Genomic DNA, 144,179 nt, shown 5'->3' with positions numbered 1-144,179 from the left:
ACACAAAATGCCCGGGTGCTGAAGGGGTTAAACCCAGGAATCCTGTGTCGCAAAGCAATAGCTAACCACTGAGACACCTTGCTGCCCAAAGTCAGCTAGTGCTCCACTGAAGGAATGAGCAGCTCTGCAGGAGACATATATATATATATATATATATATATATATATACACAGTATATTTATATATATATATATTTATTTATTTATATAGCGCTGTTAATTCCACAGCGCTTTACATACAATGGCAACACTGTCTCCATTGGGGCTCACAATCCAGGTTCCCTATGAGTATGTTTTTGGAGTGTGGGAAGAAACTGGAGTACCCGGAGGAAACCCACACAAACACGGCGAGAACATACAAACTCCTTGCAGATGGTGTCCTTGGTGGGATTTGAACCCAGGACCCCAGCGCTGCAAGACTGCAGTACTAAGCCACCGTGCCGCCCAGAGAACTTTCTGCAATGCTGCTCATTCCTTCAGTGGAGTCGGTGCCGTGCACATGTTCCGGTGTGTGAGCAAGGTACCCACCATGCTGCTCTTTGTCTCCCTTCTCCCCAGGACAATATCCTGCAAATGATGGAGAATAACAAGCAGCTGGCCCTAAAGGGCCATTTACACGCTGCGACATCACTAACGATATATCGTCGGGGTCACGGTGTTTGTGACGCATGTCCGGCGTCGTTAGCGACATTGCAGCATGTGACAGGCTGGAGCGACCTTAAACGATCGCAAAAGAGGCAAAAATAGTTTGTCTGAGAGAGGTTGTTTATTTATGAAAAATCGTTGTCTGGTCAGTAGCGATGTTGTTCCTAGTTCCTGCGGCATCACACATCGCTGTGTGTGACACCGCAGGAGCGACGAACATCTCCTTACCTCCTTTCACCGGCAATGAGGAAGGAAGGAGGTGGGCGGCATGTTCCAGCCGCTCATGTCCGCCCCTCCTCTGCTATTGGACGCCTGCTGTGTGACGTCGCTGTGATGCCGCACGAACCGCCCCCTTAGAAAGGAGGTGTACCGCCCCACGGGCTCGGCCGGCTGCCGAGCCACTCGGATCCGTGCTCGTACGGTGGGTGGCTCGAGCTCCTCACGGACCCGGGGGTCACGTCGCTCTGCAAGGGGGCTGGCGCCACAGGCAGGGACTTCGGTGGGTAGTTCCACGGCCGGGGCCGCTGTGGTTTGTAGGGGATGTAAGTTCGTGACGCCACCCACGGGTTGTGGTGAACAGATGGACATCACCACTGCCATTGACTAGGCCTCCTGGGGACGGTGTTGCGCAGCTTAGTGTTGACCCCTCCGTGAGTAGGGGAGTGATGGTCCCGGGGTTCCGGGGGAGGTGCTGAGGTGTGGGGATGGATGCGTGCTGGGTGCTGGTACGGTGCAGCGCGGTGTGCGGCTCGAAGGGACTGGTGTACTCACTATGACACAACACACTGGAGTCTCTGGTAAACCAAACGGGGGGATGAACGGTTACCCGCAGCCGGCTGCAGCTTCTCCCTTAACAGGTTGGTGGTTTCCGCCTTTCTCCTGCACCTCTTTATGTGAATGTTTTGACTCCTATGCCTAAGCAACGGTAGTCCGCTCCCCGGCTTGCTGGGTGTCGGGAAAGCCCTGTTTGCCCGCAGACGCTGGCCCCTTGGGTCTCTATGCCTTGGCGGTGGCTTTACCCTAATGGTTGGGCTGTTGTCTTCATTGGGTTCTTGTGTGGGAAAGGTCCTTAAGTCCAGTCATCAATCAGTTGATTTGACTCAGTTCTGTTGGTTCGGGGCTTCGTACTGGGTCTGAGTACCTCTCCTGGTGCTCCGGTTCCCCGGTTCGGTACCGGCAGGCCACCGCCCGACCCCGATCCCTACCGGCTGTAATCCCCGCTCCTGCAGGCGGCCACCACCGTCTTCCTCCTTGCCAGAGGTGACTGGGCTGCAACCCAGCCACCTGAGTAGACTATTGGCAGGCCTGGTCACAGGTCTGCCCTTGAACGTGACTTCTCTCCTCCACTGTCAAACTACTCTCTCCAACTAACTACTCCTTTTTCCCGCCTCCAGGCCTGTGAACTCCTTGGTCGGTGGAGCCAACCACCTGGCTCCACCCCCCTGGTGTGGACATCAAACCTGGAGGGTGGTGACAAGGTTTTGAAGTTTGGCTGCTGTCACCTTTTTAGGGTGGGGGTGTATGTGCATGGGACTACCTAGGACGACCTGACTAGTCCAGGGCATCACAGAGGCGGTTCGCCGGCAACAGCGACGTCGCAGGGAAGGTAAGTACGTGTGACGAGTGTTAGCGATGTTCTGCACCACGGGCAGCGATTTACCTGTGACGCACAACCGACGGGGGCGGGTATGCTCGCTAGCGATTTCGGTACCGATATCGCAGCGTGTAACGTACCCTTTAGAACAGATGGAGCCATATAGTCTGCACGCCAGTAGGTGATTAACCTGAGATGTAAGCTGACAGCCACCAACAGGAGACTGGCTGAGCTGAACAGTGCAGACCCCTGTACTGTAGAGGATAACCAGCACAACACTCAAGGTCTGGCATATAGCAACATGAAGCTGAGCAGATCTAGAACGCTACAAATGCAAGACATATACCCTTGTGGTTTACTGCTAAGAGGTGTTAGCTGCTAGATGAGGTTCATTTGCTTGGACAAATGGAGTAACATGAGAGTCTGGCTGCACCAATCACTTACGCTGATATAGAGGGGTGGGGGGATTATGAGCTAGCAATCACTTGACTAGCCAGTGTGCGACTATACATTTTCTGGGGATTAAAGCAATACAACGGGGCAACATACAGCAATAAACGTTACACATCCTTTAAGACCTGACCAAGCTCCATTTCAGGATACTGTTAGTATGGTATGCAAAAATGACCTGACATTCCCTTGAAGAAATAAACACTGATGATGTATCAACATATGCTAAATAACAAAGTTATTAGTGCAATATGTGTGGCTTTGTCTGCTTTCTGAGCCCTTGGATCTCTTGAGATATAAGCATAACATTTGGTATATTTCATAGTATAGTTTATGTTTTCACTTTGTGCATATACAACATGGCCTTATTCATTCACTTCCATCTTATTTCCCAACTTGAAGTCAAATTTATTTATTCTAGATTTCTAACTCTTACCATGTTCTGTTATTGTTTGTCACTGTCAGTAGTAATTGATGCTACATAAGAATGTTGTTACTTAAAGAGAATCTGTCAATGGGTTTTTCTACCTAATTTGAGAGCAGCATGATATGGAGCCAAAGACTCAGATTCCAGCAATGTGTCACTTAGTGGGCTGCTTGATGTAGTTTTGATATAATCCCGCCCCACCACTGATTGGCAGTTTTCTGTCTGTGCACACCGTATACAGAAAGCTGTGAATCAGTTCTGCAGAGAATATACCATAGTCATTTTATCAAAATTGCATCAAGAAGCACAGTAAAGGCTGCTTTACACGCTGCGATATCGGTACCGATATCGCAAGCGTGCGTACCCGCCCCCATCGGTTGTGCGACACAGGAAAATCGCTGCCCGTGGCGCACTACATCGCGCAGACCCGTCACACTACTTACCTGCCCTGCGACGTCGCTGTGACCGGCGAACCGCCTCCTTTCTAAGGGGGCGGTTCGTTCAGCGTCACAGAGACGTCACAGCCGCATCACCGGACCGCCGCCCAATAGAAGCGGAGGGGCAGAGATGAGCGGGACGTAACATCCCGCCCACCTCCTTCCTTCCTCATTGCGGGCGGACGCAGGTAAGGAGATGCACGTCGTTCCTGCAGTGTCACACATAGCGATGTGTGCTGCCGCAGGAGCGACAAACAACTTCGTACACCGAGCAGCAGCGATATTCGAGAATAGGGGGGCATATCACCGATTAGCGATTTTGACCGTTTTTGCGACGATTCAAAATCGCTCATAGGTGTCACATGCAAAGACATCGCTAAAGCAACCGGATGTGCGTCACAAATTCCATGACCCCAACGAGATCGCTTGAGCGATGTCGCAGCGTGTAAAGCGGCCTTAAGTGCACAGTGCGATGGGGGCGCGGTTTTCCCCGTCCCTGGCAAACATTTTTCTTACATGATGGGAGGAGGAATACATTTTCTCCCCCTCCAATCCTTTTTCTGAGGACATTGCAGTTTTCCTAAGATATATTGATGATATCTTGATTGTGTGGAGGGGTGGCGAGGAGAATGTGGAAAATTTTATTTTTTACATCAGAAATAATCCTTTCAATTTATTTTTCACGTTCGAGTATAATAAAAATATGATTTCTTTTTTGGATATCTGTTTCTCCTTGCACCCCCCTATTGATAAGGTGGATTGCAATCTCTTCAGAAAAAAATCTGCTGGTAATTCCCTGTTACATGCGTCATGTTATTCACAACATTCCTACAGGTGAATTTATTAGAGTGAGCCGTTGCTGCACGACCGAGGATGCCTATGTTGAGGAATGTAAGGCTATGTGCCCACGGGGAAAGTGTCCTGCGGATATATCCGCACGACATTCCGCAGGTGCTCCCAGGAAACAGCACCACAACTTCTGTCTGTTTCCATGCTGCGGAATGTCGTGCGGATATGGTGCGGGCATTCTGCATTGAGGATACAGTACCATGGCTTCGGCACTGCATCCTCAATGCAGAACAAGTGCTGCCGTGATCGGGGAAGTTTATACTTACCTCCATCATGCAGCACCTCGCTTTCCGGCGGCCGGGTCACTGTCACTCAGCGTCTGGTTTCACTGTGCTGGAGGTGGGCGGGCCTGAACTAGCTCCGGCTGTCACATGACTGGAGCTCGTGCAAGCTCCGCCCACCTCTTCCTTCCTGTACCTGGCTGGATCCATCGCGCTGCTGCCGCTGCCGCTATACCGGACGGAGAAGTGACTCGGGTCTCTATCAAGGCAGGTAAGTATATGGGACCCTGCGGAGAAATCCGCTACAATAATTGACATGCTGCAGATTTTTCCGCACGGAAATCCGCACGATTTCCGCTGCGGAAAAATCCGCAGCGTGGGCACAGCATTTCCCAAATGCCATAGAAATGGCTGGGGAGTAGCTGTGCTGCTGATTTTCGGAAAATCCGCGGCTTTTCCGCGAGAAATCCGCGGCAAAATCCGCGCATTTTCCGCAGCGTGGGCACATAGGCTAAAGTTATTGTTCGCAGATTTATGAACAGGGGTTATTCTAATATTACCCTCCAAAAAGCCAAAGAAAAAACTAATAAAAAAAGCAGGGAACAATATTTGGATGACAAAGTCAGAAACCATTCCCAAACTAATAATGCGGTAGTTTTTTCCACCAAGTACAGTTCAGACTACTCAGCGGTAGCTGGTATTGTTAAAAGATTTCTACCGGTTTTGTACACGGATACGACAAGTAAGGATGTTCTTTGTAATGGTGTCCGTTTTTTTTCCAGAAGGAATCGGACGATGGGCTCTATTTTGTCACCGAGTGACCATGTTAATAAGTGTTCTGCGCCTGGTAAAAAATCTTGGCTCTCTGTTAATGGTTCATATAAATGTGCTCAGAGATTATGTGGTCTATGTAAGTACATGGACAATGGCAAGGGATTTTTTTTGTTGCGCTACAAAAAGGTTTTTTGAAAAGAGTTCTTTTTTGAACTGTGGATCCAGCTATGTAGTGTATTTGATTACTTGTATAACTTGCCAAATGCAATATGTGGGCTCTACGATCCGCCCTTTGAGACAGAGGATCTCTGAGCACATTTAAGATACCAACAATATTAGTAGCAGGAGTCCATCTGGCGCATCGCAACACTTTATACAAGTACACAATGGCAGCACTGCTGAGTCCGCACTTTGCGTTTTCACCTGCTTTTCTGCAGCGTTTTGAGCTGCAGCGTTTTCATGCCAAAATGCATGCGTTTTGATTTTCCAGCAAAGTCTATGGGAATTGGCAATTGTCCGCACTTTGCGTTTAATTTGCATAAATGTGGGCAAACAATCTGCGTTCAAAGAAGCAGCATGTCAATTGTTTTTGCCATTTGGGCTGCGTTTTGGTAACATTGAAGTCAATGAGAAGTTGTAAAAAGCAAAAAACATCAAAATTCCAGCGTTTTACCTGCTTTTTAGCTGCAGAAAGAATGCGTTTTGGACTACATAAACGCATGCTTTTCTGACATCAAAATAATGCGATGATATGTCCCTTTACACACACACATAGTCCGATAATTAAATTAATGAAAAATATTAATTTATGGCTATTTTAGCGATAAATAGTATAAAACAGCTATAATTATATTAAATATAACTATTTTCGTTATGATTTCAATAATTATATATGTGTTCCTTTTTTTCATAGTGTTTGACTATTTAAACTTTATTTAGCAGTGTCTTAATGTTCAAAACGCATCTGTCTAAACGCAATGGAAAAGCAGGTAAAAAGCGCTAAAAACGTGGCAAAAACCGCATACGTATTTACCGCGATTCTGTGGTCAAAACAAACTTTGGCAAAAGCAATTTCTGCCAGAGGATGCGTTTAGAACTGCAACTAGGACAACGCAAAGTGCGCACATAGCCTTAGGGTCAGTGCCATTGAGGAGGTCCACGTTTCCATAAGGGGGGGTGATCACACTAAAGCCCTTCATATTAAGGAAGCAAAATGGATTTTTGTACTGAACATGAGTGCACTTTCTGGTATGAATTTAAAGAACGAGTTAAATAATATTTATTGAGGGAATTGCCTTCTTTTTTTTTTCTCTCGTTGGAGTTTTTAACCCCTCATTAACCCCTTGTATGCTGTGTATCTAAATTGTATTATGTTAATTACTCTGTTCAGATGTGTCTTGTTAGTGGTATATCCGGTTGTTCCTCTTTTTAAACCCTCGATGTATATGATGTGAGCAGATGATTAAGAACGCTCCAACATTCGAAATACGTCTTTCTTGTTCATTGATGGACTTTTTTTTTATAGAATTTTAAATTTTATTAAAATAAAGGCGAAGTTTTATTTTTACAAAGACATGGATGCTGCAGTTTTTCCTTTGTGCTGAATTTGGACTTCCCTACCCTCCCTGCACCGTCACTTCAATATTTCCATGTGGTGAGCTGGAAATCTCTTTTTTTCCTGGCCTCAGTATTGTGTATATGCCCCCCACTGACCTCAGTATTGTGTATGGCCCCCAATGGCTACAGTAACGTGAATGCCTACCCCTCCACTGGGCCCAGTAACGTTTATGCCTCCCGCCCACTTGCCCCAGTAATGTGTATGCCCCCCCCCCCCCCCCCGCTGGCCCCAGTAATGTGTGTGTGTGTATATATTTATTTTTATATATATATAGATATATATATATATATATATATATATATATATATATATATATATATATATATATATATATATATATATAAAATCACAAATCTGATTGCTACAGTGGGTAATTTTCTGATGACAGGGGAACTTCAAAACGTGGTGTGAAAATTGTGAGTACAACCTAATGTCAATGTATTTAAAGGAGAACTAGAGCCCTCTTCTGGTCAGTGTTGGAACTTTATAATTCTGCCTTATATCAAAAGTCATCAGACAACCTGGTTATTCTAAACCATTTACAGTAAAATACACTAAAATAAAGAAATTATTTAAGTAGTAAACAAGGAGACAGAATAACATCTACTTATTCATATGTCAATTACATTTTACTCGGCAGTATTTGGTTCTGTACATCCTAGCATACTGCTACTAGCTTTTTCTTTTTTTTATGTGAACTGTGTCAGTAAGATTTCATCTCAGAGTTAATGTATGCATTTGGATATCTCTGATGTAACAGATCAATGAAAGTTAGGGCTGTTGCAGATAACCATTTTTTCAGCCCGAGTGCGATTTGAGAAAATATCAGATTGTCTCGGCCAATGTTAGTCAATAAGGCAGTGCACATGTCTGAGTATTTCCTTGGACCACTTATTTTAAGGAAAAAACCTGGCATGCATAATTTGCCTCCCTAAATCGGATCGCACTTGGCCATTCGTCTGTGGGCCCATGAGGGGAAAAAAAAGGCACGCTGATGACATCTGAGTGCAGTCTAATTTTCACAGACTGACAGGATGGGGGAGATGAAGAACCTTTGTTTTTTATTGTCTTCTTCACATCTGATAAAAACAGATCCAACTCTGATGAAAGCCTGATCAGCGTCTGGTTAGCATAATCGGACCGTTTTTCGCAGATGGAGAAAATACAGTTGCTACTCTAGCCTTAGAGAAATTAGGAGTGCACTCAATCTCTTGTAGATGGATGTGCTAGTTGACCAGGGTTAATCATTCCTGTTGTCCCAACTTTTTCCTCCCAATTACCACTTAATAGAGAGCGCCTTCCACACGTCCCATCCGCCCGCCGTCCTACTTTCAAGTGCCTAATTCAGTGTTTCCCATTATCTACCAGGAACTGTATAATAACCATAGTACACTACTGTATATCTTTTTTATCATTGATGCTGGCAAGTTATTATATTTATTTATACGATACTTTAAAGTGAACCTGTCACCAGTTTTTTTCCCCAACGAGCTGCGGCCATCACCAGTGATCTGTTATACACGGCATTCTGGAATACTGTATATAAGAGCCCAGGCCGCTCTACATAACTTAAAACATCTTGATAATACTCACCTAGAGGGCTGTCCGGTCTGATGCATGTCACTGCTTTCAAATCTCAGGGACCTGGAGCAGTTTGCCAAAGAAGAATGGTCTAAAATTCCAGCAGAGCATTGTAAGAACCTCATTGATGGTTACCGGAAGCGGTTGCTCGCAGTTATTTTGGCTAAAGGTTGTGCAACCAAGTATTAGGCTAAGGGTGCCAATACTTTTGTCTGGCCCATTTTTGGAGTTTTGTGTGAAATGATCAATGATTTGATTTTTGTTTCATTCTCTGTGTTTTTTCATTGCAAGCAAAATAAATGAAGTTAATAATACCAAAGAATTTGTGATTCCAATCATTTTCAAGAAGAAACTGAGTATTATCTGACAGAATTGCAGGGGTGCCAATACTTCTGGCCAGCACTGTACAGGTCCTGGTATACTGTATTAAGGAAAATCACTAAATATACAGTATAGATATCTATCTAATATATATATATATATATATATATATATATATATATATATATATAATACAGTACAGACCAAAAGTTTGGACACACCTTCTCATCTCTAGAACAACTGTTAAGAGGAGACTTTGTGCAGCAGGCCTTCATGGTAAAATAGCTGCTAGGAAACCACTGCTATGGACAGGCAACAAGCAGAAGAAACTTGTTTGGGCTAAAGAACACAAGGAATGTACATGAGACCAGTGGAAATCTGTGCTTTGGTCTGATGAGTCCAAATCTGTGATCATTGGATCCAACCACCGTGTCTTTGTAGAACAGGTGAACGGATGGATTCTACATGTCTGGTTCCCACCGTGAAGCATGGAGGAGGAGGTGTGATGGTGTGGGGGTGCTTTGCTCGTGACACTGTTGGGGATTTATTCAAAATTGAAGGCATACTAAACCAGCATGGCTACCACAGCTTCTTGCAGCGGCGTGCTATTCCATCTGGTTTGCGTTTAGTTGCACCATCATTTATTTTTCAAAAGGACAATGACCCCAAACACATCTCCAGGCTGTGTAAGGGCTATTTGACTAAGAAGGAGAGTGATGGGGTGCTACGCCAGATGACCTGGTCTCCACAGTCACCAGACCTGAACCCAATCGAGATGGGTTGGGGTGAGCTGGACCGCAGAGTGAAGGCAAAAGGGCCAACAAGTGCTAAGCATCTCTGAGAACTCCTTCAAGACTGTTGGAAAACCATTTCCAGTGACTACCTCTTGAAGCTCAACAAGAGAATGCCAAGAGTGTGCAAAGTAGTAATGAAAGCAAAAGGTGGCTACTTTGAAGAACCTAGAATATAAGACATATTTTCTGTTCTTTCATACTTTTGTAAGTATTTCATTCCACATGTTTAAATTCATAGTTTTGATGCCTTCAATGTGAATCTAAGATTTCCAGAGTCCTGAAAATAAAGAAAACTCTTTGAATATGAGGTGTGTATGTGTGTGTGTGTGTGTGTGTGTGTGTGTGTGTGTGTGTGTGTGTGTGTGTGTGTTAGTAAGAAACAAAAGCATTCGTAAATATGTGTGTTAGATTACATTAACTACGGTAAGCTACATACCTAAAATACCTAAGTCTATCAAATGGCTGAATTAAGTATTTTTGGTTACTCAATTCTTATCCTCAACAGTCCCCCCCTAAAGACTTATTTCTGAAGTCTAAGGGTGCTATATTCCCTTAGGAAGAGAGGTAGAGATGTCTGTGCGAAAGACCTGCCTAACTGAACGTTGAGGCATGGGCAGAGAGGGGAAAGGGTTTTCTTCAGTCGTTTGAGACCAAGGATTCCTAGGCGAGTCCTCACCCTTTGTAGTGGGGCTTTCCGATGTCCCAAGGTTCTCCAAGTCCTCTCTTCTTCCGTTTATTCTAGCAGAGTTGTTTTGTAACTGGGCAAAAGGGTCGTGTTAGTCTTTATGGGCATATCGTCTGTCATACTTAGGTCTTCTGTTTCAAGTAAAAGGTCCCTCCTAATGTGACTTCAGCTATTTTGGAAAATATTTTCTTTAAACACGGAATTACACAAACCAGAATGGTATATCTGGATCAACCAGCCTTTAAAAGAATTCGTCCACCCAATATAGTCTCCCCAGGGGTCGGTTACTCCTGAATTCTTCATTAATTCTTCAGACAGTGCAGTGAGTTTCTTTATAGCTAAAGTGACCTTCCCATCCACTCTAGTGCTATCTGGTATATATGTGCAACAAACATCCCCCACCATTTTAAAGACTCCACCTTTCTCTGCGAGGATCACATCGAAGGCCATTCTATTTTGATAAGCCATGATGGAGGTCGGATCTAGTTCTTCTGCTAGTCCCTGTAAGGCGTCTCGTGTATAGTTAACGAAACGTTGCTGATTATAGTAGATATAATTAATCCAGTCTACATTTTTATTTACAATAATTATGGGGATAATGGATTCGAATCCTGGCCTGACTTGGTCTCTAGCTTTATATTCGTCAGGGACCCCCCTGGGCACTCCGATAGCGTCAATGTAAACATGTGGGTCAAAAGAGCCTTTCGGCATATTTCTATCGGTACGGTCATCATCTACACTCCGTCGATTCCTTAAGTTGACTTTGATGTGTGCTATAAAGTCATTTTCTTTGACAGTGTGGTTAGCGAGGGCTATGTGTATAGGCATAAGTGCCTTGGCTAAAGTACATTCTCCTGTGCAATTTCCTTCTACTTGTGATCGAATTCTCATATCCCCACAAATCCAAAACACATCTGCCACAGACTGTACCTGGTTAATTAAGTGATCACGGGTGAGACTGCTATAGGACCCACAGAACCCATCTCGAAATCTACCCATATCTCTCCCTTAACCACTCACATTATAACAGGTATAGTTGCCAGGATATATAGTGATGCCTTTCCCAGGGGAGGAGGCCTTAGCTATTATAGGGTATCTCCTTTTCCATTCTTCAAATGCATTTCCCTCAGTCATATTTGTAAACAGACTAACAAAACATAATTCAGCTTCGTAATCTAAATTTAGTGGGACAGTTCCTAAATGAGGTCTGGCTCCTGCAGACATAACAGTCTGACCTGTTGACTTGGTGTACTGTATATTTCATCCATTCTAACCACAGGTTGGTGTCTGTATAACACTGTTCGACCGCATATACATCTTCCATGGTGGGATTAGCTATGGCTACCATACTGTGAAAGGTCTGAATATGTGTAAGCATTCAAAATACTGGTAGTATTTTTATCTGTGATAACCTGAATTTTCCCAACTGTGTACAACCATTGTGTCCACCGTTTATATGTGTACCCAAAAGGTATATACCTTCATCCTGAGGTTGGGGGTGTTCTATGTTGAGAACTAAAGGGTTACACTGGTTAATCATAGTTACATGTTCTAGTGACTGGTGCATGGGAGAGTGTCATCCTGGTAAGTAAAGATCTGCCCTTCTCATCCTGTTTATTTAAGGCTACACTTGGTTTGTATCCCCAATTTTCACCAGTATTCCACCCAATAGCCTTTCATGAGCTACATGTGTCTCCATATCCATATCCTGTAACACATATGTACTGTTGTCCCTGTCTCAAGTGTGCCTGACTGACTGACTGACGCCAACAGCTCTCTAGTGTTTATTTTCCAAAAACAAAGCTTTTTATAGTATGGGTGTAGACAAAAGTATAGTCCAATCAAGCATCGCCGGCTGGACTCAGGACGTATAGGAATTTGCATAGTCTCTGCTGGATTGGTCAGTTCAAACTTTAGGAATTCCTTTGTTCCTTAACTTCTTTGGGAGTTTTCCAGGATGCAGCAGCCATCTTTAAGTTACATGTGCTGGTATACTGTATTAAGGAAAATCACTATATATGCAGTGTGTGTAATATATACAGTCAGGGCCAGAAATATTTGGACAGTGACACAAGTTTTGTTATTTTAGCTGTTTACAAAAACATCTTCAGAAATACAATTATATATATATATATATATATATATATATATATATATATATATATATATATATATATATAAAATATGGGCTGAAAGTGCACACTCCCAGCTGCAATATGAGAGTTTTCACATCCAAATCGGAGAAAGGGTTTAGGAATCATAGCTCTGTAATGCATAGCCTCCTCTTTTTAAAGGGACCAAAAGTAATTGGACAAGGGACTCTAAGGGCTGCAATTAACTCTGAAGGCGTCTCCCTCGTTAACCTGTAATCAATGAAGTAGTTAAAAGGTCTGGGGTTGATTACAGGTGTGTGGTTTTGCATTTGGAAGCTGTTGCTGTGACCAGACAACATGCGGTCTAAGGAACTCTCAATTGAGGTGAAGCAGAACATCCTGAGGCTGAAAAAAAAGAAAAAATCCATCAGAGAGATAGCAGACATGCTTGGAGTAGCAAAATCAACAGTCGGGTACATTCTGAGAAAAAAGGAATTGACTGGTGAGCTTGGGAACTCAAAAAGGCCTGGGCGTCCACGGATGACAACAGTGGTGGATGATCGCAGCATACTTTCTTTGGTGAAGAAGAACCCGTTCACAACATCAACTGAAGTCCAGAACACTCTCAGTGAAGTAGGTGTATCTGTCTCTAAGTCAACAGTAAAGAGAAGACTCCATGAAAGTAAATACAAAGGGTTCACATCTAGATGCAAACCATTCATCAATTCCAAAAATAGACAGGTCAGAGTTAAATTTGCTGAAAAACACCTCATGAAGCCAGCTCAGTTCTGGAAAAGTATTCTATGGACAGATGAGACAAAGATCAACCTGTACCAGAATGATGGGAAGAAAAAAGTTTGGAGAAGAAAGGGAACGGCACATGATCCAAGGCACACCACATCCTCTATAAAACATGGCGGAGGCAACGTGATGGCATGGGCATGCATGGCTTTCAATGGCACTGGGTCACTTGTGTTTATTGATGACATAACAGAAGACAAGAGTAGCCGGATGAATTCTGAAGTGTACCGGGATATACTTTCAGCCCAGATTCAGATTCAGGAGTTCATGAGTGCAAAAAAGTGGAAAATTCTGCAATGGCCAAGTCAATCACCAGATCTTAACCCAATTTGAGCATGCATTTCACTTGCTCAAATCCAGACTTAAGACGGAAAGACCCACAAACAAGCAAGACCTGAAGGCTGCGGCTGTAAAGGCCTGGCAAAGCATTAAGAAGGAGGAAACCCAGCGTTTGGTGATGTCCATGGGTTCCAGACTTAAGGCAGTGATTGCCTCCAAAGGATTCGCAACAAAATATTGAAAATAAAAATATTTTGTTTGGGTTTGGTTTATTTGTCCAATTACTTTTGACCTCCTAAAATGTGGAGTGTTTGTAAAGAAATGTGTACAATTCCTACAATTTCTATCAGATATTTTTGTTCAAACCTTCAAATTAAACGTTACAATCTGCACTTGAATTCTGTTGTAGAGGTTTCATTTCAAATCCAATGTGGTGGCATGCAGAGGCCAACTCGCGAAAATTGTGTCACTGTCCAAATATTTCTGGACCTAACTGTATATAATATATATAATATATTAGTGTGTGTGTGTGTGTGTGTGTGTGTGTGTGTGTGTGTTCGTAAGAAACAAAAGCATTCATAAATATGTAATCTAACACACATTAACTAAGCTACATACCTAAGTCTATCAAATGGCTGAATTAAGTATTTTTGGTTACTCAATTCTTATCCTCAACAATATTTGCTGTAAGGTGTATTTGCTAAAAACTGCCTCTACGAGTCCAATTTTGTATGTATTTATGATTGTACAGTATGTATGTACAGTATATGTAGCACAGTCCTAATAGGGTGGGTACGACCAGCCAAGAAGCCTCCAAATGTAGAAAAAAATAGATTGTAGGCAGCTCTGCAATAGAAATCATCAATAATAAGGAGTTAAAATCTTGCATGTATCGGTGTGAATAAAGTCCTCTTTTTTCATTGATGATTTCTATTGCAGAGCTGCTTACAATCTATTTTTTTCTGTATATGTATTTAGATTAAATGTCTCTGATACCGGTAAAAGAATATAATCACTTATTAGTAACACCTTGAAAAAGACTCAGGAGAGTCGAAACGTTTTTCTGTCACTTGCAGTACTGAATATTCTTCTATTGTTTGGGTATCATTCTAACTATATAAATTAAAACAAGAAGTGCAGTAAAGTTGATCACATGATGTAGTATATGTCTGCAGCGAAAGCAGGAGGTGAAGTGAGCACAAGTATACAATATGCATACTTCCGGCCACATTCCAACTAGACATCAATACAAGTGAATTGAGCAAGGCTGTGCACGTCTAGTCAGAATCTGTGGACATGCTGTTAGGATTCAGAAGCCTGTAAGTACATAGAGTGATTACAGACTTTTTAGCAAAAGATTGGATAACAGCTTTTAAATTTTTTTCCAATTTTGCTCTTTTTAATTTTTTTTATTTTTTTTTTTTTCCCCCTCCCCTCTTCCAAGACCCATAACTTTTGCATTGACATAGCTGTATGAGGCTTGGGTTTTTTGCAGGACAAATCATAAATTTGAATGCAATGACTCAGTCTATTTTATGATTGCCATATACTGAAAAATTGGCAAGAGTTGGTGAAAAAATGCAGCTTTACAATTTCTCATGGAGTTTTGTTTTAAAGCATTCAATGTGTATAGTAAAAAGTATCTGAAGCTTCTGAGTTCCCACAAAGCCTGAGGACAACAGAGCGAATGTAAATGTTCGTTCATTTGTGCTAGGGGGTAAAACAGATGTATAAATATTGTACTGTACATATAAATAATACTTCTGCATTGGATATTAAAAGTCTACACATCCCTGCTAACATGTCAGGGTTTTCTCATGTGAAAAAATCATACTAAGAAGAATAATTTTAGAACCTTTTCTTTCTTAACTGTCCCCTATCTGTACAAATCCATAGAAACAAAATTAAATTATTTTGAGGGGTTGAAATAAAAATAACAAAACTAAAATAAAATGTTGTGTGTGAACACCCTTTTATAACACTGACCTACAAAACGTTACTTCTTGTGTTAAAGGGAATCTGGCAACCCCTTTGACCATTTTAAGCTCTGACAATGGGCATATGTGGCGCCCCTGAGGCTTCAGTCACCACAGAGGTACTTTACCTTATCCGGAGGTGTGATATTCCATCCTGGGTAAGGAGGAGGTCATCACCGGTTCACGCAAAACACAACACCCTCACTCAGTAACACCTCATCAGACATGGCAAGAATGTGATTATACCCAAAGCCAGGCTGGGGTGTGGAGAGTGCGAACATTCAGACAGTGTGGAGAGGAGAAGGAAAGGAGAAGAGCAGTGGAGGAGCGAAGACCAAAAGGCCTGGAGCTGGTGCCGCTCGGCCCGAGTACAGACAGAAGGGGTTCTAGAGACCACGGGAGTGCCATAATCTCTCATGGCCTTGTTCCACATATAATCTACAGGTGGAAGGACTTGGTCGCAACACGGGGACTGGTCTCTAAGCTAGAGAAGAACCTACGTACTCCACTAGTAAAACCAGCAGCTGAGGTGAATGCAAGCACTGAAGCCACATCCGCCCACAAATTCACTGGAAGGTGACCCTAAAGGACCAAGGGATAGAGCTTCACGCCACCCAACAAGGTCCACGGGCACTGACACAGGGTTCAGTGAGCAAGGGCACAAGGCAGGAGGGCGATGCAAGTGCAGAAAGACGACCAGGGATGGTACACTTAAGAAAGGTGCATCGGACTCGACCTCCAAACTACCCGGGATCGGCTGGAGCCCAGCACAGTGAAGCCCCAGCACTCCAAAGGTGGTCACTGGCGTGTCGTGTTACCTTGGAACCTGCTACAGTGAGTAAAAACCTTGAGTCAGCACCCCTGTGACGCTCTGTTATACGGCTGCGCCTGCCATCATAGACTACTACCACCCCCATCCGCCCTGGGGCCCAGCTCTAGCTGTGGAGAGCAACACCATCTAAGCTGCGTCACCATCTGCCCCAGAGGTACCCATCCTGCAGCGGCGGCACCTAACTTGCTGCATACCACAGGTGGCGTCACGAGTAAACTCATCATCCTCTTCCTGTTCTCTAAACGACACCACCAGGGTGATTGAACCAGGCGACGCCACAGCAGCGCCCCAGGAGCAGAACCGCTGCCCGGTAACAAGTCACCCCAGGCGCCGCTGCGGGCGTGTCAACTACAGGTAATAGGATGGTGAAAATAGTCTTACCTGTATGCCTCATAGTAGAAGTTTTGTTCCAACAACATTACTTTAGTTCGCCATATGAAAGTTAGCCTTCCAGGCTACTGGGCGTTGCTCTTCGGCTACCGGGTGTTTGCTTCCCAGGAACAAATCCCAGCCTACCTGCTTCATTATCCTCCTGTCACCTCCTCTCAGCATCACAGTGTGTCTGTGACGTTTTATTTCACACTGCAAATCCTGCACTGCAAATCCTGCAATAAAGTCTTCTTCAGCCTGCGTTAATGGACTCGCATTGAATCTACTGCGCATGCGCCGGGAAGTTAGCGGTACTTCTGTTATCGGTGCACTGTTTCAAGCTGCCCCCCCCCAACTTCCTCCCTTTCTGCCTGCAAGATCTCCTATGTATGTGCGTGTGTCTTTCTATGTGTGTGTGTGTGTGTGTGTGTATATTTTTGTTCATGAATGTGGTTTTATATATATATATATATATATATATATATATATATATATATATATATATGTGTGTGTGTGTGATATATATCTCTCAATTATTACAAACATAATGTCTTGATTTATTTAAAATCTTCTCTTTTTATGTCTTTTCAGGTTCGCTTTTGGGAAACGTCGTGGGACCTCACTATAGATTATGGCGAACCTTTTTTCTTTTACAAATAAATAAATTAGTAAACGAGGGATGTAATCAGGGGGTTTTTGTTCAAGTAAAACATTTTTGTCCACTTTCAACTAATGGATTAGTCATGGGTGTGTCTGATAGACGCCCACCCATTACTAATACCAGGGCTTGATGCCAATTGGCAATTCACAGTTGTTATCAACCCCACAATTATTACCCCGTTTGCCACCGCACCAGAGCAACGGGAGGAGCCGGGTCCAGTGCCAGAATTGGCGGCTGTGCTGAGCTACTCGTAGGCTGGAAAGGGCCAAATTACAATGGCCCCTCCCATCCTAATAATATCAGCCATCTGTAGTCTGCTGTACCTTTTCTGGTTTTAAAAAAAATGGGAGGAACACATATCATTTTTTTGTTTTAATTAAAAAAAAAAAAAACACATGGGATCCCCTCTATTTTTCATAACCAGCCAAGGTACAGCAGACAGCTGAGGGTTGAATATGAAAAATGGGGGAACCATTTTTTTTCACAGCTTTTTTGTTTTTTCTTTTGTATTTCACAAATTATTATTTTGATAAAAAGCTGTACAAGCTCGCTCTCTGTCTCTGTTCTGTCTATCATTTATCTATATTATTTTTCTGGCTTTCCACATCTCATTCAGTTTTTTCCGGTAACGGTCACACGGAGGACACATGGATGTACAAAACAGACCATGCAACATGTGGGATTTTTACACGGATGTGTTTATGGGGCCTAATAACAGATCTGTTAAGGTATTTTCCAAAACTGATCACTTTTGCCCCAATTCGCTGAAGCATCGCTCTGATCAGGAAAAACGATTAGACTGTGGAGTCATAAAGTCCCCTACAGGGACTAGTAAAATCATTAAAAAATTTAAAAAATAAAAGTTTGGGAAAAAAAAACTAAAAGTTCAAATTGCCCCCCTTTTGCCTTATTGAAAATAAAACAATAAAAATTAAACATATTTGGTATCTCAGAGTTCAGAAAGATCTATCTATCAAAATAGAAAATTTAAAAATTTCTGATCGTTACACGGTGTAGCGAGAAAATTCCATAAGCCAAAATTTACATTTTTTGGTCGCTGGAACATTTCATTAAAATGCAATAACAGGCGATCAAAACATTGCATCTACACAAAAATGATATAATTAAAAATGTGAGCTCAAGACGCAAAAAATAAGCTGTCACTGAGCCCCAGATCCAGAAAAATTAGAACGTTACAGGTCTACGAAAATGGAGACAAAAGCGCAACTCTTATTTAACAAAATTCAGAATTTTTTGTCACCACTTAGATAAAAGTAAAACTATACATATTTCGTATCTACGAGCTTGTACTGACCTGGGGAATGATAATGTCAGGTCAGTCTTACCTTTATAGTGAACATGGTAGATAAAAAATTAAAAAAAAAAAAACCACCAATCGTGCAATTGCACTTTTTTTTTTTTTAGCAATTTAACCGCAATTACATTTTTTTTCCCCCATTTTTCACTACAATATGGGGTAGAATGAATGGTGTCCTTCAAAAGTACAACTCTTCCTGCAAAAAAAAAAAAGCCCTCATATGGCTATATTAACAGAAAAATAAAAAAGTTATGGCTTTTGGAAGAAAAGGAAAAAACGAAAAGCAGAAAATCGCCCCGGGGTGAAGGGGTTAATGAAGAGCTCATTGAGCTGAAATCTCAGTCTGACCATGCGCTGCACACGAGCCATTTTATTGAAGACCTGCAGACTGGCTGCAGAATCAAACAACACATGCACTACACTGTAATCATAGCAGTGGCGGTGCGGAAATTCAAAAAGGAGGCAGGTCACTGAATAATTAGTGACTTGTAGAAGAAACACACCAGGCAGGCGGAGGGGTGAAGAAGACCCTACTCCCACAAGTCCCGCCCTGATGCACGAATATCATCATGAAAACATTAGAGGAAGATTATTCAGCAACCAAAGATTGGATTCCTTCACTGCAGGTATCCATTTAATCAGCATCACAGCGCCATTATGACCATGTAGTTACTTTATAGCACTAAATCCTGCTGACAGGTTCTCTTTAAAACATTACCAGTTAAAATTCCTGATGAATAATAGTGAGCAGAGGACTTTTAAATCCGTATACAATACAACTTGTGATTACTCAAGGAATCACGATGCCGAAGTTAGTTTCTCAGGCTAGGGCCACACAAGCGTATGGCATCCGATGCGAGAGCATCAGATGCATTATGCTAATGACCCCCGGCTCCTGCTCTGCTGCAAGTGTAAGCCAAGTGTGCACCTGCTACACACAGAGCAACTCGGCGCAGACGGCAGCAGCCCTGGCACACGTTGCAAACACGCTTTCTCCAGCAGTGTTCCAGATGCGCTGAACGTCTGTGGAGAAAATCCAATCTAGCCGAAGATTTGATCCATTATAAGTTTATGCTCAAAACATACAATGCTGCCCTTCACCTCTCCAAACAAGCATACTTTAACACCCTCATCACCTCTCTAGCCAACAATCCTAAACGACTCTTTGATACTTTCCATTCTCTCCTAGGACCAAGAGTTGTGGCCCCAACCACCAACCTCAGTGCAGATGACCTGGCCAATTATTTTAAAGAAAAAATTGGCCATATACGCCAAATTTCCTCCCAGCCTCATAACACCACACATTGTCTGCCCTCCTACACTTCATCGAGCTCACTTTCACTCTTTGATCCAGTCACAGAAGAAGAAGTCACCAGGCTCCTCGCATCTTCTCGCCCTACTACCTGCACCAGTGACCCTATTCCCTCACATCTCCTTAAATCTGTCACCCCAGCTGTCACCACTCACCTAACTAAAATATTCAATCTCTCTCTCTCCTCTGGTGTCTTTCCCTCCTCCTTCAAACATGCCAGCATACACCCATTGCTTAAAAAAACATCCCTGGACCAAAATTGTGCCGCTAACTACAGACCTGTCTCTAATCTCCCATTCATCTCCAAACTCCTGGAAAGTCTAGTCCACTCCTGTTTAATCCGCTATCTGTCAGATAATTCTCTCCTTGACCCTCTACAATCCAGTTTCCGCTCCTTACATTCTACTGAAACTGCTCTTACTAAAGTCTCTAATGATTTACTAACAGCTAAATCTAATGGTCACTACTCCCTGCTGATCCTCCTGGATCTCTCTGCTGCATTCGATACTGTGGATCACCAGCTCCTACTCACTATGCTCCGCTCTATCGGGCTCAAGGACACCGTTTTTTCCTGGTTCTCCTCTTACCTCTCTGACCGCTCATTCACTGTATCCTTTGCCGGCTCCTCTTCCTCTCCTCTTCCCCTTACGGTCGGGGTTCCTCAGGGTTCAGTCCTAGGCCCCCTCCTGTTCTCTCTATACACAGCCTCTATTGGACAAGCAATCAGCAGATTTGGTTTCCAGTACCATCTCTATGCTGATGACACCCAACTGTACACATCTTCTCCTGACATCACCCCTGCACTATTACAAAATACTACCGATTGTCTGTCCGCTGTCTCCAACATCATGTCCTCCCTCTATCTAAAACTGAACCTGTCAAAAACTGAACTTCTCCTGTTTCCTCCCTCTCCTAACCTTCCGAAACCCAATATTACCATTTCTGTGTGTGGCTCTACCATTACGCCCCAGCAGCACGCCCGCTGTCTTGGGGTTATATTTGACTCCGATCTTTCCTTCACTCCCCACATTCGTTCACTTGCTCGTTCTTGTCACTTCCACCTCAAAAATATCTCAAGAATTCGACCTTTTCTTACCGTTGACGCTGCAAAAATTCTTACTGTCGCTCTCATTCATTCTTGCCTGGATTATTGTAACTCTTTACTAATTGGTCTCCCTGTTACTAAACTCTCCCCTCTCCAATCCATTCTGAATTCCGCAGCCAGGATCATTTTCCTCTGCAACCGCTTCACTGATGCCTCTGCTCTTTGCCAGTCATTGCACTGGTTACCCATCCGTTACAGAATCCAATATAAACTTATCACTCTCACTTACAAAGCTCTCCACAGTTCTGCACCACCCTACATCTCCTCCCTCATCTCTGTCTATCACCCCACCTGTGCCCTCCGCTCTGCTAATGACTTAAGACTGACATCCTCAACAATTCGAACCTACCACTCCCGTCTTCAAGATTTCTCACGAGCTGCGCCTATGCTCTGGAACAGACTACCAAGAGAAATCCGATTAATTCCCAACATCCACACCTTTAAGCGGGCCCTAAAAACGCATTTCTTTAGACTAGCCTATCACCTCACTGCCCTGATCTAATCTAGTCTCTTTCTGCCCTTCAAAAAACTTATTTCCAGTTCTCGTCCCCTGTACCTGTATAAATTCTCACCGACTGGTTCATGCAGTTGCTTTTGAATACCCTATTAAATCGATGGCTGGACCATATATGACAAGCTTTTCTCCCCCCATTCACCTTTTGTGTCTCCCCTATTTCCTCATAGACTGTAAGCTTACGAGCAGGGCCCTCACTCCTCCTGGTATCTTAATTTTGTTATTTTGTATTGTCTCATATTGTCTGTACATGTCCCCTCTTAATTGTAAAGCGCTGCGGAATATGTTGGCGCTATAGAAATAAAACTTATTATTATTAAGTGTCATTATACTGTGATGAAATCATTGCTGCGGAGGAATTAATCTCTCCATCTCTTTCACCAGTTGATGCGATTATCACACTGCATTCGGATGTCATCTAAGTGCAGTGTGATGTTTCCCTCGCACCCATAGACTTGTATGGGTGAGAGTGAATACGGCTCTTGCATACACTCGCAGCATGCTGCTATAACTTTGTCTGTGCGACTGCATCTGAGAAAAAAAAATAGCAGGTGGGAACTGCCTGATAGAGTAACATTGATCAGAGTAACATTGATCTGAGTGGAATGCGATTTTTAAAATCTCATTCCACTCATCCGGTTTTACTCGCCGTGTTTCCTAAGACTAAAAAAACAGAAAATTAAATAATTGCAGAATAAGGGCTGTTTCACACATCTGGCATTTCTCCGGAATACCGGATCCGGCACACTCCAGTACAGTGTAATACAGTACAATGGAATCACGGCAACCTCCGGTCACATGCTGTCATGTGACCGGAGCTTGCCACGATGCCATTGTACAGTATTAACACTGTACTGGAGTGTGCCGGATCCGGTATTCCGGAGAAATGCCAGATGTCTGAAACAGCCCTTAGAAACCAACTTCAGCCCAAATAAGAAACTGGAAGAAGGTTTAACAGCAATAATAAGAAAATACAATGCAGTGAGGGCCCCTGATGTGAATACACTTAAAAGCAGCTACAAGAACTATAAAACTGGCAAAACATGGCCATCAACGTGGGCACCGAAGTATGTTATTGAAAGGGTTAAATGACCTTGGGCCACTGATCTCACACCACCAATATACAGAGAGTGATGGCCCACATCTACAGTGCCTTGCGAAAGTATTCGGCCCCCTTGAATTTTTCAACCTTTTCACACACTTCAGGCTTCAAACATAAAGATAAAAAATTTTAAATTTTATGGCAAAAAATCAACAAGTGGGACACAATTGTGAAGGTGAACAATATTTACTGCTTATTTTAATATTTTGTAAAAAATAAAAAACTGAAAATTGGGGTGTGCAATATTATTCGGCCCCTTTACTTTCAATGCAGCAAACTCACTCCAGAAGTTCATTGAGGATCTCTGAATGATCCAATGTTGTCCTAAATGACTGATGATGATAAATATAATCCCCCTGTGTGTAATCTAGTCTCCGTATAAATGCACCTGCTCTGTGATAGTCTCAGTGTTCTGTTTAAAGCGCAGAGAGCATCATGAAGACCAAGAATCACAACAGGCAGGTCCATGATACTGTTGTGGAAAAGTTTAAAGCTGGATTTGGTTGCAAAAAGATTTCCAAAACTTTAAACATCCCAAGAAGCACTGTGCAAGCGATCATATGGACATGGAAGGAGTATCATACCACTGCAAATCTACCAGACCCGACCGTCCCTCAAAAATTTCATGTCAAACAAGGAGAAGACTGATCAGAGAAGCAGCCAAAGAGGCCCATGATCACTCTGGATGAACTTTAGAGATCTAGAGACCGCTGACGCCACTACAGGGGACCCCCTTACCAACTAACCGCAGGCTTCCTTACATTAATTCATTCGGCTGCTCTGCCATCTCCTCCTCATTGGAAGCATTCCTGCGTTGATTGGATTAACATACATTAACCCCTTCACGACCGCGGGCCGTAAAATTACGTCCTATTTTAACGTGACTTAACGACCAGGGACGTAATTTTACGGCCTAAACTTCATTTGATTGCCGTGGCCATAGCAACGGCTTTCAAATGATGTCCCCTGCTGTTTCTTACAGCAGGGGACCTTTGCTTGACCCCAGGGGGGGCGGCATCGCCACCCCCTATCGACGATCGATGTGATTGGCTGTTCAAATCTGAACCGCCAACCACATCGATCGCACTAATTTCGGCAAAAATAATGCCCGAATTAGTGCGATCCTGTGAGATCCAGCTATGAGATGCCGCAGCTGCAGCAGCATATCATAGGTGGACCTCAAACATGCCGCCCCCAGCCCCTGCAGCACTGATTGGAGCGATCGTGCTATGACGCGCAATCGCTCCAATCAGTGTGCAGTGGGGCGGTCTGATCTGCCGGTGGCCGCCCTCCCCAGGCCTGTGCTGGCCTGTGAGCCCTCCCCCAACATGTCTGCAGCGTGGAGTGGCTGGTACTTTTGGTACCACGCCACCGCTGCTGCCGCCGCCGCCGCCTCTGATGTCTCCGCCGCTGCAGCTCTAATGGTAAGTATTCCGCTCCCTGCGCGCTCCCGTGAAGGCCCCTGCGCGCTCCCGTGAAGGCCCCTGCCCGTGCCCCCCCCGATCTGCCCCCCTACGCCCCGATCTGCTCCCCTACGCCCCGATCTGCCCCCCCGGCATCCCGATCTGCTACCACCGCTGCTGCTGAGGTCACCGCTGCTGCTGCAAAGTGAGTACTGTGCTCACTTTGCAGCCCGTGCGCGCTCCCGTGGTGCCCCTGCGCGCTGCCGTGATAGCCCCTGCCGTGCCCCCCCCCCGCGATCTGCTCCCCCCCCCGACATCCCGATCCGCTCCCCCCGCGATCTGACTGCCTCCCCCATTATTTCTATTCTGCTTCTGCAGCTCCCTCTCTGGTCTCCCCCTCTGCTCTCCCCCCCTCCCCCTCTGCTCTCCCCCCCCTCCCCCTCTGCTCTCACCCCCCCCTCTGCTCTCACCCCCCCCCTCTGCTCTCACCCCCCCCCTCTCCCCCTCTGCTCTCCCCCGACGTCCTCTTACCTGTCTTCACCGGCCTGATCACATCTGCGTCCATCGCTGGGTCCTTCCTGGGCATTCTGCTGATCTGCCTGCTGCTCCTGTAAAGCTGTCCATCTCTCTGCCATCTGTTCCTCTGCAGCTCTTCTGGTCAGTGATCCTCCTGCTAGTCCTCTGGGTACTGTGAGTATAACTTTTTTTTTTTTTTCCGTATCCCCTGTCCATTTTTACACCTCATCCGTCCGTGCGTCCCGCCAAGCGCTGATCAGGGATGCAGATAACGGATCGGCATCCATGGTCAATTTTTGGCGTGACTTTTTTTTCCGTATTCACAACGCTTTTTGTATCGCATCCGTCCGTGCGTCCCGCCAAGCGCTGATCAGGGATGCAGATAACGGATCGGCATCCATGGTCAATTTTTGCCGTGACTTTTTTTTCCGTATTCACGACGCTTTTTGTATCGCATCCGTCCGTGCGTCCCGCCAAGCGCTGATCAGGGATGCAGATAACGGATCGGCATCCATGGTCAATTTTTGGCGTGACTTTTTTTTCCGTATCCCCGACGCTTTTTGTATCGCATCCGTCCGTGCGTCCCGCCAAGCGCTGATCAGGGATGCACATAACGGATCGGCATCCATGGTCAATTTTTGGCGTGACTTTTTTCCGTATTCACGACGCTTTTTGTATCGCATCCGTCCGTGCGTCCCGCCAAGCGCTGATCAGGGATGCACATAACGGATCGGCATCCCTGCTCAATTTTTGGCGTGACTTTTTTCCGTATTTGCGACGCTTTTTGTATCGCATCCGACGTGCGTCCCGCCAAGCGCTGATCAGGGATGCACATAACGTATCTGCATCCATGGTCAATTTTTGGCGTGACTTTTTTTTTTTACGTATCCCCGACGCTTTTTTTTATCGCATCCGACCGTGCGTCCTGCAGCGGCCGATCAGTGCACTGCGTCTGTGCGTTTGAAAAGTCAAATGGCGCTCCTTCTCTTCTGAGCCCCGCCATGCGCTCAAACAATTACTTTCCACCACATATGAGGTATCTGCGTACTCAGGAGAAAATGCACAATACATTTTATGGTGCATTTTTTCCTGTTACCCTTGTGAAAAAAAAAGCTACCTAGTTGAAGCAACCGTTTTGTGGTAAAAAAAAATTTTTTTCTTTTCACGGCTCAACGCTATAAACTTTTGTGAAGCCCCCAGGTGTTCAAAGTGCTCACCAAACATCTAGAAAAATTATTTGAGGCCTCTAGTTTCCAAAATGGGGTCACTTGTGGGGGAGCTCCATTGTTTAGGCACCTCAGGGGGTCTTCAAACCCGACATGGCGTCCGCTAACAGGTGCAGCTAATTTTGCACTCAAAAATTCAAATGGCGCTCCTTGCCTTCCGAGCACTGCCGTGTGTCCAAACATTTGATTTCCACCACATATGAGGTATCTGCGTACTCAGGAGAAAATGCACAATACATTTTATGGTGCATTTTTTCCTGTTACCCTTGTGAAAAAAAAAGCTACCTAGTTGAAGCAACCGTTTTGTGGTAAAAAAAATTTTTTTTCTTTTCACGGCTCAACGCTATAAACTTTTGTGAAGCCCCCAGGGGTTCAAAGTGCTCACCAAACATCTAGAAAAATTATTTGAGGCCTCTAGTTTCCAAAATGGGGTCACTTATGGGGGAGCTCCATTGTTTAGGCACCTCAGGGGGTCTTCAAACCCGACATGGCGTCCGCTAATGAGTGCAGCTAATTTTGCGTTCAAAAATTCAAATGGCGCTCCTTCCCTTCCGAGCTCTGCCGTGCGCCCAAACAATTGATTTTTACCACATATGGGGTATCAGCGTACTCAGGAGAACATGCACAATAAATTGTATTGTGTACTTTCTCTTTTATCCCTTGTAAAAATGAAAATTTTATGGCTAAAGTAACATTTTTGTGTTAAAAAGTAAAATTTTCATTTTTTCCTTCCACATTGCTTTGGTTCCTGTGAAGCACCTAAAGGGTTAATAATCTTATTGGATGTGGTTTTGAGCAGTGTGAGGGGTGTAGTTTTTAGAATGGGGTCACTTTTGGGTATTTTCTGTCACCTCGGCCTCTCAAAGTCACTTCAAATGTGATGTGGTCCCTAAAAAAATTATTTTGTAAATTTTGTTGGAAAAATGAGAATTTGCTGATGACCTTTGACCCCTTCTAACTTCCTAACGGAAAAAAAATTTGTTTCGAAAATTGCGCTGATGTAAAGTAGACAAGTGGGAAATGTTATTTCGTAACTATTTTGTGTGACATATCTCTCAGATTTATGGGCATAAATTTTCAAAGTTTGAAATTTGCGAAATTTTCAAAATTTTCGCCAAATTTCCTAAATTTTCACAAATAAACGCAAAAAATATCGGCCTAAATTTACCACTGACATGAAGTACAATATGTCACGAAAAAACAATCTCAGAATCGCCAGGATCCGTTGAAGCGTTCCAGAGTTATAACCTGTCAAAGTGACACTGGTCAGAATTGCAAAAAATGGCCCGGTCATTAGGGTGTTTTAGTGGCCGGGGGTGAAGGGGTTAAGCAGGATACCTCATCTGCAGACCCACCACGTACTCCTCTGATGCTCTTTGATACACCTCTATGTATAAATCTGCTTTTTCAGTGATTTCCCCCTCATAGGAAGGATTTTCGCTTTTTCCTGCTTGAAATCCCCCTGACCTAAACAAGACACATCAGGTGAAGTTTATCACCCCGCACCACAACCTATTTACAGCGGTACACTCTAACATACTGATCTGGTCAGATTCAGCAAGACCAGATAACCTTAAATTACCTCGTGACGTGACCTTTCACCCAGGTGATCGGACACTCTATCCGATTTTGACTGACCATCACTAATCAGTTTTCCTACTGTGGAGACTTACTCTGTTACATACCTATTCACGGTACGTCATTGATGGGCATTCTGCATAGCATCATACACACAGGTTTACCTACAAGACCGCGTGCGCAGTCTTTCCCTTATTTTTGACGATCAGTTTTTGTCTCCTATTCACACTGATGTAATTTGACAGCTCTCTTGACACATAGTCCTAATGTCCCTGTAAAAGATCCAGGTGGATCGAAACGTCGGACGGACTATTTTTTGTAAATACACAATAAAACATATTTTTCAAGCCATATCAAGGACTCTTCCATTACATTGTGGTGTGCCGGATAGACTTTATCGTATTGCTGAACTTTAGAGATCAACAGCTGAGGTGGGAGAGTCTGTCCATAGGACAACAATCAGTCGTACACTGCACAAATCTGGCCTTTATGGAAGAGTGGCAAGAAGAAAGCCATTTCTCAAAGATATCCATAAAAAGTGTTGTGTACAGTTTGCAACAAGCCACCTGGGAGACACACCAAACATGTGGAAGAAGGTGCTCTGGTCAGATGAAACCAAAAATCGAACTTTTTGGGCACAATGCCAAACAATATGTTTGGCGTAAAAGCAACACAGCTCATCACCCTGAACACACCATCCCCACTGTCAAACATGGTGGTTGCAGCATCATGGTTTGGGCCTGCTTTTCTTCAGCAGGGACAGGGAAGATGGTTAAAATTGATGGGAAGATGGATGGAACTAAATACAGGACCATTCTTGAAGAAAACCTGTTGGAGTCTGCTAAAGACCTGAGCCTGGGACGGAGATTTGTCTTCCAACAAGACAATGATCCAAAACAAAGCAAAATCTACAATGGAATGGTTCATAAATAAACGTATCCAGGTGTTAGAATGGCCAAGTCAAAGTCCAGACCTCAATCCAATCGAGAATCTGTGAGAAGGGCTGAAAACTGCTGTTCACAAACGCTCTCCATCCAACCTCACTCAGCTCCAGCTGTTTGCAAAGGAAGAATGGGCAAGAATTTCAGTCTCTCGATGTGCAAAACTGATAGAGACATACCCCAAGCGACTTGCAGCTGTAATCACAGCAAAAGATGGCGCTACAAAATATTAACTCAAAGGGGCCGAATAATATTGCACGGCCCAATTTTCAGTTATTTATTTTTTACAAAAATTTAAAATAAGCAATAAAAATTGTTCACCTTCACAATTGTGTTCCACTTGTTGATTTTTTGCCATGAAATTTAAAATTTGTATCTGTTTGAAGCCTGAAATGTGGGAAAAGGTTGAAAAATTCAAGGGGGCCGAATACTTTTGCAAGGCACTGTAACTAAGGTCATTCCAGCCTGCCTGGCCCAAAAGGGTCACTTATTTGGGCCATGCTGGAGTGTTGGGTATCGCTTTGTATGTACTGATCATGTGAGATCAGTTATTTAACCCTTTAGTCCTTTTACCACCTGGCCATTTTTCATTTTTCCTTCTTTTCTTCCAAGATACATAACTTTTTTTTTTTATTTTTAATAAGAAATATAAAAAAATAAATATAAAAATATTTTCAATATAGCCATATGAGGGCTTGTTTTTTGTGGGATGAGTTGTACTTTTGAATAACACCATTCATTCTGCCCGATATTGTACTGGAAAATGGGAAAAAGTATGGTGAAATTGCAAAAAAAAGTGCAATTACATAATTTGTTTTTTTCGGTTTTTAATTTACCATGTTCATTATATGGTAACACTGACCTGATATTATGATCCCTCAGGTCAGTACGAGCTCGTAGATACCAAACATGTATAGTTTTACTTTTATGCTGCGCATGCTCAGACCAAGATTTCAGCTCAATGAGCTCTTCATTAACCCCTTCACCCTCCCCAACGATTTTTCATTTTTTCCTCTCCTTCTTCTAAATGCCATAACTTGTATTTTTCTGTCAAAATAGCCATATGAAGATTTGTTTTTTGCGGAAAGAGTTGTACTTTTGAAAGACATCATTCATTCTACCCATACTGTACTGAAAAACCGGAAAAAAATTCCAAGTGCGGTGAAATTTATTTTTTATTTACCCTGTTCACTATACGGTAAAAGTAACCAGACATTATGATTTCCAAGGTCAATATGAGCTCGTAGATAGAAAATATGAATTAGCTTTACTTTTATCTAAGTCATGGGTCCCCAATTCCAGTCCTCAAGGGCCGCCAACAGTGCATGTTTTCAGGATTTCCTTAGTATTGCACATGTGAATTTAATCACCTGCACAGTTGATGATTCCAACACCCATGCAATGCTAAGGAAATCCTGAAAACATGCACTGTTGGCAGCCCTCGAGGACTGGAGCTGGGGAACCCTGATCTAAGTGGTCAAAAATAAATTCAGAAATTTGTAAAAAAAAAAAAAAAAAAAAAGAATAGCGCTTTTGTTGCCATTTTCCCAAGACCCGTACCACTCTCATTTTCCGGTATTTAGCACTCAGTGACGGCAACCAATATTAGGACAGAACAAATAGGGAGGTATCTGCAGGGTAAAAAAAATCTGAGAAGCCTCCCTATTAATCCCACAGAGCAAAAAATAGCTGAAGATGAATGACCGGAGGTGTCCAACACAACACGTACGGTACAAGACCATCATAACCGCTGTAATCAAAGCGAAAAAAACAATACCAATAGTAGTGTTGTCAGATCCAGGGGGGACAATTTTCCAGCCTCACAACACCCCTCAGTGACAGCACTCTGACCTTAATTGGTTGCAGATGCTCCTGGGGCATTGTGAGGCTGAAAAATTCCCCCCCCCCCGGATCTGACAACACTACTATCGGTATTTTTTTTCACGTTGATTATAACAGTTAAGATGGTCTTGTACTGTACGTGTTGTGTTTGACACCTCCGGTCATTCATCTTCAGCTATTTTTTCCTCTGTGGGATTAATATTATTATTATCTATTATTATAGCGCCATTTATTCCATGGCGCTTTACAAGTGAAAGAGGGTATACGTACAACAATCATTAACAGTACAAGACAGACTGGTATAGGAGGAGAGAGGATCTTGCCCGCATGGGCTCACAGTCTACAGGGAATAGGTGATGGTACAATAGGTGAGGACAGATTTGGTTGCACAGTGGTGTACTGGACTGAGGGCTAGTGTAGGCTTATTGGAAGAGGTGAGTCTTGAGGTTCCTCTTGAAGCTTTCCACGGTAGGGGAGAGTCTAAATAATAGGGAGCCTTCTGTGATTTTTTACCCTGCAGATACCTCCCTATTTGTTCTGTCCTAATATTGGTTGCGGCTGTAACCAATTATATATGTACAATGGGTACGGAAAGTATTCAGACCCCTTTAAATTTTTCACTCTTTGTTTCATTGCAGCCATTTGGTAAATTCAAAAAAAGTTCATTTTTTTCTCATTAATGTACACTCTGCACCCCTTCTTGACAAAAAACCCCCCAGAAATCTAGAAATTTTTGCAAATTTATTAAACAAGAAACACTGAAATATCACATGGTCATAAGTAATCAAACCCTTTGCTCAGACAGTAATATTTAAGTCACATGCTGTCCATTTCCTTGTGATCCTCCTTGAGATGGTTCTACTCCTTCATTGGAGTCTGGCTGTGTTTAATTAAACTGATAGGACTTAATTTGGAAAGGCACACACCTGTCTATATAAGACCTCACAGCTCACAGTGCATGTCAGACCAAATGAGAATCAGGAGGTCAATGGAACTGTCGAAGGAGCTCAGAGACAAAATTGTGGCAAGGCACAGATCTGGCCAAGGTTACAAAAAAAATTTCTGCAGTACTCAAGGTTCCTAAGAGCACAGTGGCCTCCATAATACTTAAATGGAAGAAATTTGGGACCACCAGAACTCTTCCTAAACCTAGCCATCCAGCCAAACTGAGTAATCGTGGGACAAGATCTCTTGGTGAGAGAGGTAAAGAAGAACCCCAAGATCACTGTGGCTGAGCTCCAGAAATGCAGTCGGGAGATGGGAGAAAGTTCCACAAAGTCAACTATCACTGTAGCCCTCCACCAGTCAGGCCTTTATGGCAGAGTGGCCCAATGGAAGCCTCTCCTCACTGCAAGACATATGAAAGCCCGCATAGAGTTTGCAAAAAAACACATGAAGGACTCCCAGACTATGAGAAATAAGATTCTCTGGTCTGATGAGATGAAGATGGAACTTTTGGTGATAATTCTAAGCAGTATGTTTGGAGAAAACCAAGCACTGCTCATCACCTGGCCAATACAATCCCAACAGTGAAACATGGTGGTGGCAGCATCATGCTATGGGGGTGTTTTTCAGCTGCAGAGACAGGACGACTGGTTTCAATTGAAGGAAAGATGAATGCAGCCAAGTACAGAGATATCCTGGAAGAAGAGCTCTTCCAGAGTGCTCTGGACCTCAGACTTGGCAAAATGTTCACCTTCCAACAAGACAATGACCAAAAGCACACAGCTAAAATTACAAAGGAGTGACTTCAGAACAACTCTGTCACGATTCTTGACTGGCCCAGTCAAAGCTCTACCCTAAACATAATTGAGCATCTCTGGAGAGACCTGAAAATGGTTGTCCATCAACGTTCATCCAACCTGACGGAACTGGAGAGGATTTGCAAGGAAGAATGGCAGAGGATCCCCAAATCCAGGTGTGAAAAACTTGTTGCATCATTCCCAAGAAGACTCATGGCTGTACTAGCTCAAAAGGTGCTTCTACTCAATACTGAGCAAAGGGTCTGAATACTTATGAACATGTGATATTTCAGTTTTTTTTGTTTAGTAAATTTGCAAAAATGTCTACATTTCTGGGGGGGTTTTCTGTCAAGAGTGAACATTAATGAGAAAAAAATGAACTTTTATGAATTTACCAAATCGCTGCAAATGCATTGAAACAGAGTGAAAAATTTAAAGGGGTCTGAATACTTTCCATACCCACTGTATGTGTGTGTTCTTAATGGTCACTATGCCATTTACTGATCAGATTATTTGATGTTATATTTTGATACAGCGGGCATTTCTGACGACGGCGATACCAAATGTGTGTGTGGGGGGTTATTTATTATTGTGTCATTTTCAAAGAGGCAAAAAGGGGGTGATTTGAACTTTTAGGGGGTTCATATTTTTTTAAACTTTTTTTTTTTCTTATTGATTTTACTAATCCCCTTAGGGGACTTTGTCTGTACTGATCGCTTCCGCTGATCACAGTGATTCAGCATCTCTATGATCAGGAGAAATGCTGATTTCCTGTGAATGCCGATACACTACCGGCATTCACAGGAAGTTGGTCATGACAGGGACAGGGGTAATGAGCTGATCTCACTCTGTCATGGCAACACATTGGCGCCCTGATTGTGACACGCCCCACCGGGTCCTGGGGGCACTCGTTATCAGGCCGGCTTTGTTCTGCTCGGAGAATATCACGGCGACAGGGCTTGGTTCCATGACCCCGGCGGTGTCATTTTAAGATGAATGGTGGGGATTATTAACAGGGGATAACAGTACATGACACCACCTGTGGTATGCGGCAAGATAGGTGCCGCTGCTGCTATTCAGTTCCCTTGGGGTCGGTGGTGATGCAGCCGAGTTGGTATAGCTCTCCACAGGTAGAGCTGGGACTCAGGGCTGTTGGGAGTGGTAGTCTTTACAAATGATAGAGATTTTACGGTGGGGTGGAGGCAAATAATTGGACAACAGAAGGATGCAATCTCAAGATTTTACTCACTGTTGAAAGTTCCTGGTTTACATGACCAGTCAAATGTCGTCCCCGGAGTACTGAGTCCTGCTGTCATGGGCTCCAGCTGATCCCCATATAGTTTGCAGGCACAACCCAGTGCACCCTTCTGTGTTCCTTTCCTTGTCGTCTTCCTGCGCTGACCTCTCCTGCCTGTCCCGCGTCTGCAAACACAGAGCCCCGAGCCGGTGTCCGCGGACCCTGTCAGGTGGCTTGAAGCTCAATCATTTGCCCCATGTGGTCATTTTTCCACTGGATGTGTGCCGATGTGGCTTCAGTACTTGCAGTATCCTTAGCCTCTGGTTTGCTAGCTGAGTCTTGTAGTTCTCAACTAGTTGAAGGGCCGGTCCCCTTCTGCGGCCAAATCCCTCCACTCAGGTATGCCTTTTGTGGAACGAGACCACGGGTGTATGTCGTACTCCCCGTGGGCTCTAGGACCCCTCCTCTCCTGTGCCTGGGCCGAGCTGCTCCAGACCACAGGTGTTCACTCATCCGCTCCTACTTCCTGACTGACTAACGTTCTACAGTTTGCTCCCACTAACTAAACCCCACCTCCCAGCTGGCTGCCATAACACTGGTCTGATGGAGTTTTGCTAAATAAAGAGTGTATCTGTTTGTGTGTATACCGATTTGTGACCTCCTCCTTACCCGGGAATGGGACACCACACCTCTGGCTGAGGTGCAGTACCTCTGTGGCGACTGGAGCCTTAAGGACGCCAAAATTGCATTACAGAGCCACCGATGACAACATAGAATGGCACGATCCCCACCAGAGAGCGCATTAGATTGTGCAGTTTGACAGCGCAATCCAACTAGTTAACAGGTGTGGGTGTATCAGAGATCCACTGGTGCCTGGCAACTGCACATGTCTGCTGATCAGATCAGCATCCATGTGTGAGGAGGGAGGCAAGCGACCTAGGATGTATATATATGTGACACCCCTGCGGCTTCAGGCGCCATAGGGTACTGCACCTCACCAGAGGTGCAGTATTCATCTCAGATGCGGAGGAGGTCGTAACCGGTAAAGCACCAACACACCAACCAACACATAACATGAGAGCTCTTCCACAGGGACTGGTGTTATGATTCAGGGACTGAGGAAGATCAAAAAAATGCGGAAACCCAAAAAGTAATCAGAGTGGCTGGGATCTTAACGGATTGCAGGTCTAACCCTGACACACAACTAGAAGTAGCCGTGGGACGAGCCTATGATGACCTAGTCGTCTCGACACAGCCGGAGAACTAAATATTCTTACAGATAGAAATATAACAAAAGCTAATCTGCCTCGGAGCAATCCCCAAAGATATAGATAGACCCCTGTTCAACATGAGAGTCGTCAGAAAAAATCAAAATGTCATCCAAATAGACAATCAAAAACTTGTCCACAAAGTCCCGGAAAATATCATTCATGAAAGATTGAAAGACGGAAAGGCATTAGTGAGCCCAAAGGACATCACTAGGTACTCAAAATGCCCATCAGGGGTATTAAACGCCATCTTCCATTCATCACCCTGCTTAATGCGAATGAGATTATACGCTCCCCGAATATCGAGCTTAGTAAACCAACTAGCACCCTCCACTCTAGAAAACAGGTCGGAAATCAGAGGCAATGGATACTGATATTTAACTGTGATTTTATTAAGGAGACAAAAGTCAATACAGGATCACAATGAACCATCCTTTTTGGCCACAAAGAAAAAAAACAGCGCCCAAAGGTGAAGATGATGCTCTAATGTGACCCTTCTCCAAAGAATCCTTAATATAAGTCCGCATAGCAACATGTGCAAGTACAGATAAATTGAAGAGCTGTCCCTTAGGAAATTTACAACCAGGCACTAATTCAATAGCTCAATCATAGTCCCTATGCGGAGGCAAAGACAGCCTCAGTCTCATTAAATACATCCATGAAATCCGCCAAATAGTCAGGGACCTCCTGTGATTGAGATGAAATAGCCAAAGCAGGAGTATCACTATGCACACATTGGCAGCCCCAACTAGTCACAGATAAAGAAGTCCAATCAAAAACTGGATTATGGGCTTGCAACCAAGGGAATCCCAGTACCAAAATGTCATGCAAATTATGCAAGACCAAAAACTTACAAACCTCCTGATGGTCAGGCGCGACCTGCATCGTCACCTGGGTCCAAAACTGGGGCTTATTTTCAGCTAAAGGAGTAGCATCAATACCCCTCAAAGGGATAGGAGCATGCAACGGCACCATGGGAAAACCACAACACTTAGCAAACCCAAAATCCATCAAGGTCAGGGCAGCTCCTGAATCAATAAAAGCCATAGCCGAAAATGATGATAGGGAACAGAGCAAAGAAACCGACAAAAGCAACTTAGATTGTAAGCCGCCCAAAGTAAATGAACGGGCAAATCGTTTTTCATGCTTAGGGCAGACAGAAATAGTATGAGAGCCGTCTCCACAGAAGAAACAAAGCTTATTACGCCATCTAAAATCCTGCCGTTCTGCCCTAGAAAGGACCCGATCACACTGCAGAGGCTCCGGAGACTGCTCTGAGAGCGACACCTCAGCTCGCATTGTTTTACGTTCACGTAAACGTCCATCAATCTGAATGGCCAATGACAGAGTCATTGAGACCAGAAGAACAAGAAAGCCCACCATACATCCTTTATAGGCTTTGCCAACCCCTTACGAAAGAGAGCCGCAAGCACCGCATCATTCCACTTAGTAAGGACCACCCACATACGAAATTTCTGACAATATACTTCTGCAGGTTCCTGACCCTGGATCAAAGCGAAAAGTTTTCTCGGCTTGATCAATAGCATTAGGTTCATCGTATAACAACCCCAGAGCCTGAAAAAAAAAATCCACATCAGCAAGAGCAGGATCTTCAGGCGCCAGGGAAAAGGCACAATCCTGGGGGTCACCACACAGCAGAGTGATAACAATCTGAACTCGCTGCCTAGAAGACCCTGAGGACTTATGTTTCAAGGCAAAAAATAAGCTACAATTGTTCTTGACGTTCAAAAATTTAGACCGCTCCCCAGAGAACAAATCCGGTAAAGGTATCTTAGGTTCTAAATCAAGTGTCTGGGCAAGATAATCGGATATATCGTTAACCTACGTAAACTGATCAACTCGCTCAGCTAATTATGTAACATCAATAACAACACAAGATCCTGCACGGCCCCCAGAGATAAAGAGGAAAACACACACACAAAAAAAATTTCTGACACTTTTATTTTTTCTTTCCTTCTTTTGAGTACCCTAGAATCTTAGGTGAGGCCGGTGCTACTGTTATGATTCAGGGACCGAGGAGGATCAAAAAATGCGGAAACCCAAAAAGTAACCACAGTGGCTGGAACACTTAACGCACTGCAGATCTAATCATGACACACAACTAGAAGTAGCCGTGGGACGAGCCTACGATGACCTAGTCATCTCGACACAGCCAGAGAACTAAATATTCTTACAGATAGAAATATAAAAAAAAACTAATCTGCCTCGGAGCAATCCTGAAAAGATATAGATAGCCCCCCCCCCACATGTAAAGACTATGATGATATAGGAAAACACAATACAAAGCCAGAAAACAGATTCAGCAAAGGTGAGGCCCAAACTATCTTTATAGGAAAGGATAGGAAAGAGCAACTGTCTGCAGCTGTAAAAACCCTAATAAATACCAGCACGCCTGATATGGAAAAACCCTGAGACCACACGGCCTCTCCCCCACTATATCAGCACTCGGATGTTACTGGGATCCAAAAACACTAATATAGATTAGGGACTGAATTAATACAAAGCATGACAAAACACAATACATTGCAGAATCATGATGCTAAGTATACAGACACTCCCAGCAGGGAATGATCCAATTCCACCAGGAACGCCACACAGGCAAATAGGAATCAAGCATTAGTATCAAAGCAGAAAAAACAACAAGAAAGTGGAAACAATAAGCAGAGGTACAAAGACCAACTTATCTGAGAGGCATTCTGGTAGTGAGCAGGGCTGGTTTCAGAATGTCCTTAACACACAGGATATCCATTGAGCACCGGCAAGTAACAGGAGAAAACTACTCAGTTATATAGCCCAATCTGAAAAACTTGATTGCCAGTCCTCCACAGGTGTGTGGCTTTCATTCCACAAATCAACTGCACCGCCAGCACTGACCACAAGAGAGAGCCCCAAACTGCAAAATATATTCAAACAGACTGGGCTAGGGTAGGTGTTGGGGTGGCCATCACGAGGTATCAGACCTCATGCCCACTAGTCCAGGAACCCAGGTGGCGGGGCACCAACAGGTGTAGTTAGGAGCCATCTCACACGTTAGTCAGTCGGTTCTGGGCGCAGCAAGCGCCAGGTCGCACTCAGGAGCAGAGACACGGACAGTCCGGGACCCTTAGGAAAGAAGTGGGATCCCAGGGTTCGCGGAAGGCACCTGTGACTCGTTTCACGGCCCAGAAGCTGGGGGTGGAGGGAAACCGACAAAAAGAAACACACAGAAGGAAATACCGGCCTCGACCTCCAAAGTATCCGGGATCGGCTGAAGCCCAGGACAGCGTAGCTCGGTTCTCCAACAGCGGTGTGCTTCCACCTTGAACTGCAGCCTCTGTGTCGTCCCGTTACAGCCGCCACTTCCAACATCGCGCCCCATTGCCATAGGCGACTACTACTATCACTCCCATCATCCTCGCTGGGGCCTAGCTCTACCTGTGGACAGCTGCAACACCGGAGCTGCATCACCATCCGCTCCAGCAGAGAGACCCCCGCAGCGACGGCTCCCGTATTAGCCGCACACCACAGGTGGCGTCACGAACAACAACTCCCATCATCCCCATCCCCTGCTTTATTGACACCGCAGCGACCCAGAACCCCAGACCCCGTGGGTGCATCATATACAGTACATCCTAAGTCGTGAAGGGGATAAGTCAAAATCTCTGCCCGTGACCCTGCATTAAAGGGAGGGAGGCGACCTAGGACTTATAGGTATGTCCTAGGTCATAAAGGGGTTAAAAATGGCAGTTACTTATTTAAATCTGTGAAAATTGGCTCTTTGCCCACTTTGATGTTAGTTTTGATGCCCAGAACCCATTTGGGCCAGGCTGTGATGCCAGCAGCCGTATATTGGTGAAGATCAGTGGCCCAAGGTCCTTTAACCCTTTCAATAACATACTTCAGTGCTCACTTTGATGCCGATTTTTGTGTCAGTTGTCTCATTATGTAGCTGCTTTTAGTGTAATCCCATCAGGCAGCCTCACTGTACTGTATCTTATTGTTGGGATTGTTTTACTTTTGTTCTAGACCTGGAAAACACTGAAAATAAATAATTGCAGAAGAAATCAACTTCCGCATCGCCATCGCCCAGGAATCCGCTGTCTGTGCCGCACTCCACACGTCAGCAGCTCAGTGCGGCCCGACTGCAAAACCCCACGGCGCAGAGCGGACACAAACCACGTGACCACACGCAACCACGTCCCGGCGGCGTTCCACAACCAAGATGGCTGCTGCCCCTTCACCTGAGGGTCATGTGCTGCGTAACGTCTAGCCAGGGCACCTAGGACTCTATGACCACCGGGCGGAAGACTGAGATCCTGCCTGCGTTTGTCGGTCTAGCCGAGGAGATGGCGGCGGTCCGGGAACTGCGGGTGTCGGTAAAATCGGCAGTTGGAGGCGTTAATGAACCAGAACCTATGGAAGTGGAGGAAGGGGAGGTGGAGGCCGCGCCAGACAAGAGTTCCCCTCCGGAAGAGGGTTCGGTATGTTAAGTGCTGGTGGCCGGTTTCATCCTGTATGTGCCGTGAGAACGGAGAACAATAGGGAGAGGAGTCGGTTATGTGTGCGGCCATCACTGCTGCCCGGAGGAGACTGCACTGCAGGCCAAGCGAGGGGGGGGGGAACACTGTGGACCGGGGGTTGGAGGACACTGTGGACCGGAGAGGGGGGATATACTATGGACCGGAGGAGGGGGAGATACTGTAGACCGGGGTTGGGAGGACTCTGTGGACCTGAAGAGGGGGAGATCCTGTGGACTGGGGAAGGTGGGGACACTGTGGACCTGAGGAGGGGTAGATACTGTGGTCTGGGGAAGGGGGGGCGCACTGTGGTCTGGGGAAGGGGGGGGGCGCACTGTGGTCTGGGGAAGGGGGGGGGGGGCGCACTGTGGTCTGGGGAAGGGGGGGGGCCGCACTGTGGTCTGGGGAAGGGGGGGGGGCCGCACTGTGGTCTGGGGAAGGGGGGGGGACGCACTGTGGTCTGGGGAAGGGGGGGGACGCACTGTGGTCTGAGGAAGGGGGGGGGACGCACTGTGGTCTGAGGAAGGGGGGGGGACGCACTGTGGTCTGAGGAAGGGGGGGGGACGCACTGTGGTCTGGGGAAGGGGGGGAACGCACTGTGGTCTGGGGTAGGGGGGTTTGCGCGCTGTGGTCTGGGGTAGGGGGGTTTGCGCGCTGTGGTCTGGGGTAGGGGGGTTTGCGCGCTGTGGTCTGGGGTAGGGGGGTTTGCGCGCTGTGGTCTGGGGTAGGGGGGTTTGCGCGCTGTGGTCTGGGGTAGGGGGGTTTGCGCGCTGTGGTCTGGGGTAGGGGGGTTTGCGCGCTGTGGTCTGGGGTAGGGGGGTTTGCGCGCTGTGGTCTGGGGTAGGGGGGTTTGCGCGCTGTGGTCTGGGGTAGGGGGGTTTGCGCGCTGTGGTCTGGGGTAGGGGGGTTTGCGCGCTGTGGTCTGGGGTAGGGGGGTTTGCGCGCTGTGGTCTGGGGTAGGGGGGTTTGCGCGCTGTGGTCTGGGGTAGGGGGGTTTGCGCGCTGTGGTCTGGGGTAGGGGGGTTTGCGCGCTGTGGTCTGGGGTAGGGGGGTTTGCGCGCTGTGGTCTGGGGTAGGGGGGTTTGCGCGCTGTGGTCTGGGGTAGGGGGGTTTGCGCGCTGTGGTCTGGGGTAGGGGGGTTTGCGCGCTGTGGTCTGGGGTAGGGGGGTTTGCGCGCTGTGGTCTGGGGTAGGGGGGTTTGCGCGCTGTGGTCTGGGGTAGGGGGGTTTGCGCGCTGTGGTCTGGGGTAGGGGGGTTTGCGCGCTGTGGTCTGGGGTAGGGGGGTTTGCGCGCTGTGGTCTGGGGTAGGGGGGGGGCGCGCGCTGTGGTCTGGGGTAGGGGGGGGGGCGCGCGCTGTGGTCTGGGGTAGGGGGGGGGGCGCGCGCTGTGGTCTGGGGTAGGGGGGGGGGCGCGCGCTGTGGTCTGGGGTAGGGGGGGGGGGCGCGCGCTGTGGCCCGGGGGAGGGGGGGCGCGCGCGCTGTGGCCCGGGGGAGGGGAGGGGCGCGCGCGCTGTGGCCCGGGGGAGGGGAGGGGCGCGCGCGCGCGCTGTGGCCCCGGGGGAGGGGAGGGGCGCGCGCGCGCTGTGGCCCGGGGGAGGGGAGGGGGGCGCGCGCTGTGGTCCGGGGGAGGGGCGGGGGCGCGCGCTGTGGTCCGGGGGAGGGGCGGGGGCGCGCGCTGTGGTCCGGGGAAAAGGGGGGGGCGCGCGCTGTGGTCCGGGGAAAAGGGGGGGCGGGCGGGCGGGCGCTGTGGTCTCAGCCGGTAGACCCCGTGTGACAGCCAATCACTGGTGCACGTGGTGTATTGCCTGAGGCCAGTGATTGGCTGCAGACATCACATGGGGTCTCCAGGCTGTGACGCCTGTAGTGAACAGTAGGAGTATGCAGTATTTGTTTGGCGGGGCAGCTGCCTCTCTGGAGGGCTTCACACAACTTGCACAAACCTTTGTAATACATCTGAGGCCTCTGAATGTGGGACCCCTGTATTAACCACAATACGAGGCTACAGGGATTCTCCGGAGGACCGCCACATTAGTGTCTTCGGAAATGTTCTCATAGATGATTTTGAAGATGATCCGCTCCAAAATGAACATTAAAAACTGCTTCAAATACTATGTGGTGTGGATTTATGGAATTGATCCCCTTAAATATTCACATAAAAAACTCAGTCCGCACAGACCATTACATGGTAGACCCGTTAATTTTATTATAAATGGTGTCATACTTTGTTTCCCCTCTATATTTGCGGCCCAATTACAGGGCGAAATCTGTACAAAGTCCCCATTGAAGAGCAGGGTGCATTTTTGTGGGTTTCAGGGCGTACCTGATCTGTCGTAGTACAGTTTTTCCATATTTGCTATAGATTTTAACCATTGCAGAGGTTGGATCTGTGGTTCAGGTGATGGTGACTGTGTACTTTGTTTTCCATATCTCTCAGATCCAAGATAAATATGTTTCAGACATGCAGCTTTTCTCTGTATTTTTCAGGATCCCAAAGATCAGCTTTGCTTCCACCTTGCAAGCTTAAACAATACAAGGTGTAAGGCTATGTGCGCTCTGCACTGCACCTAAAAGGTGCGCTTCAGAGCGCAGCTGAAAAGTTCCATTCTGAAGCGCATGGTGCCGGCAGAGAACGTGCGCTCTGCCTGCAGCTCCTGCCATAGACAGAGCAGGGGCTGCCGGCAAAGAGCACGGAAGAAGTGACATGTCACTTCTTAGAACGCGCGCTTCGGGCAGCAGCCGAAGCGCTGCGCTCTAAGACGCCACGTGCGCACGGCCCCTGCACAATCTCCATAGATTGTGCAGGGAACGCAGGACGCATGCAGTTATGCTGTGCTACAAAGCGCAGTGTAACTGCATGAATTACGCACACGTGCGCACATAGCCTTAGACCACCAATGCAGGATGCATGTAACACTATACAACAGGCAATTTGATCAAATTTATGTAGTGTAAAAAGTTTGTTTGAAAAAATAGGGACTTTTCTGAGCAAAAAAAGCTGCATTCATGTATTATGAGTTCTTGAAAAAATACACAATTGCCACAGTAAAACCAGCTGAGCAAATTTAGTTGGTCGGGCATTGTTTACTACACACCTTGGTTGGGTATTGAGTTGGTCGGGCAATGCTTACATTAACACATCACTCTAGTGAGTATACCAAGACATGGAAATTCACAAAAATAAATGGGTTTTACATCTTGCTATACCTTCGGGGTTTTTTTCACCGAAACGCTGCAAAAACTGATAGGGGCATTTGTGTACTTTCTCATTGGTTTCTATGGGTGTTTAAAAAGCCCTGAAAGAATTGGCACGCTGCAGTTATCTAAAATACAGCAGTTTTCTAATTTGGTGACGAGGAAAAAAGAAAACCAGCGTGTGACTCAGATTTCTGTTATCGCATTGCTTTTGCTGGTACTGTAAAAAGCAGATTTTAATTTGCATAAAAGACACCGGAAAATTGCAACATTGAACATGGCCTAAATGTCTCTCATAGAATTGATGTGGATTTAACCCTAGAGCGTAAAAAAAGTGGCCATTAGTAAAACTGAAGTTACAATTGCAGCCAGTGTCTGGTAATTGGTAGTGATGGATGAGCACTAAAATGCTTAAATGCTCGTTCCTCAATTCGAGCTGGTCAGATACTCGACCCGAGCAACGAGTATTATGCAAAGTCAATGATTGGGCAGTTCAGCTCTATGCGCACATACAGCCAACCATACACAGAGCACTTCCAGCGGAGTGCGGGACGGGTGGAGGGTTGTTGTTTCTTTTTTCTTTTTTTTTTTTTTTTGTTTTTTCCACACTAGGTCTATTGTTTTACCCCCCCCCCCCCCCCCCCCAGGAGAGCCATGCAAAGACTGGGAATGTCTCTGCCTGGGCTGCCTGCACCAGCTATGCAGTGAATTAAGCCTGTATGTTGTGGTTGTTGTTTCACAGACTAAATATCAGCATCTGTGATACTCAGCTGAGCATCGAAAGTACCCGAACACCCCGATGCTGGATCGAGTAACGAGCAGTGCCAAGCACGCCTGCTAATCACTAGTCATTAGTGAACCTTTCATTCATTTTTATTTTGAAGTGAGTTAGGGGTGCTTCACACATAGCGAGATCGCTACCGAAATCGCTGCTACGTCACGGTTTTGGTGACTCAGCAGTGACCTCATAAACGATCTCGCTGTGTGTGACACTGAGCAGCGATCTGGCCCCTGCTGCGAGATCGCTGCTCGTTACACACAGCCCTGGTTCGTTTTCTTCAAAGGCGCTCTCCCGCTGTGACACACAGATCGCTGTGTGTGACAGCGAGAGAGCGACGAAATGAAGCGAGCAGGGAGCAGGAGCCGGCATCTGGCAGCTGCGGTAAGCTGTAACCAGGGTAAACATCGGGTAACCAAGGTGGTTACCCGATATTTACCTTAGTTACCAGCCTCCGCAGCTCTCACGCTGCCTGTGCTGCCGGCTCCGGCTCTCTGCTTATGTAGCTGCAGTACACATCGGGTTAATTAACCCGATGTGTACTGTAGCTAGGAGAGCAAGGAGCCAGCGCTAAGCAGTGTGCGCGGCTCCCTGCTCTCTGCACATGTAGCTGCAGTACACATCGGGTTAATTAACCCGATGTGTACTGTAGCTAGGAGAGCAAGGAGCCAGCGCTAAGCAGTGTGCGCGGCTCCCTGCTCTCGCGGTTATGATCGCTGCTTCTGCTGTGTTTGGCAGCTAAGCAGCGATCATAACAGCGACTTACAAGGTCGCTGTTACGTCACAGAAAATGGTGACGTAACAGCGACCTCGTTGTCGCTGTCGCTTAGTGTGAACCAGCCCTAAGTCTAACCAACATGTTGGGTTTCTAAGAGTAGATAAGTCCAATTCTGGATATTGGTAATGCAGCTAATGTGGTTTATCTGGACTTTTCAAAGGCATTTGATGCTGTACCACATAATAGCCTTATACTAAAGCTCCAGAAGCAAGGACTAGGGGAAACTATATGCAACTGGGTAAGGAATTGGCTAAAAGATAGGAAACAAAATAGTCATAAATGGTATGTTCTCTAAATGGGCTATAGTCAGCAGTGGGGTGCCGCAGGGATCTGTGCTAGGACCGATTCTTTTAATCTCTTTATTAACCCCTTAAAGACCACGGGCCATAAAATTACGTCCTAGCGGTCATAACGTTACTGCCCGCGGTCTGCCGGCAGCATCATGCTGCGATCAGCGCACATCTCAGCTGATTTTCACAGCTGAGATGTGTGCCTGCTAGGCACGAGCAGAATAGTTATCTGCTCGTGCCGTTTAACCCCTTATATGGCGCTGTCAATATGTGACAGCGCCATTATAAGCGCGATCGCGGTAAACTTTTACTTACCGCCCGATACCGGAAGTCACGTGACGCGATCACGTGACTTCCGATAGTTGTCATGGTAGCACAGGGTCATGTGATGACTCCTGTACTACACCTGACTTGCTTTCACTTTCGCTGTGCCAGCGGCACCGCAAAAGAGAAAGAGAGCGTATCTGCTGTTTACAGCCTTGTAGCTGTGATCAGCAGATACTGCAGAGCGATCGGAATGCTGATCGCAATAGCCCCCTAGGGCAGGGGTGGGCAATTAATTTTCCCATGGGGCCGCATGAGAAATTGGGATTGGTTTAGAGGGCCGGACTAATATAATTACCTCAGTTCTACCCAATATACTACATCACTACACCCCCTCCATATACTACACCTGTAATAAACTACACCACTACACCCCTATATACTACACCTGTATTATACTACACTCCCTCCATATACCTGTAATATACTACACCCCCATATACACCTGTATTATACTACACCACTATATAATACACCTCCGATATACTACATCATTACACCCCTTTATACTACACCTGTAATATACTACATCACTACACCCCATATACTACACCTGTAATATACTACACCTCCATATAGCACACCTGTAATATACTACACCTCCATATAGCACACCTGTAATATACTACATCACTACACCACTATATAGCACACCTGTAATATACTACAACTCCATATAGTACACCTGTAATATACCACATCACTACACCCCTATATACACCTGTAATATACTACACCTCCATATAGTACACCTGTAATATACTACACCTCCATATAGTACACCTGTAATATACTACACCTCCATATAGTACACCTGTAATATACTACACCTCCATATAGCACACCTGTAATATACTACACCCCCATATGTCACACACCCTGCTCCCCATACAGCCTGCACCCCCATATCACACACACTACACCCCATACAGCCTGCACCCCCATATCACACACACTACACCCCCATATGTCACACACCATGCCCACATATGTCACCCTGCCTGTACCCCAACTTACCCCTCTCAAACACTCTGCACCCCTTCACATCCTTCTGTCAGTCTGCAGCCCTCATATGCCACTCACCCTGCAACTCCATCTTCCCTCATATGCCACTCACCCTGCAACTCCATCTTCCCACATATGCCACTCACCCTGCAACTCCATCTTCCCACATATGCCACTCACCCTGCAACTCCATCTTTCCACATATGCCACTCACCATGCAACTCCATCTTCCCACATATGCCACTCACCCTGCAACTCCATCTTCCCACATATGCCACTCACCCTGCAACTCCATCTTCCCACATATGCCACTCACCCTGCAGCTCCATCTTCCCTCATATGCCACTCACCCTGCAGCTCCATCTTCCCTCATATGCCACTCACCCTGCAGCTCCATCTTCCCTCATATGCCACTCACCCTGCAGCTCCATCTTCCCTCATATGCCACTCACCCTGCAGCTCCATCTTCCCTCATATGCCACTCACTCTGCAGCTCCATCTTCCCTCATATGCCACTCACCCTGCAGCTCCATCTTCCCTCATATGCCACTCACCCTGCAGCTCCATCTTCCCACATATGCACTCACCCTGCAGCTCCATCTTCCCTCATATGCCACTCACCCTGCAACTCCATCTTCCCTCATATGCCACTCACCCTGCAACTCCATCTTCCCACATATGCCACTCACCCTGCAACTCCATCTTCCCACATATGCCACTCACCCTGCAACTCCATCTTCCCACATATGCCACTCACCCTGCAACTCCATCTTCCCACATATGCACTCACCCTGCAACTCCATCTTCCCACATATGCACTCACCCTGCAGCCCCCCCTTCCCTCATGTCCCCTCTTTTCTCATTACCAGTCATCATGTGTCCACATCTCCGTCAGGATTCAGTATCTTGCTTTCTGCCTGGCATCCTGTGTCTCCTCCCACACAGTCACATGGGCGTGACATCATCGCAGGTCCTGCAAGATGAATTATTCCGTCTGCTGTGCTGCTTCTTCTCCTGCCCGGCGGGAACTTTTGAAATGACACACGCAGCGCAGTACTGACAACGTCAGAGCGCGCGCGTGTGTCACTGACAATTAGTGCCGGCAGGGAACAGAGGAAAGACTCCTGCGTTCCGCTGCCTGCACTGACTGTGCGGACCTGCACAGGATCTCTCCCTGCTCGGCACGCTGCAGCCCGGCTCCACTGCACTGGCTGAAGACGGGCGGGCCGGTCACAGAGAGCAGGCGGGCCGGATGTGGCCCGCGGGCCGCCCCTTGCCCAGGTCTGCCCTAGGGGGACTAGTAAAATAAAAAAAAAAAGTTAAAAAAAGTTTTAAAAAATAAAAAAAAAACCTAAAAGTTCAAATCACCCCCCATTCGCCCCATTGAAAATTAAAGGGTTAAAAAAATAAAAAATATACACACATTTGGTATCGCCGCGTTCAGAAACGCCCGATCTATCAAAAGATAAAATCAATTAATCTGATCAGTATACGGCGTAGCGGCAAAAAAATTCCAAACGCCAAAACGACGTTTTTTTTGTCACCACAACTTTTGCGCAAAATGCAATAAGAGGCGATCAAAACGTAGCATCTGCGCAAAAATGGTACCGTTAAAAACGTCAGCTCGAGACGCAAAAAATAAGCCATCACTGAGCCATAGATCCTGAAAAATGAGAACGCTACGGGTCACGGAATATGGTGTAAAACGTGCGACACTTTTTTCGGACAAACTTCCGATTTTTTTTTTTTTAACCCCTTTATAAAAGTAAACCTATACATGTTTGGTGTCTACGAACTCGCACTGACCTGAGGCATCACACCCACACATCAGTTTTACCATATAGTGAACACAGTGAATAAAATATCTCAAAAACCAGAGTGCTATCGCACTTTTTTTGCAATTTTTCTGCATTTGGAATTTTTTTGCCGTTTTCCAGTACACTATATGGTAAAACTGATGGTTTCATTTAAAAGTACAGCTCGTTCCGCAAAAAATGAGCCCTCACATGACCATATTGACTGAAAAATAAGTTACGTCTCTCAGAAAAAGAATGGCGAAAAGAAAAAACGGAAAGCGAAAAATCGGCCGGTCGTGAAGGGGTTAATGACCTTGTGGATGAGATTGAGAGTAAAGTGTCAGTCTTTGCTGACTACTACATCAAACTATGTAGGATATTAAAAATGGACCTTGACAGTACCATATGACAAAACGGGTAACATGTCTGAATGAGCAAACACTTGGCAAATGAGAGTTAATGTTGATAACTGTAGAGCATTACTCCTAGGATAGTTATCTGATTGCTGCATATACGGCGGTGGAGCCGGTTACAGGTCGCCACTCCAGTAAGCCGGTGGCTGGGGTTAAGATGTGTGTTTATTAATGAAAATGAGTGTTCACTTCTCCCCGAACCCATAATTCTGACCCCTGTGAGTTCAAAAGCATTTGAGTGCCGGGCCTCAAGCCGTGTGCTTATCTTGGTTGTGTATCAAAATAGGAGGCCCCGCATGTGGCTTTTTTTTTTTTAATTTATTATTTAAATAAATAATTTAACAAAGTTAAAACAGCATGTAGTCTACCTTAATTTTGATACCCAACGAAGATAAAGCCAGACAGCTGGGGGCTGGTATTCTCAGGCTGGGGAGACCCATGCTTATTGGGGCCCCCCCCCCCCCCCAGACTAAATACATCAGCATGCAGCCGCCCAGGATTGTGGCATCCATCAGGTGTGACAACCCCAGCGCTTTACCCGGCTCTGCCCTGGTACAGTGGCAATCAGGGTAATAGGGGCTTAATGTCAGTCCTAGATTAATAATGGGAGGCGCCGGTAACCCCCCCACCCCACCCCATTACTAACCTGTAAGAGAAAAGAAATAAACTCAAACTTCGAAAAAATCCTTTATTTGAAATAAAATACATAGGCTACATGGGCACGCTGCATTTGCAGCTTTTTTTGGTGCAGTTTTGTTCTCAGTTCTCACTTTTGACTTCCCATCAAAGTCTATGAGAATTCAGATTTGCTGTGTGCACATTGAAGTTTTTTTGTCTGCAATTTGTTACACACTTCTGACAAACTGCAGCATGTTCATTCTTTTTGTGTTTTATCCCTGCGTTTCTCACTAGTGATGGGAGGACTTGCAAATCAATCCCCCACCGAATTGGGGTCACCGGGGGATTGATCCCTGGTGTCTGGCCAGATGCCAGTCCCCAAATAATCTATGGGAACCAGAGTTGAACGCAAAGGGGTAGGAGCAAGCACTTCATACTTAAGGAGTCGGGGCCGCTCATTAGGCGAGGTCACTAAAGTCAAAGAGAAAAAAAAGGTAGAGGAAGCTCACCGTCAATTCCAGCAGACCCACAGGTGCACGGATTAGGCTTGGCAACCATATAAAGCAGGAAAAAAGAAGGAAAATCCAGCACCAAAATCCTTAAAAAAAAAATAAAAAAATTGTAGCTTCTTCTCTTCTTCATTAAAACATCACATACACAAAATTAAAAACATGTATATCCATGATGTGAACCACATAGGCCCCCCGCCTTATGCATTTCAGAGAAACTCAGGCATACCTATGAATGAGTGTCTCTGAAACATGTAAGGCGGGGGCCTATGGGTATACATATGTTTTTAGTTTTGTGATTTTTCAATGAAGAAGCTACAATATTTTTTTTTAAGGATTTTGGTGCTGGATTTTCCTTTCTTTTCCTGGTTTATGAGGTCACTGAAGTCAGGTTATCTGCAGTCACAGGTGGAGGACCGTTGGAACCTCCAACTGTGGCCGGGCTAACCTTAGTGACGTCACCGCTGATTGATGCGTAGTCCCTGCCTGAATATACAGCATGAGGTCATCTACCATGATCACGCACTTTTATTCAGATGTAGCAGAGCTGGAAACATCGTGGGACCTCGTATGGTTAACGTCGGACCTGCAGGGATATTTTGGAATTAATAAAGTGGTGAAAGGGGGTGTTTTTTGTATTTTATTTCAAATAAAAGATTTTTGGGGTTTTTTTTACCTTTCACTTACAGATTAGTGATAAGGGGGTCTCGTAGACTCCTCCTCTGGCCCTAGGTCGCCTCCTCTGGCCCTAGGTCGCCTCCTCTCCCATTCTCGATAGAACTTCATGAGCACCAGTTGCCATCTCCTATCTCATTAAGGCTGGGGTCACATGAACATTAAAGGGAACCTGTCACCACTTTTTTGGCCTGCCTGGGCTCTTATATACGGCATTCCAACATGCTGTATATAAGAGCCCAGGCTGCTGTGAGAACATAAACACTTTATAATACTTACCGAACGGTCGTGCGGTTGACCTTATGGGCGTCTCCATTGCTGGCACCGCCTCTTTTGGCCATCTTCGTCCTCCTTCTCTATGTGCATGACACGTCCGACGTCATCCACACTCGCCGGCATTCAGGTCCTAAGCAGGGCAGATCAAACTATTGTAGTGCGCCTGCGCAGGATCGGCGAGTGTGTATGACGTTGACGCGTCATGCACACAGGCTTCAGAAATAGGACGAAGATGGCCGAAAGAGGCGGCACCGGAGGATGGAGACGCCCATAAGGCCCACCGCATGACCGTTAGGTAAGTATTATAAAGTGTTTTTTTTTTTTTTTTTTTTTATGTTCTCACAGCGGTCTGGGCTCTTATATACAGCATGTTAGAATGCAGTATATAAGAGCCCGGTGGTGGTGGCCGCAGCTTATAGGCCAAAATAGTAGTGACAGGTTCCCTTTAATGTGAGTGCATCGCATGACACTGCTCCCACACTGCTGCAAGTGTAAGCAGAGTGTCATGCCTGCCACTGTGATGTGATCCTGCGTTCACAGCTGCGGAAGAGAAGGCGGACGCTACAGAGGAGAGGGAGGGACTAATCTCCCTATCTCCTCCATTGTCAGCTTATGCACTTATCGCACTGCATTCTGCTGTAATGCGAGTGCAATGCGTTGTTTCTCTCGCACCCTTAGGGTATGTGCGCACACAAGTTTTGTTTATTGAGCAAAAAAATGCATCCTCTGGCCGAAAAAGCGCATTAAAAATGTGTGCATTTTTGCTGCGTTTTCGCCATGTTTTGGTGCGCTTTTGCCCATGCGTTTTTTCACTCTATTCAATGGAAAAACGCAGAAAAGAAGTGACATGCTGCTTCTTTTTTCTGCACCCAAAACTGCAGGCAAAAAAAAAGCAACGTGCGCACAGCCTTTCAGGTTTCTCATAGACTTTGCTGGGGAAGGTCATACATACAGTTTAGGATCAAAAGCTGCACCCAAAAAAGCAGCAAAAAAAAAAAAAGCAATGTGTGCACAGGGCCTTAGACTTGTATGGGTCAGAGAGAAAATGAATCGGGTTCCACCCGCAGCATGCTGAGATTGTTTTCTCGGTCCGGTTAGGGCTGAGAAAAAAATCGCTTATGGGGCCCATAGAGTAACATTGGTACACTTGTCCGAGTGGAATGTGATATTTATTTATTTTATTTTTTTTATCGCATTCCACTCACTCCCTTTTACTTGCCATGTGTCCTTAGCCTAATGGGAACATCAGAGTAAAAATCAGTCCCGGAGGAGAAAGCAGATTTGTCTGATTTAAAATATATTACCGTATTTTCCGGACCATAAGGCGCACATAAAAGCCTATGATTTTCTCAGAAATCGAAAGTGCGGCTTATAACCCGGTGCGCTTTATATATGGATACAGTACAGTACATGGATTGAGCATTACGGCCACCGTAGTAAGGAGCCTCACTGAGTGCGGTGATATGTACAAATCTGTGCGCGGGAGCAGCGCGGGTGCCCCAAAAATGCATCCTGTTAAGCGACATGCTTATGATGCAGATTTTAAGATTAAAGCTATAAATCATGCAGTAGAGCATGGAAATAAAGCAGCTGCAAGAGAATTCAACATAAATGAATCTATGGTGCGTAATTGGAGGAAACAAGAAGATGCCCTACGCCAGGTAAAGAAGACCAAACTGAGTTTCCAAGGAATCAAAGCAAGATGGCCACAGTTGGAGGACAAAATAGAACAGTGGGTTATCAAACAGAGAACCGCTGGTAGAAGCGTCTGCACTGTCTCTATTCGACTGAAAGCCACAGCGTTAGCACGCGACATGGAGATCAGAGTTTCGAGGAGGTCCTTCATGGTGCCATCGTTTTATGAAAAGACGTAATCTCTCCATCAGCACCAGAACTACTGTCTGCCAGCAACTGCCAAAGGATTATGAAGAGAAGCTGGCCATTTTCTGCACCTACTGCACAACCACGATAAATGAAAAGAATATCTAGCCAGAACACATCACTAACATGGATGAGGTCCCCCTCACTTTCGATATCCCCGTAAATCGTACTGTTGAGAAAACTGGGACCAGTACGGTATCTATACGCACCACAGGAAACGAGAAGTCCTCTTTCACTGTAGTTCTCGCCTGTCAGGCTAATGGCCAGAAACTACCACCCATGGTCATTTTCAAGAGAAAGACTTTACCCAAAGAAAAGTTTCCTGCTGGTGTCATCGTCAAGGCTAACACAAAGGGCTGGATGGACGAGGAGAAGATGATTGAGTGGCTGAGGGAGGTCTACGTCAAGAGACCGGATGGTTTCTTTCACAAATCCCCATCCCTATTGGTTTGTGACTCCATGCGCGCCCATGTGACCGATAATGTCAAAGCCCAAGTGAAGAAAACTAATTCAGAGTTTGCCGTAATTCTGGGTGGATTAACCAAAGAGCTCCAGCCACTAGATATCGGCGTCAACAGGTCATTTAAAGTTAAATTGCGAGCTGCGTGGGAGCATTGGATGACGGAAGGTGACCACACATTCACCAACACAGGGAGGCAACGCCGGGAAAGGTATGCCACTATGTGCCAGTGGATCATGGATGCCTGGAAAAAGGTATCAGTCTCCAGTGTAATCCGAGCTTTCAGGAAGGCTGGAATCATCACTGAAGAGCTAAGCAGCAGCAACGAGGCCGACTCAGATAATGATGAGGGGGACCCGAGAATGCTTGATAAAGAAATCGCCCAACTGTTAAACTCCGACACTGAAGATGAAGAATTTGATGGATTTGTGGAGGAGGAATGAACTGAAAATGTATTGATTTGCAGTTACCGTACAACTGAACAAATTGAGTTACCGTACGTATTGTGAAAGAGTTAAATAAAATTTGACCTACAGTACAGTCTGAGCTTTGTTTCATTTACGGTAAAGTGAACCTTTCACCAGTTTTATGGCCCCTAAGCTGCGGCCACCACCAGTGGGCTCTTATATGCAGCATTCTAACATGCTGTATATAAGAGCGCAGGCCGCGCTGTACAGCATAAACATCACTTTATAATACGGTACTCACCGAAACCGGTCACTCCAGTGCTGCTTGTCCATATGGGCGGCGCTGTTCTCAGAGACTGGCGCCTCCTCTTTCGGCCATCTTGCTCCTCTGTCTTCTGACGCCTGTGTGCATGACGCGTCCACGTCAAGCATACTCGCCGTCACTGAGGTCCTGCGCAGGACTTCAGTGCCGGCGCGATTGTGTATGACGCGTCATACAGAATTGCCGGCACTGAGGTCCTGCGCGGGACCTCAGTGCCGGCGAGTGTGTATGACGTGGACGCGTCATGCACACAGGCTTCAGAAGACAGAGGAGCAAGATGGCCGAAAGAAGAGGCGCCGGTCTCTGAGAACAGCACCGCCCATATGGACAAGCAGCACTGGAGTGACCGGTTTCGGTGAGTACCGTATTATAAAGTGATTTTTATGCTGTACAGCGCGGCCTGCGCTCTTATATACAGCATGTTAGAATGCTGCATATAAGAGCCCACTGGTGCTGGCCGCAGCTTAGGGGCCATAAAACTGGGGTCAGGTTCACTTTAATGCGCCGCGGCTTATAATCCGATGCGCCTTTTGTATATAAACCTAGGCGCCTTAGCCGGCGCTCATTGCTAATGCGGCTTATAATCCGGTGCGCCTTATGGTCTGGAAAATACGGTATACAATTACTCATTTTAATGTCTACTATTGATTTTTTTTTTAAATAAAAATTAAAAAACTGCTTGTTTTTATATTTAGATAGAAAAAAATATATTCTAGTCATTTGTAAACAGCTGTTATTAAAATACTTTTTCTACCAAATAAAACTGTTTGACCTTGTCAATGAAAAAATATAAAGGTTAAAGCTACTTTTTTCACTTGCGCATGCTCATCTTTTTTTTTTTTTTAAGTCACAAACTTTTATTTTGTCTCTCGGTGGCTGAACGTTCAGCTGAGCGCCTGGCCGCCGGCTTTAGAGAGCGATCAGCTGAGTGCCCGGCCGCCGGCTTTAGAGAGCGATCAGCTGAGTGCCCGGCCGCCGGCTTTAGAGAGCGATCAGCTGAGTGCCCGGCCGCCGGCTTTAGAGAGCGATCAGCTGAGTGCCCGGCCGCCGGCTTTAGAGAGCGATCAGCTGAGTGCCCGGCCGCCGGCTTTAGAGAGCGATCAGCTGAGCGCCCGGCCGCCGGCTTTAGAGAGCGATCAGCTGAGCGCCCGGCCGCCGGCTTTAGAGAGCGATCAGCTGAGCGCCCGGCCGCCGGGTGATCAGCTGATCGTTCACAATAGTCTGCTGCCGGTAAAACTATAAAGAAGAAAAAAAAAAAAAAAGCTTTCTGTTGTTTTGTACGATCCGTTGTGCCATTATATGCAACGATGCCATTCAACACAAGTGTGAAAGTAGCCTAAGACTGCTGAATATCAGAGAGGCAAAAAAAGGATAGGAGGGGGGGGGAGGTCGGTCAGCTAAACCTTGCCATAAGGGTTTAGCTGTGTGCGCCCCTCAGTTCTGCCTTTCTTCAGATGTTTATTCTGGGGAATATCTGATTAATATTGGCTACATGTTTTTGCTCTCTGTTCAGTTGTGTGCCGCGCTCCATACAGCACTCTCAGATGTAAAGGATGTGGTTTTGTCGCGTGTTGTTAGTACGTGTGACTGAGTCATCTCATGGGTTACTAGACATTGTTTTATTGAATGTATGCTGTTTTTGTTTTTCAGGGCAGTACCAGGCGATATGAGAATAAAGCAGGGGCTTTTATTACGGGAATCGATGTCACTTCGAAGGTAAATAATCTAATTTGTGTTAGTGAATTGTGATGCTGCAGTGACGACTTCATTAGGGATTTGTTGGTTTCATTGCCAAATGCATAAGTTATGATTGACATTACCAAAGCACCATCGCCCACGCCGATGTCCTCACTGCCTTGTTTTCTACGCAGGGTTCTGATCATTCGTCACTCGCCTATAACGATAATTGCCTGCTATGGCGACACGTCATCAGTATGCTAGCCGTCATGTATGTCAGTGTAATTAGTGGGAGAAGATGTTGGCCAGTGACTGTAAAGGCCCAGTCACACACACCGAGTTACCAGCGATCCCGACAACGATACTTCCTGATAAGGATCGCAGGTGAGATGTCACACAGTCAGACCTTACCAACGACTCAGTAACGATACAGGTCCCAGCAGCGACCTGTATAACAATCTCTGCTGTGATTGGGACCCTGTCACACAGTGTCAAACATAGCGATGCGTCCCGCCCAGTAGGACATTGCCTTTGAAGAAAATGATCCAGGACATTCAGCAACGACCGGCGACCTCACAGCAGGGGCCAGGTCGTTGCTGGATGTCACACACAGCGACATCGCTAGCAAGATCGTTGTTGTGTCACAAAAATTGTGACTCAGCAGCGATGTCGCTTAGTGAGACGTGGCCTTTACTAAACAAATTGCATTCACTTACCTGATAGCTAGCAGATAGGAAAATACATTTCAGTGGGGTGCTCCTGTAAGGTCCTTTTTACACAGTCAATTGCTCTGTCCAGCACTCATGGAAACTGTTCATTGACCTCTATTAACCTACAGATCAGCAATTGGCCGATGTACACGTCATTACTATGGACAAAAGCTTATTGCACAGTTTTTGTTTTTTTTGTTTGTTTTTTTTACTTTTAGTCCATTAGTTTATTAAGGCCTAAGCCACACGGCGAGAAAATCGGTGTGAGTGGAGTACGATAAAACATCGCATTCCACTCGGACTAATATTAGCCTGTGTGTCAGCGCACATGAGCGATTATTTTCCCAGCTCTAATCAGACCGAGAAAACAATCGCAGCATGCTGCAGGTGTAATGCGAGACTTTTTCTCTTGCACTCATTCAAGTGAATGGGGCGAGAGAAAAATCGCACTGCACTCGTGGTACACCGGTGTACCTTGTGTGCAGAGCGAGAATCACAATAGCCGGCTACGCAGGAGAGAGGGAGAGAAATCCTTCCCTCCCCTCCTCCGTGCCAGCCTGCCCCCCGCAGCTGAGAGACACATAAACAATTGGGCAATGCACATCTAGTATTTAATGCAAATGCCACTCCATAAGGGACATTCAGAAAAAAGATTGAGAAAAGGAGTTTTCAGGCTGATTATAAAATATAACAACTTTATTTGATATGAAAATTTAAAAGAAATTCAGTTTATATAATTACAATATCAAGGTGCAAAATAATGGGTGAGAAACCCACATGCTAGTGAGAAAGCCCAGGCAAGAACACCCAAGGAGTGGAAAGTCCAGAGAAGCAGGACTCAATAACAATATAGTCCCATAATAGCTGACAGGTGAAGAGCCCTCATGCATATTCAAAGAGATAATAGACCCTTGGAGGGTCCTGTTGCTGCTGTGAGGCGTCCAGGCGACCACCTTAGCTATGTGTAAGTCCTAGGACATTATTTTCCTTAACCCTATGCTGACTCGTTTTGTTGCCTTCTGCATAGAAATAGCCTGACACTGGTCAGTGATAACCTAATTCATCTATTATCGCTTTGAATATGCATGAGGGCTCTTCACCTGTCAGCTATTATGGGACTATATTGTTATTGAGTCCTGCTTCTCTGGACTTTCCACTCCTTGGGTGTTCTTGCCTGGGCTTTCTCACTAGCATGTGGGTTTCTCACCCATTATTTTGCACCTTGATATTGTAATTATATAAACTGAATTTATTTTAAATTTTCATATCAAATAAAGTTGTTATATTTTATAATCAGCCTGAAAACTCCTTTTCTCAATCTTTTTTCTGAATCCCCCGCAGCTGAGGTCCGCTCGCACAGCCGGACTTCAGTCGCATGGATACTAGCATGACACTCTGCTCCTGCCGTGCCGCCAGCGCGAGCCGAGTGTCATGCAAGCATCTCAGTAGTGCCCCGTGTGGCCCCGGCCTAAAATGCTAAATGGCACTTGTGTTGGTCTTGGCTTGTGCCACATTTCTGATTTTGGTTTACAAACACTACAGCGTACAGGGAACACGTTAGGGCCTGTGCACACGTTACAGATTTGTCACAATTTCCTGATGCCATTAAAGTGAGAATCCTGATGTCTCATGCAGACGTTGCTTATATTCTCCTTGCAGTGTTGGTACAGATTTGGCTTGCACTAGTGAGTGGGGAAAATCTGCACCAAAAAAATCCATGAAAAAAAAACACATGTTTTTGCCGCTGCTTGTTTCCTGTCAACAGATGCTGAAATTTCTGCACCAAATTAGGCGGCTTTCACACTACGTTTTTTTAACATCCGTCCTGAACGTTTTTTTTTAATGCAAAAACGGATCCAGTGCAAATGCGGTTTAATTTCAATGCATTTGCAATGGACTCGCGTCAACATGCGTTCACATGCGTTTGCGTGCGTTATAGTGAGGATCCAGCTAGTTGCAGTTTTTTAACATTTTTCAAAAACACTACAAGCTGCGTCCAAATACTGCAAATTGCTGGATCCTGACTATACTGCATGCAAACGCAGGTGAACGCTGGCATGCTGATAGACAGGATCCTGCTTGCTCTACTGAGCATGCCCAGAAACCAGCCTCGGGTGATCAGTCCCTCTCTCCCCCTCCCTCTGTGTCTCTCTCCCCCTCCCTCTGTGTCTCTCTCCCCCTCCCTCTGTGTCTCTCTCCCCCTCCCTCTGTGTCTCTCTCCCCCTCCCTCTGTGTCTCTCTCCCCCTCCCTCTGTGTCTCTCTCCCCCTCCCTCTGTGTCTCTCTCCCCCTCCCTCTGTGTCTCTCTCCCCCTCCCTCTGTGTCTCTCTCCCCCTCCCTCTGTGTCTCTCTCCCCCTCCCTCTGTGTCTCTCTCCCCCTCCCTCTGTGTCTCTCTCCCCCTCCCTCTGTGTCTCTCTCCCCCTCCCTCTGTGTCTCTCTCCCCCCTCCCTCTGTGTCTCTCTCCCCCTCCCTCTGTGTCTCTCTCCCCCTCCCTCTGTGTCTCTCTCCCCCTCCCTCTGTGTCTCTCTCCCCCTCCCTCTGTGTCTCTCTCCCCCTCCCTCTGTGTCTCTCTCCCCCTCCCTCTGTGTCTCTCTCCCCCTCCCTCTGTGTCTCTCTCCCCCTCCCTCTGTGTCTCTCTCCCCCTCCCTCTGTGTCTCTCTCCCCCTCCCTCTGTGTCTCTCTCCCCCTCCCTCTGTGTCTCTCTCCCCCTCCCTCTGTGTCTCTCTCCCCCTCCCTCTGTGTCTCTCTCCCCCTCCCTCTGTGTCTCTCTCCCCCTCCCTCTGTGTCTCTCTCCCCCTCCCTCTGTGTCTCTCTCCCCCTCCCTCTGTGTCTCTCTCCCCCTCCCTCTGTGTCTCTCTCCCCCTCCCTCTGTGTCTCTCTCCCCCTCCCTCTGTGTCTCTCTCCCCCTCCCTCTGTGTCTCTCTCCCCCTCCCTCTGTGTCTCTCTCCCCCTCCCTCTGTGTCTCTCTCCCCCTCCCTCTGTGTCTCTCTCCCCCTCCCTCTGTGTCTCTCTCCCCCTCCCTCTGTGTCTCTCTCCCCCTCCCTCTGTGTCTCTCTCCCCCTCCCTCTGTGTCTCTCTCCCCCTCCCTCTGTGTCTCTCTCCCCCTCCCTCTGTGTCTCTCTCCCCCTCCCTCTGTGTCTCTCTCCCCCTCCCTCTGTGTCTCTCTCCCCCTCCCTCTGTGTCTCTCTCCCCCTCCCTCTGTGTCTCTCTCCCCCTCCCTCTGTGTCTCTCTCCCCCTCCCTCTGTGTCTCTCTCCCCCTCCCTCTGTGTCTCTCTCCCCCTCCCTCTGTGTCTCTCTCCCCCTCCCTCTGTGTCTCTCTCCCCCTCCCTCTGTGTCTCTCTCCCCCTCCCTCTGTGTCTCTCTCCCCCTCCCTCTGTGTCTCTCTCCCCCTCCCTCTGTGTCTCTCTCCCCCTCCCTCTGTGTCTCTCTCCCCCTCCCTCTGTGTCTCTCTCCCCCTCCCTCTGTGTCTCTCTCCCCCTCCCTCTGTGTCTCTCTCCCCCTCCCTCTGTGTCTCTCTCCCCCTCCCTCTGTGTCTCTCTCCCACGCCTGAGAGCTGCGGACACTCGTAACCAAGATAGATATCGGGAAACCAAGCAAAGCGCTTCTCTTAGTTACCCGATGTTTACGTTGGTTTCGTGTGCAGGGAGCCCTGCTCCTAGCACCTGCGGATGCTCGTAACCAACGTAAATATCAGGTATTCAAGCAAGTTACCCGATGTTTACCTTGGTTACGAGCCTCTGTAGTTGTCAGAAGCCGGCTCCCAGTCTCACGTTCAGTTCCACTGACTCCCGATCACATGACTCCAATGCCCGCCCATAAACATAAAGTGACAGGATCCTGCAAAATAACACATGCGTTTGCATGTGTTTTTTTGCTGTAAAAGCAGGATCCGCTTTTACAGCAAAAAAACGTTCATGACGCATGTTAAAAAAGTGTAGTGTGAAAGCAGCCTTAGTGGAACTGAAGAGAGAGAGATTGTTTTTGTGGCCATCCTCAGTACACCAAAAAAGAACCTGTCTATCACTATACCACCGTTCACATGCGTTTGCGTGCTGTTTAGTAAGGATCCAACGACTTCCAGTATTTGGACACAGCTGACAAAACTGCACGCAAACGCATGTTGACGCAAGTCCATTGACATTAAAACGCATTTGTACTGGATCCGCTTTTGCAGCAAAAAAACGTTCAGGACGCATGTTAAAAAAAAGTAGTGTGAAAGCAGGCTAACGTGCACAAAATCTTGTTGTCCATCCTTTCTCTAATACAGTGGAACCTTGGATTACGAGCCTAATTGGTTCCGGGACTGTGCTCTTAAACCAAGTTACTCTTATATCAAAGCGAATTTACCCATAGGAAATAATTGAAACACAGACAATTCATTCCACAACCCAAAAATATTTATTGAATTGATACAAACTTATTACAGTAATACAACATGTCCTGTATTCATATAAAATTATTACAGTACACTAATACAAAATACTGTACAGTAAACAAATTAAACAGCACTTTAGCTTACAATAAAATTGTTGGTGTGCAAGAGGTACAGTATAAGCAAGGGTTAGCAGAAAGTACAATACTATATCCACAAATGCAAATTGATAGACATGCTGTATAGTATATACTGTACTGTACAATGCTATACTGTGTACAGTATACAGTACAGATAGTTACCGTCAGAGCGTGGTGAAAGGATAGAACCAGACATGTGCACAGTGAGTATTTGCTCTTCTTGCAAAGCATTGCTCTTAAACCAAGTTACAAAGTTGTAAAAAGCTTTGCTTGTCTTGCAAAACGCTCTCAAACCAAGTTAAGGTACCTTCACACATAACGGGGTCGCTAGCGAGATCACTGCTGAGTCACAGATTCTGTGACGCAACAACGACCTCGCCAGCGATCTCGCTAAGTTTGACACATAGCAGCAACCAAGCCCCTGCTGTGAGATCGCTGGTCATGTCTGAATGGCCTGGACCATTTTTTTGATCGTCGAGGTCCTGCTGGGCAGGATGCATCGATGTGTTTGACGCCTTACCAACGACCTCGCTGACGACTCAGAGCTCAGGGTCCCAACGACCACCAAGATCATTATACAGATCGCTACGGTCGTTGTATCGTTGCTGCCTCATTGGGAAGATCTGACTGTTTGACATCTCACCAGCGACCACATAGCGACTTACCGGCGATCCCTCTCAGGTCATATCATTTTCGGGATCGCTGGAAAATCGTTAAATGTGACGGGGGCTTTACTCTTAATCCAAGGTTCCACTGTACATTGTATTGTATGGTAAGTGCCTTCACTCTCTGTTTTTTGTTTTAAAATAAATTCTACAACAAAATTAACTGCTTAAGGCCCTGTGCGCACTTGCCAGTTTTTGCCGTGGATTTTTTGCGGATTTGCTGCATGTTTCGCTGCAGAAAATGTTCATAACATCTGTGCAGTGATTCACCAGCAAATTCTATGGGAAAAAAAAAATCCTGTGCGCACTAAGCGGAATTTGACAGCTGCATGTTTTGCTGCGGGACTCCCGCAGCAAAAACAATTGCATGTCACTTCTTTTCTGCACGTCGCTGCGGGATTTCACTCCATTTACTGCAATGTAATCGTGAAATCCCGCAGGGAATAACGCAGGCAGCAAATTCTGTGCGGTTCATTGCGTTTTCCTGCGTTATTCCCTCCGGTATTTCGCGGTTTACCTGCGGTAATGTACATCGCTGCCTGCGGTTTGCAGGGAAGTGATGTCATTATGCCAGGAAGAGGAAGCGGAGCAGAGTAAAACACACATCACAGACACACACAGACATCACAGACATAGAACACAGACATATAGAATACACATAGGAAGCAAACGGAAATATAGAAAAAAAAACACGTGGGCTCCGCCATATTTTTACCTTCCAGCCGAGGTAAGCACACAGCGGCGACCCGGTATTCTCAGGCTGGGGAGGGCCAGGGGCAGGATTAATGTCCCCCGCCTCCCTCCCGCAGCCGAGAATATCAGCCGCAGCTGCCCCGGGACTGTTGCATGCGTTATGCGACAGTACCGGAGTGTCCCCGGCTCTTCTTGTTGCCGTGATGCAGTGGCAATCAAGGTAATGTAAGGAGTTAATGGCGGCGGATCGCCGCCACTAAGTCCAGGCTTGATCATGACAGCGTCTATGTGACAGCTGACATGATCAACCCGTAAGTAAAGTGAAAAAACACATCCCGAAAAATCCTTTATTTTAAATAAAACACAAAAAAGCTCCTGGTTCACCCGTTTTATTAAACCCCCCCCCAAAACACACCGCTCCGGCGTAATCCACGTCCTCCGATGCTTGCATCCAGCCGCAACTGACACACAGCGCTAAATGCAGCCTCGCAACGAGACAGCAGAGGTAACCACAGGGCATTTCCCACAGCCAGTAATGTGAACTCACATTACCGCTCGGGAGAAATGCAGCGTGTGCTCACAGGGATTCTATTTATCTATTCTTCTATCTGTCTATTTCTCTATCTATCTCAGAATGAAATGACTTTCAATAAAGCACATGTACCAACCCGCACACGGCAAAACCGCGGCAAACCGCATGCAGTTTTCGGGTGCGGTTTGCCTCGTTTTTTTACCGCGGGTGCGGTAATCTTTCAATGCCTGTGGAATTTTCTTGAGAAAATTCCATTTTCCAGTGCGCACAGGGCCTAAAGGGGGGGGAAGGATGAATGCTAGGGAAAGAAATAGGGAAGAAATCTTAACTAAAATATAAATGCTGTTAAAGTTGAAGTGTATTGGTAGAGTCCAGTCGCGACTAGCAGGCACACATGTCAGCTGATTTGTTTGCGAATCACCACGGACTGCCCGCGGGGATTAAGGGGATTAACCTCACACAATCCATGATGTACCCAGTTGTAAAGGGGTTAAGAGCATGCAGTGGGTACGAAAAGTATTCAGACCCCTTTAAATTTTTCACTCTTTGTTTAATTGCAGCCATTTGGTAAACTCACTAAAGTTTTTTTTTTTTCTCATTTAATGTACACTCTGCACCCCATCTTGACAGAAAAAATCCAGAAATGTAGAAAGTTTTGCCAATTTACTAAACAAGAAAAACTGAAATATCACATGGTCATAAGTATTCAGACCCTTTGTTCAGTATTGAATAGAATTACCCTTGTGAGCTAGAACAGCCATGAATCTTCTTGGGAATGATGCAACAAGTTTTTCACACCTGCATTTGGGGATCCTCTGCCATTCTAACTTGCAGATCCTCTCCGGTTCTGTCAGGTTGGATAGTGAACGCTGGTGGACAGCCATTTTCAGGTCTCTTCAGAGATGCTCAATTGAGTTTAGGTCAGGACTCCTTCGGCCAAGTCTGAGGTCCAGAGCAGAGGTTTTCTTCCATGATATATCTGTACTTTGACACATTCATCTTTCCTTCAATTGCAACCAGTTGTCCTGTCCCTGCAGCTGAAAAACACCCCCATAGCATGATGCTGCCACCACCATGTTTCACTGTTGGGGTTGTATTGGGCAGGTGATGAGCAGTATCTGGTTTTCTCCACACATACCGCTTAGAATTATTACCAAAAGTTCTATCTTCATCTCATCAGACCAGAGAATCATATTTCTCATAGTCTGAGAGTTTTGCAAACTCTATGCGGGCTTTCATATTTCTTGCACTGAGGAGAGGCTTTCGTCGGGCCACTCTCTGCCATAAAGGCCTGACTGGTGGAGGGCTGCAGTGATAGGTGACTTTGTGGAACTTTCTCCATCTCCCTACTGCATCTCTGGAGCTCAGCCACAATGATCTTGGGGTTCTTTATCTCTCTCACCAAGGCTCTTCTCCCACAATTGCTCAGTTTGGCTGGGCGGACAGGTCTAGGAAGAGTTCTAGTGGTCCCGAATTTCTTCCATTTAAGGATTATGGAGGCCACTGTGCTCTTAGAAACATTGAGTACTGCAGAAATATTTTGTAACCTTGGCCATTTCTGTGTCTTGCCACAATTCTTTCTCTGAGCTTTTTGGGCAGTTCCTTTTGACCTCATGATTCTCATTTGGTCTGACGCACTGTGAGCTGTGAGGTCTTATATAGACAGGTGTGTGCCTTTCCAAATCAAGTCCTATCAGTTTAAAGGGAACCTGTCAGCAGAAATTTCGACTAAAACCTAACAGATTCCCCCTCTGCAGCTCGTGGGCTGCATTCTAGAAAGGTCCCTGTTATTATAGTGCCCCCTTTCTGACCCAAAAAAAGAGTTTATATCGAGGTACCTTTTTGGCTTCTGAATCTCTAAATGTGTCACGGGGGCGGGCTGCCTGATGGCCGTTATTCTGCCCCCTGGTCCTGTATGCCGCCCCCATCGCCGATTTCTATACTTCTGGACGCCGCCCACTGCTCCAGCCATCCCCGCGCATGCCCAGTGCTCATCTCTCGTGGATGAGCACTGTGCCCAGCGTCACCGCTGGTGACGTGCACGCAGGGTTTAGATTATGGGCGGTGCTGTGATGTTAATTACCAAGCAACCGCCCATAATCGCGAGACCGCGCATTCCCCCTCGGCCTGCTTTCTGCGCAAGCGCGCTGCAGCTGAACTCACGTCACCTCCTTCCCATCTTGCCCTGAGGCAGGAAATAGATGGGAGGAGCGCGGAGCAGTGACTACACCGATCAGGAGGAGTTCAGCTGCAGCGCGCTTGCGCAGAAAGAAGCAGGCCGAGGGGGAATGCGCGGTCCCGCGATTATGGGCGGTTGCTTGGTAATTAACATCACAGCACCGCCCATAATCTAAACCCTGCGTGCACGTCACCAGCGGTGACGCTGGGCACAGTGCTCATCCACGAGAGATGAGCACTGGGCATGCGCGGGGATGGCTGGAGCAGTGGGCGGCGTCCAGAAGTATAGAAATCGGCGATGGGGGCGGCATACAGGACCAGGGGGCAGAATAACGGCCATCAGGCAGCCCGCCCCCGTGACACATTTAGAGATTCAGAAGCCAAAAAGGTACCTCGATATAAACTCTTTTTTTGGGTCAGAAAGGGGGCACTATAATAACAGGGACCTTTCTAGAATGCAGCCCACGAGCTGCAGAGGGGGAATCTGTTAGGTTTTAGTCGAAATTTCTGCTGACCGGTTCCCTTTAATTAAACACAGCCAGGCTCCAATGAAGAAGTAGAACCATCTCAAGGAGGATCACAAGGAAATGGACAGCATGTGACTGAAATATAAGTGTCTGAGCAAAGGGTCTGAATACTTATGACCATGTGATATTTCAATTTTCCTTGTTCAATTGGCAAAAAAAATTACCTTTGTTTTTTTCTCATTAATGTACACTCTGCACTTGTCAGAAAAAAAATAACTTTTTTGAATGTACCATATGGCTGAAATGAAACAAAGAGTGAAAAATGTAAAGGGGTCTGAATACTTTCTTTACCCACTGTATATGTTGTGTTGCTACTCATTCAATGATATCTTTGACAGAAGGAGTGTCTTTAAGTCTCCAGAATGTAGCTATTAAATGATTAGTAGTAGTTAGTATATGGAGACAATATATTGGTGCTCTTTTAACAGTTTATCAATGCCCAAGAAAAGAATTGTTAGGAACGGGGTCTGTGAGGTTTGGTTACCTATGACTTTATTAATAAGAGAGTCAACTTTTTTTTTATAAAGTACGCTGATAACACTGCCATCCCAGAATAAATGTTTTATGACCTTTGTGTCCACATTCTCTCGAAGTAGAGGGGATCTTGGGATGAAGAGATATTGTTTAATCTTTGAGGGGTGAGATACCATCTAGTACCGTATATGCCGGCGTATAAGACGACTGGGCGTATAAGACAACCCCCAACTTCTGCCCTAAAAATATAGAATTTGGGATATACTCACTGTATAAGACTACCCCGCTCCCAAATGAAAAAAAGTCTGCTTTGATTGCAACATGTTAATTTTAATTCCGCGAGAGCCGTACAATATGTTTTTAAAGGGCCATTGACAGATCAATCGCTCCAATGTTCACTTAGTACAGCAAGGAATGCTCCTCCCTGCTGTATAAAGCCACAACTGGACTGAAACAATGGTACTACACTCTGCTACAAACAGACACACAACTCTGCTACAAACAGACAAACACACACAACTCTGCTACAAACAGACAAACACATACAACTCTGCTACATACAGACAAACACATACAACTCTGCCACATACAGACAAACACACACAACTCTGCTACATACAGACAAACACACACAACTCTGCTACATACAGACAAATACACACAACTCTGCTGCTCTGTGGGGCCTGCACCCGCGGCTCGGCGGGTACAGCACCCGCGGCATCGGCGGGGGGGGGATTGGCAGGGCATACATCTGGGGGGTTAGAAGCAGCTCACCGGGGCCCATAATGGGGAGGCGGGGAGGGCATTTACCCGATTAGGTCACGGTGGAGAGGGGGCCCACACAGCGCCGGACAGAAGCTCGCCTCCTTCATCTGTGGGACTGAGAAGGCGGTAGCTCCGCCCACAGATGAAATTCAAAACAGGATGTCTGCGCGCCTTAAAGTGACGGCGCCGCAGATTGCTGCCAAGGACTGCGGTCCCCGGAACTCGGCCGGGGGCAGCAGAACTATAAAGGCGAGTGGGCCCCGGCCAAGGGACAGGAGAACTGACGAGGCCGAGTGGGCCCCCCCGGCTCTCCAGGGCCCCGGCATTTGCCCATAGACAGGTAGGAGCCCTGTCTGCGAGCCAGATACGGCCATCAAAAGAGCCATATATGGCTCGCGAGCCATAGGTTCCCGACCCCTGCTGTATGATATATACCGTATTTTTCGCTTTATAAGACGCACCTGATTATAAGACGCACCCCCAAATTTGGTGAAGGAAAAGAGAATTTTTTTTTTTTAATGTTAAATGGGGTCCATCTTATAATGCCAGTGTCCCTCTAACAAATCATATAGGGTATATGTCCCTCATAGCCCCCCATCCTAAAATTAGCCCCCTTAATCTGGATATGGCCCCCTTATATTGAATATAGCCCCCTTGTGATGGCACACGTTCCCCTGTGCTGCCTATGGTCCCCTATGGATTGCACACGTTCCCGTGTTAGATAACGCCCCCATGCTGCTGCCCATGGCCCCTATAGATCGCACAAGTCCCCCTGTGTTAGATATCGCCCCCATAGTGCTGCCCATGGCCCCTATATAGATCGCACAAGTCCCCCTGTGTTAGATATCTCCCCCATAGTGCTGCCCATGGTCCCTATAGATCGCACAAGTCCCCCTGTGTTAGATATCGCCCCCTTAGTGCTGCCCATGGCCCCTATAGATCGCACAAGTCCCCCTGTGTCAGATATGGCCCCTAGGCTGCTGCCCAAAGTAAAATAAAACCCTCTTTCCTTACCTCCTGCAGCGCTGAGCTCCCTCCTGTCTGGCTCCGTGCTTCTGTTCTTCCACTTCCTGGTTCTCAGTGCGGTCATGTGATCGGCACAGCAGCCTGAGATCTCTGCCTGCCTGATCACAGTGGAAGCAGGGACACGGGGAGAAACGCTCCAGGGGTAAGTAAAGCTTTTTTATTTTAGAATGAGCAGCAGCCTGGGGGCCAAATCTAACACAGGGGTGGGCATGTGCGATCACACTGGGACGCAGGCTCATATAATATGCACCGCTGCCCCAGCCCCTCACTGCGTGCGATTTCAGCACCATTGGAGATGGACAGCGGCTGTGCATATTATATGAGCGGGTGCAGGAGATCAAAGGCTGCAGCCCGCAGTGTTCCCCTGTGCTCCAGAGCTGCTGCCCCCACCTCCCCTGGACGCTGCAGTGTACATATATATATACACCCCCCCCCCCCCCCCCGTATATCCGGCGTATAAGACGACCCCCCCACTGTAGCCATTATTTTAAGGGGGTAAAAAGTCGTCTTATACGCCAGTATATACGGTAACTTACAATAGGTTTCATGTAGGGGGACACAAGTGTTTGATTTTTACGTGATTTTTAGAGCACTTTCTCTGTTTTGAGAGCTTTCTACAGGGATAATTCTACATGGTTTGTAACTTATGTCCTTGAGTGTTAAATCTCCGCTATCTTGCAATGCAGGATCATGTCATGTAGAATGGAATTTGATGTGAAAGCAGGGTGTTATTGTCAAGGGAGGAATTTTGTTGAAGACTGCTAACGGAGTCTTCGTTCGGGATATCCAGAGACGGTGCCGTATTAGCTGTATATCAGTGCCAATATATCAATGTATATAAGACAATGAACACACAGACGTGCTCTCTCTTTCAGCCAGCGTCATCAACTGACTCGTGTATTCTATTGTTCAAGCATTAAACACATCACTTCAGCCTGAAAGATATTTACATAAACTTCTCCATTTGCTCACACATACTGATAAAGAATAATTAGGGGGAGTGCGTATGGGCAGCATTGGGAGAATGCATAAGATCATACATCATCCCAAATAGTACACTTTGAAGACGGTAAGCGACAATGAGATTCTATTGAGAAACACAGAACAGTATACCTGGATTTCAATGGTAGTAAAAGGCAACAACTTCAAGGGACATATAAATATACAAAAGGAATGGAAGTCTTTAATTTTGCCAAAATAGCCGCAAGCCCCATAGTCTGATTCAATAGACGCTCATGAGCACTGAAGTGCAGGTAAAAAGTACATTTTTAATTGATCAGACAAAAATAATACAGGGCATGCATAGTACAAAAAGAGTGCAAAAAGGTTTCCAAGACAGCAAGGGTTAATAGTTCCCCATATGTGGCTGCATGCAAAAAGATGTTAAGAGTAACTATAATTATATTCTCTTAACATCTTTTCTTTGTCGCTCCATTGGGAGACCCAGACAATTGGGGTGTATAGCTACTGCCTCCGGAGGACACACAAAGTATTACACTCAAAAGTGTAAACCCCTCCCCTCTGCTATACACCCTCCCGTGCATCACGGGCTCCTCAGTTTTTATGCTTTGTGCGAAGGAGGCTGACATCCACGCATAGCTCCACATCTTAGTCAGCAGCAGCTGCTGACTAGGTCGGATGGAAGAAAAGAGGGCCCATATCAGGGCCCCCAGCATGCTCCCTTCTCACCCCACTCTTGTCGGCGGTGTTGTTAAGGTTGAGGTACCCATTGCGGGTACATAGGCAGGAGCCACATGCTGTTTTCCTTCCCCATCCCTTGATGGGCTCTGGGTGAAGTGGGATCCTAATCGGTCTCCAGGCACTGGGACCGTGCTCCCTCCGCAGCCCCTGGGGAATTTTCTGGACAGGAGCCGGGTATCATCAGGGACATGGCCCTGCTACTGTGAGGTACTCTGTGTCCCCGTGGGGACCGCGCATGGAGCGCTTGTGCCATACACACTGCAGCACTGCTGGGTGTGTTAGTGCACCGGGGACTACCGCGCCGGCCGTGCTTATTTGCCGGCCGCGCTTATAACTTTAGTCCCCAGCTTTTGCGGCCTAGTTTCGCTTATTCCCGCCCACAGGCCTGCCAGTCAGGGGAAGGGCGGGACGCTGCACAGGACGGCAGCACTGAGGGCTGGAGCATACTCTGTATCCTCCTCCCCCCCTCACTCAGCACAGTGGGGCACTAGATTCCCGCACTTTCTAGGGCACGCCCACGGCCCCCTCCTCCCCACAGAACGCCGGCAGCCATTACTGTCAGCACTTCTGACGCTGGAGAGGAGAGACAACATCAGGGGGGCCCGGGCGCGGATTCTGGTGATCACACAACCGCTGTGAGCGGTCGGTAAGCAGCACCTGAGGTGCTGGCCCCAATGAGTGCCGAAGTGTACATATATATATATATATATATATATAATGTATATATATGCTTGTTGTATGGTCGCACTGTTGATTTTTGGCTACTCCTAGAGAAGCATTCCAGTCCAGCCCCGGGCACTGTTCAATCATTATACCACCCCCGGACCTGCCAGTCAGGAGGAAGGGCGGGACAGTCGGGCTGACACCGACAGTGAGGGCCGGAGCACACTTCGCTGTCCTCCGCCCCCCTCACTAATCACGCTACGGAACTGATCCCCTCAAGGACTCAGTGTCCCCCTTGGGGACGGTGCAGAGAGCAGCTTCACCTCAGACTTGGCGACTACCGCGCCGACCGCGCCTGCTTGCCGGCCGCGGTCTGTAACTTTAGTTCCGGCTTTTGCGGCCTAGCGCCTTAAACTCCCGTCCCTGGCCCTGTCAGTCAGGGGGAAGGGTGGGACGGTCAGTCGGAGGCTAGCAGTGACGGCTGGAGCACACTTGGCTGTCCTCCGCCTCCCTCACGTTTCGCTCAGGGCACCAGATTCCCGCACTTTTGGGGTTACGCCCACGGCTCCCCCCTCCACTGTACACGCCGACAGCCATGTTTTCAGCAGCACATACTGCTTCAGGGTCGGTACACCAGGGGGGCTTCTTCTCGATGCTGGGCCCCCTAGAGTGATGAACTGTATATGTGATACACTGTATATATGGCTATATAATGTTTGAATGCAGTTTCACTGGTTGAGCTTCGCCGGCGTTCCCTGTCCAGGCGGCAGGGACAGAGTTACAGCTTTGCTGAGAAACTCTCTGGGTCATTTTCACTATCCATGTCTCAGACTATGGACAAATGGTCGGCTAAGAGACTAGGAGTTTGCAGTCCAGACCGGCCCCTTACACAGGCCCCGGGCACTGCGGGATCGCCCCAGGCCTCCCTCGGTCGGCGACGAAGCGTGTTCCTGGGGTGGCCTCTAGTTATTACGTGGTAAACTCCAGCACGAACCGCAGTCCCAGTCCGGCTAAGCAGCCTTGCTTGGAATCTTCCCCGACTTCTAGGGTCTCAGCTTGAGGACCCTCTAGATGATGGGGCGGAGGTCGCAACCCAGGACTCTGTCCGGACGTGGCTCTCAAGGCTTCACAGATTCTGTCCAGAAGCACACCTTCCCGGACAAGCGTTTTACTGAACGCCTTATAACACACGTTGTCCCTTCCCCTCTGACGTTGTTAAGGTTTCGGCTCCGTGTCATAAGGTGCCCGCCAGTCTCGGACTGGCGGCTAGATCAGTAGTAGCAGTGGCTGGCGGGTCCACGCTCAAGAATGCCACGGACAGACAGAACTCCTAATGGGATCCATCTATGAAGCCATAGGCGCGTCCGTTACCCCAGCCTTTGCAGGGGTGGGCACTCCAGGCTATCTCAGCTGCTCTGTCTCAGATCAATGCGGTCATCCTGTGCTCCGCAATTAGCGTCTTTGACGTCTCAGGCGGTGGTATTTTCATCCTCCGCCGTGCACAGAGAACCCTTTCTGCATGGCGGTCCAGGTCAGGGGAGTGGTCCCCACATGTCCAAGACCGATGTAGGAGACATTCTGTCTTACGGTCACAGGATAGAGCGCAGTTCTCGTCCTCCGACTCGTTGCTTCACAGCATCTCCGTCTCCCGAGCGAGCCGATGCACGTTTCCTGTTGGGGGAACACTCCGAAGGCAGGAGGAGTTGCGATCCTCGTTCCCCTTCAAGAACGTAGTCGCGGCTTTTTACTCCAGCTTGTTCGTGGTACCAGATAGGACGGATCACTCCGCCCCGTTCTGGACTTCACACGGCTCAACGGACTGAGAACCTGACGGTTCCGGATGGAATCTCTCCGCTTGCCATCACCTTTGATGGCCCAAGGAGGTTTCCTAACATCAATCGACATCAGGGACGCTTATTTCCACGTGCCGATTGTACCAGAATATCAGCGCTTCCTGCGCTTCGCCATAGGGAGCGAACACCTTCAGTTCGTGGCACTAACTTTCGGCCTGGTGACAGCCCTACGGGCCTTCACCACGGTCATGACAACGGTGGTAGCGGTCCTACTCTCTCAGGCAATCTGCTGGTCAAGGCCCCCTCTCGGATGGCATGCCAACACAGACTGAACATTGCTCTAGAGACTCTCCAGAGATTCGGGTGGTTCATCAATTTTTCCTAAAGTCAAAATTGACACCGGCCCAATCACTGCCATATCTCGGCATGGAGTTTTCATACTCTCTTAGCGATAGTGCAGCTTCCGCTGGACAAACAGCGTTCACTACAGCAGGGGTGCAATCGTTCCTTCAAGCCCAGTCACACCCTTGAGGCGCCTCATGCACTTCCTAGAAAAGTTGGTGGCAGCAATAGAGGCAGCTCCGTTTGCGCAGATTCATCTGCGCCCACTTTAATGGGACTTTCTCCGCAAATGGGACAGCAAATCGACGTCCCTCGACAAGAACGTTGCTCCTTCTCGGGCAGCCATGGCCTCCCTTCAGTGGTGGCTTCTTCCCACTCTTGTCGAAGGAAAAATCCTTCCTGCCCACATCCTGGGCTGTGGTCACGGCGGACGCGAGTCTGTCAGGGAGTCTTCCTCCACCACAGGGCTCAGGGTACATGGACTCAGCAGAGTCCTCCCTCCAGATCAATGTTCTGGAGATAAGGGCAGTGTTCTAGCCCTAATAGCGTTCCAGCCATGGCTGGAAGGCATGCAGATCAGAATTCAGTCGGACAACGCCACGGCGGTGGCATACATCAACCACCAAGGCGGCACAAGCAGTCGGCAAGCCTTCCAGCAAGTCCGGCGGATTCTGCTGTGGGTGGAAGCCACAGCCTCCACCATCTCCGCAGTTCACATCCCGGGCGTAGAAAACTGGGAAGCAGACTTTCTCAGGCGCCAGGGCATGGACGCAGGGGAATGGTCTCTTCGACCGGACGTGTTTCAAGAGATTGTTGCCACTGGGGGAAGCCGGACGTCGACCTATTGGCGTCCCGGCACAACAACAAGGTCCCGGCATGCAGGGCACGTTCTCAAGATCACAGAGCTCTGGCGGCAGACGCATTCTGAATTCTGCGGCCCTCAACCTGACTGCGTAGCCATGGAGTACTGGATCCTAGCGTCTTCAGGGTTATCTCAAGAGGTCATTGCCACTATGAGACAGGCCAAGAAACCAACGTCCGCCAAGATCTACCACAGAACGTGGAAGATCTTCTTATCCTGGTGCTCTGATCAGAGTTTTACTCTCTGGCCATTCGCCTTGCCCACTTTCTGTCCTTCCTTCAATCCGGAATGGAAAAGGGGTTGTCTCTCGGTTCCCTTAAGGGACAAGTTTCGGCGCTTTCTGTGTTTGTGTTTCAAAAGCGTCTAGCCAAACTCCCTCAGGTACGCACGTTCCTGCAGGGGGTTTGTCACATAGTCCCTCCTTACAAGCGTCGGCTAGAACCCTGGGATCGGAACAGGGTGATACCGGCTCTTCAGAATCCACCCTTCGAGCCAATGAGGGATATTCTCTTTCATGCCTTTCGCAGAGGGTGGTCTTCCTAGTGGCAGTCACGTCACTCCGCAGAGTGTCCGACATAGCAGCATGGTCATGTTAAGTCCCCCTTCCTGGTGTTTCACCAGGACAAGCTGGTTCTGCGTTCGGTTCTGGAATTTCTCCCGAAGGTGGTATCCTGTGTTCATCTCAATCAGGATATCTTCTTACCTTCTTTTTGTCTCATCCGGTTCACCAACGTGAAAAGGATTTGCACGTGTTAGGTCTGGTGAGAGCACTCAGACTCTACATTTCTTGTACGGCGCCCCTGCGCCGCTCGGATGCGCTCTTGTCCTTGTCACTGACCAGCGTAAAGGGTCGCAAGCTCCCAAGTCAACTTGGCTCGGTGGATCAAGGAACCAATTCTTGAAGCCTACCGTTCTGCTGGGCTTCCGGTTCCTTCAAGGCTGAAGGCCCATTCTCCCAGAGCCGTGGGTGCGTCCTGGGCGTTGCTGCACCAGGCTACGGCTCAGCAGGTGTGTCAGGCGACTACCTGGTTGAGTCTGCACGCTTTCACGGAGCACTATCTAGTGCATACCTACGCTCGGCAGATGCCAGCTTAGGTAGGCGAGTCCTTCAGGCGGCGGTTGCCCACCTGTAGGAAGGGGCCGTTTTACAGCTCTATTACGAGGTATTCTTTTACCCACCCAGGGACTGCTTTTGGACGTCCCAATTGTCTGGGTCTCCCAATGGAGCGACAAAGAAGAAGGGAATTTTGTTTACTTACCGTAAATTCCTTTTCTTCTAGCTCCAATTGGGAGACCCAGCACCCGCCCCTGTTCCCTTCAGGCTGTTATTCTTTGTGTACACATGTTGTTCAGATTGAATTGTTCTTGGTCATGGTTTCAGTTCTCCGAACATCCTTCGGATTGAATTTACCTTAGACCAATTTATAAGTTTCCTCCTTCCTGCTTTTGCACCAAAACTGAGGAGCCCGTGATGCACGGGAGGGTGTATAGCAGAGGGGAGGGGTTACACTTTTTGAGTGTAATACTTTGTGTGTCCTCCGGAGGCAGTAGCTATACACCCCAATTGTCTGGGTCTCCCAATTGGAGCTAGAAGAAAAGGAATTTACGGTAAGTAAACAAAATTCCCTTCTTTGCATGCAGCCGCATATGGGGAACTATTAACCCTTGCTGTCTTGCAAACCTTTTTGCACTCTTTTTGTACTATGCATGCCCTGTATTATTTTTGTCTGATCAATTAAAAATGTACTTTTTACCTGCACTTCAGTGCTCATGAGCGTCTATTGAATCAACTATGGGGCTTGCGGCTATTTTGGCAAAATAAGACTTCCATTCCTTTTGTATATTGACAATGAAATTCTGTAGAAATAATACATGGGAGTATGGGATCACCCGCCTTATCCTACAAATACTACATTCCTTCTGTGAATTTTACTGATAAGGCTCCCAATTAACTTAATGAATATCTCCTTTGTTCATTTATACTTTAATCCAAGGGAGAAAGAGAGTCGCACTCCAAGATGATCACCGTATCACTCCGTCTTTATTTTAGAAGAAACATGAAGGTACAGGCAGTGGGGAGGGTGAGACAAGCCATACAACGCCGGACGACGGCGTGCCGTTTTGCTAGGACTTGGCTTCTACGGGTCCAGTGCAAACTGCTATGCAGCACCGCCCTTTTAACACAAATGGTGCGGGTACTGCATTAGCAGAGTGATTTAAAATGCAAATGCAAGTATACAATTAGTTACCTCAGAAAACAGGTGAATACTTTCAGGGGTATTGACATATAACAGTCTAAGGCCCGTTTCACACGTCAGGACGTTTTTCGCTGGTGTGTAAAACACGCACATGTCCCTGCGTGTGCCGAAAATCAAGGCACACGTGGGTTGTCTAAGCGCAATCCGGGCTCCGTTCTCCGTGGCCCGTGATTGCACTTAGAGAGTCACTCACCTGCGCCCGCTCCCGCTCTCCATGGTGCTGAATCCTCCCGCGACGCAGCATCCGGCCGGCGGTGACCCCTGCAGCAGCTGCTTCTGGGTCGGCTGTGTCGCGCATAATGAATATGCGAGACAGTAATCAGCCGGCTTAGAAGCAGCCGGCAGAACGGGCTGCAGAGGACATCGCTGGACACCGGGTGAGTTAAAATGTTTTTTATTTTAAAAGCACGTTTTTTTTCTGGCACGTGTTTCACTGACCACACCACTGCGTGGTCCGTGGGACATCAGTGATGCCAGAAAAAAATGGACATGTCTCCGTGCGGCAATCACGCACACGCGGGTACGCTGTACGGAGACACGTGCAGTGACAAATCACTGACGTGTGAGCAGATCCATTCATTATAATAGGTCTGCATATGTCAGTGATTCTGGTACGTTTAAAAAAAAAGCACAAACGTCCCAGAATCACTGACGTGTGAAAGGGGCCTTACACACATATCTCTTTAAATGAAAATATATCAAAGGGTAAACGAGTTCACCATCCTTTCAAGAATAAAGCTGGTGTCACACACAGCGACAACGACGTCGCTGCTACGTCACCATTTTCTGTGACGTTGCAGCGACGTCGCTGTCGCTGTGTGTGACATCCAGCAACGACCTGGCCCCTGCTGTGAGGTCGCAGGTCGTTGCTGAATGTCCAGCTTCATTTTTTGGTCGTCACTCTCCCGCTGTGACACACACATCGCTGTGTGTGACAGCGAGAGAGCGACGAAATGAAGCGAGCAGGAGCCGGCACTGGCAGCTGCGGTAAGCTGTAACCAGCGTAAACATCGGGTAACCAAGGGAAGACCTTTCCCTGGTTACCCGATGTTTACGCTGGTTACCAGCCTCCGCCGCCCTTGCTGCCAGTGCCGGCTCCTGACATGTGGCTGCAGTATGCATCGGGTAATTAACCCGATGTATACTGTAGCAAGGAGAGCAAGGAGCCAGCGCTAAGCAGTGTGCGCGGCTCCCTGCTCTCTGAACTGTGACATGTAGCTGCAGCACACATCGGGTTAATTAACCCGATGTGTGCTGCAGGAGAGCAAGGAGCCAGCGCTAAGCGCGGCTCCCTGCTCTCTGAACTGTGACATGTAGCTGCAGCACACATCGGGTTAATTAACCCGATGTGTGCTGCAGGAGAGCAAGGAGCCAGCGCTAAGCGCGGCTCCCTGCTCTCTGAACATGTAGCACAGCGACCTTATGATCGCTGCAGGGCTGTGGAGTCGGAGTCGGAGTCGTGGAGTCGGAGTCGGAGCTCATTTTGGTGGAGTCGGAGTCGGTATAAAATGCTCCGACTCCTAAAATATATAATAAATTGGGGACAGGAGTGCAATGCAGAATGTGCTGAATATTTTACTAAATAATAACATTTAGTATAATGCGTATATTTAAGTGAAAAATTTATTGTAGTACAATGTGAACATCAGACATTTAATTGTTTTTATGATACAATAATCAAGATATTTGGATAGAACATAAAATATTTATTGGAATACAACTTTAGAACACAAAAAACTAATAAATTGTAAATATGTAATAAATATATATATATATATATATATATATATACAGTGTATATACACACACAAGATATATATGTAATCTACTGTATATTACATAGTGTATTACTTATTTACAATTTATTACAGTTTTTTTGTGTTCTAAAGTTGTATTCCAATAAATATATTTTATGTTCTATCCAAATATCTTGATTATTGTATCATAAAAATTATTAAATGTCTGATGTTCACATACACATATTCATGTACTACAATAATTTTTTTTTTTTTTTTTTTTTTTTTAAGTTTATAAATCAAGCATACATCTTGAACATTTATAAAGATTATAATACATAAACAGTGATCTCTCAGTTTCGGAATGACAAAAATAACATCACATTGTAGATTTCATTGGAACTCTATAAGCTATCCTTATGCTAACACTCCATGGCAAACCATACACTAGAAATCAGAGTTCCAGCTAAACATGTCTTCCTGATAATTGACAAGACCACTCTCAGCATAAAACAATCCCCTTTTAAGTTATTGAATAAAAATTTAAGAAAAAGTAGAAAACTAGAAAAAAAAAAAAAAAAGAACAGATATAAGCTTAGAAAAGAAGGAATCAAATAGAGTGAAGAAAGTAGGGTAAAGAGGGGGTGGGGGAAAAAAGTGTGTGGGGAGAGGGGAAGACAAGGTATGTCACCATTTCTCATCCCAAATAACCTGCCAGACTCACCGTGAACTCAGGAGACTCCATGAACGTAATCCACGGTCCCCACACTGTGATAAATTTTTCCGTGAGCCCATTAAGTTCAGCTGTGAGTTCCTCCATTCTCTGGAGGTTTGCCATCTCCTCTACCCAGTCAGCTAACGTGGGGCATCTAGTCTGTTTCCAGTATCTGGGAATAATTATACGGGCTGCCGCTAAACAAAATCGCAGCAGGTCCCTCTTTTGTGACTTGAATGAACCTGGAAGGATAGAGAGGAGGGCCACCTGGGGAGATCTCTCCACCTCACCCCCACTCATCTTTTTATACAGAGAAAACACTGAGTCCCAGAATGGTTGCAATTTAGCACAGCTCCACCATATATGTAACATAGACCCTTTTTCTGTACCACATCTCCAGCACATGTCGGACACTGAGGGAAAGATAGCATGCAATTTGGTCGGGTATTGGTACCACCTTGTGAGAATTTTATAGTTTTTCTCTTGGGCGGCACAAGCCAGAGAAAGTTTGTGGGTCCACAGAAACGCCCTGCTCCATCTGTCCTCCGAAATGTCCTCTCCCAGTTCCTCTCCCCATCTATAGACAAATTTGGGTCTGTCCGACATGTCTCTCTGGTTCAGCATTTTATAAATAAGAGAGATGACATGCCCAGGTGACGAACCCTGCAAGAACAATTTCTCAAATGGAGTAGGGGGGGTCCTCAACTTCCTCTCCCTGTCCTGGTTGGATAGAAACGATTTCAGCTGCATATATTCTATCCAGGAAACCTCTCTCCCTGTGGCCCGTAGAGATGCATAAGGGGGCAGGGTATTTCCCTGGAGCACATGAAAAAAACGAGTTTCCTCCACCCGAGTATATCCCAGAAATTTATTGGAATGAAGCCCCGGAGGGAACTCCTGGTTGCCAAAGAGGGGGGTAAGTGGACCCCTCCCCTGTGAGAGAGAACCCCTCTTAACCTCACCGTCCCACGTCCCCATCACTGTCCAAATAAACTCCATTCCCTTCTCTATCTGTGACCTACTCTCCTTTCCCATCCATGAGAGGAAGTGCAAAGGGACTCCCAATCCGTCCTGTTCGATCGCGACCCATTGTTTCGAGTTCCTATGGAAGTGCCAATCCATTATCCTCGTTAGAATAGTTGCCCTGTAGTATAACTGGAAATTTGGGAGCCCTGCCCCTCCATTATTTTTGTGTCTGGTAAGAGTTTTTATGCTTGTCCGAGGTCTCCTATTCCCCCAAACGAACCTTGACAAAGCCGTCCGAATTTTGGAAAAGTAACTCCCCGGCAGCTGAATAGGTACCGTTTGGAACAAGAAAAGAAACCTAGGAAGAACATCCATTTTAATAGCGTTGATACGCCCAAACCACGATAGTCTTTTTTTGTCGTACTTCTTTAAATCCCTAATTGTCCTCTCTAACAGGGGTAGAAAATTATGATGCATAATTTTTGTTGGATCCCGAGGTACAACTACCCCCAGATATTTTATAGCTGACGGTTGCCACTTAAAGGGAAAATTTTGGGTTGTACGGGCTAGATCTTCCGCCGACAGGGTAACATTCATAGCCTCTGATTTAGAGAAGTTCACTTTAAAATTACTTAAGTTACCAAACTCCTCGAACTCTTTGAGCAAAGACGGGAAGGATATGTGTGGCTGGGAAATAAACATGAGAAGGTCGTCAGCAAATAAAGCTAACTTGCGATTCCCTCCCCCGGCCTCTATCCCATGGATACTAGCATTATTTCTTATGGCGACCGCTAGATGCTCCATGACAATGACGTAGAGCAGAGGTGACAATGGACATCCTTGCCTTGTTCCATTGTGGACCTGAAACGATGACGACAGAAACCCATTCGTCCTAACTTTTGCTGAGGGTCTCGAATAAAGGGACGCAATCCTATCTAAAAAATTTTTGCCCAAACCCACCTGCTTTAGAGCGGCCATCATGAAATTCCAACTGACCCCTACAATAAATTTTTCACCTAACTATAAGCAATATATGTAGGAGTCGGAGTCGGAGCCGGAGTCGGAGTCGGAGCTGGAGTCGGAGTCGGTGCAAGAGAATTTGAGGAGTCGGAGTCGGAGTCGAAGGTTTGGCTTACCGACTCCACAGCCCTGGATCGCTGCTTCTGCTGTGTTTGACAGCTAAGCAGCGATCATAACAGCGACTTACAAGGTCGCTGTTACGTCACCGAAAATGGTGACGTAACAGCGACGTCGTTGTCGCTGTCGTTTAGTGTGAACCCAGCTTAAGACAGAATCTGATCATACATTATAGCAAGCACATTTCTCAAGATACTATAATCTAATATGTAAATTTTCTTTTCAGAAGTATAGTATATAACAATATAAAACAGTAGCTGTTTATCAAAGTCATGATCAGATAGTGCCATTAATAGAAGGGTACCGCAGTGAATGTGTCGCATAATCAGCATATCAAGTAAAGGGAGGGTATTTAAAGAAAGACAGATAAATCGTTCCTGTCATTCAGACCTAGCGGTCCCATTGCGTTTAAATCTAAGATCAATCTGGATTCTTTTTGCAATAGCATGCGGTGCGTATCACCACCTCTGCTGCTGGGATTAACCTTAAACAGGCCAGCAAAGGACAGTAAGTTAGTTACTATTATGGCACTCCTGCATATGTTTAATAAATCTTGCTGAACCTACCCCTGATGTTATAGATTTACAGTGTTCCCTAAAACGAACATAAAGGGGCCGAATCGTTTTTCCGATGTAATAATGGTTACAAGGGCAGAATATTGCATACACTATATAGGTGGCCTTGCATGATATAAAATCATTAACCCTAAGGCTAAGTTCACACATCCTGTGTTTTCAATCCGTCAGGTCCGTCAGCAACGGATCAGTCATTTTCAAGATGTCAACTGATGCAACTGATGTGTTTTTCACAGGATTCCTTTCACAGGAATCCTGTGAAAAAACGGATCAGTTGCGTCCGTTACATCCGCTGTGCGTCCGTTTTTTGACGGATCAGTCATGATCCGTCTGTGTTTGGGACAGCCCAGTGGGCGTGCCAAGCATGCTGGGCATGCTCAGTAGAGCATGACGGAATCCTGCGCTGGATTCCGTTGTAAGACGGATTACGACGGAATCCAGCACCATAGACATGCATTACAAGCTTGACGGATGGCGACGGATTCCTGCGCGGCGCGTTAATTTTGACGGCCCGAAAAACGTTACATTCTGCGTTGCTCCCCGCTCGGCGGTCAGTCAAAAACGACGGACCGCGACGCAGCGGATGCAACGCAGGGTCATCAGTCGCAATCCGTCGCTAATAGAAGTCTATGGGGAAATACAGGATTCCTGCAAAATATTTTGAAGGATACCGTAATTCCCCAAGGTGACGGATTGTGACTGATGCAAAACACAGGATGTGTGAACTTAGCCTAAGGTACTCACACCCCACTTTTACAACATCTCCCGTTTTATGTGCAGAACAAAAGGGACAATTCCCACATCTAAAATTACCCTTAATCTTTTTCCTGTCTAGCCACGTCTTTTCCTTTACGGGCATAAATCTATTTTTTACTAGGTCACCTAAATTATAGCATCTTCTGTAAAATACCAAGGGACCCTCCTTAACAAGATCCCTAAGATCCTTGTCATTCTTGAACAGGTGCCAGTGTTTTTTTATGCTGGATCTGACGATATCAAACATAGAATTGTATTTAAAATTAAAGGCGCATCTATCCCCGGTGGCATCGTTCGGCATTACTCCTGGTATTTTTTTAGAAGTTTTTTTGCGAGATCTGGCATGAAAAGTGTTCGCAGTTGCGGTCCTATCTAATGCGGCTTCTATGATCCTAGAAGGGTAACCTCGTTCAAATAAGCGTGCCTTCAAATCAGAGGCTTGTTCTTCAAATTTCAAAGAATCATTGTTAGGCTATGTGCGCACGTTGCGTACTAGCCCTGCAGAAATTTCTGCAGCGATCTGAAGAGCACACGTGCGCTTCAAATCTCTGCAGAAAATGTCCGTAGAGAATAAAAAAAAAAGCCGATTCCATGCGCTCTGCCTGCAGCTCTTGCCATAGACAGAGCAGGAGCTGCCGGCAAAGCGCACGGAAGAAGTGACATGTCACTTTTTAGAACGCAGCGCTTCGGGCAGCAGCCGAAGCGCTGCGCTCTAAGACGCCACGTGTCCACAGCCCCTGCACAATCTCCATAAACTGTGCAGGGGACGCAGGACGCATGCAGTTACGCTGCGCTACAAAGCACAGCGTAACTGCATGTATTTACGCAACGTGCGCACATAGCCTTAATGCGTTTTAAACGCAAGAACTGACTGTATGGGAGAGAAGTACTGGTATGGGAAGGATGAGCGCTACTGAAATGTAGCAGATTGTTAACGGCTGTAGGTTTCCTATGGACCTCCCTAAGGATAGTCCCGTCATTCACAGTCAGTTTGACGTCCAGGAAAATGAGTTCCTGGCCGCCAAACGGACTAGTGAATAGCATATTAAAAATACGAGTGAACGAGTACCACGAGGTCTTAGAATTGTAAAACAGATCTCTTTCTATCAAGATGATGTTATTTTTAAAAAAAGAATGGGACAAAGTGCTGCAGGAGTGCTCTATGAGATTCCTGCAGATTGTGTTGGCAAAAAATGAGGAAGAGCATGATAAGGTCACCACCGAGCTGCTGGATTTGAGAAAAGAACTGGAGAATCGCATTACTGAGGAGGCTTGGACGTCCTTCCTGACTAAACTGGATAAAAAATTAATACCACTTCAGGCGCAAATAAAAGAAAGGAAGAGAGAGAAATACATAAGCGATAAAATGGACTATGACAACCAGCAAGTTTTTTCTTGGAATAAATCTCGATCTTTAACCCATAATTTCAAAAAATCTTTTTATAAATACCCAAATAAAAATGTTAATAGAAAAAAGAATGCTTGGACCATGGACTCAGACTCCAGTGGGGGGGAGGAGCTCGTGGTCAGGCATAAAAAACCATCACCTGCGGCTACCTCTCGGGCTCCGTCCTCGTCTGCCCCCCCTTTGGGAGGCGGATTAGGAGGGGCGGCAGACGAGGACGGAGAGGGCATTCCCAATCCCGGGAAGCGAAAACAGGTCTCTTGGAGGGCTTAACGGATGTTTATGGGTTAACTGATGAGATTAATGCTTTGCCGGATTTATCTCCATGTGATAAGAATATTATCGCAACTGTGAACACTTTTCATGCCAGATCTCGCAAAAAAACTTCTAAAAAAAAATACCAGGAGTAATGCCGAACGATGCCACCGGGGATAGATGCGCCTTTAATTTTAAATACAATTCTATGTTTGATATCGTGAGATCCAGCATAAAAAAACACTGGCACCTGTTAACCCCTTCACGACCTTGGACGGATCTATCCGTCCAAGATTGTGTCCCGTTAAGCCCCGCCCCCTGCCGCGGGCAGGCGGCGTGGATCGGCACACATATCAGCTGTTTTCAACAGCTGACATGTGTGCCTGCTAGCCGCGGGTGGAATCGCTTCCACCCGCGGCCATTAACCCCTTAAATCTTGCTGCCAAAGTCTGGCAGCAAGATCTAAATGCGCGCGGCCATCTTTTTTACTTACCGCCACCCCCACCGGAAGTCACGTGATAATCGGTGGTTGCCATCGTAGCACAGGGTCATGTGATGACGCCTGCACCTACGAAGTTTCACTTTCGTTTTCCCTCGGCCGAGATCAGAGGGAAAAACTGAATCTGCTGTTTACAGCTGTATAGCTGTGATCAGCAGATAGATAAGAGCGATCGGATTGCTGATCGCTATAGCCCCCTAGGGGGACTAGTAAAATAAAAAAAAAAGTGAAAAAAAAGTTTTAAAAAATAAAAAAAAAACAAACCTAAAAGTTCAAATCACCCCCCTTTCCCCCCATTGAAAATTAAAGGGTTAAAAAATAAATATACACATATTTGGTATCGCCGCGTTCAGAAATGCCCGATCTATCAAAATATAAAATCAATTAATCTGATTGGTAAACGGCGTAGTGGCAAAAAAAATTCCAAACGCCAAAATTACGTTTTTTGGTCACCGCAAGTTTTACGCAAAATGCAATAACAGGCGATCAAAACGTAGCATATGCGCAAAAATGGTACCATTATAAACGTCAGCTCGAGACGCAAAAAATAAGCCATCACTGAGCCATAGATCCCAAAAAATAAGAACGCTACGTGTTTCGGAAAATGGCGCAAAACGTGCGCCACTTTTATTGGACAAACTTGTGAATTTGTTTTAACCCCTTAGATACATGTAAACCTATAGTAACCTATGTTACTTGATATGCTGATTATGCAACACATTGACTGCGGTACCCTTCTATTAATGGCACTATCTGATCATGACTTTGATAAACAGCTACTGTTTTATATTGTTATATACTATACTTCTGAAAAGAAAATTTACATAGTAGATTATAGTATCTTGAAAAATGTGCTTGCTATAATGTATGATCAGATTCTGTCTTAGGCTATGTGCCCACGCTGCGGAAAATGCGCGGATTTTGCCGCGGATTTCTCGCGGAAAAGCCGCGGATTTTCCGAAAATCTGCAGCAGCGGCACTTCCCAGCCATTTCAATGGCATTTTGGAAATGCTGTGTCCATGCTGCGGATTTTGATCCGGAAAAATCTGCAACATGTCAATTATTGTTGCGGATTTTGATCCGGATTTTGGCTATAGAATTGGGGAAAAAAAATTAAATAAATCCGCGGCAAATCCGCACCTTTGAAAAGGTGCGGATTTGCCGGTAAAGTCGCGGATTTTCATGCAGAAAAATCCGCAGCAACATTCTACCGTGGACACATAGCCTTAGGGGTACTTCACACACAGCGAGATCGCTACTGAGTCACGTTTTTTGTGACCTCATTAGCGATCTCGCTGTGTGTGACACTGAGCAGCGATCTGGCCCCTGCTGTGAGATTGCTGCTCGTTACACACAGTGCTGGTTCGTTTTTTATTGTTGCTCTCCCGCTGATAAGCACACATCGCTGTGTGTGACAGCGAGAGAGCAACAATCCTGAATGTGCAGGGAGCAGGAGCCGGCGTCTGACAGCCTGCGGTAAGCTGTAACCAAGGTAAACATCGGGTAACCAAGGTGGTTACCCGATATTTACCTTCGTTACCAGCCTCCGCAGCTCTCACGCTGCTAGTGCCGGCTCCTGCTCCCTGCACACGCTAAGTTAAGCGGTGTGCGCTGGTAACTAAGGTAAACATCGGGTAACCATACCCGATGTTTACCTTAGTTACCAGTGTCCGTAGCTTCCAGACGCCGGCTCCGTGCAAGTGCAGTGTCGCTTGCACGTCGCTGCTGGCTGGGGGCTGGTCACTGGTCGCTGGTGATATTTGCCTGTTTGACAGCTAACCAGCGACCATGTTGCGATGCAGCAGCGATCCTGACCAGGTCAGAACACTGGTCGGATCGCTGCTGCATCGCTAAAGTGTGAAGGTACCCTTATTCTTGAAAGGATGGTGAACTCGTTTACCCTTTGATATATTTTCATTTAAAGAGATATGTGTGTTAGACTGTTATATGTCAATACCCCTGAAAGTATTCACCTGTTTTCTGAGGTAACTAATTGTATACTTGCATTTGCATTTTAAATCACTCTGCTAATGCAGTACCCGCACCATTTGTGTTAAAAGGGCGGTGCTGCATAGCGGTTTGCACTGGACCCGTGGAAGCTAAGTCCTAGCGAAACGGCACGCCGTCGTCCGGCGTTGTATGGCTTGTCTCACCCTCCCCACTGCCTGTACTTTCATGTTTCTTCTGAAATAAAGACGGAGTGATACGGTGATCATCTTGGAGTGCGAATCTTTCTCCTTTGGATTAATTGTGGCTTACACCGTGAGTCTGCACCAGGATCCCCTCCATGGCTTATTGGGGCTTAAACAGCTGAACATACAGCAATACGCGGAGTAGGCGGTGCATCGGGACTCTTACTTCTATCATTTATACTTTGGCTAACTTTTTTCAATATACAGCTTAGAATTATACTATGGGTCCATGCGATGGCTACATAGACAGACAGATAATTATACAACTACATCTACATTTTCATTATTTACATACAGATATTCTTATTACGTTTAAACAAACATACTACAGCTCAGGCCACCTCCACATTATAGCGCTGGAGGAGCTGATCAGATTAATGTACTTTTCCATGGGAAAGTTTTTTAGCAAAACTAGTATTTTATTCATTGAAATCCCTGGTGTTTGTATGTATGAGTCCAGTGGGTGATCCTTGTCAGTGATGACAGTCTTCCCTTTATATCCAAGTAGGACCGCCCACTGCTGTCCAAAAATTGGGCTGCATGTACAATGGGACAGGTTCCCTTTAATGTCTAGTCTATGAAATTCAGTCACATGCCGGCTGCTTGCTTCAGCTAAAAGGAGAAATCTATTGTTCACTAGAGACCCTAACACCCGGGAGAAGAGATAAGAACTAGGGATGATCGAATACCTCAAATATTCGGCTTTGCGAACATTTTCCGACTAGGTCGCCATTATGCGGATGTTTGATACACAATGTAAGTCTATGGGAAGCCAGAATAGTTCCGAGTAGTTGTTGTTCGAGGTTTCCCATAGACTTACATTGTGCATCGAATAGTCGAATAGCGGTGATTTATTCGGCATATATTCGCGAAGCTGAATATTTGAGGTATTCGATCATCCCTAATAAGAACTGAAACTTGGGATTGATGGGTTTCTCCCCGTCAGGTGTCGCAAGCAGGAGGCAGAGGGATGCACTGTGTAGTCATGGAGCATGCATATAGTGCACACTCAGTATGATCAGGTGAGAGGGGTCGTAATGTTATCGGCAGAGCTCAATTCCATGTGATGCCAGTGGCTCTCTCCGGTGCCAGGGGATGGATTATATAGCCATATATTTATATTAGTTAGTCTCACTGCTTCACATTTATTTTTTTATTTTTTTGTTTGTATATTTATTTGTTTATTTTTTTTCTGTTTTATTTCTTTGGAGTGGCTCCTAAAAGTGAGTAGGCCGAACATGGCAGCTTCATGGGAATAACTTGTCATTTCTTCTTTTCTACCAGGAAGCCATTGAAAAGAAGGAGCAGAGAGCAAAGCGTTTTCACTTCCGTGCAGAAGTCAATGATAATCAAAGAGATGTAGTATTGGATCGCGAGATGATGAGAAAAGGTGAATACCCTGTCTAGAAGTAATGATCCCTTACTGAATTATTTACCTTAATCCATTGAGGTCTTCCGGTAAAATGTGGAGGCGCTTGTGGCTCTATTGTCTTTGGTGACTGAATAGAAATCCTGCTCACTTTTTCCGAGTATGTTATTAGGTTTCCTAGGCGGGGACCTACCATTATGCTGATGTGTAAGTGATGTTCATTCACCTGTATCCCGGCCTTTGGGTAACTCAATCCTGAGTAAGCGGTCTCGAAGGAAATGATGAAAGCTTGTTATACTGCTGCCATGTTTCATTACGTGTTGCTAAGCCAGCGCTTCACAGGCCACATATTCCCTGTGGTCTCCTCTGACACTGTGCTCTTGTGATGTCTCCCTTCACTAGAAGATCATTTTAATAGGTTAAGTCAAATATTGTAAAGAAGAACTTATTAATAATGCCTGATGTTTTTCAGCAATCCCCAAAGTCCGTCTGGAAACCATCCACGTCAGTGGGGTGGACGAGATGAGCACACAGGATATATTTGCCTTCTTCAAACAATATCCTCCCGGCTACATTGAATGGCTGGACGATACGTCGTGTAAGTTGTTACTGGTGTGAAATGATTAAGATCTATTTCATTGTCTGCACTAAGCAATGTAAAAGCTTAATATATGAAAGTTTTTGGATATATCCTTGTAAATTTATTAAAAATATTTATATTTTTTTCTTTTTATAAAGCTGAATTACAACCAATATGGCTGCCATTAAAGCTCAGTTCTAGAGTAATAAAACCTAAATCTGCCTAGAAATAGATGGATTATTTCTGCAGTGGCCGTATATCTCAAAACTAGAGTGATTTACATTCAGGAGATACAGCAGGAGCATGTGTTATTGGTCACTCATTGATGTTACTGGGTGCGGTGTAATGCGGCAGTGTATAGAAGAAATCTGGGCAACAAGACCCCAGCCCCCTCCTCATGGGGCAATTAACTGCACCAGCCGGACCCCTGATATTGTCTATTTGACAAGCTAGTGTGTCCTCTCCTATTGAATGCTGCTCTTCATAAAGAAGTCTAAAGCCCAGCAGTCATTTCGGCCGGCTCTCCCATATACAGGAGCGCACTCCTGTGTTCTGTATGAGAGCGCTACTGCCGGACATGTCTGATGGCGGATCATCTCCTAAAGAACAAATAGATCTCCAATGCCCGATTGATAACTTTCCAGATAATAAATTGTCCAGGGTCTCATACACATTAGACTGTCAGACAAGCCCATGCGTATCTGCTGGCTCAGCAGACATTGGTCTGTGTTAGGTGGCTTAGGTTACTTTTCCACAATGAGTTTTGGTGAGTTTTTGACATGGCGCAAAAAATACAGCATCTTATAGTTCTAGTAGAAAGGATTTATAGAAATCTCTTCTTCTTTGCTTTTTTTCGCAGTATAAACTGACCTGCAGTGTGTGTTTTTGTTTTTTTGGGTTTTTTTTAAATCCGCCACATGACATTTTCTTTTGTGGGTACTCTGGTTTTTCCCCATAGAAATGCATTAGGCTACATGCGCACGCTGCATCATTTTGTGTTCACAAACTGCAGCCAAAACTGCACCTTGTCAGAGAGAGCCTGGAAATGTCACAAAAAACTAATTTCTTCGGCGCTCCATTGGGAGACCCAGACGATTGGGTGTATAGCACTGCCTCCGGAGGCCACACAAAGCAATTACACTAAAAAGTGTAAGGCCCCTCCCCTTCTGGCTATACACCCCCAGTGGGATCACTGGCTCACCAGTTTTCTGCTTTGTGCGAAGGAGGTCAGACATCCACGCATAGCTCCACTGTTTAGTCAGCAGTAGCTGCTGACTATGTCGGATGGAAGAAAAGAGGGCCCATATGGGGCCCCCAGCATGCTCCCTTCTTACCCCACTTGTGGTTTGTAAGGTTGAGGTACCCATTGCGGGTACAGAGGCTGGAGCCCACATGCTGTTTTCCTTCCCCATCCCCCTGAGGGGCTCTGAGGAAGTGGGATCTTACCGGCCCCCAAGCCCTGAGGCCGGGCTCCATCCACAGACCCAGTGAACCTGCTGGATACGGAGCTGGGTACCGTTCAGGGACAAGGCCCTGCAACTTTCAGGTACTCTGTGTCCCCGTACAGACAGGCACGCACACACCAGACTTGCTGGGTGTGTTAGTGCGCCGGGGACAGTAGCGCTGCACGCTGGGGTTTGAGTCACAGCAGCTTAGCTGTGTGACTTCATGTGCTGGGAACTACCGCGCCGGCCACTCTCGGAGCGGCGGCGCGGCTGGGACTTGTAGTGCGCCGGGGACTTAGCGCCGACCGCGCTTTTACGGCGGCGGCGCTTATAAATTTAGTCCCCGGCTTTTGCGGCCTAGCTCCGCTTCGTTCCCGCCCCCTCCCTGTCACTCAGGGAATGGGACAGACGCTGTGCAATCGTCAGCGCCGAGGGCTGGAGCCTTATTTACATGCTCCAGCCCTCTCACTAGGCACAGTGGGACGCAGGTTTCCCGCTTTTGGTCTGAGCACGCCCAGGGCCCGCCCCCCCCTCCACAGGACGCCGGCAGCCATTCCTGCATGCAGTCTGGCTGGAGGACGGACACAGGCTCTGGGAGACCCAGACTAGGGATTTCTGGCGACCACACACCCGCGTTTAGCGGGCGGTAAGCAGCACATTAGTGCTGGCCCCACTAGTGCCACAGTGTTGTATTGGTGTACTTTTTCCTGTACCAGATATATAGATATATATACTGCACTGTACGGTCGCTTCTTGGCTGTATACCCCTATATTGCTCTGAGGAGACAGCAACATGTCATCCACAAAACGCAAGGGTGCCAAGGCACGGGCTGTATACACTGCTTGTACAGCATGTGGGGCTAATCTACCAGCAGGCTCCAACGACTCTCATTGTGTGCAATGTTCAGTCCCAGTGGCACTTCGGCAGCTAGAGTCTATGGTGGTGGTAGCCCAGGCAGAGACGCCTGTGAACCCTGCCCCGGTGACGGGGACAGAATTTGCAGTCTTTGCTGACAAAATGTCTGTGACTATGACAAAAATCCTGGAGACCTTGCAGTCCAGGCCAGTTGCTCAGACCATGGACACTGCTGTGTCTATGTTCCCCGGTCCCCCTCAGTTGGAACTAATCCGTACTTCAAGGGGGTCCCAGGCATCACAGGCTGAGGGCTCTGACTCTGACGACAGTCCCAGGCCGCCTAAGCGAACTCGCTGGGAGAGACCCTCCACGTCATCACGCGGGTCAGGGTCTCAGCGAGAAGGGTCTCTATATGATGAGACAGAGGTGGGTGATCAGGAGTCTAGTCCTGACACCGCACTCAATTTGGATACGCCAGATGGTGACGCCATGGTAAATGACCTTATAGCGGCCATCAATAGGCTGTTGGATATTTCTCCCCCAGCCCCTTCAGCAGAGGAGGCAGCTGCCCAGCAGGAGAAATTCCATTTCCTGTATCCCAAGCGTAAATTGAGTACTTTTCTGGACCACTCTGACTTCAGAGAATCAATCCAGAAACACCATGCTTATCCGGACAAGCGTTTTTCCAAACGTCTGAAGGATACACGTTATCCCTTTCCCCCTGACGTGGTCAAGCGCTGGACCCAGTGTCCAAAAGTGGACCCTCCAATATCCAGGCTTGCAGCTAGATCCATAGTTGCAGTGGAGGATGGGGCTTCACTTAAAGATGCCAATGACAGACAGATGGACCTTTGGTTGAAATCTGTCTATGAAGCTATTGGCGCGTCGTTTGCTCCAGCATTCGCGGCCGTGTGGGCGCTCCAAGCTATTTCAGCTGGTCTGGCACAGGTGGACTCTTTCTTAAGTCCAGCAGTGCCGCAAGTGGCGTCCTTAACTACGCAAATGACTGCGTTTGCGACCTACGCTATCAATGCGGTACTAGACTCTACGAGCCGTACCTCAATGGCATCCGCCAACTCTGTAGTTTTGCGCAGAGCCTTGTGGTTAAAAGAATGGAAAGCAGATTCTGCTTCTAAAAAATGTTTAACCAGCTTGCCATTATCTGGAGACAGACTGTTTGGTGAGCAATTGGCGGAAATCATTAAACAGTCCAAAGGTAAGGACTCTTCCTTACCCCAGCCCAGATCAAACAAACCTCAACAGAGGAAGTGGCAGTCAAAGTTTCGGTCCTTTCGAGGCTCGGGCAAGCCCCAATTCTCCTCGTCCAAAGGGACTCAGAAAGAGCAAAGGAGCTCTGATTCCTGGCGGACTCACTCACGCCCCAAGAAATCAACCGGAGGTACCGCTTCCAAGGCGGCTGCCTCATGACTTTCGGCCGCCTCCCTCCGCATCCTCGGTCGGTGGCAGGCTCTCCCGCTTTTGCGACATTTGGCTGCCACAGGTCAAAGACCGGTGGGTAACAGACATTTTGTCTCACGGGTACAGGATAGTTCAGTTCTCGGCCTCCGCCTCGGTTCTTCAGAACTTCCCCACATCCCGACCGAGCAGATGCCCTTCTGCAGGCGGTGCATTCTCTAAGAGCAGAAGGAGTGGTGGTCCCTGTTCCTCTTCGGGAACGAGGACAAGGTTTTTACTCCAATCTCTTTGTGGTGCCAAAAAAGGACGGCTCATTCCGTCCTGTTCTGGACCTAAAACTGCTCAACAAGCATGTGAACGCCAGGCGGTTCCGGATGGAATCCCTCCGCTCAGTCATTGCCTCAATGTCTCAAGGAGATTTCCTAGCATCAATAGACATCAAAGATGCTTATCTCCACGTGCCGATTGCTACAGAGCACCAACGCTTTCTACGCTTCGTGATAGGAGACGACCATCTTCAGTTCGTAGCTCTGCCATTTGGTCTGGCGACAGCCCCACGGGTGTTCACCAAGGTCATGGCGGCAGTGGTAGCAGTCTTGCACTCTCAGGGACACTCTGTGATCCCTTACTTGGACGATCTACTTGTCAAGGCACCCTCTCAGGAGGCATGCCAACTCAGCCTGGATGTTGCACTGGAGACTCTCCAGACGTTCGGGTGGATCATCAACTTCTCAAAGTCAACTCTGTTACCGACCCAATCACTGACGTATCTTGGCATGGAGTTTCATACTCTCTCAGCGATAGTGAAGCTTCCGCTGGACAAGCAGCGGTCACTACAGACTGGGGTGCAGGCTCTCCTTCAAAGTCAGTCGCACTCCTTAAGACGCCTCATGCACTTCCTCGGGAAGATGGTGGCGGCAATGGAGGCGGTTCCGTTTGCGCAGTTTCATCTGCGCCCTCTTCAATGGGACATTCTCCGCCAATGGGACGGGAAGTCAACATCCCTGGACAGGAAAGTCTCCCTTTCCCAGACGGCCAAGGACTCTCTGCAGTGGTGGCTTCTTCCCACCTCATTATCACAGGGAAGATCCTTCCTACCACCGTCCTGGGCGGTGGTCACGACAGACGCGAGTCTGTCAGGGTGGGGAGCAGTTTTTCTCCACCACAGGGCTCAGGGTACGTGGACCCAGCAGGAGTCCACCCTTCAGATCAATGTTCTGGAAATCAGAGCAGTGTATCTTGCCCTACTAGCCTTCCAGCAGTGGCTGGAAGGAAGGCAGATCCGAATTCAGTCGGACAACTCCACAGCGGTGGCATACATCAACCACCAAGGGGGGACACGCAGTCGGCAAGCCTTCCAGGAAGTCCGGCGGATTCTGATGTGGGTGGAAGCCACGGCCTCCACCATATCCGCAGTTCACATCCCCGGCGTAGAAAACTGGGAAGCAGACTTCCTCAGTCGCCAGGGCATGGACGCAGGGGAATGGTCCCTTCACCCGGACGTGTTTCAGGAAATCTGTCGCCGCTGGGGAAGGCCGGACGTCGACCTAATGGCGTCCCGGCACAACAACAAGGTCCCAACCTTCATGGCACGGTCTCGCGATCACAGAGCTCTGGCGGCAGACGCCTTAGTGCAAGATTGGTCGCAGTTCCGGCTCCCTTATGTGTTTCCACCTCTGGCACTCTTGCCCAGAGTGCTACGCAAGATCAGATCCGACTGCAGCCGCGTCATACTCGTCGCCCCAGACTGGCCAAGGAGGGCGTGGTATCCGGATCTGTGGCATCTCACGGTCGGCCAACCGTGGGCACTACCAGACCGACCAGACTTGCTGTCCTAAGGGCCGTTTTTCCATCGGAATTCTGCGGCCCTGAACCTGACTGTGTGGCCATTGAGTCCTGGATCCTAGCGTCTTCAGGATTATCCCAAGGGGTCGTTGCCACCATGAGACAGGCTAGGAAGCCCACGTCCGCTAAGATCTACCACAGAACGTGGAGGATATTCTTATCCTGGTGCTCTGCTCAGGGAGTGTCTCCCTGGCCATTTGCATTGCCTACATTTCTTTCTTTCCTGCAATCTGGGTTAGAAAAAGGTTTGTCGCTCGGCTCCCTTAAAGGGCAAGTCTCGGCGCTATCCGTCTTTTTTCAGAAGCGTCTAGCACGACTTTCTAAGGTACGCACGTTCCTGCAGGGGGTTTGTCATATCGTACCCCCGTACAAGCGGCCGTTAGATCCATGGGATCTGAACAGGGTACTAGTTGCCCTCCAGAAGCCGCCCTTCGAGCCTCTGAGGGAGGTTTCACTTTCTAGACTATCACAGAAAGTGGCTTTTCTGGTAGCGATCACATCTCTTCGGAGAGTGTCTGAGCTAGCAGCGCTGTCATCCAAGGCTCCCTTCCTGGTCTTCCACCAGGACAAGGTAGTGCTGCGACCCATTCAGGAGTTTCTCCCGAAGGTGGTATCCTCTTTTCATCTTAATCAGGATATCTCTTTGCCTTCTTTTTGTCCTCATGCAGTTCATCGGTATGAGAAGGATTTACATTTGTTAGATCTGGTGAGAGCACTCAGAATCTACATTTCCCGCACGGCGCCCCTGCGCCGTTCGGATGCACTCTTTGTCCTTGTCGCTGGTAAGCGCAAAGGGTCGCAGGCTTCTAAGGCCACCCTGGCTCGATGGATCAAAGAACCAATTCTTGAAGCCTACCGTTCTGCTGGGCTTCCGTTTCCATCAGGGCTGAAGGCCCATTCTACCAGAGCCGTGGGTGCGTCCTGGGCATTACGACACCAGGCTACGGCTCAACAGGTGTGCCAGGCAGCTACCTGGTCGAGTCTGCACACTTTCACCAAACATTATCAGGTGCATACCTATGCTTCGGCGGACGCCAGCCTAGGTAGAAGAGTCCTGCAGGCGGCAGTTGCCTCCCCGTAGGGGAGGGCTGTCTTCGCAGCTCTAACATGAGGTATTCTGTACCCACCCAGGGACAGCTTTTGGACGTCCCAATCGTCTGGGTCTCCCAATGGAGCGCCGAAGAAGAAGGGAATTTTGTTACTTACCGTAAATTCCTTTTCTTCTAGCTCCTATTGGGAGACCCAGCACCCGCCCTGTTGTCCTTCGGGATTTTTGGTTGTTTTTCGGGTACACATGTTGTTCATGTTGAATGGTTTTCAGTTCTCCGACGTTACTTCGGAGTGAATTTGTTTAAACCAGTTATTGGCTTTCCTCCTTCTTGCTTTTGCACTAAAACTGGTGAGCCAGTGATCCCACGGGGGGTGTATAGCCAGAAGGGGAGGGGCCTTACACTTTTTAGTGTAATTGCTTTGTGTGGCCTCCGGAGGCAGTGCTATACACCCAATCGTCTGGGTCTCCCAATAGGAGCTAGAAGAAAAGGAATTTACGGTAAGTAACAAAATTCCCTTCTTTAGGTGCGTTTTTAACACCATGCGTTTTTGTGACAAATGTTGACAAACGCAGGAAGAATGAACATGCTGCATTTTTTTTGTCACAAACCTGTGACAAATAAAACACTGACAAACTGCAACGTGTGCACAGCAAATCTGACTTCTCATAGACTTTGCTGGGAAGTCAAATGTCAGAAAGTTCTGACCACAAAACTGCAGCCAAAAAAGCAGCGTGCGCATGTAGCCTTAAATATTAGATGTGTAAAATCCACAGGTAAAAGATGCATGTAATCTGCACATGACTATCAATAAAGTTTGGTCAAAGCCAAATATCAGGATATATCAAAACCAGAGCCACTTAATTGAAAATATGACACTACTATTAAATTAGGAAACGGCTGCTGAAAATCTGCAAGGTCAGAATCTCCCCAAATCCTCCTTGTGGGAAGGTGGGCTGTCAGTATGACAAGGTGGCCGTGCTTTCTTCCCGCAGTGTGGGTAGTGTCAGACCCGGCCCCCCCCCCCACTATGTGTTATTTATACCCCATCGCTGTTACACTGAGGCTTTATCGCATCATGGAGCAATAGTTCACAATCCAGAGAAGGGACGACGCTTAGTGAGTTCTATGTTTATCCCTCTATTTATCGGTGGATGAGTTTGGGGAATCAAAGATGTTACCTGATGCCTTTATTTACAGTATTCTATATATGTGAAATCTCCTGTTTTAGGCAATGTAGTTTGGCTTGATGAAGTTACCGCAGCTCGGGCCTTGTTGAATTTAAGCACAATGCAAACGGAGGTGAAGAGCAAGAAAAGTGAAGAGGAAGGATCTGCAAAGTCCAAAACTGGTAACTACGCGATTTATGTCCCTGGTTTTTAATTGTTATATATGACCTATCTCAGGGCGGCCGATGCACAAACTCGGTCAAGATAAACCGGTTAGGCTGCTTTCACACTACGTTTTTTTAACATGCGTCCTGAACGTTTTTTTAACGCAAAAACTGATCCAGTGCAAATGTGTTTTCATTTCAATGCATTTACAATGGACTCACGTTTGCGTGCGTTATAGTGAGCATCCAGTGAGTTGCAGTTTAACATTTTTCAAAAACGCTTCTTGTAGCGTTTTTGAGCTGCGTCCAAATACTGCAAATTGCTGAATCCTGACTATACTGTATGCAAACGCATGTGAACGCTGGCATGCAGATAGACAGGATCCTGCTTGCTCTACTGAGCATGCACAGAAACCAGCCTCGGGTGATCAGTCTCTCTCACCCCCTCCCTCTCGCCCCCTGCCTCTTGCCCCCGCCTGAGAGCTGTGGACACTCGTAACCAAGGTAAATATCGGGTAACCAAGCAAAGCGCTTCTCTTAGTTACCCGATGTTTATGTTGGTTACGTGTGCAGGAAGCCCGGCTCCTAGCAGCTGCGGACGCTCGTAACCAAGGTAAATATCGGGTATCTAAGCAAGTTACCCGATGTTTACCTTGGTTACGAGCCTCCGCTGCTGTCAGAAGCCGGCTCCCAGTCTATCACATTCAGTTCCACTGACTCCCGATCACATGACTCCAATGCCCGCCCATAAACTTAAAGTGACAGCATCCTGCAAAATAACACATGCGTTTGCATGCGTGTTTTTGCTGTAAAAGCAGGATCCGCTTTTACAGCAAAAAAACCGTTCATGACGCATGTTAAAAAAACGTAGTGTGAAAGCAGCCTTAACATTGGGTGCATTTTTTTTTCTCTTTAAATAATTCCTGACCAGCGTCACAAGTATACGCTGCAGTGCTAGTGTTTATCCCTTGATATACCCTTTCATCACGGTGATCTCACAAAGCCCTGCTCCCATCAGTATACTCCATTAGATTCCTCGGTGAATGCTTGCCACTGCATCTAATGTCATTGACAGATGAAGTGTCCTCCATGTACTACTCCTCACCGGATTGGACGTTGGGATCGTTGTGATGGCGGAGAGCCCGCTATCGTCATCCAACCACTTAGCCCGGCCAGAGGCCTGTCAGCATTATACTGGAATGAATGACATACCACATGCTTTTTTTGCTCAAAATAATTTATGCAATTGAGTTTCACAAAAAAAATGCAGTTTTCTTTATATAGGCTGTGTTGCGTTAACTGTGGCTGAGGAATGAGTTAACTAAGGACCTATCAGTGAGGTTTTTTTTTTTTTTTTAGTGAAAGAGTTTATAATCTTTGTTCTGTTTAGAAGAATTTAGATAAGGAATATGATCATTATAAACTCTTCTTTGAGGCTAGCTCATCGAAGGAATCTGTTACCTCGTTCTGCGACTAGTAAAAGATAATCCAATACAAAGGCTATAGAAGCAAAAACAGTGCAACATTTTTTAATACCCAATTGCATTCAAGGATAAAAAGATCCTATATAATGTCCTATTTTGCTGCCCCCTATTAATGGTGTAGGTCCCTGATGATAAGCTGGTTGCATGTGTTTATCGCCGTTGTGGATTATGCATTGCCCGTATTCTTCTTTCCTAGATAGATACAATGACAGCTCTGGGGACGAGACCGAAGAAGGTGAAGTGGAAGAAGAGAACCAGAGTGATGCTGAAGAGGAGCCTGAAAAGAAGGTTTTGAGCACGGTATGCATTTATGGAGGTTTATGTGCATAAAATATCCACTGCTAATGGTACACATGTGGGCTACCCCCTGTGTTTTATTATCTATGGTTATTCCTGGATATATCTTTAATGACCTTAAAGTGCTTCTTCGGTAAGAGACTGGACGGGTTTGTCATTCTTGAACAGCTGCATAGTCCCTTGATCCCTACTGATCCCCTGTGCGACCTCCCAGCCACAGGGCAACCTGATTTAGATTTTCACCTAATTAACTACTAAACTTTGACATCTACGTGTGAAAGGTCCTGGAAGGGCTACAGTGAGGCTTCTTCTATTACAGTGTCTAAAGAAAGATTCCTCAAGGATCCTTCAGCTGCTTCTCACCGAACATGGTGCGTTTAGTATATGCCAGCTCTCACAGATCCTGCTGTGTTTTTATAGTAACTCAAAGTTAGTTTTAATGTATAATCTCATTCTGAGAACATGACGTATATATTTCTGTCAGTAGCGCCGTGCCCTTCATGTCACATTTTGCTATTGTCTGCATCCAGACTATGATTTTTGGCGTCCCCACACTGCTGCGGTTGTGAATCCATCCACCTTGGAGTGCAGTGCTGATAATTTGTTACAGAATTGCTCTTGACGTTTTCTCTAAACATCGGACAAAGGCATAAAATATCGAAAGTAATAGGGCTGTAGCTACACAGCACCGTGTCTTGCACAACAGAAACATTTGTGCAGCTTTGTCTTCAATTTGCTGATTTTTCAATCAGCCCGGCTGCAGACTAGTCATGTACAATATGCGTTGACGTCTATGGCCGGTGATTAGCGTGTGACCAGCAACAGAAAATCCAATGAAATTAATGCACCTCTATGTCGCAGTGAGACACCAAACAAAATCATTACATACAATGTGTCACAGCAATTTCTGTGCCGCGCGCCGTGTAGCATTATCCTTGTACAGTGGAACGTTGGTTTACAAGAACAGTCCGTTCTGGGAGTGTGCTTGTAAACCAAGTTATTCGTTTAGCAAAGCAAAATGTCCCATAGGAAATAATGCAAGCTCAGACAATTCGTTCCACAACTTGTTAAATGTCCCATCCTGGTCCCCTATTGTGCCATTCCATACACGTACATACATATTATGCTCACCTTACCTTCCGTTCCATTGCCGGACTCCTGGTTCTTGTAGTTCGCCGGTACAGGATGTGTATCGATAACCATTGTGACCGATGCCGGAGCGTCTGCTGCCAGAGCGCTGATGTCAAAGGCAGGAGCCGCTTGCCTCTGATAGGTCAGCGCGCTGCGTTTGAGTAGCGGCTGACAGCGGAAGTTCCTCCATCGTCGCGATGGTTGCCCGATACACATCCTGTACCGGCGAACTACAAGAACCATGAGGCCGGCAATGGAACGGAAGGTAATGTGAGCATAGTATGCATGTTTGTGTGGACTGCTAGAGCGGGTCACAGCACGGTTAAAGTACGGAACCCAAAGTGTGTGCGGTGAGTATTTTGCTCATACAGCAAAGCTTGCTCGTAAACGGAGTTACAAATTTACAGCAAGCTTTGCTCGTATAGCGAAATACTCGCTAACCGGGTTACTCGTAAACCGAGGTTCCACTGTACCTTTGAAATCCCATGCCACCTTTGTGCCAGAGTTCATTGCAAACCTTTGGTTTCCCGGCTTCAGCCATGTTCGCTTGACTGTGGCCAATCACTAAGGGCCGTTACACACATCTGGCATTTCGCCGGATTGCCGGATCCGGGACCCTCCAGTACAGTGTTAATACTGTACAATGGCATCGCAGCAACCTCCTGTCACATGCTCTAGTCACATGACAGCATGTGACCAGAGCTTGCCACAATGCCATTGTACTGTAGTACACTGTACTGGAGTGTGCCGGATCCGGCAAAATGCTGGATGTGTCAAACTAGCCTAATGCACCAGGGAAGCATCGGCATGGAAGATGTTGGCATTAAGTACGTATTAGTCCTTAGTGCATCTAAAAGACTTAATCTGCTACAAAACGCCATTACTACTCCATTAAAGGGGTTATCCCGTCTTCTAATAAGGCTCCAGTCACCTAGTGTTCAGCGAGACCGAGCATGTATTAATTGTATTTATATAGCGCTAAGATATTCCGCAGCACTTTTACTATTAAGCGGGGCATGTGCAGACAACAGTTACAAGGAATGAAGGCTGTGCTCGTAAGCTTACAATCTATAAGGAAATGGGGCAGGGAGACAATAGGTAGCACATGGTCCAGCAGTCATTATTATAAATAAGTATTTTGAGCCATCATTAGTCAGTCTCAAAGTATAGTTACCAAGTGCTATTGGGTTTATAAAGGATGTGGAGCCGGATGAATAAGAGGGGCCAGATTCTGAGAAAAATAAGTGGAAACGGGGGAAGAGTTAATGAATTGAGGTGATAGGCTTGTATAAAGAGAGATGTTGGATCGTCTGGGGTAGTGCGTTCCAAAAAACTGGTGCAGCACATAAGAGGTTTTGGAGATTGAAAAGAAGGATATTAGTAAGAGCAATTGCAGAAAGTAGAGCACAGCTAGGGTGATAGACAGAAATGAGGGAGGAGATGTATAGTGAAGGACGTCTAGCCAGAATGTGGCCAGAAGTATGCAGTGCAGCCTGTAATGTCAGAAGATCAGGCAACCTATTTAAATAGCCGGTCCTTAGATGCTGTCAGATTTTTAAGGAGAAATCTGGGAGTGGGGGGTAAAACTGCTAAATGTAATTAAGGACTGTATAAGGCTGCTTTCACACATCCGTTTTTTGCTGAGCGGCACAATACGGCGCTTTGCAGAAAAACGCAACTGTTTTTTGTTTTGTTTTTTTTTGCCGTCGGTTGCGTTTTTTTCCCCATAGACTTGCATTAGCGCCGTATTGTGCCGCATGGCCTTGCGTTGCGTCCGGTTTTTGCCGCATGCGGCATATTTAGCCCATGCGGCGGCCGGATGGAACGTTGCCTGGTAGGTTTTTTTTTTGTGCGGCGAAAAAAAACGCATCGCGCCGCATCCGGCGCGATGCAGTGCAATTTACAATGCAAGCCTATGGACGCCGAATGCGGCGTCCTGCGGCAAAAACTGCATCCGGATGCGTTTTTTTGCACTGCGCATGCTCAGTATCAAGCCGCATCCGTCAAAAAACGGATGGGCCGCATGGAAAAACTTATGTAACGGATCCGTTTTTTTCGACGCATCCGTTGCATAGGTTTTTGAGCTGGATTGAGCCGCACTGCAAAAACCGGATGTGTGAAAGCAGCCTTACCTCTGACTGATAAAGAGAATGTTTTTTTAGGCTGACTAAACAAGTCCAAATTCATAGCCCCTTGATTTCTGGACCAGCTGCAGGTCTTCTGACTTATGAGGTTGTTGCATTGAGATCAGGAGACCTTTGGACGGTTGTGAAGAGGTGATCAATGCACTGACCATGGAATACCGGAGTCACAAACTGACATTACCTTTTTGGTTTTACTAGAGGAGCAATGTTAAGCTCATGTTGTTCATAGCATTATGGCTCTCAGGCCAGACTCGTACATAATGCCATAGCTGTTTCTTGTAGTAGTTCATCTTTCTTTGTCGCTCCATTGGGAGACCCAGACAATTGGGTGTATAGCTTCTGCCTCCGGAGGCCACACAAAGTATTACACTTTAAAAAGTGTAACCCCTCCCCTCTGCCTATACACCCTCCCGTGGACCACGGGCTCCTCAGTTTTATGCTTTGTGTGGAAGGAGGCACACGTCCACTCATGCATTCTCATAACTTAGTTGTCGGTTGGAAGAAAAGAGGACCCCCACGGGGTCCCCGGCATGCTCCCTTCTCACCCCACTATGTCGGCGGTGTTGTTGAGGTACCCATTGCGGGTACAAAGGCTGGAGCCACATGCCGTCTCCTTCACCATCCCTTAGCGGCTCTGGGAGAAGTGGGATCCTGAGCGGTCATCCATTTGCTGGGACCGTGCTCCATCCGCAGCCCCTGGTGGAACCTGCCGGACAGGAGTTTCTTCAACCCCAGGGACCGGGCCCTGCTACTTAAAGGTACTCTGTGTCCCCATTGGGGACTGTACAGGGAGCGCACCTTCTTCCCGGAAGCCGCGGTAGTTGTAAAACTGAGGAGGCACGTGGACTTCCGCGCCGACCGGGCCTGCTGGTCGGGCACGGCCTCAAATTTAGTCCCCGGCTTCACCGCGGCCTAGTCGTGAAAATCTCGCCCCCGGGCTTGCCTGTCAGGGGTAAGGGCGGGATTGCCGACATGACGTCGGATGTGAGGGCTGGAACATCCTGCATGTCTTCCTCCCCCATCACTGACCACTGTGGAGACCCCAGACGGTACCCATTGCGGGTACGGAGGCTGGAGCCACAGGCCGTCTCCTTCACCATCCCTTATGCGGCTGGGAGAAGTGGGATCCTGAGCGGTCATCCATTTGCTGGGACCGTGCTCCATCCGCAGCCCCTGGTGGAACCTGCCGGACCGGAGCCTCTTCAACCTCAGGGACAGGGCCCTGCTGCTTAAAGGTACTCTGTGTCCCCATTGGGGACTGTACAGGGAGCGCACCTTCTTCCCAGAAGCCGCGGTAGTTGTAAAACTGAGGAGGCAGGTGGAGTTCCGCGCCGATCGGGCCTGCTGGTCGGGCGCAGCCTCAAATTTAGTCCCCGGCTTCACCGCGGCCTAGTCGTGAAAATCCCGCCCCCGGGCTTGCCTGTCAGGGGTAAGGGCGGGATTGCCGACATGACGTCGGATGTGAGGGCTGGAACATCCTGCATGTCTTCCTCCCCCCTCACTGACCACTGTAGGGACCCAGACTCCCGCTCTTTGCTGGCGCCGCCCTCGACCCCACTCCTCCCCTGAGAGCTCCGGCGGCCATTTTCTGGCATTCTGCCGGTGGGTGCTTCTCAGGGGAGCTCAGGGTGAACACAGCACCCGGTGCTGGTCCCCCTAGGGTGCCGGATACACATGTATATATTATATATATATTTCTGTTCGGACATTTACCTTCAGTGGTCACTCTCCTAGGAGACAACAGCATGTCGTCCCAAGGAGCTAAGCTACTAAGGCACAGGTTTTTTCTCGCGGTCTGTACCTCTTGTGGGGCTATGTTACCTGCGGGATCCACCTACCCTTACTGTGAGCAATGCTCAACTCCTGCCTCGCTTGCTCAGCCGGAGCCTCCGGCACTGGTGGGCCCCTGGGCTCATGTAGACCCCCCTGCTCCCCCTGAGCAGGCTGCAGGGACAGAGTCACCGGTGTTGGCCCTCAGCCATTTTCATATGAGCAAATGGTCTTCTAAGCTCCTTGAGGCATTGCAGTCCAGACCGGACCTTTCACAGGCCCTGGCCCTGTTAGCTTGTCTCATCCAGGCCCCGCTTGGTTAGCGCCGCAGCGCGCTCCCAGGTTGAGCCCTAGGTCTCAGGCGGAGGACTCCTGCCCGGACCGCAGTCCAAGACCGGCTAAGCGGTCTCGCTGGGACTCTTCCCCACTTCCTCACGCTGCTAGGGATCCCAGCTTGAGGACTGTCAGGAAGACGAGGAGGACGAGGGAGCTCAGGGCTCTGGCCCTGACTTCACCCTTAACCTTGATACTCCTGAGGGGGACGCCTTAGTAAATGATCTTATCTCGTCCATCAACCAGGTGCTGGATCGCTCTCCTCCGCCTCCTCCTGTAGAGGAGTCGGCTTCTCAGCAGGAGAAACACCAGTCTCGGTTCCCCAAACGTACACTCAATACGTTTTTTGATCACTCTAACTTCAGGGATGCTGTCCAGACACCCGAAGCGGTCCCGGACAAGCGCTGGGTTAAACGTCACACTGACACGCGTTACCCCTTTCCATCTGAAGTCGTTAAGGGTTGGGCTCATTCTCCCAAGATGGATCCTCCAGTCTCCAAATTGGCTGCTAGGTCCGTTGTGTCTGTTGCAAATGGCTCATCCCTGAAGGATGCCACTGACAGACAGAGCTCTTGGTGAAGTCCATCTATGAGGCCACGGGCGCGTCTTTCGCCCCGGCCTTTGCAGCCGTGTGGGCTCTCCAAGCAATCTCTGCTTGTCTGAAGGAGTTTAAAGGGAACCTGTCATCAGAAATTTAGCTATAAAGCTAAAAGTTCCCCCCTCTGCAGCTCCTGGGCTGCATTCTAGGAAGCTTCCTATAGATTTTGTGTCACCTTTTATCCCAAAATAAACACTTTATAAACTGGTACCTTTTTCGTATGTAAATTTCTTAATTTTCCATGTGGGCGGGCTGTCTGATGTACGTTGCTGTTCCTCCATCATATTGACGCCGCCCCCGAACGCTGAATTTGAAAGTTCAGGACACCGCCCCTGGGTGCCCGTGGTCCAGCGCATGCGCTGTTCCACTGTAGCGGTGCCGTGCACTGTGTGCACGTGCGACCGCTGTGACGCTTTGCGCGGGCACGAGGTTATGGGCGGCGCTGTTAGTGTCATCAGTAAGTGCCGCCCATAACCTCGTGACCGCACTTTCCCCTATTCCTCCAGCGTTATGCGCAAGCGCTGGAGGAATGATGCCCGGACGTCCCCTCCTTCCCATCATGCTCAGCACGAGGTCACGAGGTTATGGGCGGCACTTACTGATGACACTAACAGCGCCGCCCATAACCTCATGCCCGCGCAAAGCGTCACAGCGGTCGCACGGCACCGCTACAGTGGAACAGCGCATGCGCTGGACCACGGGCACCCAGGGGCGGTGTCCTGAACTTTCAAATTCAGCGTTCGGGGGCGGCGTCAATATGATGGAGGAACAGCAACGTACATCAGACAGCCCGCCCACATGGAAAATTAAGAAATTTACATACGAAAAGGTACCAGTTTATAAAGTGTTTATTTTGGGATAAAAGGTGACACAAAATCTATAGGAAGCTTCCTAGAATGCAGCCCAGGAGCTGCAGAGGGGGGAACTTTTAGCTTTATAGCTAAATTTCTGATGACAGGTTCCCTTTAATGCTGTCACATGGAATTTTGCTCCGCATGTTCCGTCTTTGACTCTCGGGCATCAGCCTTTTCGTCCTACGCCATGAACGCCGTACTGGACTCCACTAGCCGCACGGCTGTAGCATATGCTAACTCTGTGGCAGTTCGCAGGGCCATGTGGCTGCGCGAATGGGAACTAGACTCTGCTTCAAAAAGGTTCTTAACTGGTTTGCCCTTTTCTGGCGACTGTTTATCTGGCGAACGATTGGATGATATTATTAAGGAATCCAAGGGAAAGGACTCCTCCTTACCCCAGTCCAAACCTAAGAGACCTCAGCAAAGAAAAATGTCCAATCGAGGTTTCGGTCCTTTCGTCCCTCCACCAAGCCACATTCTTCTTCGCCAACAGGCCGGAGAAAGGCCAGAGGAACTCATATGCGTGGCGGCCCACGTCACGACCCCAAAAGGCCGCAGGGGGCACGGCCTCCAAAACGGACTCCTCATGACTCTCGGCCTCCCCTAGCCGCATCCTCGGTCGGTGGCAGGCTCTCCCGCTTTGGCGGCGCCTGGTGTCCACAAGTTCAAGACCGATGGGTGAGAGACATTCTGTCTCATGGTTACAGGATAGAGTTCAGTTCTCGTCCTGCGGCTCGTTTCTTCAGAACCTCTGGGCCCCTTCTCAGGTGGCGTGTCAACAAAGCCTTGCCGTCGCTCTGGCGACTCTCCAGGGACAAATAGCTTTCTCTGCAGGCGGGTGTGCAATCACTTCTTCGGAGTCAGTCACACCCCTTAAGGCGCCTCATGCACTTCCTGGGGAAGATGGCTGCAGCTATGGAGGCAGTGCCGTTCGCGAACTAAGGCGGCACTCGCAGTCGTCAAGCCTTCCAGGAAGTCCGGCGGATTCTGCAGTGGGTGGAAACCACAGGCTCCACCATCTCCGCAGTTCACATCCCGGGCGTAGAAAACTGGGAAGCAGATTTTTTCAGTCGCCAGCGCATGAACGCGGGGGAATGGTCTCTGCACCCAGAAGTGTTTCGAGAGATCCATCGCCGCTGGGGAACGCAGGACTTCGATCTCTCAAGGTCCCGGCTTTCATGGCACGGTCTCAGGATCACAGACCTCTGGCAGCGGACGCTTTAGTCCAGGATTTGTCGCAATTTCGACTGCCTTATGTGTTTCCCCCTCTGGCGATGCTGCCCAGGGTACTACGCAGGATCAGGTCCGACTGCCGTCGCGCCATTCTCGTCGCTCCAGACTGGCCGAGACGGTCGTGGTATCCGGATCTGTGGCATCTCACGGTGGGTCAACCGTGGGCACTTCCAGACCGCTCAGACTTGCTGTCACAAGGGCCGTTTTTTCCATCTGAATTCTGTGGCCCTCAACTTGACCAGGTGGCCATTGGTCCTTGACTCCTAGAGTCTTCAGGGTTATCTCAGGATGTCATTGCCACCATGAGACAAGCCAGGAAGTCAACGTCCGCCAAGATCTATTACAGGTCTTGGCAAGGCTTTCTATCCTGGTGCGCTGATAACAGCTTCCTCCATGGCCGTTTGCCTTACCCACATTCCTTTCATTCCTACAATTTGGAATGGACAAGGGTTTGTCCCTCTGCTCTCTCTCTAGGGCCAAGTATCCACGCTCTCCGTGTTTTTTCTTTCAAAAGCGTCTAGCCAGGCTTCCGCAGGTCCGCACGTTCCTGCAGGGGGTCTGCCACATGGTCCCACCTTACAAACGTCCGTTGGAACCCTGGGATCTTAGCAGAGTCCTGACGGCTCTTCAAAAGCCGCCTTTTGGCTGCTGCGGGAGGTCTCTCTCTCCCGTTTTTCGTAGAAGGTGGCCTTCCTGGTGGCAGTCACATCACTTCAGAGAGTGTCTGAGCTGGCAGCGCTGTCAGGCAAGGCTCCCTTCCTGGTTTTCCACCAGGATAAGGTGGTTCTTCGTCCTGTCCCGGAATTTCTCTCTAAGGTGGTATCTCCTTTTCATCTAAATAAGGATATCTCCTTGCCTTCCTGTTGCCCTAATCCAATTCACCAGTGTGAAAAGGTTTTGCACTCTTTGGATCTAGTGAGAGCACTCCGGTTCTACGTGTCTCGCACGGCGCCCCTGCGCCGTTCAGATGCGTTTTTTGTCCTGGTCGCTGGCCAGCGTATGGACTCTCAGGCCTCCAAGTCAACCTTGGCTCGGTGGATCAAGGAACCGATTCTCGAGGCCTACCGTTCTTCTGGGCTTCCGCTCCCTTCAGGGCTGAAAGGCCATTCTACCAGAGCTGTAGGTGCGTCCCGGGCATTGCGGCACCGGGCGACGGTTCAGCAGGTGTGTCAGGCAGCTACGTGGTCTAGTCTGCACACTTTCACGAAGCACTATCAAGTGCATACCTATGCTTCGGCAGACGCTAGTCTAGGTAGGCGAGTCCTTCAGACGGCGGTTGTCCACCTGTAAGAAGGGGCCGCTTTCGGCTCTTTTTTATTGAGGTATTCTTTTACCCACCTAGGGACTGCTTTTGGACGTCCCAATTGTCTGGGTCTCCCAATGGAGCGACAAAGAAGAAGGGAATTTTGTTTACTTACCGTAAATTCCTTTTCTTCTAGCTCCTATTGGGAGACCCAGCACCCGCCCCTGTGCCCTTTGGGCTGGCTGTTCTTTTTGGTTAGTGTCGTCAGTTCTCCGAACATCCTTCGGATTGAATTTACCTTAGACCAATTTATAAGTTTCCTCCTTCCTGCTTTTGCACCAAAACTGAGGAGCCCGTGGTCCACGGGAGGGTGTATAGGCAGAGGGGAGGGGTTACACTTTTTAAAGTGTAATACTTTGTGTGGCCTCCGGAAGCAGAAGCTATACACCCAATTGTCTGGGTCTCCCAATAGGAGCTAGAAGAAAAGGAATTTACGGTAAGTAAACAAAATTCCCTTCTTTGTGGGAATACTGTGGATAAGCAGGTTACTTTTTTCTTTCTATACAGATGGATACACTCTCTCAGGCAGAGCAAGACTCCCTAATGAGAAATGATCCTCGGCTGTCCATGAAAACATTCAAGGGGAATCAGCTAGTTATGAGATTTGCTACCAAAGGTACTCGGAATACAAGTGCCTTGCTTTCTCCAAACTTTGCATTCTGGAAATTGGGATTGATAACAGAAGCATAGTCCTGCGTGTTAATAAGGGATTTTCTCCATTATATTGGGGTAGCACCTGGGCAGTGTTTTCTGTACAAGTAAGGTATAGAATAACTGATAAACCTATCTTTTATTAAAAGTTTAGCTGGTGTTCTTTTTAGAAGTTTCCTGGGCTCAGAATATTGATAGGACATCGATATCAGATTGCTGGTGTCCAGCTCTATCCAGGCCCACCCCAATTATTTCCACTCTATTTTTCTCATTAACTGTTATTACAATATCAAATGTAGATGATTTTCCAACATTTAGAAAAGTAGTTTTTGAAGGGGCAGAACAGCCACTGTATGTTTTATCTAACTGTGTGATGTTTTACTAGCCCAGAACCTGCATAAAAGATAATTTTTCATTTGATTTGTACAAATTTCTAATTATTACTCTGTTTGGTTTATTAGATGACAAGAAAGAGCTGGGAGCAGCACGAAGAAGCCAATATTATATGAAGTATGGAAATCCAAACTACGGCGGCATGAAAGGAATCCTCAGCAACTCATGGTACTTAATATGTATGAAACGCGTTTCACTTTCATGACCTCAATTAACCCCCAGCGTTTTGGGATTTTTTTCTTTCTTTCACTATTACACCTGATCATCTTGAAAGTTGGCTACACAAATGTGGCAGACTGTCCATAAATAAGGACTTGAAAGCTCTCATTCTTGGCAAAGATGTTAAATCTCTACTTATATTTTTCCCTTTTCAAATTAAGAGGTTGTGAGTGATAAGTCCCAGCCCCCTGCACACAATTTTTTTTTTTTTAATCAAATTATTTTTATTAAACATTTTATAGATAGTCCACTAACATCTAAGCCCCAGTAATTTTTTTTTTTTAATTCTTTATTTAACAAGGAATCATAAGGCTAAGTTTACATTTCCGTTGTTTTGCATCAGTCACATGCGTTGCTTGACGCATGTGACTGATGCGTTGTAAAACGGATGACAACGGATGACAAAAGAATTTCATTGTCGGACTCCGTTGTGTGCGGGGGGCGGAGTTCAAGGGGCGGAGTTCAAGGGGCGGAGCTGAGGACATCAGTGCCGCGGTCTGCATGGCTGGGGACAGGTGAATGTGTGTCTACATGTGTGTGTACATGCGGAGTGCGGGAGGGGCGGAGCACGAGGGGGCGGAGCCCAGTGGGGCCGTGGAGCTGAGGACGTCAGTGCCGCGGGGACTGCAGGGCTGGGGACAAGTGAGTGTGTGTGTGTGAGTGTACACATGCGGAGTGCGGGAGGGGGCAGAGCTGAGTGGGGAAGTGTCGGCCTCCTTGCACACGTATCCAGGGTAAATATCGGGTAACCAAAAGCAAAGCACTTTTTGCTTGGTTACCTGATATTTATCTTGGACACCAGCATACACCGCTTAGCGCGGGCTCCCTGCACCCGTAACCACTGTAAATGTCGGGTAACTAACCAAAGCACCTTGCTTGGTTACCCGATGTGTATCCTGGTTACGGGTGCAGGGAGCCAGAGAGAGCATGCGCAGCAAAATCCTACTGATCGCGCTGCTCAAAAAAAAACGTTACAGGCTGCGTTGCTCCCGCCCAGCGGTCAGTTAAAAAACTGACCGCGACGCAGCGGATGCAACAGCGCAGCATCATCAGTCGCAATCCGTCACTAATAGAAGTCTATGGGGAAAAACAGGATTCCTGCAAAATATTTTGCAGGATACCGTAATTCCTCTAGGCGACGTATTGTGACTGATGCAAAACAACGGAAATGTGAACTTAGCCTAAGGCACAAAATTCTCGGATCTAACGATCCATTTGCACTCATAAAAGACAACAAACAAGACAGGTATAACAAATGCATTACATTCTCATAAAGGCCGCTCAGACGTATGATCTGTCTTGATTTCCAAGAATATGAAAAATTCCACAATTTATTTTTATTTATAAGATTTTATAGATCGAAGAGATGAAAAGACGAAACAGAAAGGCAGAAAGACAGAAGAAGTAGCTTGCGAGGACAGAATAAAGAAACAGAGTAGGCAGTGTTAGTTAAGTGATAGGAGAAGAGGGGGAAAAAAAAGGTAAGATATTTGGAAGAGGGGAGGGGGTGTTTGTCCCCAATTCACCTCTCAACTTAAGCCGATACGTCTGTTTGTTGGAAATCTATCCACTCTTTCCAAGTTGCCCAGAATTTCATGTAAGTGTCATGTAGAGAGGAGGTGAGGTCCTCCATGTACATAAGGTCATTGACCTTGGAAATCCATTGTGATACAGTTGGTGGAAGAAGACTTTTCCACCTTTCTGGGATACACGCTCTGGCTGCCATAATGAGAAATTTTTTCAATGAATTTTTGTACGTTTTTAGGGAAGTCTCGCCGTGATGTAGCAGGAGAAGGGCAGGACCCATCTCCTTGGTGTCTCCCGTGACTTGGCAGATGATATCAGAAACTTCTGTCCAAAAGGGCCGGATCGCCTCACATTCCCAGAACACATGGAAGAGCGTACCCTCCTCTCTACCGCATCTCCAGCAGGCAGGATCTGCCGAGGGGAATATAGCATGGATCCTACAGGGCACCCTGTACCATCTGGACAATAATTTGTAGCTGGCCTCTTGGAACCTGGAGCTAATAGAGGAGCTGTGTGCAAGAGAAAAAATGCGGTCCCTTTGCCCCGGAGTAAGGCTGATGTCAAGATCCCTTTCCCATTGTAGTATATAGGGTGGAAGCGGTTGGTTAGTGGGGGAAGACAACATGGAGTATACTACAAAGAGCGAGTGAGCCCCAGTAAATTTAAGCTTAATCCCCCTTCCCGCCCCCATCTGGACAGCATAATTTTATAGCATACATTGTCAAGTATAAAAAAAAAAACAAAGAAACGATCTGCTCACCAGTTGCTAAGCTTGATGTTGGATGTGGTGCACGGAAAACCTGGGCTGGCCACCAGGAATCATGGGGGGAAAAAAGAAAGTCTTACCAGCATCCACTTAAAGAGTATATTGAAAAGGAAAAATGTATTCCAAATCCATAAAAAAAAATAAACGTTAGGTCTAGTCACACTTTCTGAAGACATTGAGGTCTGTCAGAGACCCCAAAGAGTTCATGAAATTGTATTCATTACCCCTTGCCCCATTGAATATGTTCTTAGGAGCGGATGCAGCACTCCTACTGGTTGTAGAATAACTGTCCGCAGGCCGTGGTTCTGTAACACGAAGTCTCTAATGGGCCGCTCTTAAAAAGCTCATCTGATAGTAGCTTTAGTCCGTATAGCTTGTTCCAAATTCTAAGTTGGATACTACAGATAAATAAATAGGAGCAGGTCTAAAGGCAGTTGTGTGCTGTATGAACCAACATTCATGTTTGTCAGTATGACCACTCCACTCCATTACAGATAGGGTGTGATTAGTTGGCAAAAGCTTTAGGCTATGTGCGCACTAGACCGTTTTTCCCGCGGATTTACCCGCGGATTTGCCCCGGAAAGTTCTTGAGAAATGTCTGCAATCTTTGTGCAGACATTTCCCATGAAATTCAATGAGAAAAAAAAATAGTTGTGCGCACTGTGCGGATTTTTCTCAAGAAAATTTCTTGAGAAAATTTTCTCGAGAAACTTTCTTGAGAAAATGTGCATGTCCATTAATTTCCGCAGGTACCTGCGGTATTCCGGGGGTATTCCGCAGGTAGCAATGATGTGCGGTATAACACCGGAATAGCCGCGATTTACCTGCGGTAATGCCCATCGCTGCCTGCGGTTTTGCAGGAAGCGATGTCATTATGCCAGGAAGAGGAGCAGAGTAAACACACGTCGCACTCCCTGGACGCCGCACAGAAGCACTTCCGTGCGACCTCCAGGTGCCCGTGCAGTGTGTGTCCTGCTCCGGCCTCGCGGCTGCCTGCACTGCAGGGTGTCAGTGTCTGCCCGCAGTGTCAGCAGCCTGTCACGCGGCAGCGCAGGCAGACACTGACATCCTGCAGTGCTGGGAGCCGCGGGGATGACGATCGCTGCTGTCAGGAGGTGAGATCATTACCTGCTGTGACGATCTCCTGCCTCCTGACGTCACCGCGGTCACTGCTGTCTATGCCCGTCTCGCGAGCGGCCCGAGACTGTCACTAGCGGTGACGTCACGGGCTCTCGCGATAAGTCAGTGACAGCGCTGACGTCAGCAGTACAGGAGATGATCACAGAAGGTAATGATCTCATCTATGCTCCTGATGGCAGCGCTCGTCATCCCCTGCAGTGACCTGAGCTGACCTATTGATGATAGCTCAGGTCACTGCATTGCTCTCCCAGCCAATGGGGAACATTCTGTTTTTCATTGACTGGGACAGCGACTATGGTATGGATCGCCGTGCCCCTCCCCCCCTTATTGGATTACGCCGGACGTGGAATTGATTGTGCTCTTTTCAATAAATTGGTTAAAGAGGGAATGTTTTGGGGAGTGTTTTTTCAAATAAAACTTTTTTTGTTGTCTATTTTTTAATTATTACTGACTGGGTTGGTGATGTCGGGTATCTGATAGACGCCTGACCTCACCAACCCCAGGGCTTGATGCCAGGTGACATTACACATCTGGCATCAACCCCATATATTACCCCGTTTGCCAACGCACCAGGGCGCGGGATGAGCTGGGGCAAAGCGCCAGGATTGGCACGTCTAATGGATGCGCCACTCCTGGGGCGGCTGCGGCCTGCTATTTTTAGGCTGGGGAGTGTCCAATAACAGTGGACCTCCCTAGTCTGAGAATATCAGACCCCAGCTGTCCGCTTTACCTTGGCTGGTGATCCAATATGGGGGGGACCCCACGTTTTTTGTTTTAAATTATTTATATAATTTATAATTTAAAATAACAGCGTGGGGTGCCCACTGTTTTGGATTATCAGCCAAGGTGAAGCTGCCAGCGGTGGTCTGCAGGCTGCAGCCGTCTGCTTTACCCTAGCTGGCTACAAAAAATGGGGGGACCTCACGTCGTTTTTTTTTAATTATTTATTTATTTCTTTTTCGCTCCTAATTGGGAGACCCAGACAGTAGTGACAGTGGGTGTATAGCTACTGCCTCTGGAGGCCGCACAAAGAACTACACTTAAAAGTGTAAGGCCCCTCCCCTTCTGGCTATACACCCTCCCGTAGGAGTACGGATTCCTCAGTTTTAGCTTTGTGCGCAGGAGGTCAGACACGCACGCATAGCTCCATTGTTTTTAGTCAGCAGCAGCTGCTGACTATGTCGGATGGAAGAAAAGAGGGCCCATACAGGGCTCCCAGCATGCTCCCTTCTCACCCCACTGTATGTCGGAGGTGTTTGTAAGGTTGAGGTACCCATTGCGGGTACGGCGGCAGGAGCCCACATGCTGATTCCTTCCCCATCCCTTTTTACAGGGCTCTGGGTGAAGTGGGATTTACTGGTCTCCAGGCACTGAGACCGTGCTCCATCTACAGCCCCTGGAGAAGATGCTGGATGGAGCGGAGTACATCAGGGACATGGCCCTGCTTCCTCAAGGTACTCTGTGTCCCCGTGCATTTGGCGCTCACACCGCAGCATGCTGGGTGTTGTAGTGCGCCGGGGACATCAGCGCTGCGGCGCTTGTGCCATGGCCTCATTCAGCTTCGCTGAAGCAGGCACACTTCTGGGAATCGGTCGCGCCGGCCGCTGGGACTGCGGCGCGGCTGGCACTTGTGGTGCGCCGGGGACTTCAGCGCGGGCCGCGCTTTTACGGCGGCCGCGCTGATAACTCGAGTCCCCGGCTTTTGCGGCCTGCTTCCGTTCGTTCCCGCCCCCAGACCTGCCAGTCAGGAGAGGGGCGGGACGCTGGTCAGTGCATCAGCGCCGAGGGCTGGAGTCGTTTTTACATACTCCAGCCCTCACAATCGGCACAGAGGGGACACTGTTTCCCGCACTTTTGTTTAGGAACTCCCACGGACCGCCCCTCTCCACAGACGCCGGCAGCCATTCCTGCTGACACGCTGAGCTGCAGAGGGGAGCCGGGGAGACCCAGACAAGGAATTCTGCGCCTCTTACCCGCTATTCAGCGGGCGGTAAGCAGCCCTCAGGGCTCACCCCCTCTTGTGCCAGTAGTATTCTTAGTTTCTACAAATACTTTGTATTGCATAGCGCTGGTCGCCCTTTGGCTATAGACTCTCTCACATTGCAGAGAGCCAGCAGCATGTCGTCCGTAAAACGCAAGGGTGCCAAGGCACAGACATTATATGCTTCCTGCACCGCATGTGGGACTTTTCTACCGGCAGGCTCCACGGACCCCCATTGTGTGCAGTGCTCGGCCCCTGCGGCGCTTACCTCTGCTGGACGTGACCCAGGGTGTACCACCTGTGAATACTGTCCAGGTGACAGGAACTGAGTTTGCAGCTTTTGCTGACAGAATGTCTCTCACTATGTCACAAATTCTTGACACATTGCGAGCTAGGCCTGTACTTCAGGCCACGGACACTGTGCAATCATTGCCCCCTGGTCCCCCTCAGCTGAATTACCTCCAAGCTCCGGGACGGGCACATACACCTCAGGGTGAAGACTCTGACTCGGACGATGGCCCCGGGCAGCCTAAGCGGGCTCGCTATGACGGGCCTTCACATTCATCTCAATGGTCAGGATCCCAGCGAGATGAATCTATGGGTGATGAGGCGGACGTAACTGATCAGGATTCTGATCCTGGGACCGCTCTCAATCTAGATACACCAGATGGTGACGCCATAGTTAATGATCTTATATTTAACATCAATAAGATGTTAAATATTTCCCCACCAGCTCCTCTTGTAGAGGAGTCAGCTTCGCAGCACGAGAGAATCCATTTCAGATACCCTAAGCGTACATTAAGCACTTTTCTGGACCACGCTGACTTTAGAGACGCAATCCAGAAACCCCACGCTTATCCTGAAAGGCGTTTTTCTAAACGGCTTAAAGATACACGCTATCCTTTTCCCCCTGAGGTGGTCAAGGGTTGGACCCAGTGTCCAAAAGTGGATCCTCCAATTTCCAGGCTTGCAGCTAGATCCTTGGTTGCAGTTGAAGATGGAGCGGCACTTAAAGATGCCACTGACAGGCAGATGGAGCTCTGGCTGAAATCCATCTATGAAGCGATTGGAGCGTCGTTAGCGCCATCTTTTGCGGCCGTATGGGCACTCCAAGCTATCTCAGCCGGGCTTGCGCAAGTCGACTCAGTCACACGTGCATTTGCCCCGCAGGTAGCACCATTGACCTCGCAAATGGCGGCATTCGCGTCGTACGCGATTAATGCTGTTCTTGACGCTACAAGCCGCACGGCAGTGGCGTCAGCCAACTCCGTTGTTTTGCGTAGGGCCCTGTGGTTGAGACATTGGAAAGCAGATTCTCATTCCAAGAAGTGCTTAACCAATTTGCCTTTTTCTCGTGACCGATTGTTTGGAGAGCGTTTGGATGAAATCATCAAACACTCCAACGGTAAGGACTCATCCTTACCGCAACACAGACAAAACAAACCCCAACAGAGGAAGGGTCAGTCTGGTTATCGGTCCTTTCGAGGACCGGGCAGGTCCCAATTCGCCTCGTCAAAAAAGACTCAAAAAGACCAGAGACGCTCAGATTCTTGGAGGTCTCAGTCACGCCCAAAAAGGACAGCCGGAGGAACCGTTGCCAAGACGGCGTCCTCCTGACTTGCAGTCTCCGATTCCCACACCCGCGGTCGGTGGGAGGCTTTCCCACTTTGGCGACATTTGGCTGTCACGCGTCAAAGACCGTTGGGTGAGGGATATTCTGTCTCACGGGTACAGGATAGAGTTCAGTTCTCGTCCGCCAACTCGTTTCTTCAGAACTTCTCCACCACCAGACCGAGCCGATGCTCTGTTACAGGCGGTGGCCGCTCTGAAGGCGGAAGGAGTGGTGACCTCCGTCCCTCTTCAGGAACAAGGTCACGGTTTTTACTCCAATCTGTTTGTGGTCCCAAAAAAGGACGGATCGTATCGACCCGTCCTGGATCTAAAGTTGCTCAACAGACACGTAAAAGTCAGGAGGTTCCGGATGGAATCCCTACGCTCCGTCATAGCCTCAATGTCTCAAGGAGATTTTCTAGCATCAATAGATATCAAAGATGCGTATCTCCACGTGCCGATTGCACCAGAGCATCAGCGTTTCCTACGCTTCGTCATACACGACGAACACCTGCAGTTCGTAGCGTTACCTTTCGGTCTGGCAACAGCCCCCCGGGTCTTCACCAAAGTCATGGCAGCAGTAGTAGCTGTTCTGCACTCGCAGGGTCACTCGGTCATCCCGTATCTAGACGACCTGCTTATAAAGGCACCCTCTCAAGAGGCATGCCAGCACAGTCTGAAGGTGGCACTAGACACTCTCCAGAGTTTCGGGTGGATTATCAACTTTCCAAAGTCTCATCTAACCCCGACCCAATCTCTGACTTATCTTGGCATGGAGTTTCATACTCTCTCAGCGATAGTGAAGCTTCCACTGGACAAGCAGTGCTCGCTACGGACTGGAGTGCAATCTCTCCTTCAGAGCCAGTCGCACTCACTGAGGCGCCTCATGCATTTCCTAGGAAAGATGGTAGCAGCAATGGAGGCAGTCCCGTTCGCGCAGTTTCATCTGCGCCCTCTACAATGGGACATTCTACGCCAATGGGATGGGAAATCGACGTCCCTCGACAGGACTGTCTCCCTCTCTCAGACTGCCAAGGACTCTCTGCGTTGGTGGCTTCTCCCCACCTCATTGTCACAGGGAAAGTCGTTCCTTCCCCCGTCCTGGGCAGTGGTCACGACGGATGCGAGCCTATCAGGGTGGGGAGCGGTGTTTCTCCACCACAGGGCTCAGGGGACGTGGACTCAGGAAGAGTCCACCCTGCAGATCAATGTTCTGGAAATCAGAGCAATCTATCTTGCCCTGCGAGCCTTCCAACAATGGCTGGAAGGCAAGCAGATTCGGATTCAGTCGGACAATTCCACGGCGGTGGCGTACATCAACCACCAAGGGGGAACACGCAGTCGCCAAGCTTTTCAAGAAGTCCAGCGGATTTTGACGTGGGTGGAAAGCAGAGCGTCCACCATATCCGCAGTTCACATCCCAGGCGTGGAAAACTGGGAAGCAGACTTTCTCAGTCGCCAGGGCATGGACGCAGGAGAATGGTCCCTTCACCCGGACGTGTTTCAGCAGATCTGTTGCCGCTGGGGGACGCCGGACGTCGATCTGATGGCGTCACGGCACAACAACAAGGTCCCAGTTTTCATGGCACGGTCTCACGATCACCGAGCACTGGCGGCAGACGCCTTGGTTCAGGATTGGTCGCAATTCCGACTCCCCTATGTGTTCCCACCTCTAGCATTGTTACCCAGAGTTCTCCGGAAAATCAGGTCCGACTGCCATCGAGCCATACTCGTCGCTCCAGATTGGCCAAGAAGGTCGTGGTACCCGGATCTGTGGCATCTCACGGTAGGCCAACCGTGGACACTACCAGACCGTCCAGATTTGCTGTCTCAAGGGCCGTTTTTCCATCTGAATTCTGCGGCCCTGAACCTGACTGTGTGGCCATTGAGTCCTGGATCCTAGCGGCCTCAGGTTTATCTCATGAAGTTGTTGCCACAATGAGACAGGCTAGAAAACCATCCTCAGCTAAGATCTATCACAGGACGTGGAAGATATTCTTAGCGTGGTGCTTGGCTCAAGGGTTTTCTCCCTGGCCATTTGCATTGCCAATTTTTCTTTCCTTCCTGCAGTCTGGGTTGGAAAAAGGTTTGTCGCTTAGCTCTCTTAAGGGTCAAGTCTCCGCGCTATCCGTATTCTTTCAGAAGCGCTTGGCACGGCTTTCTAAAGTACGCACGTTTCTCCAAGGAGTTTCTCATATCGTTCCTCCTTACAGACGGCCATTGGATCCCTGGGATCTGAACAAGGTTCTCATTGCTCTCCAGAAGCCGCCTTTCGAGCCTTTGAAAGAGGTTTCCCTTTCTCGGCTTTCACAAAAGGTAGTTTTTCTTGTGGCGGTCACGTCTCTTCGAAGAGTGTCCGAGCTAGCGGCGTTATCTTGCAAATCTCCCTTCCTGGTGTTTCACCAAGACAAGGTAGTACTGCGTCCAATTCCAGAGTTTTCTCCCAAGGTGGTTTCTTCCTTTCATCTCAATCAGGATATCACTTTGCCATCTTTGTGTCCGCATCCAGTTCACCAATTTGAAAAGGGTTTACATCTGTTGGACCTGGTGAGAGCACTCAGGATTTACATTTCTCGCACGGCGTCTCTACGCCGTTCTGATGCGCTCTTTGTCCTAGTCGCTGGTCAGCATAAGGGATCGCAAGCTTCCAAATCCACCCTGGCGCGGTGGATCAAGGAACCAATTCTTCACACATACCGTTCTGCTGGGCTTCCGATTCCATCTGGACTGAAGGCCCATTCTACCAGAGCCGTGGGTGCGTCCTGGGCATTGCGGCATCAGGCTACGGCTCAGCAAGTGTGCCAGGCGGCTACCTGGTCGAGTCTGCACACGTTTAACAAACACTATCAAGTGCATACCTACGCTTCGGCAGATGCCAGCCTAGGTAGACAAGTCCTTCAGGCGGCGGTGGCCCACCTGTAGGAAGAGGCTGTCTGACAGCCCGTTCATGTGGTATCTTTTTACCCACCCAGGGACTGCTTTTGGACGTCCCACTGTCTGGGTCTCCCAATTAGGAGCGAAAAAGAAGAAGGGAATTTTGTTTACTTACCGTAAATTCCTTTTCTTCTAGCTCCAATTGGGAGACCCAGCACCCGCCCTATTTGTTCTTAGGGTTTCGTTTTTCGGGTGCACATGTTGTTCATGTTGTTTCTTAAGTTCTCCGATCTTGTTATCGGATTGAATTTGTTTTTGAAACTGTTATTGGCTTTCCTCCTTCTTGCTTTGGTACTAAAACTGAGGAATCCGTACTCCTACGGGAGGGTGTATAGCCAGAAGGGGAGGGGCCTTACACTTTTAAGTGTAGTTCTTTGTGCGGCCTCCAGAGGCAGTAGCTATACACCCACTGTCACTACTGTCTGGGTCTCCCAATTGGAGCTAGAAGAAAAGGAATTTACGGTAAGTAAACAAAATTCCCTTCTTTATGGCTAAATACAAGGCTAAGCACCCTTTAGGCTACTTTCACACATCCGGCTTGAGCTCTGCGGCTCAATCCGGCTGTGCAAGCTATGCAACGGATGCGGTGAAAACACCGCATCCTTTGCATAAGTTTTTCCTGTGCGGCCAGTCCGGTTTTTGCCGCTTGCGGCATGCTACTGAGCATGCGCAGTGGCAAAAACCGCATGCGGCGGCCGGATGCGGTTATTGCCGCATCGCGCCGCATCCGGCCGCCATAGGCATGCATTGAAAAATGCGCCGCATCGGCCGAATGCGGCGCGATGCGGTTTTTTTTGCCGCACGAAAAAACGTGCCAGGCAACGTTCCATCCGGCCGCCGCATCGGCTACATCTGCCGCATGCGGCAAAAACCGGACGGAACGCAAGGCCATGCGGCACTAATTAAAGTCTATGCAGGAAAATCGCAACCGGCAGCAAAAAAAACCGGTTGCGATTTTCATGCAAAGTGCCGGATTGTGCCGCATAGCAAAAACCGGAGGTGTGAAAGTAGCCTAAGTGCCACATGAAAGTCACTAAAGGGTGCCAGCTTAGAAAATGCAGGGAGGTGGAACATTATATAGGTTTTTCTCATCTATATATCTATCTATCTATCTATCTATCTATCCCTCTATCTATCTATCCATCTATCCCTCTATCTATCTATTCATCTATCTATCTATCCCTCTATCTATCTATCTATTCATCTATCCATCTTTCCCTCTATCCATTATCTGTCTATCGATTATCTTTATTATTTATTGCAGGGACAAATCCGCGGTAAATCCGCGGCAAATCCGCGGCAAAAACGCATGCGGATTTGGTGCGGATTTTTTCTGCAGGTCCGGAAATCTTTCACTGGCAGAAGTTTCTCAAGAAATTTTCTTGAGAAACTTCACATTTCTAGTGCGCACATAGCCTTATACCATCTATGGGAAGCCCCTAAACATTTGCCACCTGCAGAGTTAGACTTGTCAAGAGCATTCTTGGTACATAAGACAACAGTGACATCAGACATTAGATGGGGAGCTATGGTGGTTTTCATATGGTTGCTTTTTATTATCAGCTCTAATAACCTGTGGTGATTTTTAGGGAGCAGCTTATGTGGACATAAAGTAAGTTTCTGCCTTTAGTATATGTTTATAATGTGAGATTTCTGTAGAAAGCCTGGTGAGTTCTACAAATCACCCTGCCTAATCCTGTGTATTACACTCTTAGAATCAGTGTGACGAGGGATCCACACGGCTATGCAAGATTAACAGAATTTACTTCAATATATAGGAAAAGGAGATACCATTCACGGCGTGTCCAAAGAGATGTAACCAAGAAGAGGACATTTATTGGAGATGATGCACCCGCCTACCAGCACCTTCATTCAGGTAACAGCGGATGATCGTAATTAGATATGTCGCTCACTGAAGCATAGCTTGTACTCTTTTTGCTTTGTTTTCCTATAAAGTTCAGGAATGTTTTAGTGTGTATATATGTATATGTATGTGTATGTATATATATATATATATATATATATATATATATATATGTGTATGTATGTATGTATGTATATATACTATAGTATGACCCCCCCAATATGTTATACTTACAGCAGGATGAAGCAGTGGTGATCTGCTCAGGCCAAGAAAAGCTAATGCACTAACAGGGTGCAGCAAAACCCCCAATAGATGGAAGTATCACAGGTGCAAGAGGAGCAAATCACTCACACAACTCCAGAATACGAAGGGGGTGATTGCTGGATGGTAAAATTGCACATTAGTCACTTACATAGGGCTAGGGCTCCATTTACACTTACAGGCGCATAGTAACCCAGTCAGCAGCCTATTACACGCCCATACTATTCGATCAGGGGGGCTGCCCGGTACTAGTGTGCACCATATAGGGACGGAATCTCCAATATGCAAGTCCAAACATTAAGGGGCCTGGCTGCACCCCGTATAAAATGTCATGTGCAGAAAAATAAATACACAATATCTGAGGTATTAGTCGATATTATGGCCAAAATAACGGTAGCCTACAAACCACGTCACGGTTCCTCATACTTGTAAATCCCTTCACTAATCTATATATATATAGAAAAATGGCAAAAAGAGGACTAAATATCCTCCACAATGTAGAATACTTACAGCAGGATAAAGCAGTGGTGAACTGCTCAGGCCAAGAAAAACTAATGCACTAACAGGGTGCAGCGAAATCCCCAATAGATGGAAGTATCACAGGTGCAAGAGGAGCAAATCACTCACACAACTCCAGAATATAGAGGGGGTGATCGCTGGATGGTAAAATTGCACACTAATGGCTTGCATAGGGCTCCATTCACACTTACAGTCTGAAATATGGCTGCAATGATTGCATTGTAAGGCCACATTTAGGCTCTGAGACATGTCCAGTTATGATACGTGTCAAAATCGCCCATACACGGCTATGGGTCCAGGACAGCACACGATTGCAATCCTTTTGCATCCCGTGTGCTGTCCACTTTTAACTTTGTAATGAATAGCAGCTTTGCAATAATTTTTATTCAGTTACATATGAGAAAATCCACTGATAAAACACTGATGGCAGAATCGGTGAGACTGATAGAAATGTGAAAGGTTTTATTTGCAAAACGATTGCTGATTCAAAATGAAACCTAACTGTTAGAATTGTGCGCTTTTTGGGCTCGGTTCACACTGGTGTTAGGAGTTTCATTTTTCTGTTCTATTATAGGAACAGAATGCAGATACTCTTGTAAGAAACTGGGTCTGTTGTGTGACATAATTGGTGCCAGATATACCCCTTAAAGGGCTATTCACATCTCCAAGATCCTATCCTAATATGTAGTATGTGTACTATGGTTGTGGTAGTAATAATTGCCTCCATTTAGAAATGTAGTATAATTGTACTGAAAAGCTATTTCTTTTTCGCTCCTAATTGGGAGACCCAGACAATTGGGTGTATAGCTATTGCCTCCGGAGGCCACACAAAGTATTACACTTAAAAGTGTAAGGCCCCTCCCCTTCTGGCTATACACCCCCAGTGGGATCACTGGCTCACCAGTTTTGTGCTTTGTGCGAAGGAGGCAACACATCCACGCATAGCTCCACTGTTTAGTCAGCAGCAGCTGCTGACTATGTCGGATGGAAGAAAAGAGGGCCCATACAGGGCTCCCAGCATGCTCCCTTCTCACCCCACTTCATGTCGGAGGTGTTTGTTAAGGTTGAGGTACCCATTGCGGGTACGGAGGCTGGAGCCCACATGCTGCTTCCTTCCCCATCCCTTTTTACAGGGCTCTGGGTGAAGTGGGATTCTATCGGTCTCCAGGCACTGAGACCGTGCTCCATCCACAGCCCCTGGTATCTGCTGGACATGGAGCGGAGTATCTTCAGGGACATGGCCCTGCTACATGGAGGTACTCTGTGTCCCTGTGGGGACCGCGCAGACACACGGCAGCACTGCTGGGTGTGTTAGTGCGCCAGGGACAGCGGCGCTGTCCGCACTAGTGCCATCGCACACCACAGCGTTGCTGGGTGTGTTAGTGTATTGGGTGACTACTGCGCTAACCGCCGCTGCCATTTTTATTTAAGGCGCCGCTGGGATTTGTGGTGCGCCGGGGACTTCCGCGCCGGCCAGCACTGATATGCCGGCCGCGCTTATTAACTCGAGTCCCCGGCTTCTGGGCCTAGTCTCCCTTCGTTACCGCCCACAGGCCTGACAGTCAGGGTAGGGGCGTGACGCTGCATAGCACAGCAGCGCTGAGAGCTGGAGTATGTTTTGCATACTCCACCCCTCTCACTGTGTGCACTGTGAAACCGGATTCCCGCACTTTCTCAGGCACGCCCACGGCTTCCTTCTCTACAAGGACGCCGGCAGCCATTAGTGTCAGTTTCTGTACGATACAGAGACAAGTGTGGAAGACCCTGGCATTCTGATAGTCACACAATCGCTGCAACAGGCGTTAAGCAGCACCTGTGGTGCTAACCCCACTAGTGCAGAAGTGCACTTATAGATATGCTTGTACTATATACATTGCACTGTTTGGTCGCACGTTGTATATACCCTCCTGGATTGTGCGGAGGAGTTATCAGCATATTCTCTGTGTAAAACAAAGGTGCAGAACCACATGTTTTTCTATGCAGCCGGTACAGCATGTACGGCTATACGGCCGGCAGGTTACATAGACCCCCATTATATCCAACTCAGCCGGAGTCTCTGCTAATGGCCAGAGGATGAGGACGGTGTCTGCAGTATTTACTGACAGATTTTCTGAGACTATGGCTATGATACTAGAAGCCTAGCAGTCCGGACATGTCTCTCACAACATGGGCACTGTTGAATCATTGATCCATGGCCCCCCTCAGTGTGAACAACTAACAGCTCCGGGAATGTCACACGCATCCCAGAGTCACGGCTCTGCACAGACGTCAGTCCCAGACAGCCTAAGCGGGCTCACTATGAGCGGCCCTCGGTTTCATCAGGGTCCTAGCAGAAGGACTCTCTGTGTAATGAGGCGGAAGTAGCGGCTCAGGATTCTGATCCTGAGACCGCTCTCAATCTGGATACACCTAATGGTGACGCCATAGTGAATAATCTTATAGCGTCCATCAATAGAATGTTGGTTATTTCTCACCCAGCTCCTCCAGTGGAGGAGTCAGCTTCACGTATTTTTCTGGACCACTCTGCCTTCAGAGAGGCAGTCCAGGAACACCACACTTATCCAGATATGCGCTTCTCCAAACGGCTTAGGATACACGTTATCCCTGCCCCCTGACGTGGTCAAGGACTGGACCCAGTGTCCCAAGCGGCATCCTCCAATCTCCAGGCTTGTAGCTAGATCCATAGTTGCAGTGGGAGATGGAGCTGCACTTAAAGATGCCACTGACAGACAGATGGATCTCTGGTCTAAATCCATCTATGAGACTGTCGGCGCACCGTTGGCTCCAGCATTCTCACCCTTGGGGCACTCCAAGCTATTTCAGCTTGTCTTACACAGATTGACACGGTTACACGTACATCTGTGCCGCAGGTGGCATCCTTAACCTCTCAAATGTCTGCATTTGTTTCTTACGCGATTCAGGTTGCCCTAGACTCTGCGAACCGTACGGCAGTAGCCTCCGCTGCTCCGTGTTTTTAAGCAGAGCCTGGTCTGCTCGTTAAGTGAATGGAAGGCAGATTCTGCTTCCAAAAAAGGTTGCTTAACCAGTTGCCTTTTTCTGCTGACCGACTGTTTGGTGAGCGTTTGGATGTAACCATTAAACAGTCCAGGGGTAAGGATTCATCCTTTCCTCAGCCCGGACACAACAAACCCCAACAGAGCAGGAGGCAGTCGTGGTTTCGGTCTTTTCGAGGCTCGGGCAGGTCCCATTTTTCCTCGTCCAATGTGGACTCAAAAGGATCAGAGGAGCTCAGATTCTTGGCGGGCTCAGTCACGCCCAAAAAAGAGACAGTCTGAAAACCCGCTTCCAAGGCGGCTTCCTCATGACTTGCGGCCTCCTCTCTCCGCATCCTCGGTCGGTAGCAGGCTCACCCGCCTTGGCGATATTTAGCTGCCATAGGTCAATGACCGTTGGGTGTGAGACATTCTGTCTCACGGGTACAGGATAGAGCTCACTTCTCGTCCTCCAACTCGATTCTTCAGAACTTCTCCACCTCCCGGCCGAGCCGCTGCTCTTCTGCAAACAGGGTGCACTCTATAGGCAGAAAGAGTGATGACCCCCGTTCCTCTTCAGGAACAAGGTCACGGTTTTTACCCCAAATTATTTGCGGTGCCTATAAGAACGGGCCGTTCCGTCCCGTTCTGGATCTAAAACTGCTCAGCAAGCTCGTGGACACCAGGCGGTTCCGGATGGAATCCCTCCGCCATGTCATCGCCTCAATGTCCCAAGGAGATTTCCTAGCATCATTAGGCATCAAGGATGCTTATCCACACGTGCCGATTGATCCAGAGCACTAGCGTTTCTACGCTTCGTTATAGGAGACGAACACCTTCTGTTCGTAGCTCTACCTTCCGGCTAGCGACAGTCCCACTGGTCTTCGCCAAGGTCAGGGCAGCAGTAGTCACAGTCCTGCACTCTCAGGGTCACTCTGTGATCCCATATTTAGACGATCTACTTGTCAAGGCACTCTCTTAGGAAACATGCCGACACTGCCCGAACGTTGCGCTGGAGACTCTCTAGAGTTTTGGGTGGATCATCAACTTTTTGAAGTCAGATCCGACCCCGACCCTATCGCTAACATATCTAGGCATGGAGTTTCATACTCTCTCAGCGATAGTGAAGCTTCCGCTAGACAAACAGCATTCACTACGGGCTGCAATCTCTTCTTTAAGAACCAGTCGCACACATTGAGACGCCTCATGCACTTCCTACGTAAGATGGTAGCAATGGAGGCAGTTCTTTTCGCGCAGTTTCATCTGCGTCCACTACAATGTGACATTCTCCGCCAATGGGACGGGGAGTCGACCTCCCTCAACAGAGTCGTCTTTCTTTCTCAGGCGGCCAAGGAATCTCTACGGTGGTGGCTTCTTCCCACCTCATGGTCAAAAAGAAGGTCCTTCCTATCCCCATCCTGGGCGATAGTTACGACAGACGCGAGTCTATCAGGGTGGGGAGCAGTTTTTCTCCACCACAGCGCTCAGGGTACGTGGACTCAGCAAGAGTCCACCCTTCAGATCAATGTTCTTGAACACAGAGCAGTGTATCTTGCCCTACAAACCTTCCAACAGCAGCTGGACAGCAAGCAAATCCGACTTCAGTCGGACAACTCCACAGCGGTGGCATACATCAACCACCAAGGAAGAACGCGCAACCGGCAAACCTTCCAGGAAGTCCGGCAGGTTCTGATGTGGGTGGAAGACACGGCATCCACCATATCCACAGTTCACATCCCAGGCGTGGAAAACTAGGAAGCTGACTTCCTAAGTCGCCGGGGTGTGGCCGAAAGGGTATGGTCTCTTCACCCGGACGGGTTTCAGGAGATCTTGCGCCGCTGACAGAGGCCGGACGTCGATCTAATGGCGTCACGGCACAACAACAATGTGCCAGCTTCATGGCACGGTTTCACAATCATCGAGCTCTGGCGGCAGACGCCTTAGTTCAGCATTGGTCGCAGTTCCAGCTACCTTATGTGCCACCTCTGGCATTGTTGCCCAGAGTGCTGCGCTAGATCAGGACCGACTGCGGCCGCGCCATCCTCGTCGCTACAGATTGGCCGAGGATGTTGTGGTTCCCGGTTCTGTGGTGCCTCACGGTAGGCTAACCGGGGGCACTACCAGACCAATCAGACTGGCTGTCTCAAGGGCCATTCTTCCATTTGAATTCTACGGCCCTCAACCTGATGGTGTGGCATTGAGTCCTGGAACCTAGTGTCGTCAGGATTACCTCAGGACGTGGTTGCCATCATGAGACAGGCTAGCATACCAACGTCCGCCAAGATTGACCACAGGACGTGGAAGATATTCTTATCTCGGTGCTCGGCGCAGGGTGTTTCTCCCTGGCCGGTTGCATCGTCTATGTTTCCTTCCTTCCTGCAATCTAGGTTGGAAAAAGGGTTGTCGCTCAGTTCCCTTTAGGGACAAGTCTCAGCGCTATCTGTATTTTTTCAGAAACGACTTCCTCAGGTACGCACGTTCCTACGGGGAGTTTGTCGTCTCAGCACTCCGTACAAGCGGCCGTTAGAGCCCTGGGATCTGAACAAGGTTCTAATTGCTCTCCAGATGCCGCCTTTCGAGCCTTTGAAAGAGGTCTCCCTTCCCGCTTTTCTCGGGAAGTGGCCTTCTAGTAACGGTCTCGTCTCTTAGGAGAGTTTCCGAGCTAGCAACGCTCTCATACAAATCTCCCTTCCTGGTCCTTCACCAGGACAGGGTAGTTCTGCGTCCGATTCCGGAATTTCTCCCTAAGGTGGTATCCCACTTTCATATCAATCAGGATATCACCTCACCTTCTTTGTGTCCTCGTCCAGTCCATCAATTTCAGAAGGATTTGCATCTGTTGGTTCTGGTGAGAGCACTCAGGTTCTACTTCCCGCATGGCGCTCCTGCGCCACCCGGATGCACTCTTTGTCCTTGTCGCTGGTCGGCGTAAACAGTCGCAAGCTTCTGAATCCACCCTGGCTCGGGGGATCGAGGAACCAATTCTTGAAACCTACAGTTCTACTGGGCTTCTGGTTCTCTCAAGGCTGAAGGCCCATTCTACCAGAGCCGTGGGTGCATCCTGGGCATTACGGCACCAGGCTACGGCTCAGCAGGTGTGTCAGGCACCTACCTGATTGAGTCTGCATACTTTTACCAAGCATTTTCAGGTGCATACCTACGCTTCGGCAGACGCCAGCCTAGGTAGATAAGTCCTTCAGGCGGCGATTGCCCACCTGTAGGAAAGGGCTGTTTGACGGCCCTATCACGAGGTATTCTTTTACCCACCCAGGGACTGCTTTTGGACGTCCCAATTGTCTGGGTCTCCCAATTAGGAGCGAAAAAGAAGGGAATTTTGTTTACTTACCGTAAATTCCTTTTCTTCTAGCTCCAATTGGGAGACCCAGCACCCGCCCTGTTTTCTCGGGGTTTTTCTGTTTTTTCGGGTACACATGTTGTTCATGTGGTATGGTTCAGTTCTCCGATGTTTCCTCGGATTGAATTGGTCTTTAAACCAGTTATTGGCTTTCCTCCTTCTTGCTTTGGCACTAAAACTGGTGAGCCAGTGATCCCACTGGGGGTGTATAGCCAGAAGGGGAGGGGCCTTACACTTTTAAGTGTAATACTTTGTGTGGCCTCCGGAGGCAATAGCTATACACCCAATTGTCTGGGTCTCCCAATTGGAGCTAGAAGAAAAGGAATTTACGGTAAGTAAACAAAATTCCCTTCTTCACTTACCTTATGTGCAGGGCATTACAGTAGCTTATGTATCCAAGGTTACGGCCACACACATAGTGACAGTTAGTTGCTAGTGGTTGTAACCTTGGATACCCTAAGCTGCAATGCCCTGCACATGAGGTAAAAGACATGGCTATATCAGGAGAACTGTACAACATTTCTAATTGGAGGTATTTGCAAATATTCTTATTATTACACCTACTACATATTGGGATAGGATCTTGGAGATGGGAATACCCCTTTAACTAAAGTGGGGTCTGTTTGATTTCCATGAGGGGAGGCCATCAAGAAAAAAATAGAATTTCATGCTTTTCTTGTTATCCACTATAAAACTGATGAAAGTTGTGGAAGACTCAAGTGCCTATGACAGTGGATTTGCATTTGGATTTTTTTTTTTTTACAATACTAGATGACTAAACTGGTCTTACAGTTCAATATTACAAAGTGTGTGCCATGTGTAAGGCTCTGTTCACACCACTGTTGCAGTAAGTTGAAAAGCATGCTGTTTATTTCTGAATAGAAATATGTATGTTTGAGATCTTTATGTATTTCTAACCAGTTTTGTTCAATCTCTATTATGTTTACCCCTTTTTCTGTTGAGCAGATGAAGAAACACAATTTATATACATTTAGTGTCATTAGCAAATGGTTAAAAAATAACAAAGAAAAATGCTCTCAAGTCCATACTGTAAAAACGTAGTATTTTTCAGTCATGCCATTATAACGTGAGCTGCTTGGCCGTGTAATGCTGTTCACTAGGCCAGGTCAGCAGCAGAATCCTTTTACTATAGACTGCAATGTGGCTAGCATTATTATGGAAGATGAGCTTTTGGGGCCTCTGGGCTCTGTAGCTTGGCTCATGGGTTGAATATTTGCCTGATATGTAGGCCTGGTGAATGTTCCAGAGGAGCCTATAGAAGAAGAAGAGGAGGAAGAAGATATGGATGAGGATGACCGTGTTGTAGTAGAGTACAGAGATGAACTTCAGGCTTTTAAACGAGAGCGAGAGGGAGCAAGGCGTTCTGCGGCCAGCACCTCGGACTCTGATGAAATGGACTATGACTTAGAACTGAAGATGATCTCTACTCCATCCCCAAAAAAGAGCATGAAGATGACCATGTATGCTGATGAAGTGGAGTCACAGCTAAAAACTATCAGGTAAGGGGCTTTCTGAAACCGCTCTGGGTTAAGGGTTGTATTCTAGAAGCTGAACCTCATAATGAAGACGTTATTTAAAAAAAGTCACCATGGACCTAGTTATGTGGAATTCGCTGTACAATCCACTTTTTTTGTTTTGGCTATACACATTAGATGACCGCATGCTAAACACTTGTTGGGTTAAAGGCTGTATCTCCTCATTCCCCTCCACCAAGGACATGCATACTTTGCTCGGGCAGGCGTTCTGAAAGAGGAGAGGGAACGAAGTGGCTACCAGGCAGCACTGATGGCACATTTTCTCCCTTAGAACAGAATACTGTATTTTTTGTTTTATAAGAAGCACCCCAAATTTAGAGATTAAAAAAAAAGGTAGAAATAAAAATATATGGGGTCTGTTTTATAATCCGGTGGTGTCGTACCGGGGAGGTGGGACGGCAGCGGGGGTCACAGGAGGCAGGGTCGGTATAAGAGTATGGCAGCGATGCTATCGGCGGGGCAGAGGGGGGGCCCAGATACTCACTGCAGGAAGCCGGCGCTGCACGCTCCTGGGGCAGTCTGTGCTGCACCATGCTGGTGCTTATTGCAGGCGGTGATGCACTTCCATTCTAAAGATGTCAGCAGTGAGAGCTTCAAAGAAATGGCGGCCGCAGTCAACGCGTGAGCAGATGAGAACTTGAGCTCGATCTGCGTACGCGGCTACTCTGGGCGCCATTATTTGAAAGCCCTTACCACTGACCTCTTCAGAATGGCCCAGACATCGCAGAGCAGGGTTGCGCACAACAGACGAAGCTCAGAGCCTTTCAGAGCAGACCAGGCCGCCCGCCGACACTGCACAGAGCCTTGCAGTGCAGTGCCGTCCGCCACCGCACAGAGCCTTGCAGTGCCGCCCTCCGCCGACCCCTCTCCACCACCCCCTGGTAAGCTACATTCGGATTTTAAGACGCACCCCTCATTTTCCTCACAAATGTGTCTTATAATTCGAAAAATATGGTAATCGGGATTGGTGAAATTCAGCACTTCTTTCCAAGGACATCTTCTTACAGGAGAAGTCTGGGAGTCCCCATAATCATTAGATCGTCAGCTAAAAAGATTTCAACATATATCTAGTATATATGGCGACCTTAAAGGGAATCTGTCACCAGGTTTTTGCTCCCCCATCTGAGAGTAGCAGAATATACAAAGCAAGAAGGCCTGCGGAGACACCATCACATGTTTCTCAACGCTGGCAGGTTACTAGCCAGGTCTTTCACCGGGAAGGAACAACCACGGGAAGGGCAGTCTCCAGTCAAGGAGACCACCTATGCCAAACATGGTATCCATCCACAGACAGCCGTTTCGGGGATGGATACCATGTTTGGCATAGGTGGTCTCCTTGACTGGAGACTGCCCTTCCCGTGGTTGTTCCTTCCCGGTGAAAGACCTGGCTAGTAACCTGCCAGCGTTGAGAAACATGTGATGGTGTCTCCGCAGGCCTTCTTGCTTTGAATATTTCCCAGGGGGCATTGCTCTAGAATCACTGCGTTGAGAAACACGTGATGGTGTCTCCGCAGTGGTGGATGTTGATCTCCCTAAGGTCAACCATCCTTGCTCAAGTAGCAGAATATAGAGACAGAGACCCTGATTCCAGCGATGTGTCACTTACTAGGCTGTTTCCTGTCATTTTGATAAAATCGATCTTTTCTCTGCTGCAGATCTAGCAGTGATACAGGGCTCATGGATATGCTGGACTACCTGGCAGCACTCCAAGTAGTCCTCTAATGATAATCTACTGCTGATTAAGAAAAATTACACTAAGCTCAGTAAATGACACCGCTGGAATCTGAGTCTGTCTGTACATTATGCTGCTCTCAGACTAGGTAGCAAACACCTTTTGACAAATTCTCTTTTAAAGGGTTGTGCCATTTTTGGGAACTTCATAAATCACAAGAACAGGGTTCACAAATCCCTTTTTCAAAGGAGCTGCAGTAGAGGATGCGCACATCGTGTCATTTAAATCCTGCGGGAATGACTGATAGCTGAGCACGACACTGAGGTAGCCCCATAGACTATGAAGATCCCTCTGTTCAGATAACTCAGGACCCCCATTCTGATAAGTAATAAGGATGGGGCCTCCAGTTTTCAACAACTTGTCAATACTGTCGATATGTTACCTTGGTACAACCCTTATATTAGTATTACAGTAGGCGTCTAATCTAAACTCACAAATGCAGTAAGCGTTTAAAAATAAAAAATTAATACGTACTAATGGGAAATATGACGATTTAAAGATATTTCTATGTATATTGCCTTGTGAGTGTAAAGCTTTCCACAAAGTGTCAAATTTGTATAGAAGATTGGACTCAATTCAGCTGGGAGGCTGTAAACTATTATTGGATACTAAATGGTTAACATGTTCCATTATTTCTCTGTACAGGAACTCGATGAGATCAGATTCCACTAGTAGTGTGAAAAACCGAATTGGAAGTAAAACCCATTCTGAGAAGCCAGCCGACATCCGGCTCTTACTGGAAGAGAAGAGACAGAGCGGTACAAGTAGACAAGCAGCCGGTGTCAAATCTGGTGAGACTGACCAAATATACTTCTAGTAGTGCTGCAATATGCTCCAAACCACTGCTCGGAGACGGCGTGCTTGGTGTGTATTTTGTTTGCATGATTATTAGGATTGATGGGCATGTTGGAACAACCCCTTTACCTGATTAAGACCTAAAGTCATTAGGATTGGGACAGTCACATGACATGTGGTATTCTGTTAGTAGAAAGCTTATGTGACATAGGACATATGGCAGGTCACAGAATGAAAACATGCTTATAAGCAGATTATTCAGGTCACTGTACACATTAAAGCTTAACAATTTGAGCCGAAATGTATTGTAGAATCTGTTTTGGTTTCCTCTATGTAGATGTGCGGCAGAGGCTCGGAAAAAGACAGCATTCACCGGAGCCAAGGAAGGTTTCGAGTAAGATTACAGAATCTCGCAGAGAACCTGTGTCTGATGTGCACAGCCGGCTTGGTGTACCCAAACAAACGGAAGGGAAGGGACTCTACTCCGACAGCAAAGAGAAGAAAACAGGTTGGTTAGATAGTCACTGACTGTGCTATTGTCTGGAGTCTCTTCACAAATGTCATTATGGACTATACGCTGAACAAAAAAAAGTATCGATAGATAGACGGATATAGATATATTATAATCTATATCAAGTAATGAAGCTTTACTTCCAGCAAAGATGGGCTGCAGTGTGTACATCGCCCAGGCCAAAAACTATTACTCTACCAGGATACAGCTAAACCCCCACTAAGTGGAGGCATCACTGGTGCAGGAGGAGCAAATCACACACACACACCTCCATGGAATGGTGGGGACGATTGCTAGATGATAAAACTGCACACTGATGACTTGCATAGAGCGCTGTTCACACATGCAGATAACAGTCACAAGCCCGCAGCCTATTAGGTGACGCTCATACTATTAGATCAGGTGGGCTGCCAAGCCGTACCCCACCTGCGTATCATGCAGGGACAGAAACTCTAAAATGCAAGACCCAGCAGAAAGGGGCCTGGCTGTATCCTGTAGAAAAAAATATGAAGTTTTAGTTGCTATTTATGGCCATAAAACGGAAGCCCACAACCCTGGATACAGTTTTATCATCTAGCAATCGCCCCCTCCATTCCATGGAAGTGAGTGTGATTTGCTCCTCCTGCACCTGTGATGCCTCCACTTAGTGCGGGTTTAGCTGTATCCTGGTAGAGTACTAGTTTTTGGCGATGTACACACTGCAGCCCATCTTGCTGTATTTAATGCTTACTTTTTGGAGTAACTATTAAATATTGTTGCTATTTTTATAAGTAATGAAGCTGTAATATCAGCACTGCCATCTCTTAATGTGTTTCCCTTGGCACCAAAATATGCACTAGTGCTCATGTTCAGTCTTAGATTTTGTATTGACGTCAGTGATTGGATCACCAATCAATTGACAATTAATATTTAGTCCCTTCCACTGCCCATCCCTCTGTTCTGGCGTCTGTGATTGGAACTTGTGTTAATTGCAAATGAATATTCACACCTTTCCCCCGCCCACCCCTCTGTGGCGGCATCAGTGATTCGGTCAGACGTACTACTTCCCGAAGATCGCATCACAATATTTGGACTGGCCAGCGGTTCTTCTGACCTGAGCGTGTCAGCGTGTATTTCTATGCAGCTGTCACGCTCAGGTGAGGAGAGCCCCCAGCCAGTCCAAGGATTGCAATGCGATCCTCGGGCAGTCATACGGCAGTCTGAAGAATCACTGATGCTATAATAGAGGGAAGGGTGGTGAATATTCTTTTGCCATTAATACACCTTCCAATCACTGACGCTGGCATAGTGGGGTGGGCGGGAAAAGGGAGTGATTATTCATTTTCCATTAGATTAGAGGGACTCACCAGGTTTTTGCTACCCTATCTAAGAGACGCATAATGTAGGGGCAGAGATCCTGATTCCAGTGATGTCACTGACTGAGCTGCTTGCTGTCATTTTGATAAAAATCAATGTTTTTTTCTACATTATTTGAATGTAGAGCAGGGTTATGAGCTCACGCAGCTGCTGGACTACCTGGCCGTACGCCAAGTAGTCCCTAATGGTAATCTCCTGGTAAGCAAACAGTGATTTTATAAAAGCTACACTAAGCAGCCCAGTAAGTGACATATTGCTGGATTCAGGGTCTCTTCCTTCCTCATGCTGCTGTCAGATTAGGTGGCAAAAACCTGTGACAAATTCCCTTAACACATTCCAATCACAGATGTCGGCACAGAGTGGTGGGACGGGGTAAATATTTATTTACCATTAACTAGCCGGCATCTGACTATATACAGCAGCACAACGGGGCAACGTAAACCAGTAAAGGTTACATATCCCGAAAGGGTTGACGAAGCCCTATTTCAGGATACCATTCTAGCATTTTGGAGTAGGCTTCAGGGCTCTTTTCCACTTGCGATTTTCATTTGCGATTCGATAAAACATCAATCGCACTCGCACCAGTGTTAATCAGTGAGGCAGTGTCCTCTTGCCTTTTATTTCTCGACACAAATCGTGCTCTCGGTGCAATCGCAGCATGCTGTGTTTTGCAGCGAGTCTCTGCTCACGCACCCCCATACAAGTCTATGGGAGCGTGTGAAACATCGCACTGCACTCGCATGTTATGAGACTGGGGTTTGATATACGCAGACACAGACAGCGAAGGAGATGGGAGAAAGTGCTCTCTCCCTCTTCTCCAAGGCTGTGATACGATCGCAAGATCACAGTCGCATGACCATCGGCTGACGCACGATGCGAGAGCTAATATGCTAATGACCCTCTGTCTGTCCCATACAGATTAGACTATCAGACGATATTGGCAGGCTCTGCAGACTTTAGTATAATGTGTATTGCGGTCTTATGGCTCTCAGATTTTTAACATGCCTGTTTGATTTTTGTTTTTTTTTTCACTCATGGTTTCCACTTTTTAGATGTATGGAGTTCATGCAGTGGTAAAATATAGACATACAGTGCATAAGGTGAAATCTAGCCCATCTGTATCTGTACATTGAATGACGTTGGATTGACCTTGCGGTTTATCATCCATTGCAGGAGGCTTGTGGAACCGACTAGGATCAGCACCTAAAGACAAACTGAAGTCCCCTGAAAAGGCGCAGAAGGCCAGTGCAGCCCCAGAAGAGGACGACTCCGTGCTGCAGCAGGCCTGGGGAGCTTTAATCAAAGAGAAGGAAGAGATTCGGCAAAAGAAAAGCCGCCTGGACAACTTGCCTTCCTTACAGATCGAAATCAGCCGGGAGAGCAGTTCTGGCTCTGACACAGACTCATGATAATAGACTTGCATATTGTGGGACAATGGCTTCCTGTAGCATGGCAGCAACTTGAAAATTTGCCGCTCCTGCCTTTCAGACAATTGGGTTTTTTTTTTACTGAAGCTGAGACACCAATAGTGGCAGCGGTGTCCTCAACAAAGCTCTACATAATTGATGGCTCGGTGTAACCGAGGATTAAAGTGTATTGGTTCATATGAAGTGTTTTCTTTTTTTATATCTTCTGTAACTACTGTGAATGAGTATAAATACATCTTTGTAACTCCCCACCTCCCCCCCTTCTTTTTTTTTTTTTTTTTTTTAATTTTTATTGAGGGGTGTATTTTTACTCACTGAATGTATATCTGTGACAAGATATCTCCCACATACCTGTGTGCCTGTGGGCTGTAATCACTGGCTGTGCGCCTTCATCCTGAGCGACTGTGTGGTCCATCAGGTAACTGGCAATATTTCTCTTAATTCAAAGCTTTATTAGTTTAATATGATTTGTATCCAGAACTGTGAGACTATATACAAGTGCATCTCAATAAAGTAGAATATCATCAAAAAGTTAATTTTTCTTCAGCGCTCTATTGGGAGACCCAGACGATTGGGGTATAGCTACTGCCCTCTGGAGGCCACACAAAGCACTACATTAAAAGTGCAAGGCCCCTCCCCCTCTGGCTATACCCCCCCCGTGGTATCACGGGTTCTCCAGTTTTAGCTTTGTGTGCGAAGGAGGTCAGACATTCCATGCATAGCTCCACAGATTTTAGTCAGCAGTAGCTGCTGACTATTTCGGATGGAAGAAAAGAGGACACATATAGTGTCCCCAGCATGCTCCCTTCTCACCCCTGGATGGTGTTGTAAGGTTGAGGTACCTATTGCTGGTACAGGGCTGGAGCCTGACATGCTGTTTTCCTTCCACATCCCCTTGTAGGGCTCTGTGGAAGTGGGATCCTGCCGGCCTCTCAGCTCTGATGCCGGGCTCCATCCACAGACCCATTAGAACCTGATGGAGACGGAGCAGGAGTACGATCAGGGACAGGCCCTGCATCATACAGGTACTCTGTGTCCCCGGCAGGCACAGACACACTCCGGGCTGGCTGGGTGTTGTAGTGCGCCGGGGACCGCAACGTGGAGTTGGTGTCCCTACAGATTACTGGGGGATTGTTTGTGTTTGGGAACGCAGCGCCGACCCCCTCTGGACCGGGCGGCGCTGCTGTGACTTGTGGTGCGCCGGGGATCCGCCGTCCGCGCTTTTACGGCGGCGGCGGTTATAAATTTAGTCCCCGGCTTTTTGGGCCTAGGACGCCGGCAGCTCCGTTTCGTTCCCGCCCCCACCCTGTCATTCAGGGTAGGGGAGAGACGCTGTTCGCTAGCAGCGACGAGGGCTGGAGCCTGATTTACATGCTCCAGCCCTCTCACTTGGCACAGAGGGAAGCAGGCTTCCCGCTCTTGGCCAGGAACGCCCAGGGCCCGCCCCCCTTCCTCTCTAGAGACGCCGGCAGCCATTACATGCATGCCTGGCTGGAGGAAGGACGCAAGGCTCTGGGAGACCTGGACTAGGGGCTATCTGGCGACCACACACCCGCTTTTTAAGCGGGCGGTAAGCGATTTTTCTGTGCTGGTCCCTCTAGTGCCTCACTGTGTGTCAGTGTACTGGGTACATATATATAGATATTGTATTTCTTGCACTGTGAGGTGCGCTTCTGGCTGCATATCCCAGATCGCTCTGTGGAAGCAGCAACATGTCATCCTCAAAACGCAAGGCGGCCAAGGCAAAAAGGGCTGTGTATACTGCGTGTGCTGCATGTGGGGCTAATCTACCAGTAGGCTCCGATGACCCCCATTGTGTGCAATGCTCCGACCCGGTGCTGCTTCGCCAGCCGGAGTCAGGAGAGGTAGTGACCCAGGCTGAGACGCTTGTAAGTTCTGCCCCGGTGACAGGGACGGACTTTGCAGTTTTTGCAGATAATATGTCTGTATCTATGGCAAAAATCCTTGAAACCTTGCAATCTATGCATGGGGCTCAGTCTCTGGGCACGGAGAGGCCTCTGTCCTCAGGTCCCCCTTACTTGGAATGTATCCAGCCCACAGGGGGGTCCCCGGCTTCACAGGCCGAGGATTATGACTCAGATGATGGCCCCAGCCACCCTAAGCGAGCTCGCTGGGAAAGACCCTCGACGTCTTCACACTGCTCAGGGTCTCAGCGCAATCAGTCTCCCTGTGATGTGTCGGATGAGAGTGATCAGGAATCCACTCCTGGAAACCCTCTCAACCTGGATACCCCGGATGGGGATGCCATGGTAAACGACCTTATCTCAGCCATCAATAGGCTGTTGGATATTTCTCCCCCAGCCCCTTCAGCAGAAGAGGCGGCTGCGGAGCAGGAAAAGTTTCGTTTCCTTTATCCCAAGCGTAAATTGAGTGCTTTGTTAGATCACTCTGACTTCAGAGAATCAATCCAGAAGCACGACGCTCACCCAGAAAGGCGTTTCTCTAAACGATCTAAAGATACGCGTTTCCCTTTCCCCCCTGAGGTGGTCAAGCGCTGGACACAGTGTCCAAAGGTAGACCCCCCGATTTCCAAACTTGCAGCTAGATCCATAGTTGCAGTGGAGGATGGCGCTTCACTTAAAGATGCCAATGACAGACAGATGGACCTTTGGTTAAAATCTGTCTATGAAGCTATCGGCGCGTCGTTTGCTCCGGCATTCGCAGCCGTATGGGCACTCCAGGCTATTTCAGCTGGCTTAGCAAAAGTGGATGCTATCATGCATCCAGCAGTGCCGCAAGTGGCGCACCTTACCACGCAGATGTCGGCGTTTGCGTCTTACGCTATCAATGCGGTCCTAGAATCTACCAGTCGCACCTCAATGGCGTCCGCCAATTCGGTAGTTTTGCGCAGAGCCTTGTGGTTAAAGGACTGGAAAGCAGATGCTGGTTCCAAAAAATGTTTAACCAGTTTGCCTTTGTCTAGAGATAGACTGTTTGGCGAGCCATTGGCTGACATCATTAAGCAGTCCAAGGGTAAAGACTCCTCTTTACCACAACCCAGAACATCCAAACCTCAGCAGAAAAAGTGGCAGCAGAGGTTTCAGTCCTTTCGAGGTTCGGGCAAGACACCGTTTACCTCGTCCAAAGGGACTCAGAGGACGCAAAGAAACTCAGATTCGTGGCGGACTCACACACGCCCCAAGAAAGCAAATGGAGGTACCGCTTCCAAAGCGGCTACCTCATGACTTCCAGCCCCCCCCCTCCGCATCGCCGGTCGGGGGCAGGCTCTCCCGCTTTTCCGGCATTTGGATGTCACAGGTCAAAGACCGGTGGGTGACGGACATTTTGTCTCGCGGGTACAGAATCGAGTTCAATTCTCGTCCTCCAGCTCGGTTCTACAGAACCTCCCCACGTCCAGACCGAGCAGATGCTCTGCTGCAGGCGGTGGATTCCCTAAGAGCGGAAGGAGTGATTATCCCAGTCCCTCCTCAGGAACAAGGGCAAGGATTTTACTCCAATCTCTTTGTGGTTCCAAAAAAGGACGGCTCGTTCCGTCCTGTTCTGGACCTAAAACGGCTCAACAAACATGTGCACGCCAGGAGGTTCCGGATGGAAACCCTCCGCTCTGTCATTGCCTCAATGTCCAGAGGAGACTTCCTTGCCTCAATAGACATCAAAGATGCTTATCTCCACGTGCCAATTGCTACAGAACATCAACGTTTTCTACGTTTTGTGATAGGAGACGACCATTTTCAGTTCGTAGCTCTTCCATTTGGTCTGGCGACAGCCCCACGGGTCTTCACCAAGGTCATGGCGGCGGTGGTAGCAGTCTTGCACTCTCAGGGACACTCGGTGATCCCTTACCTAGACGACTTATTGGTCAAAGCTCCCTCTCAGGAGGCATGTCAGCACAGCCTGAATGCTACGCTGGAGACTCTACAGTCTTTCGGATGGATCATCAACTTTCCAAAGTCGATCCTATCACCGACTCAGTCACTAACGTATCTTGGCATGGAGTTTCATACTCTAGCAGCGATAGTGAAGCTTCCGCTGGACAAGCAGCGGTCACTACAGACAGGGGTGCAATCTCTTCTGCAGGGCCAGTTGCATCCCTTGCGGCGCCTCATGCATTTCCTAGGGAAGATGGTGGCAGCCATGGAAGCAGTTCCCTTTGCGCAGTTTCATCTGCGCCCACTTCAATGGGACATTCTCCGCCAATGGGACGGGAAGTCAACGTCCCTGGACAGGAAAGTCTCGCTTTCCCAGACGGCCAAAGACTCTCTACAATGGTGGCTCCTTCCCACCTCATTGTCTCAGGGAAGATCCTTCCTGCCCCCATCCTGGGCAGTAGTCACGACAGATGCGAGTCTGTCAGGGTGGGGAGCAGTATTTCTCCACCACAGGGCTCAGGGGACGTGGACTCCGCAGGAGTCCACCCTTCAGATCAATGTTCTGGAGATCAGAGCAGTGTATCTTGCTCTACTGGCCTTCCAACAGTGGCTGGAAGGAAAGCAGATCCGAATCCAATCGGACAACTCCACAGCGGTGGCATACATCAACCACCAAGGAGGGACGCGCAGTCGGCAAGCCTTCCAAGAAGTCCGGCGCATTCTAATGTGGGTGGAGGACAGAGCATCCACCATATCCGCGGTTCACATTCCAGGCGTAGAAAACTGGGAAGCAGACTTCCTCAGTCGCCAGGGCATGGACGCAGGGGAATGGTCCCTTCACCCGGACGTGTTTCAGGAAATCTGTCGCCGCTGGGGAGTGCCGGACGTCGACCTAATGGCATCCCGGCACAACAACAAGGTCCCGGCATTCATGGCGAGGTCGCGCGATCAAAGAGCTCTGGCGGCAGACGCCTTGGTTCAAGATTGGTCGCAGTTTCAGCTCCCATACGTGTTTCCGCCTCTGGCGCTCTTGCCCAGAGTGCTACGCAAGATCAGATCCGAGTGCAGCCGCGTCATACTCGTCGCTCCAGACTGGCCGAGGAGGTCGTGGTATCCGGATCTGTGGCATCTCACGATCGGTCGACCGTGGTCACTGCCAGACCGACCAGACTTACTGTCCCAAGGGCCGTTTTTCCATCAGAATTCTGCGGCCCTGAACCTGACTGTGTGGCCATTGAGTCCTGGATCCTAGCATCTGCTGGATTATCTCAGGGAGTCGTTGCCACAATGAGACAAGCTAGAAAGTCGAATTCGGCTAAGATCTACCACAGAACGTGGAAGATTTTCTTGTCCTGGTGCTCTGCTCAGGGAGTGTCTCCCTGGCCATTTGCATTGCCCAAGTTTCTTTCCTTTCTGCAATCGGGGTTAGAAAAGGGCTTGTCGCTCAGCTCCCTTAAAGGGCAAGTTTCGGCACTATCCGTGTTTTTTCAGAAGCGTCTAGCACGTCTTCCTAAGGTGCGCACGTTCCTGCAGGGGGTCTGTCATATTGTGCCCCCGTACAAGCGACCGTTAGATCCATGGGATCTGAACAGGGTACTAGTTGCTCTCCAGAAGCCGCCCTTCGAGCCTCTGAAGGAAGTTTCCTTTTCTCGGCTGTCACAGAAAGTGGCGTTTCTTGTTGCGATCACATCGCTTCGGCGAGTGTCTGAGCTGGCAGCTCTGTCATCTAAGGCTCCCTTCCTGGTGTTCCACCAGGACAAGGTTGTGCTGCGCCCCATTCCGGAGTTTCTTCCTAAGGTCGTATCCTCTTTTCATCTTAATCAGGATATTTCCTTGCCTTCTTTTTGCCCTCATCCGGTTCACCGGTATGAAAAGGCCTTACGTTTGCTAGATCTGGTGAGAGCACTCAGAATCTACATTTCCCGCACGGCGCCCATACGCCGTGCCGATGCACTTTTCGTCCTTGTCGCTGGTCCGCGCAAGGGGTTGCAGGCTTCTAAAGCCACCCTGGCTCGATGGATCAAAGAACCAATTCTAGAGGCCTACCGTTCTGCGGGGCTTCCGGTTCCTTCAGGGCTAAAAGCCCACTCCACCAGAGCCGTGGGTGCGTCCTGGGCATTACGCCACCAGGCTTCGGCTCAACAGGTGTGCCAGGCAGCTACCTGGTCCAGTCTGCACACTTTCACCAAGCATTATCAGGTGCATACCTATGCTTCGGCGGATGCCAGCTTAGGTAGAAGAGTCCTGCAGGCGGCAGTGACACCCCCGTAGGGGAGGGCTGTTTTGCAGCTCTAACATGAGGTATTTATTTACCCACCCAGGGACAGCTTTTGGACGTCCCAATCGTCTGGGTCTCCCAATAGAGCGCTGAAGAAGAAGGGAATTTTGTTACTTACCGTAAATTCCTTTTCTTCTAGCTCTTATTGGGAGACCCAGCACCCGCCCTGTTGTCCTTCGGGATGTTTTTTTGTTGTTTGCGGGTACACATGTTGTTCATGTTGAACGGTTTTTCAGTTCTCCGATGTTATTCGGAGTTAATTTGTTTAAACCAGTTATTGGCTTCCTCCTTCTTGCTTTGGCACTAAAACTGGAGAACCCGTGATACCACGGGGGGGGTATAGCCAGAGGGGGAGGGGCCTTGCACTTTTAATGTAGTGCTTTGTGTGGCCTCCAGAGGGCAGTAGCTATACCCCAATCGTCTGGGTCTCCCAATAAGAGCTAGAAGAAAAGGAATTTACGGTAAGTAACAAAATTCCCTTCATTTCAGTAATTCCATACAAAAGGTGAAACGCATATATTATATAGAGTCATTACACACAGAGTGATCTATTTCAAGTGTTTATTCCTGTTAATGTTGATGATTATGGCTTACAGCCAATGGAAACCCAAAAGTCATTCTCTCAGAAAATTAGAATATTATATAAGACCAACTGAAAAAATGATTTTAAACTCAGAAATGTTGGCGCCTACTGAAAAGTCAGTACAGTAAATGCCCTCAATACTTGGTCGGGGCTCCTTTTGCATGAATTACTGCATCAATGCGGCGTGGCGTGGCATGGAGGCGATCAGCCTGTGGCACTGCTGAGGTGTTATGGAAGCCCAGGTTGCTTTGTTAGCAGCCTTCAGCTCATCTGCATTGTTGGGTCTAGTGTCTGGTCTTGACAATACTCCATAGATTCTCTATGGGGTTTAGATCAGGCGAGTTTGCTGGCCAATCAAGCAAAGTGGTACTGTGGTTACTAAACCAGGTATTGGTGCTTTTGGCAGTGTGGACAGGTGCCAAGTCCTGCTGGAAAATGAAATGTCCATCTCTAAAATGCTTGTTGTCAGAGGGAAGCATGAAGTGCTCTAAAATTTCCTGGTAGACGGCTGAGCTGACTTTGGTCTTGATAAAACCCAGTGGACCTACAGCAGCAGATGACATGGCTCCCCAAATAATCAGATTGTGGAAACTTCACACTAGACCTCAAGCAGCTTGGATTGTGGCCTCTCCACTCTTCCTCCAGACTCTGGGACCTTGATTTCCAAAAGAAATGCAAAATTTACTTTCATCTGAAAACAACACCTTGGACCACTGAGCAACAGTCCAGTTCTTTTTCTCCTTGGCCCAGGTAAGACGCTTCTGGCATTGTCTATTGCTCATAAGTGGCTTGACACAAGGAATGTGACAGTTGTAGCCCATCTCCTGGATACGTCTGTATGTGGTGGATATTGAAGCACTGACTCCAGCAGCAGTCCACTCCTTGTGAATCTCCCCCAAATTTTTGAATGGTCTTTTTATTAACAATCCTATCAAGGCTGTGGTTATCCCAGTTGCTTGTGCACATTGTTCTACCACATTTTTTCCTTTTGCTCAACTTTCCATTAATATGCTCGGATACAGCACTCTGTGAACAGCCAGCTTCTTTAGCAATGACCCTTTGTGGCTTACTCTCCTTGTGGAGTGTATCAATGACTGCCTTATGGACATCTGTCAAGTGAGCAGTCCTTCCCCATGATTGTGTAGCCTACTGAACCAGACTAAGGGACCTTTTTAAACACTTAGAAAGCCTTTGCAGATGTTTTGTTGTAATTATTCTAATTTTCTGAGATGACTTGGGTTTTCATTGGCTGTAAGCCATTATCATCAACATTAACAGAAATAAATACTTGAAATAGATTACTCTGTGTGTAACGACTCTCTATAATGAGTTTCCCTTTCAGTATTGAATTACTGAAATAAATTAACTTTTTTGTAATCTAATTTATTGAGCTGCACTTGTAGCCGTTTCAACATGTAGTTACCACATGATCCATGGCAGATATCTGATTTGACACCTGAACATCTCCTGTGGATGTGCAATGGAATCAATAATATGCTGCACTATGAGGAATCCCCCAAAGTAACAGATTGATAATACTTATTTCTGTGACGTTTTTGTTTTGTTTTTTGTTTTTTTTGTTTTTTCTCGTTGTTTTTTTGGTTTTTTTTTTCCTCCACACCAAAATCTGGGACAAATCCAATATTATTGAATGGCCTTTAGAGACCCTGTCCAGTACTTTAACATTGATGGCCTGTCCTTAGCATAGGTCCTCAATGTCTGATTGGCTGGGGTTCGAAACCCCCGATGATCAGCTGTTAACAGTGCCGGCAGCAGGCGGCCGGAAATGCTCATTTTTTAGAGCTGCCCAGTGTTCTGATAGCAGCCAGGTACTGCATATCTGCCTCCCATTCAAATCAATAGAAGGTACAGTCATGGTCAAAAGTTTTGAGAATGCTACAAATATTAATTTTATACAAAGTCTACTGCTTAAGTTTTTCTAATGGCAATTTGCATATACTCCAGAATGTCATAAAGAGTGATCAGCTTAACAGCAATTACTTACAAAGTCAATATTTGCTAAGAAAATGAACTTCAACCCCCAAAACACATTTCAACATCATTGCATTCCTGCCTTTAAAAGGAGCAGCTAATATTGTTTTAGTGATTGTTCCATTCACACAGGTGTGGGTGTTGATGAGGACAGGGCTGGCGATCAATCAGTCATAATTAAGTAAGAATGACACCACTGGACACTTTAAAAGGAGGCTGGTGCTTGGTATCATTGTTTCTTTTCAGTTAACCATGGTTATCTCTAAAGAAACACGTGCAGCCATCATTGCTCTGCACAAAAAAGGCCTAACAGGGAAGAGTATCGCAAATCAGTCAACAATCTATCGCATCATCAAGAAGTTCAAGGAGAGAGCTTCTATTGTTGCAAAAAAGGCTCCAGGGCGCCCAAGAAGGACCAGCAAACGCCAGGACTGTATCTTAAAACTGTTTCAGCTGCGGGATCGGACTACCAGCAGTGCGGAGCTAGCTCAGCAATGGCAGCAGGCTGGTGTGAGTGCTTTTGCACGCACTGTGAAGCGGAGACTGCTTGAGCAAGGCCTGGTTTCAAGGAGGGCAGCAAAGAAGCCACTTCTCTCCAGAAAAAACATCAGGGACTGACTGATATTCTGCAAAAGGTACAGGGAGTGGACTGCTGAGGACTGGGGTAAAGTCATTTTCTCAGATGAATCCCCTTTTCGATTGTTTGGGACATCTGGAAAACAGCTTATTAGGAGAAGAGGTGAGCGCTACCACCAGTCTTGTCTCATGCCAACTGTTAAGCATCCTGAAACGATTCATGTGTGGGGTTGCTTCTCAACCAAGGGAATCGCACCACTCGCAGTCTTGCCTAAAAACACAGCCATGAATAAAGAATGGTACCAGAATGTCCTCCAAGAGCAACTTCTCCCAACTGTCCAAGAGCAGTTTGGCGCCCAACAATGCCTTTACCAGCATGATGGAGCACCTTGCCATAAAGCAAAGGTAACTTGATAATTAGATCACTAAATGAGATAGAGATTTTGGGTCCATGGCCTCGAAACTCCCCAGATCTTAATCCCATTGAGAACTTGTGGGCAATCATCAAGAGACGGGTGGACAAACAAAAACCAACAAATTCTGGCAAAATGCAAGCATTGCTTATGCAAGAATGGACAGCTATCAGTCAGGATTTGGTCCAGAAGTTGATTGAGAGCATGCCAGGGAGAATTGCAGAGGTCCTGAAGAAGGGTCAACACTGCAAATATTGACTTGCTGCATTAACTCATTCTAACTGTCAATATAACCTTTTGGTACTCATAATATGATTGCGATTATATTTCTGTATGTGATGTAAACATCAGACAAACACAATTAAAAACCAGAGGGCAACAGATCATGTGAAAATATAATTTTGGTGTCATTCTCAAAGCTTTTGGCCATGTCTGTAGATGTGCAGTACTTGCCCATTGCCACTATCAGACGATAGTTTTGGAACTGAGCAGTTCTGGCTCTGCCATCGCTGTCACAGAGAACAGCTGATCGTCGGGAATTCCGGGTGTCAGACCTGGCCGATCAGACATGGAGGACCTATCCTAAGGACAGACCATCGATGTTAGAGGTTTTCCATTACTTTAAGACTACAGAAAAGAAAAAATGTTCACTAAATCAAATCTGTATTCGATTCACCATGTATTGGGTTTGATATTGCATTTGGCTTTATAAAAAAAGAATAATACATCAGACTTCCCATTGTAGTTTATAGACTGGCAAATCTACAAATTATGCAAAATTATTTATTAATCTTTTGTTGGAAAATTTTAGCTGAGACCCTTTTATTTGAGGTATTTGCAGTTAAGATGGAAGCTTATCAGACAGGAATAACATGACCCTTAAATGTATTGGTATTTTAATGCACCACTTATACTACGACTGTCATTTCATTTATATGTTATCACTGTGCCCAAATACACACAGCAGATTATTCTAAAAGGCAGTTGAAACAAGCGTTAAGGTCTTTGCTTACAACTTGAAGGATTTCCTATTCAAAAGAAGGCGAATAATTGAGATTCTTGATGTCTAATGCACACGTTGCTTATTTTTTTCCTTAGATTTAAATCTGCAGCTTGTAAATTCTTTCTGCGCTTTTCCTGCAGATTTCACCCATACTAATGAATGGAAAAAAAAATACACAAAAAAATAGCTAAAAAAGCATTTATTTGATGCTGTGTTTTTCCTGCCAGCACATCAGTATTTGCAGATTATTTTGCTGCAACTAATGAACATGAGCATACGCTTATACTGGTCACACAGATCGGATAGGCTGCAGTGGATTTTTTTTATTAATGGCAAAATTTGCTCCAAATTATGTGGATTTTTTTTCTGGGGCAGCTTAAATTTGCTTTTCAAATCCTTTAGTGCTAATTAATTTCTGCTTTTTTTTTCTTTTCCCCTCTCGTTAATTTCTTTGTCACTTTTGACCTGTTTTTGTACCTTTTTTAT

At 47.5% G+C, this 144,179-nt stretch overlaps 1 protein-coding gene across 2 annotated transcripts; it reads left to right on the top strand.

Moving 5' to 3' along the window:
• The first annotated feature begins 38,700 nt into the window (after positions 1 to 38,700).
• Positions 38,701 to 133,176, top strand: NCBP3 (nuclear cap binding subunit 3). 2 transcript variants are annotated; one of them, XM_075335352.1, is made up of 13 exons: positions 38,701 to 38,991; positions 54,401 to 54,466; positions 85,651 to 85,756; positions 86,208 to 86,333; positions 94,158 to 94,277; positions 95,940 to 96,043; positions 105,914 to 106,022; positions 106,519 to 106,618; positions 118,407 to 118,504; positions 126,888 to 127,140; positions 129,554 to 129,699; positions 130,041 to 130,211; positions 132,744 to 133,176. In XM_075335352.1, the coding sequence occupies exons 1-13, from the start codon at positions 38,800 to 38,802 to the stop codon at positions 132,977 to 132,979; spliced, it is 1,827 nt and encodes a 608-aa protein (XP_075191467.1). In that variant the 5' UTR covers positions 38,701 to 38,799; the 3' UTR covers positions 132,980 to 133,176. The 2 variants fall into 2 exon arrangements, with proteins under 2 accessions (XP_075191467.1, XP_075191466.1); XM_075335351.1 differs by having other exon boundaries at positions 126,870 to 127,140.
• Positions 133,177 to 144,179: the final 11,003 nt, after the last annotated feature.

Source organism: Anomaloglossus baeobatrachus, chromosome 2, assembly GCF_048569485.1.
Source record: "Anomaloglossus baeobatrachus isolate aAnoBae1 chromosome 2, aAnoBae1.hap1, whole genome shotgun sequence".
NCBI classification, from domain to species: domain Eukaryota; kingdom Metazoa; phylum Chordata; class Amphibia; order Anura; family Aromobatidae; genus Anomaloglossus; species Anomaloglossus baeobatrachus.
The sequence above is the reverse complement of the archived record's forward strand: the minus strand, read 5'-3'. Positions and strand labels throughout refer to the sequence as shown.

What these genes read in the sequence shown, in the direction of transcription:
- NCBP3 (XM_075335351.1), top strand. Translation starts at nt 38,800, where the DNA reads ATGACCACCGGGCGGAAGACTGAGATCCTGCCTGCGTTTGTCGGTCTA. An exon ending in GAATCGATGTCACTTCGAAG is followed by an intron (nt 54,467 to 85,650) that starts GTAAATAATCTA and finishes CTTTTCTACCAG; the next exon opens with GAAGCCATTGAAAAGAAGGA. An exon ending in ATCTGCAAAGTCCAAAACTG is followed by an intron (nt 94,278 to 95,939) that starts GTAACTACGCGA and finishes CTTCTTTCCTAG; the next exon opens with ATAGATACAATGACAGCTCT.